The sequence below is a fragment of the Calliopsis andreniformis genome, chromosome 4 (genome assembly GCF_051401765.1).
Source record: "Calliopsis andreniformis isolate RMS-2024a chromosome 4, iyCalAndr_principal, whole genome shotgun sequence".
Lineage (NCBI taxonomy): Eukaryota > Metazoa > Arthropoda > Insecta > Hymenoptera > Andrenidae > Calliopsis > Calliopsis andreniformis.
Window position 1 is genome coordinate 6,636,029 of NC_135065.1, and position 105,681 is coordinate 6,741,709.

Here is a 105,681-nt window from a genome sequence, read left to right on the forward strand (position 1 = left end):
GACACCTCCTATCGAACACTCTAGACACCATAATGGCAACTGATTAGCAATATCAGGTAAAATCCACGAGTTAATCAAAGGCACAGAGACGTTGGCGCGCCAGGAACAGCGCGAAGGGTGTACGCCAGTTCTCGCCCCGATAGTCGAGAGAAGAGCTTGCGCCAGTTCGGTTTGCGTTGCACGGAGAGACGCGCGCCGCGACGCGACGCGCGGCGCCGCTTCGTTTCTTCGGGCCAGGTGACCCTTTTCGTAGTGGCGCGCGAGCACCCGGTGCCAGTTTCGTTCAACTGTTCGAAGAAGTATCATCTCGGCGCGGTCGTCATGATTCGTCATTTGCCTCGAACACGTTACCATCTACCCTAACAAAAGGCACAATATTCATCTCCCTACAGATCTCTGGAACTTGATCAATTCCCCAAAACATTAATATCCAAAACGTAGCTTGTCCATTTTTCCACGTCCTGGATAATTCTCATCGAAGAACAATCTGAGAAAGTGACTTCGAACGTTTGAAAAATATTTTCCTGTACCTAGTGTGCATGTTGGAAGAGATGTCCCATTCAGGAATCTCTAGCAAAGTGTCGTCGACGTGCAAGAATCCGAGTTTCGAGGACCCCTCGCGACCCCCAACTGGTGAATCGCGATGAGCCATCGCATTTCGATGACAAACTACACAACTTGTTAGGTTGTCAGTGATGTTTACGGTGATATTTTGAGTAATACTTGGTGCTTCCTAAGAAATACGTGTGTTCAGTTCGATGTGTCCTCGTAAGCTTCGCAGAGTCGTATGGAGATTGGTTCCATGTTGACGTCCTTTGACCTGTCACTATTCCAGGAGACCAAAACCGTGACATTCCTTTGAGGTGTTTCCGCCGAATCTGTGCTACGCCTCCGAGTTTACGTACAGTTGATCTTTGTTTCGAGTGAAGTGAAGACATCTTGACAGACAGCGAAGATTGCTGCCTCTGTTCTAGCGACACTTTGACCAGCTCGTGAAGCGAGAATCATCGATGAGGGCCCAGTATATGGAGGAACTGTTTGGCAAGCACGTCGTTGAATGTTCGAAGTGGTTGGATAATGTGAGCTCAGAGTTCGCGGAGTGTCGATAGAAAACAGTTTCTGACTGGTGAGAATGAGATCGGTGGGTTAACACGCGGTTGAACAATAGTAATTGTCGCGGAGCCGCGACAATTGTTCTCGATTAATCACTGCAACCTGCTTGGGCTTCTAGCTTTACGACCGCCAGCAAACTTTGAACTTCTTCGACGGGAGTTACGGTGAGTCAGTTTGAAATTCATGCAAGATAAGGAAGGCGTGTTTCCCTCTTTTTAAAGGAACCGTGCTCCTGGCGACAATTTGAGTTAGTTGAGCGTGCGAGGCACATTGTCACTGGGAACTTTTGGGTCATCCATTGTGGTCTGAATTCTTGCGCCTCCAGTGTCTGAATTTTGTGTACGATCGGTGGCTGTTGTGTGGGTGGAGGCAAAAGATGGAGGTTTCAGTGGTTGCCAGAATTGATGGGTTTTTATTTTTGTTAGGGTGTCTTGTGATTAAAATTCATCAGAGTTACCATTCTGGTAATCCACAATTTCACGTGCTCCTATCCAATACGTAGGAGCTTGGTTTTTATTTCTGTAGTTAGATAGTCGAACGTGATATGATCAGTTTTTCTAATTTGACGATACGAGTAATTTTAAAGCTTGTTGGCTGTGAAAATTCAAAATGTTTTTATAATGTATAATTTTTGTTATTTGTGGTCAAAGTTATTCTTCGTACTTTAAAGTCTTTTTTAAGAAAATTATAATCAATGTTTTAATTTTTTTTTCTTCTTTTGATTAGAGTAAAATTTACGTAAAAAGACGTGAGAAAATTTGATCAATATCATCTTGGAGTGACAAAACATTTGACATATCGCGCATTGCCAGCTTGCCTCTTTTCTGGATTACATGGCACAGAGGTGTTATCTTTCGTAAACTTCATCTAGACACATATGGAAGCGCACCCTTGTCAATTTTGACGGAAGCTGGATATATCATCTTGTAAATGCTATCCATTCAGAGTTTAAAAAACGCAAATTTTGAGACAGTTTAATTTTTGTCAAAATATGTTTGGTTCCCTATACTTCTTTAAGAAATAAGTATATTTTCAATTTTTATCATTCGTTTTTAGCACCTATTCTTAACCATCTTTCTGGTCGATTAATTTTCTTTTTTAAACATTGTGATAACTATATACTGAGTCACTATCTTATTATAAAATGAAAATTTTTTCAATTGTTTCAAATGAAGATTTTATAATTATAGAACTCCATGAAATATTTAGTTAGTGGTAGATTTTTTTATTGATAGGGTATCTACCTCAAATATGATTTCACTTTTTATTCAAATAGTTCTTCTCAAAATTCCTTTTTATGAAAAATATTTATGTGTATTTTATTTTAATTCTTATACGTTGATATTTATTTTCTGCAACTGATCCTTGCTGACATCTGCTTTCGTTCAGAACTGTAAAATACGTCGCTAGAAAATCGAAACATTAACTCTGACATATGATATTGATGTCTTTCAAATACTGCGAATATTTCTTTGCAAAATTGCCTCTATAAAACTGATATTTTCCTCTTTTGCCTGTTGTTTTCCTCGGTAACGTTGCATTGCGAGAAACGTTCCCTGACCTCTGATCTGAATTGAAAATAGGTCCATGTGTACCTTACAATCTCTTCTCAATTATCCGAAATTCAAAATAAGAGGCGCGTGATAATCTGTCGAATCCTCGACTTTTCATCTCAAATATCAGTGAACTAAATTCCACAATCCAATTAGTACGAATTTTTAGGATATTTTCAGATGAGATCATAAAATCCTTTCGTTTACCAACGATGCGCGAACATTTACGAATCCTTTCATTTAATTTCCCGATTAATAAATAAATCAAATAAAAATAATTTCCAAGGCAAGCCAAACCGATTTCACGTGCATGAGCTGATCGAAATTTCAAAGATTTATTTTAAGATCTTCAATGTCACCACGTCGAAACAGCAAAATATTTAAATGAAAAATAGTGCTCTGTACCTTACTTGCTCGAAATGAACGAATTCTGCTCTGTTAAGCTCCAAAGCCAGCAAAAACAGAGAGCAGTAGACGCAGTCCTTTGATCCCCGAACGAGGACACAGTTGGATTGAACGGGTTAAATGATAATTCGAGCAATAAAGCGCGCAAACAACTACGGGAATAATGTGGAGGGAAGGGATACACATAAGTTATACGCGGAGTAGGTCGTATTAGATGTTCCATGAAAATATTATGTGCGCCGTTCGTATCTGTATGCTAGCCTCGATTCAGGTCAAATGTAAAAAGCTCGTATTGCGATTCAGCAGTTAACTACGAGTCTACGACCTGCATCTGGTGTTCAGATCGAGCGGCCACGCTCGCCAGAAGCAGCGTTTACATCTGCATTTACATTTATATGCGCTCGAAGGCGCAGATAACTTCCCTCCTCTTTAGATCGCGTATTAAAGTGTTCCTGTATCGACACAATAGGCGTCGATACGATTGCGATTGTTCCCTGTAAAGTTCTCTCATCGAGTTCTCTAGCCTGCTCTCATGAGTGCTTTTCAACTCCTGCTCTGTTGGATGCATAATGAATTTTCTATGCACTGCTTTGGTCAGTCGTTCCTGCTACCCAATGTTTGCTTAGATTTAGAGTTGTTCATTATTTTATCTGCAGCGATGATCACTGCTCGTGATATTGTTATTTTCGAGTGTTTTTGATTCTTTGATTGTATTGCGTTTAGGAATATTGAAAGCTTCTTTGTTATCCAGTTTTACAATGCAAATTTTTGGAAAATGATTCGTGGAATAGAGAGTTTGATTTTTTGAAACAAATAGGAAGAGGTGGGTGTACAGTTTTTTATGAATTTGTTCACGAAAGTGTATTAAATTTAGATGCAGCAGTGAGGTTGAGGAAATTGGTCAAGAATTGAATGTAAAAGGTGGAGATAAAGTAGAGAGAAGAAAAAATACATCGTGATAGCTTTCACATGTAATTAATTAGCTAACATTGAATGCATCTGTGAGTCATATACTGAAGTGTTTCATTAGAGAAACTCGAGGCTTCTAAATATAAGATCTCTCGAAGCTAACTAAAGTTTGATTACTCTGAAATTTAATCACAATTTTATAAAAATTATTTAGTTTAAGAAACACGTGAATTTGATATGCAATCAACAATAAAACATGACTGTCATATAAAAAAGATGTATAAGAATAATCTAAAAGAGATTTAGAAACTTCAGTAAGGTTAACGACTTATTAACCTCAGGTTAATACCAAGTCGAGAGTATAGACCAATATTCTCATCCTTTTATTATATAAATTTTTTAAGTACTCCTTGACCTTATCTCATAAGTTTTCCCTTCTTGCCCTTCGAAAATTTGGGTCACCTTTCACACATAATCTAGACCCAAAAAGATGAAACTAAATATGAGATAGAAATTACGTAGATTATGTTCTTCATAGAGATGGTTTCACCACTTTGTGACCTGGGAAGGTCTAAACTCCTCTCAAAATCCCCTCATTGTGGATGAATTTACTCAGTAGCTAAGCGTAGAGTGCGTCAGAAGGATTCCTCGAGTAGGTTTCTGCTTAGTTATTAAAGACGATGATTAACGATTATTAAATAATTTAAGTATTTCAGTAATACACAAGTACTCTTCAAGTATCAAAGAGACCAATTATATAAAAATTCAATACTTCAAAGCCTTAAAGGGAGAAACTGTTCTACCATAAAAATTAAAGAACATTATTCGTCTGAATAATGACCCACTAAATTTGTCTCGTAAAACTGCAATAATTGTAGTCAGTTCGAATGGAAAAGTTTCAGGTGATAATTTGCCTCTCGGTTCCATACTAGGTGTCTAACAACGTTCAGAGAAAGTGTCCTGGCAATATTTCTATCTGCGGAAGTGGACCAAGGTTCTTTGCTCTAGAAGGGAAAATTATTTTAACGGCAGTCTCGAGGAGCATTTTCTCCCCGAATTTGAAGCAATCAAAAGGGTACAAATAAATGTAAAACTCTCCTAGTTCCGTCGTATTTCGACGAAAAGCGTTTAAAATCATGAAAATGACGTGTTACTTTTTCCTACATTTCAATTTCATTTAAGAACGCGACAAAACACGGTGGTTCCGAAAGTTTGATTTATGTTTTCGCTATTTCCTTCGTTTTGAAGTCGTTCTAATGCGCTGTGCTTGCGAATTCTTCGGTTATATTCACGATAGTTTGGAGCTTTCAAGCATTCATGAGCTGATCTGAAGTTTTTTAGCTACAGTATTTACATATTGATGTTTGCTTATGAAACAAGATGCAACAATCTGCGTTATTGGCACAGCAGAGAAAAATAGCCAGTTGAAATAGTTCTGAATATTGATAAAGATTGCAAAGATGAAATATTTTTATAATAGCAGTAGCTTTAAATAATACTTCGAATGTATAGTATATACAAATACTATTTAAAAATGAGAGGGTCAATATAATTTAACATTATTTCAAATTTCATTCAGCTCTGATTAGTAGTATAAGTAAACCATTTAGTATAGTCTGAGGGAAAAGCGAGGAAAAATAAATCTTTCCTGGAAATGTTCACATATAGTTCTCGTATTATGCTTTAATTTCATCTTTCAAATAGATGATTATTTAAAGTAATATTGTCTATAAATTATTTTGTATTTTAGTACCGAAAAGGTGACTGGTCTCTAAAACGAAAAGTTTCATTATACAAACAGTTCTGCCACTCTAAGCAAAGCACTCGACTAATACAACTCAGAAAAGCAATGAAGTTTGCTTTTAATTTGCTCTGGCTGGTATTACCTGTTCCTCGATTTAATCCTATGTTATTTATTTCTGTTATGCATGCATATTATTTGTTGTATTTCTGTATTTTCCTCCACCTGCATTGCATTTTGTTTTTCATAAATAGAAGTCAATTTTGAATAGTTTGAAATCATTTATGCTAAAGTGGGTTAAAATACTTTTATCTCAAAGTTAATATTTTCAACAATAGTTACATTATTTTTCTATGTTAATATAAAAGGAGAAATAAACAAATAGAAGCTCAGTAGTATAATCACGAATAGATTATTAAATCCACATGTTTGAATGCTGTAGAAAATTCATTTTTCGTACTAAAATTAAAGAAACTAAATAAGAATTAAGAAACAGTTAAAAGAAAAAAATATACGACAGTAATATTCACCACTATTTAATGTTCTAAATATATGCGGGCGATTCTGTGACTTATTTATGGCAACTTAAATCCTCCAATTAACAAGGATATCACTATCTTAATTTAGAAATCGCTCGAAATTTTCGGCCATTATTTAAGTACCTCTAACAATTTTAATTGTGCATGAAAAGTTTCATGAGCCACCCCCCTAGTACCATGAGAGTATCCCCTTCAACAAATTGGGATTAACGTGACAGGTTGATTAAAAAATTGTACATTCACTCAATCCCAGAATACAGTTGCGAAATTACAAAATCGTTTTCCTATGAAATTTCTGGCTATCCAATAACCTAAAAAACATTTTAATGGTCTCATCAGAGTTCACTATTTCATCGCGGAAATCCATATCGTTCTTGACAAGTTCCAATAAAGACGCGTGCGAACACGCCGCGGAATGCTGGCACGAAAGAGTACGAGGAGGGAAACTGGAAGGTCCTTTCACAGCCCCTAACACGAAACCGCACTTCAGTGGCATTTGCGTTTTAACGCGCAACGCTTTTACTACGGCCAAATTGCTCCCTTTCTTTCGCCATCCCGCCACTGATCCCACCCCAGCCCCGCAGATTATTCGATTTATTTCAACTTGTTTTCAACTGGTTTCCCCTTCCTGGCCACTGCAACCTTTGTCTGGGGTACACGATACGGTGTCCAATGGTTTAGTCCTTGTTCTCAGTGAACGCAACTGGCTAACTGGCACAACTAATCAAGATACTTGATCTTAATTTACTGTGTATGGATACTGAAAATTAGTGTCGATTTGACTGACTTTTTGTGTACATACACAGTAAGTCACAATTAATCGAATCGACACTAATTTTTAGTATCCAGTAAGCTACTAAATTACTCACTAGTAGACTAAATTATTGGACGTGGCTACAACTGGCCAACTGATACAATTGACCAAGATACTTGATCTTAACTTACTGTGTGTGGAAAAATTAGTGTTGATTTGACTAAATTACTGGACATGTCTGTTCCAGATTTACAATTAAGTGTCTTTTAGCTGTTGATAGAACAGCATGAAATTCTAGGGAAGCCAGTATATTGATAATGCTAGTGGAAGAAACAAATAGTCGTATTTGGCATTTTGGGCTATTTTGGGGGAGTGTTGGAAGTGCCTTTGCAATAGAAAGTGAGTTGTGAATTGAGGTTTTATTGCTTGGATAAGCGGATGATTTAATTCTTTGCTTTTGAAGCATAATTTTATAGGAGCACCCAAGTGCTTCTTTTATATCAGTGCTATCTTTTGGTGCTGTAAATTTTTTATGTGGGGTAAAAGGGTTAGTTCCGATTTTACGATTACTGATTTTGAATTATTTTTATGTAATGTGGTGTGAAATGAAGCAGTGCAGGATGAAGTAAATTGGGTTGGGTCGACTGTCGCTCAGAGAACGCAAAATGTGGAGGAGTAATAGTTGTCATCGTGTACATTTTGTCTCATAAAGTAATTTTGTTCATAATTTGTTATATTAAACGTGACTGCGTAATTAAAGGAGCTTATTTTTTCGAGAGGCACTGTAATCTATTTAAGAGGCCTACATTTTGTTTTACCTGTTTCAATTTGAATTACTACATTTAACTCTGCCCACTTTTTTAAATTCAATTATTAAAAAATAGAATATCAGTAGAATTTAAATGTCTGGGTTTAATAATCCTGCGCGAGCAAATTTATGAACCACTGCAAAGTGAAGTCAAATAAAACCCCTTCCTGGTTAAATTAGGATCCAGTCTAGAAGAAGTAAAAGGGAGAATAAATTCAGTTACAGAATTTTTAAAACTCTCTTTTTCTACGTGAAATATTTGAAAAATATTACCTATTGTCACTTCCATCTTTAGAATTAAAGCAGAAAGAATTGACATATGAATGTTTCAACCTTTTATAACCCTATGTCCAATATGGTAGGGCATCGATTTTCTTCCAACGAGTAATATATTCTGTTCGACTGGACATTGGCTTTATACTATAGGAGCAAACACTGTTTCCTTTCTATTGAATTAATTCAGTCGTACTGGAATAAATTTGAAAAATAATTTCCAACTGTAAAGAATTAAGTCTTTATAAATCAGAACGTTAGTTCCACACAGTGAATCCTGAATTACAATAAGATAAATATTTTAATAATATTCATCTTATAATACATCTACACTGTGATATGTGGATATAATACATTAGATTAGGAAATACAATAGTATTCTTTATGAAATTATGTTTACTGATATTTTCTTGTAAGTAGGTAATTATTTCTTCAAAATGTATTTCTAATCTTATGTAGTATACTTCTATTTCTTATATTACGATTCACTACAACTAATGTAGTAAAAATATGTCTATTTTCATATTTACACAATGATTGCAGAAGTTATTTAATCTCAGTTCAAAGTACACATTTATCGAATTTAATAATACTTTTAAAACGACGCTATAAAGAGGAACGTATTGTATATGCAGGAATAAGCTATAAGGAACTGTATACGAGTCACAGTGTCCTCAAGTTAAAGCTCTCGTATATCCCAAAATATATCAATTTTTAGAGTGTACATAAATTTCGTGACTGCACCTTCGCACGGCACATTTTCCTCCTTTTACTACATGCATTTATTCCGTGAAATATTACCTCGCTGTTATAAATCACTCGGCATAAAACAATTTTCCATCGAGCGTCAGCTCCAGCAGAACTAGTTGAACGTTGATCCTCCATTATCAGTACCTAATTCCCACATACACCAGCTCGAGAACACGTCAATTCTGCGCGCAGATCGCACAATTACCACACAGTTGCCTCGTAACTTTCTTCGCCTCGTCGTAGCTGGTGCGAGATCCAGCGGGGAGTTTTCGATGAGACACGTTTTAGGGTAGTTTCCACTCCCTGCACCCCTTGTTACGCGTTGGCCCATGTTTCCTGTTACATTAGGTGCGTGTAAATTGCTGAGCATCTGCCACGTTCCCAGAGGCCGCGAGGAAGACATTATGAGCGGAAATACACCACCTTGCATTGAGTATTTGGACATTTCCACATCATTGCAATATGCAAAATAGGACAAGTAAAATTCTATGATATATTTTTGGCTACCAATTTCATTTCAGGGTGCCACAAAAACAGATGGCCAAACTTTCTTATCATATTCTAGACCTTCTAAGGATACTCTTCGTTTTCGAGATATAAATATTTTTCGTTTAAAAAAATTTATAATTTACTCAAAGAAATCGCTGAAAATGACTTCCTTGTTCCATGATTTACTTCTAAGATGTACGAATATCCGCATGCTATTAATGAATCTCGACACCATCAGAAGGTGTTATTAGTTCCCCTAATTCTACGTTCCATATTTGCTCACACAGTTTTTAAATAAAGAAAAAGTATGTATATCTCGAAAATGAAGATTCTGTGTACCCATGTTCATATGACCTTTTTTCATCCTTAGGAGCTTAGTGTATGCACGACGCGATAGTGTATGTACAGAGTTAAATTCGAATTAAAACAGAATACAGTTAGTAATTTTCGTAGTGCGTGGGTGCGTGCACATGGGCGAATTTTCGGCGAGATGTGACCCTAGCTAGCATTTCGACTCGTTTAAATCCACTTTAAATCCGCGCGGAACAGTCGAAAAAAACCCGCCTCGTTACAGTCGTGGCAGCGGTGTTGGTTTTAAAGCCGGCTGTTAAATTTTCATTCGATCGTATCGGTTTTAAAGGGCGCACGTTTAGGGAGGATTAGATTGCTCGCTCTTTTTTTCCCGATCCCGTTACGGGATGTGTGAAAACGATAAATATCTTTGGATTAACGTCCGCGTTCGGTGAGCCGAATTAACGCGTGCTTTTTGCGTGTAATGCTTCCCAGTGTGCGTTTTCGCGTTTGCAATGACGATAATAATCGTATTTTCGCTCTGTTGGTATTTTTTTTGGAATAGCTAAACCTCCATTGTTGGTTGCGATAAGACGGGTTTTGCATAAAGTAATAGTCATTTTGTTTTAGTGATGTTGATAAGGAATATAAAGGGGAGAAGTAGATAAGGGAGAAATTGGTTTGGTGATTCGAGAGGTATTAGTACTATAATTATTAACATTACTAAATATTTTTTTATAGTGTTCTAGGTACTTTTCTTAGTTCTAAATTTCTTACATTTGAACTTTTAAAGTATAAACTGCTTCTCTTCTTTACGTTAGAAGTAATGCAATTTTTATATCTATTTAAGATTGTGTATTCAGTGAATAATTATATGAAGTGCTTGATAATAAATGTCAGAAATTTTTAAGAACTATTCTACATTTCTAGAGACATACAATTGCATTGCGGTAGAACATACAAAGGCATAATATTAAGCCAGAGAGGTACAGAGACAGTACGTACATACATTAACATTCACGAGTTCCCTTAGATTTACAATAATAGTCCAAACATAATACAACAGGTGACACATCTATTTTCAAGAAAACAGAACTTCAGCTTAAAGTACCTACATAATTAGATTAGGTTTGTCGAAATGTTGCATAATTTCTTCGAGCTGTGTACTTCCTGGTTTCAAACATAATTTTAAATCCTTTTCCAACATTTATTTTAAAATGTTATATTTGAAATTATATTGCATACAAGAAAGAACACATAAACTAAATAAAAGGTAGAAAAGCATAACGTTTCGACAGATCTAAAACGTACCTCTTTCACGGTGCATAATTATCAGAGAAAAGTGCTACAAAAAATCTCAGCACTGTACCTCAACGAATTACACCACAGGAAAATTTGTCGTATAAATTAAAGATACCATAAATCATGCAAAATATTCCGCGTTCCCTTTATTTTCTCTTGGTTCAAATTAAGCTACAGATATTTAACCACGTGCTTATACATTCAAGACAACTAAACATGCTATCCTCTCAGAGAATGCATTTACATAAAAAGAAACGACATGTTATTTGTGAGAATGCAGTTTGCCCGACCAAGAATATCCTTTCGCCTTTTCTTTGCTATACAGTAGTTCTCTTTTCTAGGACTCTGTGGCGTGCAGCACAGCGATTCTTTTCTATAAAATGTTGATCCTGAGGTTTCGAGCCGCGTTTCCGGTTTCCTTTCGCCTCGACCCGCGAACGTGCGAATTGGTAACAGCACGGTGTTTGCATGTGGACCCATTGAATTTTATGAATATTGTTGCCGCATCGCGGATTGCAATTCCCGTCATGCACGCTGTTCGAGGCGCTGCTTTCGCGAGACATGAATTTGCAAACGACCCGTCTTCGCTCCCTTTTTAAGTACACAAGGAACTGCATCGAACATTTCGTTCGCCACGTAAGAATTTTCTGAAAGAATTTCTGCAATGTGCACATCTTTTGGCAAGAGCGAGTTAATGTTACCTCGCGCTATCTGCAAAGAGGTGAGAGTTTCAAATAGCTTCTTCAACTTTATTGTTAGTCGATTTAGTTTCTCAAGGAGTGGTTAAGGAGCTATGTTAAGGGTGCATTTGTGAAAAATTTATTTGGGTATGAGTAACACTATATTTATACAGGGTGGTCGACAATTGGTACAATCGATGAGGGGGTAATTCTAGATAAAAAATAAGTCGAAAATATGGAATAACATTTTTTCATATGAGGGTTGGTTTTTAGAGAAAATCGACATTAAATATTCTCCGCATACGTGTGTACTTAACTATGTCTTTATTTAAGGAATCTCGCTTTAGACTATTATCTTGGCTCAAAGTTATGTTTATTGTACTGGGTAATCGAGAATAATAATCAAACTGTTAGTTTATTAATTTCCAATTACAAAATGTTTGCAACTATAAATATAAAGGTGGTCATAAAACCTGAAATGTACTGCATGGGTTTACAATATTTTTTAAAAGACAATAATTTCAATTACACATAATTCAGACTTAGATACTTGGATATATTTATCCCAAATTTCAGAGAATGCAATAATGTAACAAAACTAAATTAAAATAGAGGGCTAAATAAAGATATTAATAAGTGTATAAAGACCACAATCTCGATCTTAAAAAAGTATTGAAAGTAACCCAAAGTTTATATTGCAACCCACAGTAATTCCATCAAAGTCTTTTCTCAATACTTAGAGTTCATTCTGGACAGTTATTTAACATGGAAAAAATTGCTGCGGGAGCCAGGAGTTTCATTTTTCACCCCGATCATTTTAGATTACCCGCGGATCGGTCTATCCACCAGACTTCATTATCGGCTTCGCAAGATTTTTCCTCCGTGTAATTCGATTGAACGTGGATTAAGAAGTATCAGTGTGTAAAACTCTTCGAGCGTGTTGTTTTGTTTTGAAGTCACGAAAACGGGCGAAATCGTGGCACGTTTGTTTTTCTCTCGACGTTATTTCTCATCTGAGGGGAAAGACGGGAGGCACGTCGCGTTATAAAGGATGAAAAGTTCGCAGGCAAGTCAATGTATACTCGTGTGCTCGCAAAAAGAGTAGGAGTAAAAAAAAAAAAATGGAGAAATAAATTTATTACTGCACGTGAACTATATTTACACATTACTCTCACGCTTGTTTCATAGCATGTATGCTTGGCATACTTGTCTAACGTTGAGGGAAGGCGAAGTTTTCCACTAAAATATTAGAGTTTGTCCATCAAAGGAAAATTTCAGTTGAAATATGAAAGTGATACATGTTCTTCATATTACTTTGGTTCTTTGTGCTTTTACTTAAAATCCACGATTGTGTTTATAATGTACGAAACATGTAGAATTTTATTCCGTTTGTAATTATAACTTTGCAGTTTATTTGTGCAGAAGGGTCAAGACAGCATAAAATTAAAAAGCAATAAGAAAGAAGTAGAAGACGAAGAAAAATAGCTAGATAAAAAGTAGTAAAAATAATTAAGAAAGTAATTATAAATAATACAAATTTTCTTTCGAAATATATTTGCATCGTTTACATTGGGAATTTTATTATTTTCTAATTACATGTATGAAAAAGGAAATATATAAGTGAAATTCTAATTACATCTAATGTAACTAGCCTTAATAAACTCAAATTATTTTCACAGTGTAGTACATGTCTAATGTATAGGAATAATGTTCAGGAAACTTTATATTGTGTCGAGTTTAAACAAGTCCGCAATGCGGGTTTATTTAGTTTTTTCTTTTTTATTTCCTGAATTAGGACAGTTTTTGTTAACTGCCTAAAATTATCCAGTTGGCGATATTCTCGCCGCAATACCAACCCCTAACGTAGCTCTGAAATGTTTTCGTAGAATACTTTTCGCAGAGTGACGTTGATATCGATTCTTTTGTTTTTCCTATAAATGTGTGTTTTCTCACATTCGTTTGTTTGAATAAATTAATATTGTTGCATTGAACATTGATGTCAATCAAACTTACCGTAATAATACGTCTATTTGTACATAAAAGACGCGTTATTCATACGTGTGCCACTTTTGTGCATTATACGGTTTATGAAATCATACATTTAATTATTTAAAGCGAAATCATACATTTAATTACGTGAAGTGAAAATTAAGCTCCACCTTGGCCTCGATTGCCCACGGATTTAATTCTTTAATTAATGCCACCGAACTCGACATAAAATGTAGGTCGAATCTACGATATAATGCTTGCTGCCATTTTTGTAGCCTCGAAGTATTTGTGATGGATTAAAATTCATTACTTAATAACGACTGAAAAGAGAAAAACTCCGGTGCTTTCACTAAATCCAAGAAGACGTCTCCAATATAACTTCCGTACTTTCCTCTTGAAAAGGAAGGAGACAAAAATAATGAGACACTGCTCTCACGAAATGATCCTCATATTGTATAGGATATTCGTAAGACGGAGCATTAGAAGATAAAAAATACTATGTGAATATAGATCTCAAAATGTTTTAACTATTTTAGGTATTATTTAATTAGATCCTAGAAATTATTCAACTGAGACACCTTTCGTTCGATTTCACTAAAAAAGAAACTTTCCTTGGATAATTGTATTTTGTCTGGCAATATTATTTCTTTATCTTATATAGCACCTATATATGTCACAGTTCGCTTCATGTCAAGGTCGACTTTGACCACAGAATTTCTTCAACGATGAAGCAGAAGATGTCGAGGGGGTGGCAAGGGAAATAATAGGCGGGAGGCGAGAAACAAAACACTGTTTCTTACCAACAAACATGAAATTTAATTCCGCGAGGTTTGTCTCGCGAGAATGCTTGCTCGCCTTCGCGGCTTTATAATTCCGAGGTCACGGATCCACGTAGATTTATCTTAGATTATGTCCTCCCTAGCTTGTTTAACGCGGTCGAGCAGAAGGTGTCGTGGTTTTTCATCTTGACTTTCATAATGCCTTGGCAGTCTCATTGCTCCTTGTTTCGTCTGCCGTGTAGCCTTTCACTAATCCACGAATCATTTCTCCTGCATACTTATCTTTTCTCTCGCGTTTCCTTCTTTTCTAGCTTCTCTTAAAATCAACATGAAATAACTATTAGAAGAAGGTGTATAAAAAGTTGACTAAGAATAGGGCGTACTGATCTAACCTTCAATACTTACCTTCGAAATCTGATAAACCACTTTGTAATAATTGCAACACCGAACTTATAGTTAAACGTTTATTGGTAGATTGTCTACTATATAACAGTACTAGGAAAAAAGTAAAAATGCCCAACACTATTAAAGAAAGCTTAGCCAGCAAGAAACATTCAGCCAGAGTCATATCCTTCCTGCAAGAAACCACATTACTGAAAGAAATGATATAAAAGAAAACAAAATTATTTAGTCTGCTTTGTAATGCAATGTAACTGTAAGAAAATTACTTAGATTAAAACGAGAATGTAGAAATAAATGTAATCTCACAAGTGGTCGCTAATTACTACAAGCAGATGCGACATTAAATAAATAAACTAAAAAAAAGAAAGTTGGCAAAGATATGTTATAAATTACAAATACTTTCTTTACATGGACAAGGTCATAAATATTATAAAACGAATGTGTTCTTAATTTTCTAACATTGACAATTGATAGTATCACAGATTACCCTAAACAGTAAGCTACACTTTATTCAGATTAACCTTATCACAATAGCCGTAGCAATGTTTCAACAGCATAAGACAATTCCCCAGCAGCACGATGCATCTTACACACACAATCCACTGAATTTTCATGAAACAATCCGTTTTCGGTTGGCTAAGGGGTTGGGTTCGGACTTATGGTCGATAGTGTACACTAAGGCGGATTATGTAAAGCCTGGGGGTGGCTGTGAGGGGTCCTCTGTTAGCGAGGCAATTCTCTTCGAATGAAATTCTGGACCGTCGCTGGTTCGTTACGGAAAAACGTGCCTCGTTTCCCCATCGTTCTACGTTTCTTACCGTCGTTAACACACTCGCGCGTAGTCGGATTGGTTCCTCTGAGCGTTTCCCTCTGCTCCCTCGCGACCATGTCTTCTAGACTCCAACGCCCCACATTAAAACGCGTCGTATAACCAACTCGTGAATATTCAACGACACCTTTTCGCGGCGCTTGTTTAACGCCGTTGCGCGGCCAATTCTTTGCGATCGTCAAAGTTGAGGAAAACGTAGACGCTGAGGCTCCAGACTGTTCGACTTAATTATGCATTGTTCTCGCGTTTCAACTTTCTGTGAGTGGAATAATATTTTTACCGTGGCTGGTTTGATATGCTTGAAGATTAATTTTTTGGTGTGGGAGGGTTGAGGAATGTTTTTCGTGACTGAGGGTGCATGTGGTGCTGCAGGACTTATACATTGTATAGAGATGTTTGTGAAAGGATGTTAAATGAGACACATTTTAGCTAGAACATTTGTTGTTAATTTAATAGAAATTGATGTGATATGAAATTCGAATAATACAGGACTGCAGAATTATTTTGTTGTAATATTTCCTTTTAATTATTTCTGTAAACTTTTTGGTCTCTTTTTCTGGATCTATTATGTGCATGCTAGAAAGGTCTAGATTTCAATATGATTTTTATATAATTTTTGGAAATTAATAATAACTTTGCTAAGCTTTGTAAACAGGTTGTAAAAAGTACAGAGTACACATAAATACTCATATCAGTTTTAAATGATGAAATATAATAAAAAAAATGTGTGTAGAAGTGAAATTTTAATTTAACAAACACTGTTCATTAACTATTAAATTGTTTTTAACAGTTTACTAATGTATTTCGCTAATGTCGGTGATGTGATTGACTCGTACTACTGAAATACGCGAGGGAAACGCAATATCAAGTGAAAATGGACTATCTGTGGTCAGACGCACTTGTAAGCCAATATAACTGGAAGTACATTTCACTGTATCTACCATTTGATACGTGCAATATTTCAAACGTTATTTTATACACTTTATCTATCTAGTTGATACGTTTGAAAAATCAATCACGTTTGTAGTAACATTATTTAAGATGTCTAGTTGGCATCTTTTATAAGTTATTTTTATTACTTCAGGCACGTTACATTATTATCAAAATTCTTCATAAATATTTCAAACACAGTTGAACTATCTATTTCCTTCTTCGAAACTCCAGAAGTCACTTATTATCCACCGACTCCTCCAAAAGAGCTCTCTACCACCGAGCACTCAAATACAAAGTTCATCGTCGAATGTTCAGTCCTAAAATCGTTCCCAGACCCTAGCACAGCATCAGGCTGACGCTTTTTAGCCGAGAAGTCTAATTATAGTCGGCCAAGTAGTCCAACTAGGTAGTCGAAAAAACAGGACGCTTCGGGCAAACATCAAAGAGCCGCGGGAACTCGAAAGTGCCGTAGTTCGAGTTCAGAACGTTGGAAGAAGTTCGATCTCTCAAGAAACGTACTTTTAATTAAAGGCAGCTCGCTCCCTCTCTAATATCCGCACAAATAAATAGCTGGCTCCGCGAAACAGCTCGAAAGTCTGTCCCCGCGTGATCGAAACGCCTCCTCGTCCTGACTTCTTACTCGGCCATTGCTTTTAATTCGTTCCCCTAGGCAATAGGGCCCGTCGAATTCGTGGAACAACAGCGTCGTGACGGTGGAAGGGAAACTAATTCTACTTTTAATTTCTCGAGATTTCGATGCCGCTCCCTCGAGTGGTCCTTAGAAGGCTGAGGGCCGAGGGCTCCGCGGCGAACTGATTGTACGGGGAGTTAATTTCCTTCGTATCGAGCAGCCTGTAATTAAAAGGGATTCGTTATCTTGCCTTCCTGTAACGAAATTTTCGCTGGATCGCGCTCGGTCGCTGGCAGGGAAGCCTCTCTGTTAACGTCGAGGCAGATGCGCCCTATTTTTCTGGCCAGTGGAGGGAATGGAGGCTGTTAGAAGGGTTCTGTACCTTGGGATAGTTTGGGATAGTAAGCTGGAAATGTGGTTGATGAACGTGTCTTTTATGTGTAATGTTGCTTTGGGTGATGAAAATTCCAGTACTTTTTGATAGTGTGCTGAACTCATTTTTTTATTTCCTTCATTTTTTATTATGTCAGTGTATTTTATTTTTGATAGGGGTAGTTTCTTATTACTTTAGTGTATAAGTAATAATTTTTCCTGAAAGAGTTTCGTGAAATATGAAGATAGTAAGGTTTTAACTGAGTAAAGGGTCAAATTCTCAATTTTTTAAAGTAACTAATTAGTCTTCTATCTAATTATATAGGTGTGTAAATTAATTCAGTGTGCTCAGATTTACTCATTAATAATAGCAACTTTAAATTGAAATATTGACCATTTTGGATAGTTTTAAAAAATTCCTCTCATATTTACACGATTACTCTAAAACAATTAGAATGATAAGTAATTATGAAAGGAAGAGAATCCATAAGTAAAATTTAAATTTTCTTCAAAAGGACCCCGAATTAAATAACCCTCTCATGGGGCCATAGATCAACCTATTCATATTTCAATATCGTTTTTAAAGATACAGAACTCAGAAATTAACTTAATAACTGGTCCACAGAGAACAGATTCATCGAACCCTTCTCACAAATACTTGAACTTTCTCCTATCGTAAAGTCCTCGAAAACTTTGCCTCGAAAGTCATAAGAAAAAGGATCGATAGGGTCCTTAAAGGACTCACCTGGGCATTTAGTACCCCGAAGGTTCGCCTCTCTGTTTTACAAAGAGCTACGTTTCCAGTGTCGCTGTATCTTTCATGAACAAAGACTGAGAGAAAGAGGGAGAGTAAGCTATTCTTTTAATATATTCATACGACCACTTTGCTTTCAATTAACTTTTACTGAATTGTTAAACAGAGCCGCACAGCTTCATTATTAACCTTTTTGGTGTGTGTTTTGAACGTGCACACGAGGGTATGCTTTTCAAACATTTTTCCTCAGCGTCTCTTCTACGTTTCAAAGGTATCAGTACCTCCACCACGACGGTTAAATTTCAATTAATTATTTCTAAAATACCGTTTCAGTATTCATGAATTCTTGACTAACACTGCCACGTATATTTTCAAAATGTGAAGTGGACGGCTTGACACAGTTCGATTATCGATTTTCATAACTCTTTTATTCGTAACTTAGATATAGGAATCGGTGGATTTATTCAGTTGGCATTTCAATTCGAATCGACATATTGATGCATAAATAGTGAACTCTACAAGAGGGTATTTTAAACTAGCTACGCTCTAAGTTTCAGAATGAGTAATAATTATTATTTTTGAAAGAAACTAAGATGTTCGTGTTGAAACTTACAATAAGAATACTTTCATTTATAACATACAATTGCTCGACAGGTACATCTGTTTTTAAATTAGATGTAATTCTCATTCCTCAAGAGGTCAGCCCACTAAACTAATATATTCTTTCCAAGACCATTGTATCCCTTTTCAGCCAGTAAATTACCATTCCTCTGTGGCCATTAGCGCTTGCAGTTAAGTCAGGGTTTACCATGACCTGTACCTGTTACGAAACTTAAGCTAGAACCAATAAGAATTCTCCTGTACTCTGATTGGTATGGCGGTACTTCCCCCAAATGTATTTAAGAACTATAATCTTCTCAAGACAAGACAGATACAAAATAAACACAGTCAATGTCACTTCGTCAGTCAAGTGCAAAAATCATTGCAACTACCGCTTCAATATTATTCTCACTAGGGGGTATAAGGAGAGATTTGAATCAATGTTTATAGTAGGATTCAATCAAGAATTTTGAAAGCCATTTTCTAATGACTTTTGTCGTCAATTAACGCTACCAGTGTCGTCAATATTTTTCTGTTAATCTAAAGTTCAAAGTGGGAGCAGTCGCTTGTAGGACACCCTCAGTTACCTGCTTCTACGAACGCGTACGTCGTTAATTAAATCACCCCTCTGAGTTCACTTCACTGTGCGTGTTCGAGGAAGCAATTTTAGGATAAGCTACACAACGACGCTTTCGAATTTAGGTCAGCGAAGCGACGCAGTCTAATCGTGCGATAATTAGACGAGATTAGGGTTGAAGCGACAAGAAAAAAGGGCCTTTTGATGAACCCTATCTGAACAACTGCGTTATCATTTTCTGATACGATTAATGTACAAAATTATTTCTTTTCATCATTATGCTTTGTTCAATTTTCTGTGCATTTAACGCGTGCTCTCTTTGGCTTTACAGTGAAGTAATAGGATATTGAACATTAATAAAGTATTTTATGAAGTAATTTGATAAAGTATTTTTGGGAACTTACTTTGTTGTTTCATTTTTTCTTTTTTTTTTGAGTATCTAATATTTTTGTAAATGTTCAGTTGTCACCATTGAAACCATAAACTCATGATTTCATTTGTTTCACGAAATGTCCCACAGTCGTCCAAAAACGCATATCATGAAAACTAAAACACGTTACAGTAACTCATTGCCCTCTTTCTACGTTCCCATCGTGTTTCACGTCGCGACGTTATTTTCTTTGTGACTTGCAAAATCGTTACTCTCCCGAGCCTGATTTACCTTCATTATTATTATTTGTTCCATCTCGGCTTGTAGGAGAGCTGCTGAGCTCCATCCTTTTCTCTGCCAAGGACTCATTATAATAATATCGGGCTGGAATATGCATTGAAACGTCAATTTGTATTCAGGTTGATCCAAGTCTGATCCACTCCCCCTCTTTTTCGCGCTTTAATATAGTCAAGGAATACTAGAGTTTCTGCCCACCCTGTGCCTGCTGGAATTAATCCACTCGGCGGTGTGTCTGCTTCGAAACTCGTTAATGAAATTCTGTCGATGTAGCTGGACGATGAAGATTTTAATAACACTTTCCTTCTTTACCTTCACCTTCTCCACCCTCTTTCGTTTTGTTTCCCTTCATCTTTTCAAGGATACGTCAAACCGTAATTAGGGAATGTTTCTGATCCTCTCATCAAACGACCGATAAGTGACAGATGGAAAATTCGTCGATTTCTCTGAAATAATTTTCCGCTATTTCCAATTGGAACGAAAGCTCGGGGCCGAATTGTTTCGCGATGGTTTTTAATTGGGACGAGACGATAAAGCGTGGACGACTGATCGAAGAGCTTGCATGGCCGATACGTTGGATTAAAATTAAAAACGAATGTGTTAATTCCTGCTGGAATATTAAAAGCTACGTCGTCGTTTTTTATTCTGTGTGCCTTGACGCATTGATATAGCGTGGAGCGGTGAATAAGTTAAAGAAGGAGAGATTATTGAATAGCTTCTTTTTGTTTAATCTACTTCTGCTTTTGGTTTTTAGCTTAATTAAATACAAACAGTTACAGTATTAAAGTTGTTTCACGATGTATTAATTGATATTGAAGAACAATTTTTTAAAATAATTCCGTGCATATTGATGTGTGCTTACTATGGGATTTTTGTACGTTTTTATGGACCTTATAGAATGCTGTAGAATTTTATATTAACTGAAGTTTTTCAGTATCTTTTACAATTCGAGCTGTAAAAAGAATAAATTCATTTATGGATAATATTAAAAGGATAAATAAATTTAAAGGAATAAATATTTCAAATACTGAAAATGTACAATAAAGGGATGCAAAAGGCAATCTTGTTCTGGTTTAAGAAAGCATTGTGCAGAGAAAGTATTTAAATTTTGCGCCGACGAGTGCGCGAAAATCTTGTGCGCAGAATCAGGGTCACATGACCTTAGTACGGCGCAGAGCACTTCGCGCATCGCGTTCTTTTTGACGCTTAGTTTAGTCAGTGACTTTCTCGTGTTAAATAGTGTTTAAAAGATAGAATAATTAAGTGAATCTGTGCTATTGTTATCCTGAAGTTGTCATGGAAGGTCCAGAAGACACCACTTCATGTTGTTTTTACGTTTTTCTGTAAGTAATTGTTAAAACACATAATATTATTTATTACTCAGGTTACGACTTTTACTGTAACCAATATGTTAACAAATATGTCATATTACGAACATAATTCGCTTAGATTTATTCGATTTATGGCTTAATGACGTTTCCTTTGTCAATTATCAATTTTTTCCTAGACTTTAAGGAATGAATTATATTATTCTATTCGTACATTGTTTCTTAGTTGCAACATGGCCACAGTCGAATTTGTATTATTTGATACAATTGAAGGATATAATTGCTTAATTTGAAATAAAATTTTTAAATGGTAGAATATTCATTTTAATTATTTATATTAGTTATTTAATCGCAGAAGTTATCATTTATGTGATTTCTAAGGCCTATATTTAACTTTTATGGGTATATCTTTATTAATTTAAAATCAGGAAATATCTTTCAAATATTCATACGTTTATTTTTTAAATTTAACAAATTTTCGTGAACTAGTTTATGTATTGGTGAATAAAAATTCAACAAATAGATACTATTTCCCAGTATCAAAAGTTTACTCGAAGTAAGGTACACATTAAATTAAAAATTTTAATTGAAAGTTATTAACAATAATCGAAATTTAACAGAACACATCAAGCTTAAGAGACCAAATATTCAAATTCAATCCTCATCAAAAAATTCCCTCGCGTCCCCATATCCAAATGCAAAACAAGTACCAAAAATGCAACCACTTCAAAATGCAAAGTGCAAAACATTAATCCGCGATATTTAGTTTGAGCATTTCACGCATGCTTCGAATAATATATCAGTGGGAAGAATAACGAGCCGAAACAGGCTGATATTCCAAAATTTCGCGTGGAGTTTATCGTACGTGGTGGACGACCTGTTTATCAATGAGATTTTCGCGTTGGACGCGTGGTTTGCAGTTTCGACACGTGTTGGTCGTCTGCGATGCGATCTGACGTTCGAGTTTGGTCCAGAAATCCTTGGACGAGATTCCTCGATCCCCGTGGAGTCGCAGGGTGGCGGTAGGGGTTGGAAACGAAGTGCAGAGGCAAAGGGAGAGTCGCGGGGAGGGGCATGTCCTGATTGTACAAAGAGTCGAGAGGCAATCTGATTGATTGGTATGATTCTGGGTGTCCTGAAGGTTCTTGTTCACGGTCGTGAGCGTCTGGTTGATGCTCTTGACGGATCCTTGAAGCGTCTGAATCTCATTAGAGTTGCTGGAGGCACGCAGTAAAGCATTCAGTTGCTAGGAGGATGCATGGAGGTTTCTTATGGAACTATTCGTTTTGATTTGGGATCTTGTAATAGTTATATTTGTATTATTTACTTACTCGAAGAATTGCTCTACTATTTAGAAAGAACAGTAACTATTATGGTATTCGATAAAGTAGTTTTTAATTAATTTTCATTTGAGCGATTTTGTAGTTTTGCTGCTTTGGTCATTCTAACGATTTAGCTAAGAATTATAATAATTAAGTGTTGTTGTAATTTGGTAGAAATTTATCAGTAGAATGGAATTTGTTCTGAATTTGAGCTTATTAGAATTGATCAAATCTAACACACTTGTTGTTATGCTAAAATGTGGTGAATATTATTTTGTATAAAGTTACTTTTAATAATATTACCATACGTTTCATAAAGATTCCTCTATTATAGCAATAACTTTTGCTTACTCTTATTAACATCGTAATTGTCTTAAAAAATTAATATTTTTCAAAATAATGTTATATAAATATATTATCCCTATGCAAAAAATGTGATAGTCTGTACGCTCTTGAAACTCTTTTTAAAATTAACATTCTGGAACTCTTTATCTTTCTTGCTGAAAATATTACAAGTAAATTGCTTGCCATCACTCAACTCTGTTAACATACACGTCTTCAATATTTGCCTTGCAATTTTCCTGGGAAGTCAGTGTCGAACTCTTCTTCAATGCACGTTATCAAACATAGTACAACACCGTGTTTGAAAATCTATTCAAGAGAAGGTGCAGTTTTTCTTCTGTTCATTATTTTTAATAAACCAGTATAGTATCTGCTCCACATTCGATTTATTGATCGCTTTGGTTCCCATCCGAATAAGCTTCTCGTGCTTACAGCATTACGTGAATTTTATACATAAACGTTATTCAAAAATGTTTTATTTTGCTCTGGATCATTTTTTGAATTTAACTTAATTGAAAGTTTCATGTTTGATCCTAGAGTCACATTTTTTTACACATTAATTTGCGCAATACTTTTTATTATATTTGGATAATATAATTACTTTACTCGAAGTATAAGTTTAAATAAAATCAGGTTAAATTTCTACACATTTTTCAGCCTTCTTAACTGACTGTGAATTTATTCTAATTACATTTATATCAAGAGATCAAAAGGAATAGGGGATTGGGGAAATACCCTGCGTTCTACTAACATTTATTCAGACCATTTTCATCTCTGTCGTTATCTGCTACAGATTGTATGCTATCTTCGTGATTCGTGCATTCTCTAACAAAAGAAAGGAACAGAAAAGGAGATACAGAAACTATTCACGAAGGAATAGAGTAGTCGATGATGTATAAGATTACGATGGTTCACGTTCCAAGCATTCAAATGCATCTTACGTTCTTCGCAGTAAAATCGACTGTAAACGAGGTGAATGGGTGAAGGAGCCACTTAAAGAGTCATGTAATCGACACCCTGTTTTGCTTTCGTTTCGTACACTTCGCAACTATGTTACCTCCTCTGTCTTCTTTCGGTTCTACGTTTCGCTGAATTGTACAAAGGGACATAGTTTGTCGGAACCAGGCCAAGCAATTAGACAGAGTTAATTGTTAAATGGATTTGCAGTGTTCTGCGTGGTCTGCACAGATGGCTGGACCTTAATAAACGATTCGTTGACTCGGGTTTCGCGTGGATTTGTATTCAAATCGCGCGCTGACAGGCTTTCGGAAGGAATTCCAGCAGCATTCAGAAATGTCTGTTTTCCATTGGGATTGGTGCAATATCTGTCTGCGGTTAACAAACTTTCGGGAATAGCTCCTTTGAGATTGCTTCGTCTTTTTGGTGACTGTTTCTCTGAGTGCTTTTCAGATATTAGGTTTTCTATCAAGAATCCACGAGAAATATTGTAAAAAAAATTCAGAGAATCGTGGTAATAAATTAACATTAATATTATCTTAATATTAATTCATTCTAGAAGGTGAAATTAGTTTCTTTTTTCGTATAAGTTACGCTTTTGTGTTTAGTAGTGTTTTTTATTCAACATGCAATGCCATTTCTGCTGAAAGAGTAAACACTTTTTTTAATGAGTTTGAAAAATTATTTGGAAGATGAAAAATTGTTGCAGAAAATAGTAGCCTCTATATCAATACTTAAATATACCTATAAATTAATTTTTTTCCAAAATAAAATACTCTTTAATAGTATTCTTTATGTGAGAGGATATCAGGGGAAAAGGAAAGTCTGTAGTCAGACGTGCTTTTCTGTGGTCAGACACAACCAAAATGTATATTTTCTAACTTCTATGTATACTTACATTATTTTCATTAAGTTTTAAGCTTCTGTTGTTTTGCACAAAAAAGAAACAGCAAATACTTTTTATACACATACAATAATAATATAAATTCTTTTAACATAGTAAAGAAATTCATCCCTAAGGCTTTTGAATTTTTAATGAAAGACTTTAAATTCTTCTGGACTTTTCAATCCTACTTTGACTCACTCATTAATTTTATTTCACATTATTTTGTAATTATGCAAATAAATTACTACGAATATTGCACCCAACCCAATGCTCCATTCACTTGCGAAAGATATTGAGAAATATCCCTTTTACTCATCAATTTCTTTAACTTTCCAATCTCCAATTAACCAGACTCACCCTTGATAGTTTAATTTACCTCGCCAGCATCAGCTGCAAGCTTCACAAAGTTAGCTTCATTTTAACTTTCATGCCGAACGATTTCTTTCATTCACAGCAACTGAAACGTCGAGTTCCCTCGTTGCACGAAGACCATTCCTAGCAAAGCCAAAAGGAAAGCTCGTGTGAATGTAAAGTATCAGAAGCGAGGCAGTTCGATTGACCAGTGTAATCGCTGTCGCATTTGAAGTTTCTCCTTTGCTCCTGGAATCGGGATGCCTCTGAGAAGCACAAGAAAGAGAGAAGGAGTCAGATAAGTGCAGCCAATGATTAGGCAGTTCAGAGAAAGTCTTCTTCAAGTGTTGTTATCTCGAAGCTCGTTGACGCGTCGTTATCGCCTCGCTCCCCTTGATGGACAATTCCTTCGATAAATCTGAAGCAACCCTCTTTCTGTCCCTCAGTGTCATATCGATTCCACTCGAAATCAATAGCAATTTTCGAAGTCGCTTATCGAAATCGCTGTGTCCTCATCATGTCCTTATCTTCGTTCTTTTTATTAGTTACTGGCCTGAACTATCGAGGTGGACAAAATATTTTCGATACTTTGGTCTTCGCTTGTACCATGGAGCCTGTGTGAAAGGGATGTATTTCTATTTTGGCAGAGAATAAAAGGGGAAGTAATGATCTACTATTTTTGAATCAGAAAACTTATTTGGGTTTTTAAGATATTTTTTGGAATTACTCATTCATTAATATTTACTCCAAATTTATTCATATTCACTTACACACACATTTCATTAATTACACCAAAGTCTCCCAAAATTAATTCCACTCTCTACAGTAGTTCGAATAGAAGCCTCAACATACTACGATAGAGACATTTCGTGTCAAGGCATTCATTTGTCTTACGTTTGACGTTCAATCGCGACGGGCCATTTGTACGTATTTATGGGAGCAATTCAGCGACTTAGTTAATTGGCTACGTACATCGCGGCCTAGATGCGTCTGTAGCTTTGGTCCGATTCTCTCGGGATCAATTAGACGCCACTGGTACCTGAATAGAACTGTACAGCTTCCAGTGGGCATCGATCGTTCGGGTGATCGGAAATGATCGATTTTCGTTGTGCAACAGATCGCTGCCACCTCTAAACGGTGCAATTTAGCGCGATTCTGCGCTTGTTTGAACTTAATCTACAAATTTCCACAAGAATTCAAAAATTATATAATTTCTGCAGAATTTTGATAGTGTTTCAAAATTGTTCATTCATAAAAAATTCATAAAACAGGAATCTCAATCTGTAATCAGTATTCATATACAGTCTATAAATAGAAGGAACTGAGTTTTCAACAAAACATTACGTTTCAACAAAAACCTAAGACATGTTTCGAAAATTCACTAATGTAAGTGAATATGTAGAAAAATTAGGTACTCATATAAGAATGCAAAACTAAACAAGATAAAATTATTGTACACATCTACTTCATTACCTTAATCTTGAGATAAGAAATAATAGGTATCCATTATCTCGATTAATCCCCACGAAAACCTGAATTAATTTCCCAAAATGGGGTTCTTCCTCCTTTCCTCTTGGGTCACAACAGTATTCACAGTAGGTAGCCCCATTGTCGGCGATCTCGACGTTTTTACGGGCCGATGTCCTTGTCGTCGGGCAATATGCGTGCCCAGAAATCCCAGGATCCTGGACCATAATCCGCGGGGTCTTATAGCAAATCCGGGTCTTGTCGAAAAGGAAGGGAAAATGGGTGGAAATCCAAAGGTGTCTTCACCAGCAGTCGGCCAGCATGCAAATCCTCCCAGCTCGGAGTCCGAGTTTATCCATATTAATGCTTCTAATTAAGCCGTAGATAGGTTCCTTCACACCTTCTGCGCTTCCTGCTTCTTTTTCTTCGTGGGTGGCGATAAGCTGGTGAAAATGCGCGCCCATAATGCTTGGGAATCGAGAATTAATATAATTCGCAGTGAAATGTAAGACGAGATTCTGGGTTGAAAATTTTGTTTCCTTCATGGAACATTTCGCGGGTAATTTGGATAAATGAGTCGGAGGTGTCTGGGTTTTAATGTAATGATCTTAATGTGACAAAAATATGTTTTTTAAGTATTAGAGGATTGGAGTATTCGAAATCTTGCATTATAATACGATAGTTGCAGTTTAAGGTATTATTCTGAGTTTCTGATTTGTTGGATTTGGCATACATTTATATGTATGGACACAAGAAGTATAATTATACACATTTTTGTATGTCTAGATAAAAAGTGAAAGGGCAGCTCAAATAGAACTTAAAATATACTATGACATAATGTTTGTCTTCCTTTCGTTTTTCAGTAGTAATTGAAGTTTACAATGAATGAGATGAATAGTGTCACTGTTTCTTCTATGCTTCTTTCTCTATAACCATAAGGTAGAGAGAGAAGAATAGATAATTTAAAATAATTATGTAAGATTATAAAATTCTTTGATTCATTCAATTTGCTATACTCACACAATAATTCCAAGAAATTATTACTTCAACCCAAACTAAATTGATCATTATGTTATACAATATTTTATATTTTATTTGAACTCCTATCCATCCCTAATAGCACTGAAAACGTATATTATTAATTAGTAACACCTTATATGAAACATATTTAACACTTTACCACGTCAGTTATTTAACACTGACAATCTAATTTGCACATTTATGACCACAGGCATAATTTCGCACCACCTGTTTCAACAACTATTCCTGATAAAACTCATTAGAATAAAGAAAGGAATCTCGAAACAATATAGTAATTATTTAAAGCTAACATCATACGAAACGAAACTCCCAGTACGCAACTTGACAGAACCACCCACACAGCATGTTAATCAAAGTGGCAGAAATTACATCTCGTTACGTACTACCGTCGTAACTGTTAGACACAGATTCGTCCTCGCGGGCTTGCATCTTTATTAGTACCGAAATCACGACTATTCAATTCGACACGTCGCGCCGTGCCATCTCGGGGATTCGTTCGCGCGGCTTCATCAGCCGTTATAATTGCTCCGCTAATTAATTACAGCAAGTTGCCGCGGCACGTTGAATTCCCGAACACCGTCCCATAATACATGTGTTTACAGGCTGCCTCGTGGACGTCACCGCGAGGATGCGCGCGCCACAAAGCAATTAATACCATTTGCCTTCATTAGCTCGACCGAAATTCTGTGAATTTAATTAACGCCGATGACAGCGCGCTGAATGTACAGGGCTTTTAAATTATCCAAAATGTTCAGCTGTTCGATCAACGCCTTCTGTTTCTTTTGTTCCAGCCTGCCTCCTGGGTGAAGCTGTAACGAGAAACGAATTGGCCAGCCGATTCACGGTGAGTCTCGTTCCTTCTTTTAGACTTTTCTCTTTTCGAGGCATGGAGGATTTAGCTGCTTCGAATTCTCGCACGCTCGTTAATCGAGAACATTTTACGCGGTCGTGAGAATTGTTTATCGCTCTGTTTACTTGTTAATAAAGAGAATCGGTGCCATGAATTCGTAAAATACACGAGAGGTTAAAGCAGTCCATATGCTTCACTTCTGTTGGAATGGATCGTTTCTGGAACGATTGCCAAATCTGGTACCTCTGCTATTCTTCTCTGAGATGTATTTTGGTTTTTGTTAGAAAGTTACCTGAACGAATTAGTAGTAAATCTCTATGATGTTACAATATATGTTCTCTATCGGCTTGCTAAGTAGTATTTTAAATTTCCTGAATTTTATTTTTTATAATATGAACCAAGAGTTTGAACTAATTCTAGGAATTGACTTCTGAAGTGTGTATCTTTATGTCTTGTTCTGATTAGTCAAGTTGATGGAACTCAGCTGGAATTCTAGTTACTTGAATAATTTTAATGGCATAACATTCTCTAAGATTGCTAACAGAGTCCTCGAAATCAGCGAGTAGAGGGTACAAGTTTCTCAGATAAAATACTACGGTGACAGTTTTGATTACCTCGTCAATAGTGAATTCCAGAGAAAACAGATAGAGCATGTATTTATATAACTGTTTTCATTATTTTTACGCATAGAATCAAGTCCATAAGTGGGTCTCACATATTATAAAACACTCTGTACATAAAAATTCCTTTTTATATGAATAATTTTAATCTCGAGACACAGAATTAGGTAGATGCACAGAAATGGGTACAAATATCCTCCACAAAATTATTCAGTAGATTAAGAACTCAATACTCGGTCTCCCAAATAACAGATTTGAAAATCCGTTCCCACATTTGCAACTCTTACCCAGTATCCAAACGCTCAGTATCAAAAATTCCGCTTGAGCCAGTCGTAATGCAGAACTGCGAAACCCCAAAGAGACGCAAGATATCATTTGGTCGGTCGTAGAGGGGTTTGAAAAATTCCCCCTAAAATTCTTGACGCAGCGGGCCACCCGCGAGATCCCTCAGCTGGATACGTTTTCGCAGGAATGAAGGAAATGAAAACGTTTATCCCCCGGAGATTCGCGGAGCCGCAGGCTCGTTTGAGATGCGGCGCGCGAGCAATTTGAAGCGGTATCTCGTCGGTCACACGACCAGAGCCACGCTCTTATTCTGGCTGCTCGCGAGAGCACGCCCTCGCAGCCCCCGACCGCTTTCATACATGTATGCATGCCTTGGGACACGCCTGCACCGGGATTTTACAAGAGATTTTATCCATTCCAAGTGAATTCCTCGCGCCAAAGGGCGGAAACCCACCGAGGTGTTCCGTAGCTTAGCCCCAGCCTTTGACCTTGTTGCCTGGCGAGCCTTCGACAGGTGAACGTCGTACCTCGTTCTTTGACGGTTAATCGCGATTCAGGGCGCTTCTTGCGTGGTTTGTGGCTTTCAGTTGACTACAGAGGGAAGAGTTTTGCTTTGCTGGATTCGCTTCATCTTCTGTGATTCAGTAGATGCTTTGAAGGAATATTAGGAGTTGATGGAAGGCGTGAGTTTGAGAGGTACAGTGGCTTTTGTTAGAGCACGTGGAGGGCGTAGGCTTAATTAACACTTTGAGTGCCATGTTGTTTTAGATGTTTAAGTCCTTGTTTTAGAGCAACGAGTTATAAATGGGATTCACGTTATGTGTCAATTTGAATTTTTAAATTCTCAAATATTCATATTTTTAAATTTAAAAATATTTAAATTCTCAAACTTTCATATTTTCAAATTTAAAATTTTGTAAATTCTCACATTTTCAAATTTTTGAATTTTTAAATTTCCAAATTTCCTAAGTGTTGAGTTATCAATTTTAAAATCGTCAGATACAATCAACGTAATTCAGTTACACACGTTGCACTACCTGCCAAAGATTCATCATTTTCATCCTTCAAGGCATTTATTTATATAAAGCAAAATTCTTTAAAAATACAACAGTATTAAACCATTCAACGAAATCTTCGTATGAACATTCCTCAGGAGCATACTGTTAAAAGCCTAGAAAGGGAATTAAGTTCCTCAAAATTTCATACAGCATCGCCCCTTAAGCTCATATTCTCCAGATCCAGCTGATAGCGTGAATAGCGAACTCTCAAGTGCACTTTCCTAGTGAAGATCAGAATGATGAATGGTGTCATGACCCCTCCACCTCGGTCAAGATTAAAACCACAAAAAGCCCTGATACTTCAGAAACGTCTTCAAAGACTCCACTTCAGCTCTTCAACCGTTACACGTACCCTTCCATCTCGTTCTTCTCACATTTCACACCTCTCATTCCCATTATATTCTACAAAGAACGTCTTCTCCCGTGTTGTTTCTCGTCCCAACTCCCAGGGAGACATTTAATTGCCGTTTCATTAGCGTTTTATTTCGCGGACGCAGCTCAGTCCTGTTCCAGGTGGTTTAAGTCCCTACTAACGAGAAAAGGATTCGAGGCGCGTCGTAATCCGTGTCTCGAGGATTCCCAGGGGGTGCAGGAAGAAGTCCTCTCGATCGTGTAAGGTCGACGACGCGACCATGTAATTGTGTGGGCCCGTGGGCAGGGTGTAACTGTAAACGAGTTGAGTCGAGTAAAAGAGTACCGCGGGGAAACTTTTAAGTAGTTTCCAGGCAACTTTCGCAATCGATGCTGCCGCACAGAAACCTGGCGAAGATGTTCGTTTTCTGTTCCCTTCGCTCCCTTTTTTCCCTTTCCCCTTTCCTGTCACCGCGCCCTGGAATCCCATCGCAGACTGTAACTGTATCGACGACTGTTTATCGTCGTTTCGGCTGATACAGTCGCGAGTTTGCTCTCGCGTTCGTTAGAACTTTAAACTTTCTAGTTCGGTGCAGTGTTGACATAACGCGTCGGCTTTTAGCTTCATCACCCTCGCTCAATGCGGGTCGCATTGTTCGCGAACTTCCTGTCGCGAGAGCGTGGCGTTTTCGAGCGTTCTGGCTGGAGTGTTCCGATATTTGATTCTACTTTGATTCGACGATTCTACCTTTCATGTCTGACTTACGTGGTCTGATTTCGCTTACTGTTTGATGGGCTGTGGAGTAATGGGAAAATCATGTGTTTGTTTCTGGGTATGGTGGGATGAGTTTAAGGGGTTCTGTGGATGATTTGTTGAAGGGAATGCGCGAGTTTGATTTAATGTTGAGAGGAATTGAAAAGGAGAATCCAATTGTGGTGTTCTTAAAAATTGAAGTTTACAGATTAATTGGCTCTAAATGGTATTGAAAGTTTGAAATTCTATGATAATGTGAAACTTGACGACATTATCTTTGGATGATTTTATTTTCAATTTTTAATTTTATTATAGTTATATTACAACTTTCAAGGATATTTAAAATCCTAGAACCTATATAATAAATCGTTTTTCTATTATTACTCTTTCCCTCCAATGTAGTGCACAGAAAGGAATTAATCTATAAAAGTTTCAAGTTATTGTGTTCTAGATGTTACTGTCATTTCTCGTTGATTATAGTTAATTCCATTCTTCCTTGCTCTTATTTTTAACGTGTAATTTGAAATTAATCAGAAGCCAATTATTTTAATTAGCAAATAAAGGATATTTCACATCGTTAAACCGATTATCAGTACATTTTTACTACTTTAAGCTTTTATGTGAATTTAAATGCAAGACCTTTTTACTTTGAGTGGATTTCTTGTTTGCTATACCATTTACCTCAAATTTATCTTTCTCCGCGGATACTAAATTTCATCTCCATTTAGTATATTTTAATTGTAAACTGTACCTCGCCACTTTTTCCCATCATGAAGTGCAGTTAAACTTGGAAAAAGGATTGAAAAAGATGGCCGAGTTTTACATATGGCGAAGAAGATTGAAAAACACGAGTTTTACATGCGCGTCTGAAACGTGAGACGACTATCGTTCTTTGAATTTCCCACGTGCGACGCCGGCATCGTGACGGCACGTTGTATGCAAATTTTGTGAACAAGAACAGCGAACGTTACAAAGAGAACGGCAAATTAAATATCTCGACGTGAGGTTCGCGAATAACTCACCGACATACTAAACACTCACGCTTGTTGGCGGAAAAATTATTCAAATAAGTGTCTGAAAAACGTTCAGTAAATTTCAGTGTTAGACATGTGGCACGTAGTCTTGCAATTGGATTTTGTTGAAATTCACGTAGAAGCACATCAAAATGACTTATTAAGAAGCATTAAGTTTATTCAATCAAAAGAGTGTCTAGAAAATTTAATTTAGAAAATTCGCCTGTGTCTTTTTCGAATTTAGTAATATTTGAGAGAAGTGTTTATAATAATATCTATAGTCTTGCAAATGAATGTTAACTACAATTATGTTGATGACGTTATTGTTCATATATGAATGCATTAATTAACGAGATGCGTGCGTACTGCTGTTCAAAAGTTTAAAGCATATTATTACTTCAAAACAAACATAGTTCTGCATATTTGCTGGTAAACAAATATATCACTATAAATATTCTGCTGCAGTAATGTAAGTATACTTAATTAAAAGTAAAAGTTGGAATATTTTTTTAGGAAAATCTTGAGGATCTAAAAAAAAGGCATTGCAAGATTATGTTGCTTTGAAATTTTTGTGAACACTGTTTATGAATTTTCCTGTTAGTATTCAGAATCAGAAATCTTATTAAGATACCTAGAATTCGCTATAACTTCAATGCAATTTCCATAAAATTCATTTCTCTAATGGAACATAAGACAGTACAAGCAAACCTCATAAATCGATAGCAGAAAGTCCAGAATATACATACGTAAAAACATACAATACATCCGAAATAGACTACCTATTATAACATTCAGAAAGCGAAACAAATTTCTATTCAGTTTCCACACCTCCACAGACGCAACTTTACATAAACATAAAGTCCATTCACACAAACTTAGCAATTGAAAATTCGTCAAAGACCCTCGCGACCTAAAAACAAAAATTCCCCAATGTTTCAACCCCTGTTTCATTGAGGCCGCCTGAGCAAAATTCACAGCAGTACATTGAAGAATAGCAGAACCTGCGAAAGTAATATTTAATGCCTCTGTTATCATCAAGAATGTACATTAGCGGCTTAAAGCGCGCGCAAACAAGAGCCTCGAGGTTGGGAGGCTTTAAGCGCAGAAATCACGGCCAGCCAAGCTGGCTCTTGTATAAATTCGAATGTTCAGCGGGAGGCACGCGAATTCCCCGTCCTCCCCCGACTTATTAGATCGCATTTCATCTGGGTTAAAACGCCAGGGAAACTTAAGGCGCGGGAGAAGTTTCGCCGCGACCGAGTGTTCCAGCTAAATGATGTTCCTCGGTGCACGCACGTGAAACCGCTGTTGAACAGAGGCCCCGTAAGCCCCATATACAACCCTCGAATCCCGAAGGCTCGCCACAGCGCCGCCGTAAATGGGGTGAGGCATTACGGTCTCCTAACGCAGCAGGGAGAGATGGTAGAAGAGGAGAGGGACATTGGCGTTGCGAGATACGCGTGCTAAGGTCTTAGGAATTACTCTCGAGGGTTGTTGACAATGTAGAATTGTTAACTTGCTGGGGGGGATGAAGTGAATGGCCTGCTGTTAAAAGCTGGAGGTACAGTTAGTAGGTATCTGTTGGTGATAAACTTCTGGTAGCTCTGCGTCATCGATGAGCCAGTCGCTCCTGTTTTCACTTTCTATGTCAAAAGAGATATTTGTCAAGCTTACTCATGGTTATCTAAGGACTCTGGTCATGTTCTTTTCACTGTCCTCAGTAGTCTGTATGAGAGGTTCATCCTTGGGTATTATTCTGGACTCTAATTCTTTTTACTTTGACTCTTACGCTCATGCATACTATAATCGTGTACTATAGTTGCTCTTACTATGCGTCGTTACATCAATTAGCTTAATGTGTAGTTCTGAATAAAATATATTATATTGTAAAGTATAGTCGGTCTTTGGTGTTCCTCACCAGGGAATCCAACATATCTCTAACGATATTGGAAAGAAAGAAGTTGGTAGGATCGTTTATGTTGATTTTTGTTGTCAAGTGATTTAACTTCGTGGAATATTCTTATTTTTATTAATTTCTTATTAGAAAATTAGGGGACTTAATACACTCTAGCTCTGGGATCCATAATTAATTTATTTCTCCAAGGCAAAGAATTGTCTGTTTGTTAATGTATGTAACTGATACAACAACAGCACTCTTTCACAATCATAATTCATAACATGAAACACACTCAACCTTCCTTCCAAGCACCCCTTATATCTGCACTCAACTATACTTAGCAACCTCCTTGTCATCAGTGTCAGCAAAGACTCTCGACGCAACAATTCTCTTCCACCCAAACATACCTTACCACCACAACAACAACTTTCTTCATTAACTCATACAACAGGTTACCCAACTTCACACACTTTGCCATCTTCCACGCAACGAATCCTTCCGCCCAATAAACTCCCCAGATCCGTACACCCAAGAACTCCAGATCTTCACAAGCAGCGTCAATTAATCCCACTCAACAAGACTCCATACAAACACCTCGTTGACTGCCACGCACCTAGCCACTCCACCCTCTTTCAAAGTCGCATAAGCGCCTTTCGCGATTCGCCAATCGTCGCTCCCTCGAGCTTTAATCTCGCGAAAGTTTCCCAAGCGAGCTCCCTCTTTATCTCGGTCGAAAGGAGCTGGAATTCCAGGTGGGAACGTTCCCGTCGCGTCTTCGGCGCTGAATTGCACATGCACCCAATCAGGCTGCGGGCGCAGCTGTATTCGGCGAACTATTCGGCAAACAGTGGCCCCAGGTTGAATGGCAAATTGCGCTGGTACACGTCGCAACGCCGCGGGGGTGGGACGGACGTACTGTCTCGGTGATAATAGTTTCGCAGAGGAACGTGACTGTTTCGTATGAAAAACAGTATGCAGATTCAGCGGTGGCTCGTCTTCCGCGAGCACGCCGTGTCCGCGGGAACAAACGGCGATACAACGACGGGAATTTGTGAATTTAATTAACGGCCACGCCTGCAGACGGATTTCCATGAATCAGGGCCCCCTTGTTCCAGCGCTGCCTCCGAGGAATGCTCCTCACTGCGGAATCCCCGTTCATTCCTGCTTCGTTTCTGTGGAACGTCTCGAAGGAGCAAGAATCCTGGGGTACATTGCGTTGCGGTCCCTAGGCAACTCCTTTGCCTGTTCATTCGCTCTGTTTGATAGCGTTCGGGTGTTTTGCGTTGTTTATCGTTACAGGGAGGATGCTGGGACAGTCCCTTCGGGGTATTTGGTGTGAAATTAGGGGATGCAGGTTTGGAGGTCTTTTTGCTGTGGAACTGGGAAGCTGAGGTTAGTTATTTGGATGTATGCGGGGATTGCTTGAGTCTTTTGTTGTCTAAAGCTGGGTCTACACTATATTTTTTATATACAGCTTTGTTATATAATTTTTTAGAAAATAGAGAAGAGACATGTATAAGATTTCTGTTTTCTGTTTTCTTAAAAATTGTGTAATTTTGTTATATACATGTAGTGTAGATTTAGCTTTAGTGATTCAGAGGTTGGTCTACCTGTAACCCAAAAATTAGTTAATTTTGAAACTTATTGTATATTTTGATACATGTTTTACTTAATAACACCTTAGGCTGTTTATTTTACATCCAAATTATATTAGAAAGCTATTCTTTCTGAACTCCAAAGTACATTCCATAATTACGTTTAAAACATTCTACTCTCCAAAGTCATACATTTCATATCATTTTGACTGTCGATAAAGTTGCAACCCTTTACCCTCTCCATTTCCTGCTCAAATTACCCTAGAAAACTAAATTCACTCGCAAACTCAAAGCGCATCCAATAATTATTCCCTTTGAAGTAACTTCCTAGTTGCCTGAAAATACTTACGAGTAGTTTCCGCAGAACAGTTACAAGCAGTGCTCACACTCAGCACCCAGCAGACGATGACGCTCGTAATAAAATAACGCGTGCAAAATTCAACCAGAACATCAAAAGCCGAAATAAAAAAAGGAACATTCCTAGCTGAAATATTTTCATTTAACATCGGTAAAGGTCGAACGTTCCCACGCTGAGCTTTGAAACGTGTTTCACGTCTGCGATATTTAATTCCGGCTCAAACCTTTGTGAGCTTTATCGTTCACGGAATTTCCATATAAACGCCACGGTTGGGGATCAGGGGAGTGGTAGAGGGTGGACGGAGGAAAAAGGTAAAGCTCGCGATGGGGGGGAATAGTTTAAACACAGGCCTCGAATGCAAATGCGTTTTTGTCGATTCCACATCGCGTTGTCGTCCCGCCGAGAAATGTCCTCTCTTTCGCGATGTTTGCTCGTCGAAACGCGAACGATCGTTCCGCCTCCGTGAAATTACGATCGCCTCATGGGATCGATTTACGAGGGGCGTCGAGGATCTAGAGAAGGAGCTGTAAACGACGATTCCACTTCGATTGGGATGGGATCAAGTTCAGCATGCATTCATGATTTATTTTGTTTCATTTTATTTTAACAGGATTTATTTTATATGCTTCAAATATCGTGGAACCCTGATATTTGTTGATGGACATCGTTTGTTGCATTGCATGTGTGGGAGTAACGAAAGCAAGAAGTTTTAATAGAAGCGAAGGAGAATTTTTGGTGAGAGTCTATTTAATTGGGTGCTTTAATATTTGCATATGAAGACCACAAGGGAAGAACTTGATGAATCACATTTTCTAAATTTCATACGAGAGCAATGTTAAAGTTTGAAATATTCTAAATCATACACTTTGTACTTTGATGTTAGAAACAAACACCTCAACAATAAGATACAAATCCTGAGAATTAGAAAGATATCTGCTATTATTTTTGAAGAAAATCTTATAAAAGAAGTTTCAAGTGATTCACCCTGTATAATGTATACAACTTAATTTTCATTTTTGTACATGTATTAGTTTGAAAATATGACTTGACTTCTGTACATTTTGCCTGTGTATTATCTTTCTTGGTTAAAAAAATACTGCTTCATAAATATTTCATAACACGTTGCAGTGATGACGAAAGGAAATGCAGTTTGCCCATGGATCGAAGATCGTCAAACAGGATCTCCCGTGATCTTCGTTCGACGGAACACTGTATTTCTTTTCATTATCACAGCGGTGTGTTATGAAATATTTATAAAGAAGCATTTTTGGAAGCAGGGATATCACGAGCAGGAGGTATATTGAAATTATGCAGTAACATTCAAATACACGCTGTTGCAAAAATTATCTACATTTATTCAATCATATAAAAATTTTTCAATTATAAAACTGAACGATGGGTAAAAAGACTGTATCTTGATCAATATAATCTGTCGTATATTTTCAGAGATAATTGAGTTATAATGAAAGCTTCAAAAATAACAGCAATAAAAAGCTTGTATTATGTCCAAATAAAAATAGCATTCCAGAAGCTATGTTTAAAGATGAGATTGAGAAATTTGTAAATAACGAGGGAAACATAAACTTTTAAGCACCATAAAATATAAATTACATGTGAAATTTGTTATAGAATGCTTTTAGATTAGAGTATCTTTCTTATTCTCACAATTTGAGTACCACTTATGACAAGTTTAATACTATGTACATGCAAGTAGTTTAAGTACGATAAGATACTTAATTCTATCACTTCTATCACTGCCTCTTGTGTATACGCCAGAGTAACTTTATCACAGGGAATATTTCGTGTCTCCATAAATCGTTAAATATACAGGAACAGGCTTGAGTCTTTCTCATTGTCTCGCGTGTCTACAGCCCGTAACGATTACGTATTTATTGAGCGAGCTGTTATTTCGAAAGCATAGAGAAAGCACAGTTTTTTCGCGGACAGTGGGACGTACCAATTTTTAGCTGATAAAATATGCAGGATTCAGAGAGCACAGAGTGTCGTCTATGTGTTCGTTGAAATCACGCTTTGACTCGTTATGTCGAGCGTCGATATTTTTCGATAAATTGACGAACAAACTGGAAAAACGTGTTTTCCACGTGAGCTTTATTTAACCACGATTCAACAGCGGACAGGATGAAATTTTGTTTCGGGTTATCTATTGTTTGCTGTGACGTAATCGAGGTTACCTTTTTCCATTGAGAGTGAGGGATAACCTCGATAAAAGAACTAGAACAGGACTAAGGGCTAGTAAAAAGAATCGTAAGAATGAAGTTCTAAGAGAATAGAGGAAGAGGACTCTTGAGACGTGGGTCAGACATGCAAAGTTGAATCCTTTGGTGTCCTTGTGGGAGTAAGAGCTAACTCAGAAAGGATTCCTCCTCTGCGATTTCGTGGGGGTTAATTAATGAGGAAATACTAGCAGCAGAGGAGTGTTTGTAACTTCTGGAGGCAATAAAACAAAACAAGTTTCTAAATAAAGTTAGTAGTCGATCGAAATCGAATCTTTGAAAGTAGTTTCATAAGATAGTCAATTTGTTAATGCAACATAAACTAATGACTGTCTTTTATAATTTAATGTAGTTCTTCTTCAAGTTTTCTGAACATACATGGAATTATTTGCTGAAATTTTTAAATTGAACTCCTAACAAAGAATCGTTTCTCTAAAATATAAGCATCCTTGGCTATATAAAAGACTCGATCACCGAGGAAATTTATGTTGTCAGCGTTCTCAATGAATCAGAAAATGAATCATCGTGAATAAACGAGAAGACAGATAATGTTGGATAGAAAAAAAGGATCAAGGAAGTTGCTGCTCCAACGCCGTGTTCATAATTCACCTTCGATTTATCAAAATTACCACTCAACTTTATCGTCCTCTCTAAAGCACGATCATACTCCTGCAGCTACCCCCTTTTTCCATTTTTATTCTTCAATACTTTAGCTTCGTATTTTCGCCTAGAAAAATTCGTAAAACAAATTTGTTATGAATTTTAAATGCCAATATTTTAAAGAACTTTTCCGAGTTGATTTTATTACTGTTTCCAAAGGAATACAAATTCCTTGTATTTTAATTTCTGCCTTTCTAATGGCAATTTTTGATACCTCTGTTCTCTTGTGGATATTATTATACCACAGTACAGTGTCCATAACTTATTCTCGAATTACCAGGATTACACGGCAACTTTATCGTCACTTCTAAAAGAAGAATGTTCCTGCGGGTCGAAATTTGTTGCTTCCCTGTTACGATTTAAAGTTCCCCTCGGGGAATTTGGGTTTCGCTATTATTATGCTGGCGGACGTATCCATACTTCACCTTAAACTTATCAAAATTGCCTGGAAACCTCGTCGTCCGTGAAAGAAGGCACTCCTTCAACTTTCGGATTTATTGTTTCTTCGATGTGATTTAAAGTTTCCTTCCTTCTCTGTGGAGCAGCATTATTATTATGCTGAGTAACAATCTGCTAGGGCTTGTTTCAATGCAGCAAGACAGACGTGCGTGTCTACATAACAAAGGGATGTTTCTCAGAGTACTCGCGTTCCTGAGAGGTGCCTTGATGTATTTAGAGCACAATCTTGTGGAAGTTGATATTTCTCGGGGTATTACCGAATATTCGAATGCATTATGTCAAATTTTTCAGTAGGAATTCTCGATTTGGGACAATTCAGTTTTAAAAATATGATTTAAATAGTTTTACAGATCGTATATTCGTGAAGTGATTTTTGTTGAAAGATAAAGGTGTACTCAAAATAAAATAAAGTATAAGAATTAGTTATGATAAAAATAAAATGTTTTCTGATTAATTTGAAACTGTATTTTTTTAATAATAGTACTGTTTCATTTTATGTACTTTAAAGGTTTCAGGAAGCTTTTATAATGCGTGCAATATAAATTTATGAAAAAATGATTTTTTAAAAATTACTAAAAATTATTTTGATGAAGAATAATCTGCGTCAATGCATTTTAAAAAAGTCTATACATTCATGATGACTGAATATGAATCGATTGTCAATGAAAATTCTTGGCTATTTCGTGCCACCTCAATGGGACAAAATATGTCAAGCACAAAAATAAGCTCTTCTACCAATGTCGCGAATTGGGAACGCAGTTGATTACTAACTTGCAATTGTGTCGATAGAGTGCTACTATTCTTTGACATGTTTCTCATTTAGTTTTCCATTTTATTTATGTTCGATAAAATTTTTAGAACTGTGAATATCCATTAAACAAGTATCTTGAGTATCGTATAATAAGTGAACTATATTATTGCAAATTATCTCTTAATCGGTCTTTTTTATTTACTTTCAAATTTCAAATTATAAAACGAGTAATTTTTCTATTCTTTGATCCTTGTAAAAATCGAATTTTATATTTCTTCGAAAATATTCTTTTGTAATTCTCATTACACATTTTTTATATTCCATAATATTTTTCCAAAAAGAAACGTCTTGAAGAACTATTGTCAACCATAGGATCAGCCTTTCACACCTGAAGAAGCTTGAATTTTAACCACCAACCATATTATGAAACTCGTTAGGGTGCAGAATCGTAAAACATGATTACACTTTGAAAGTTCAATTATTTTTATGCCTCAATCACATATTCGCGATCATTTGGGAATTTAAACCACCACATGGACATTTATGACGCAATTGATAGCGACATGCCGAAAACAAATTTATATCAGAGCTTAAATTAAGAGGAAAATTATTGCTGTTGGATAACTGGTATTGGCGGGAAATTTTACCTTTCTGCGCAGACAGGATTAAAGGAAATTACTAATTAAACTAAAAGTAATTGACAAAAATATGCAGCGTCAACCAAAATTTTAGAATCACTTAACAATTTTTGGTAAAATTATACTATGCAAGAACATTTTTTTAAATTTCTTCTATCATTAGTAGTTGAGCTTTTTCAGAGCATACAAATGCCTCAGATTATTTATATAACTATTTCAAATGATTAAAAATAGAGGCTTATAGTTTTACCAGAATTTAATTTTGCATAAATTGAACGCTAAACAATTTCAAATAATACTGATCTTTTCCGCTTGCGACTGTAATAGCGGAAAGATTAAATGAGGAAGACAGGATTTAGTGTACAGTTGGCGGCAACGCATAAATCCTTCGAACAGGAACTGTACCGTATTTTGAATCGCCCCAAAAAGTAAAGGGTAGCTGAGAACAGAGGTCCAGAAACATTCGCGCGTTTTGTACAATAATTCCACAAAACGTCTGACGGAAGAAGTTGACAAAGCAGAACGTTCCTAGAATTATACGAATGTCGCGGTCTCTGTTCTTAATTTTTCTGACCTATATGTGTATGAATTTTAAAATTTAATTCGGTCGCGCTGCGCCATGAACTTAGCTTTCTGTGGATTAGTGAACAACAGAATTTGAAATAGAACTAAGTTACAAATTCGAAAGTTAGTAACCATAATGCAGTTGATAAATGCACTTATGCACTGTTCTTAGTTGCTTTAAATAGAGCCCATAATATGCAATATGTATTTAAATCTTCAGTGATTGTTCCACAGTAACATAAAATATTTCTTTCTATTAGAAAAGTGAAATCATTAGTGTTATGAGTCACCAATGCACTCTATTTTTATAAATCAAACCCTACAAAATCAAATCAACCCCCCTGCAAAACAGACAAAAGGAATTGACTCCACTTCTATTTCCCACATAGTCCACCAAGACGTCTCGTAAAGCAGTCATCCAACACGATCCAGAATCGTCACGATACTCCACCGACTTTGCATATTCATAGCGGTCAGAGTGTATTCGTTAGGTCCAGGTTAGGTTCGCCACCCGAATTCTGTTGTCTGAATAGAGAGGGTGGACACAGCGAGTCCACGGTACCGAATTCAGCTGACGAGAGGTTCTCACCCGGGCCAGAGGGCAGGGGGTTGAACAAAGGGGGTCAGTATCGGGAAACAGGCGAAGTTCCTCGGGACGAGGCGGCTTCTCCCTCGAATTAATGGCCATTTGCTGGCAGGGACGTTATTCGGCCGATATTTTACCCGAACGAACATTGGAAAAAGTTTAGGTGGCCCGGTTTCAACCCCCAAAAGCGGCGGAGAGGAACCGTCAACGAGTGTCTCCGCTTCTCTTTCATTGTTACCTCGTTTCCCTCCCCTCTCTGACGATCGTTACGGTCCAGCTTTTGTTTCCTTTCCTCCACCACACGCCTGGTCGCCAATTTCACCCCTTCCCTCTTCGATTCCCGCGCTGTTGCCCGCCTCGTTCGGATACATCGACTGGTAATCGCGGATATCTGGCCCTTTGTTCCGCGGCGATAGGTCCCCAGCGGACGAAATCGCCACTCGGATACGACGATTCGGTTATAAGAATTTCAGCACCGCGGCGAGGGTCTTAATAGACGCTGGCAGAGGCTAAGGGATATCTTTGATGGCAATGGATTTCCTTGGGGAGGTCCTATTCCTTCTATTCAAGCTACTTCAGAGACAAAGCAGGGCTTTTGTGATAGCCTTGGAGGCTTGTCTGTTAAAGAGCTAACGAGATGAAGGGGTGTTTTGCTAACCTCTTTATAAGGAGCTTCTGGGGGATGTAGGCATTGTGATTCCTTTTCGGTGGTCCTTGGGGAGAGGTCCTTTTGATGCTTAACTGGTAAGGCGAGGTTCTAAGCAAAATTGGCTATGTCACATGCTTTTGTGTCTGAAACATTGGCGTTTAAAGATTTATACCTGAATTTTCTTATGGATTTATGCTTTTTTGATTTCCTATTTTTAAGTGAAAGTTCTTTTTATGTCCTTCCTTCCCTTTAAAGCTAGAATTTTCTTATTACACTTTTGAAAGGTACTGTTACCCAAATGTTGAATTAAACTATTGTGTGCGCTCTAGAGGAATATGTGTATATTATATTATTGTTCGATTCAACCATGGTCTTCTTGAATATATATATAAAAAAAAAGAAAATAACTTCCTGCTCAATTTAAAGGAATAAAGCCCTGCTGAAGGGTTAGAACTTTGAATGTGGTTGGGTTTACGATGCGAATCTGCGAAGTCTGCTGTTTTTGGGATTTAATTTGAATACGGCTCGTTTTACGACACGGACGTTCCAACCCAACCACTTTAACTGCATAATTTTAGATATTCTATCGAAAACAATTTGAAAATTAAACCTAAAAAGATTTGGAGATATGAACCACGAAGGTGATGTTTAAACCAGAAAATATAATATGTTGGATTTGTTTCATTTCAACTATTTCATTTTCACTATATTTGAATTATTGTTTGAAAATGTAAAGAAGTTAAATATTCTCGTCTAAAATTGTAAATTATTTTAAAAGTCATTTGAAGCTCGGAAAATAGAAAATTAATAGAAACTTGAACCACGTTTAGAAATTTAATATAAATTTCATTTAAAATACTTTTAGTGGATACCTACGTATATCCTTTTGTCTTTGAAAGCTCTTTGGAACTTCATTTCTGCATAATAGAAATATTCCTATTCATATCATATATTCAACTCATTGTATAAAATATTCAGTTAGCGCACAACATTTTATAGGGAACGTTTGAGGTTTTGATCATCATGGATTTTAATTATTTTAGTCGTAATTTTATTTTAAATAACTTGTGGTGGATTACGTTATTATACTGTTCAGAAAGTTTTACCGTATAATAGTTTCTGAAGCAGCTATTTATAGACGAGCTACTTAACGATCGAGATTATCTCAAAGTTATTTTACTTTAGGATTATCTGAATTCAAATTTTCTTTGGAAAGTTCTGAACAGATGACAAGTTATTCTTCTGCTCTGTCTAGAATATAATTTCAAAGGACAAAGAAATAATTTTAATGAACATTTATTGTGAAATATATAAATTTCTAACCAATTTGTCGAAACTAATTAATAAATTTCGTATACCCTACATTTTTTTGTTACACCTTCATTTCCACTATTCTAGTCATGGAATTTTAATGAAATTCGCACGAGAAATAATAACGCGCTATACAGGTTTCTTTCAAATTGCTTCAATTAAATTACTTAATTAAATACCATACATTACCTTACGTTTGGTCTGACATTGTCCTAGTATATCAGAAGAAATTTTAAACAAATTCTATGAACCATATTCCGACTGAATAGTTTTTAATTTCGTCGAGATTCAAAAACACAAAATGGCTTAATGATTCTATGATATTAAATTAATTTCTTTCAGAATGAATATAATAAAATTGAGAAGCAGAAATGATTTAACATTTCTCCAGAATATAACTTACTTTTATATACAATATTTATCAACTATATCATACAATTCTCATGTTCCTAGTGACAAATTTCGTGATGAATATTCATTCCTCATAATGTTCACTGTTATACCTTCACTCACAATATTTAAATTCGAAAAAAGTTAAATGTTCAAGTATACCTACGTTAATATTCCTAAAAGAGTTACAGAATCGCAAGTTACAAAACTATTTGTATCGTCGACACAGAATTTCTAACAAATCAGCATATAAATTATCACCAAACACATGCATTCGATTTTCTAAATGAGGCTGCAGTCGTTCTGATAACGACGCATTGAACTCGCAGAGAATACACGTTCATAATGAACCAGAGAACAGAGAACCCATTTCATTATGGAGGTCTTTCGAGAGCGTTTACACAAAAAATAGAGAATCAGATATACATCTGATTTCGAGATGCAACCATAGAATGCACAATGCGAGTGAAATTTACCTTCATAAACTCCAGAGCTTTCCGACACCGTTTATCAGTTCCCCACGTTTCTCTTAATTACACAGGACTTTGATATCGACCTACACAAGCGCTCCGCCGACCAACCGAACCGAGGGCTATAATTAAATTTTTACTTTAATATTTTTTTCCGAAAAGCGAGTCGAACACTTCTGCAAAGCATCACGTTTCGCCTTTGACCCGCTATTTAAAGTTGAGTGGAAAACGCAGCGCGATTGAGCGCGTCTAATGGAACTTATCAAACTGGCTGGTATAATTAAATACTTCGTTTCAGCGAAACGACTGATTTTTTATATGAAAATATTCATTTACAACAATTTCAATTATAAGATCATATTTTCCAATAGTATTGGCAATAAAATGTAGTTGTAGTGTTTGTCAGTCTCTTTCTGCGTTTAAATTTCCTCGAGAAAGACGTCTGTCGTCATTTTACATCATCGTAAGATTATCATTGTCCATTAGATTATCGTGTGGCTTTGGTAGATGGCATGACCTAGGTGGTAGTAACTTCGCTTCGATGTCCATGTACATGTTGTGCCAGAGTCAAATGAGCCGCCTGTACATACAATGTGGATTCGTGTCGATGCGATGGTAAGCAGGTGGTTTCAGTGGTCGAGATGGGCTTTGGTCAGACCTGGCTGACCCCAGCCCCGCTTTTACTACTTGCACAGAGGCGCGCGACCGCTGGCTGCACCTTTGAGGCTGCCCTCTCACCTTCACCGCAAAATGAAGTATATACTGAGTGTTTATAAGGAGTGAATCGAACGTTGTTGACCTCTTAAACCACCAATTTCGCTTTCTCGATAAGTAGAGACGAAATTAAAATGGCCTTCTTAATAAAAAATTCCTCTTCCTCACTTTGTTGTTTCTTCGTTCTCTCTTTTCTCGACTTCGTGGCTTATTTTCAGAAAATAGTGCACTTCGATTTCACGATTTCTCGGCTATACCACAACTGACAATTGTGGCATCGCGTTTCTCAGTAATTCGAGAGAATAAGGTAAACAGCTATGCAAATGCTTGAGATTAATTAGGTCCAAAGGGGCTTCAGAACTGGATTGTACTTTAATTGCATCGGGTCTGCGAATAATTGGAAAATTGGTGTGATTAAATTCATTGAAATTAATTTAGCGGTTTAAATCTATTTTTGAGTCCTTTATCGTGCATTGTAATTATTAATAAAGTATTTGAGTGTACCTAATTTTTAAAATTAAAATGAATTGGTAAATAGTGTCTTATTAAAATTGTAACCCTTTTTATGCAATGTTAAATGTAGAATGGTCTTCGCAAAAAGCATTGCTTTAATTACTCTTCCGTTCGATTAAAATGTAGGTACTCTTTATTTTTGAATTTGTACCGCTTAAAGTGAAAATGCATTTACGATTAAATGGACGTCTGTAAATAGCCTATGTTATAAATATATCGAGCAACATATGGTTCAAAGCCACACTGTCCCGCGTTGAAATATGGACAATTTCGAAATAATGTGTCACAGGTGAAATTATTTAATCCGTCACGGATTAATTCTCCCTCGTGGGTATATAAAACAGTAACGGAATAAAAACTGGGAACGTTTTGTTATAGCATTAAATAGAAATGAGAATATTCTGTTTCTAGTATACTTTTAAATTTCATACACTTACTAAATTAACAGACAGACAGCAGACAACAGACAGATTGAGGTTTCCAGGGATTATCTCAGGTGTCCTGACATCTCTTAAATTATTTTGGCGTTTATTTGTTGCCCTTTGTATGTGCGTCTATCTACATACACACTTCTCTGACTAAATAAAAGTGAGTCTACACTACATATTACATGTGACATATGTATAACATCTCTCTCTTTTGTTTTCGAAAATGTTATATAACTTTGTTATACAGTTATTACAGTTGTTAACTTTGTTATAATCTACAAGTGAAAATAGAAAAAGAATATTAGATCAACTTTGCTTGTAAATGATTTATTACAAAGTTACAGACAAATACGTACAAGATATTTCGTACTTGAACTTTATTTAGAAATTTACGAAAATTTAAATTTGGAAAAAATTCATTCACCCCTAAAATGAAGCTCCACTTCCTCAGCCTCAGTTCTGCCACAAAGTTTCCAAAAATTCTCTCTATCCTCTGTCCCCCGAACGAGAATGCTTTAACTCGAGCAGACCGAAAATGTTCCCAGGTCAAGGAGTGAAGTAAGGAAAAGGGCAATAAGGAACTATGTGTATAACACGCAACGAGGTATACCAGAGGGTGAACTTCCTCCATCGTTTAAGAAAATTACATGGTATCAAGGCAGGGCAAACGCAACCGATACCTTTTTCCGCTCCGCGAGTAAACACCGTCCAATTTCGTCTCGATACTCGCAGCGGGGCGAGGAGCCAGGCTTTGGGTGCATACACGGAATCCTCGGTGCAATAAAGTCGGCGGGAAGCCCCTCCGAAATCGAACGTCAAAGATATTTTTCGTCCCGGCGTCTCTGCTCCATCGACCATGTAGACGCCTTTATGTCTTTCGTTTTCATTTTCTCTTCACCCACGCAGCACATCTGCCTGCCTCTGTCCTTCTCCCTTGTCCCGTCTCTCCCTCTGCTAGGCTCCTCTTCACATACAGTAGTCGAACAGAGGCACGGTTCAGGGAGCTCATGCAAAGTCGTTTAAGATATAGAGAAGGTACACGCCATCCCCTGCCCTCCACTCTCGCTTCTCGCCCTTTTCCCCCCCCCCCCCTCTCTTCTCTGTCTCATCCTGTTCCCTTATCGGTTTCTGATCGGTCGGGCCTGAAATCGAGAGAAGACACGGCCTCATGAGCCGTCGTTTGCTTTTACGTATCCAGGCCGAACGCGTAACTATACCTTTAGCGACGAATATTTGGCAGGGTTTCAAAGGTTTCCTTTTATGTGGACTGCTGGGAGATTCGACTGCTGAATAAGCGGTCGTAAGGTAACGTCGGCTGGTCGAACGTGCAGCAGTGTCAGGTGGGGTGGGACATGTGGGTTTGTGCAGATGAGGGTGGTAATGAATTCGTTATTATGATCGTGTAGGGTGGGTCGTAAATGTATTGCTTCAGGGGATGGATGTACACTAAAATAAGTAAAATACGTTATCATCGCTCATTTACTGTGGAAATTATTTCTGAGCTGTTAGTATCTATTCAAAAATTAGTTCTTGGATGAAATGAAGTAATTGTACTATTTCTCGAGAAACTGTGATTTTTTTATTATCTCACAGTCGATTCTAGTACTAGACATGATTAACGAAAAACAGTAACACTGTGAGAGTCTGATGTTTCACTTGATAGAAAGAATATGTAACATGTGTCTCTGTCTACCACAACATTTTAAATACATGTAAAAATATGGCTCACAAATGAAATAAAATTGCGTTGAGTGTAATTATTCTCATGCTTCAATAGCATAAATAAAATTCTTTTTTTGTCTCGTGTATTAAAAATGTCTGTATCGTGCATATTGTAGTCAAACGAAAGGGTACTGTGTGTTATTAGCTCATTTCCACGATCGGCTCATTTTCCACGACGTTCATCGAGGCGTTCGCTCGTGAAAAACGTTCGTCCGCGAAACTCGATTTCGGCGCATGGGTGCGTGCGCTTTCAACGATCACATTCAGCGCAATCGGTCTTCGTTTGCGTCGATTCGCCTTTGATACAGTTCCACAGGTATTGATAGCCAGCGGTGGCGTCGCTGGAGAGGAGAAATAATGAAATTATTCGTATAATTTATATAATTTATATAATTATTCATATAATAAGCGTGGAAGTGTGATTAATGAGACGTATACGAGTATGTGAAAACCTCTAATTTTCGCGAAACATTGGCTTCCAAACACGACCAAGCAGCCACATTTTATCGCTTCATTTCGAGTTGTAATTACGTCTTATATCTTGTGACTCATGAAAGTATTAAATTGTTATTGGTTCGTCGTATTTTCTATAATTAAATTTTTAATGAAGCCACAAGAATTTATAAATGTAGATTCTATATTTTGAGACTTGTTACAAAATGTATACATACATATAAATTAAATTCATCATACGTTATATGGTCCAGTTTTTTCCAATCTTTATTATACTGCATTTATTAAATAGCAATTTTCTTATTATAATGTCTGTACTATATATTCTATGAAATTTTATATTATATATTTTACATTGTATGAATTTGTGTATTTTATACTTCATGGAATTTCATATTTTATCGTTTATGAAATTCTTTGTTCCATATTCTATATCTTATGAAATTTCATATTTTACGATGGTACGTAAAATTCATCATATTTATTATATGAAAGTATTAATAGAGCAAAGTAAGTAAATTAAAGTAAACTGATGCAAAGTTCAAAAGGCAATTTAAATCGTTAAATTTTAAAAATATACAAAATATAGAGCAACTAATAATTTTGTCTACTATATGGCAATGTGTAGTCGTTTCTAATAAATAGTAGTATTGGTATTGATATTTATCGATTAACTTTTAAATAAATTTTCCAATTTTTTTCATTCCTTTACATTTATAGTAATAGGTAACACTATAATAAAGTTTTGTACATTTGTTTCTTTTATAAAGCACAGAAGCTCTGTTTTCATACATTAAAGTAGTCCAGATAAATTTTCAGGCGGAACGTAATGTAACGAAACAGAATATATTCATATGCGCTCAGGAGTATCCATAGTATAATATTCTGCATAATATTACACTCTATTAAACGAAGGAGGAAAAAAATCTCTCATTGTGTAATCCTGTTTCATAATACGATTCATTTCGGGCGGTTTTAATGAGAACGAGTTCTTAGAGAAAAAATTCCGCGAAACTGTTTCTTATATCGTATCGTATTTGCCTGGTGTCTGAGGCTTAAGAAACTACTCTACTTTGAGAGATTAGGAAAATGAGTCATTTCAATTTTCTTGAAAACATTTAATAGTACGTTTTCTTGATAACAAATTTTCTAGAATGACTTCTGGTTTATTATCTTTTCTCAGTAAATTGTTCTAGTATTACAAATTATTGTATTTTGCTATGTATTGGAATATATTTGTAATATGATCATCACGTAACTTTCTGATTAATGCCAACTGTAATGCACAACTCAAGAAGTAACTAAAGAAATTTTGAATATTTTACAATTATGGTAGATAACTTGTCGCAAGAAAATGAATTAATTTATGCCATATATATAGGGAGATAAATTCAATTATAATTACTGCCTGAATATTTTCGTTATCCATTATACGGAGTGTTCAGTGACAGATGTCAGAAATCTTAATTAAGGTATGATTCTACATACTAAAATAAGATGAAAATGAAGATAAATGAAATTACATTTAAGGTTTCATTTTCGAGTTATTAATCATTGAGGAAACGCCTAAAATACCTACGAGTGAAACGTGTCTGACTTTAGACTTATTCTATTCAATTAGCTATCTCTGACCTAATTAATTGATATCAGCAGTAGAATAAGTTCCGAGTCAGACACAGTTTGTGCGCATTTTAGGATTTTCCTCAATAATTAATACCTCAAATGAAATTTCCTGTACCTTTATTTTCGTCTTACTTTATCATGTAAAATCAGCCCTTAAAATTTCTGAGACCTGTCGTCGGACACTCTGTATATCGTCTTGTAACTCAACACGTTCATCATAGAAGGTGTTAAATCACCTTCCCCAATATCCATTATATTCAGAAGTGTTCAAATTTCCCCATGAATCGACAACTCGATCTGAAGTCGCTTCACGCGGGATTCTACATGAAGTATTCATTAAAGAAAGCCTCTTAGCGTATCTCCTTATCTCCTCTCTTTTCGCGACGAAACGACGTACTTCGTGCTCGTATCCGGTTCAGATAGACTGGCGTACGTGCGCGAAAACGGTAGGCGAGGCAGTCGGCTAGAAAAGAGCAGGAAATGAAAATATAAGAGATCCAAAGGCGACGCGACGTTGAGGCTGAAGCCTCGAAGCGAGAAACGCGACCTGGATGTAATTGCGCGATCGCTTTCTCCCATGGAGCCTCGGGAACATTTTTGCCCCGAGTTTCATCCCCTTTGCGTTCTGAGATCATCTTCAGGGGAACCGTTTCTTCCCTTTTTTTTTTTGAAGTAGGCACGTTTCGTTTGAATATAATACTTGTATATTTATGACCTGTTAGCGTAGACAGATTTCAGTTTCTTCTTGATACATAGTAGGTTTTGTTGGATTTTTCTTACAGGTTCAGCTTTTCAGAAATTAAATTTTCCTTTATTTTTATTTATTGAGTATCTGTGACAAGATTTTTTGTATCAGATTTTAGTCTACTGATTTATTTGTGTACAGGGCAGAAAAGTAGAAGGTATTATTTTGGTCGCAAAATGATTTACACGTTTTTATCTAATCAGTGATATAACAAGATATATAGGTATTTCTGTTTAGTTTATTTTGTTTTCAATTTCGAAAAACGATTTTACTTCGTTAGAAATGAAATATTTGCAAATAAAATTGATGTTATCTGCTTCATAAATTTTATTTTATTTCCTTCTACAACAAATCACACATTCCACATAAAAAGAATAAAGTTTCCAACTTAGCATTTTCTAAACAGAATTCCTTCATTACCCGAAAAGAAATTGACACTCTTTAACAAATTCCATATTTCAGCTTTATTATAAATTCAGTACAGAAGAACAAGGAAAATCTTCACAGAAAACGGAAGATTATTTCGAAAAAAGTATTCGATTCCGCAGAAACCTGTATTTTCCCAGCGTTCCTCTGCGTCGGCACACCTTTTAAAGAATGAGTATCTCGTTTATGAGGTCGTGGAACCCCTGCAGGGCCATATGCAAGCATTTTTTAGGGGGCAGTTGGTACAGATACGGGGTAAGTTTCCACGGCGACACGACTGATAACAAAGACGCCAAATGGACTTCATGCGCTGATTTCAACGCGGATAAAAAACTTTCCAGACGAGATATTGTTGTAGTCGATGCATGAAATGCGAGCTATCTCTTCCGCTGCATGGTAAAATCTCGCGTCTCCTCATCGCAAAAAAGGACGTGGCGCGAGTTCCATCGGTAATCGATCCGTTCTCTTGGAATTTAAGCTGCGATTCGAAATTGCAATGGAGAATTTATCCCCTGACACTGGCCCATGCTTCATCGATAAATAATAAAGCAACAAATTGAACTTCCGCGGAGACTAATTGCAATTTATTTTTCGACCGCCTATCGACTCGGTCAATAGGTCAAATGTTTCCAATCGTGAAGTTACCGCGGTTGTTTTTTTTGGTTTGAGATGCAGCTAGTAATTTTGAAAATTGTGGTCGAAGATCTGTGCTCATTATTCGAAATTAGAAGGATGCTTAGTCATTTTAGAAAGTCATCATTAATTAAAAATTGTGGTCCAGGTTCTGGCACAATTAAAAAGACTAGAAACTAAAAAATTGGAAAATTTTATTTTAATAAAATGTATGATATTCTTAAAAAAATATGTTTCTTTTATATCATTATGTAATTAATATTATATGATGAATAAGTAAAATCTGAATTTTTCTTGAAGAGGCACTGGACTAATTTATGCATTTAATGTTTGGTAGATGATTCCTTTTGATTCTTATTCGATAAATTCTTCTGAGTTGGCTTTATAAACCCGTGTCTTTGCAGCAGTGTAATGGGTACAAAAATAACAGTTTGTGAGATAATAATTTTCGGTTAATGGATGTATTTCTTTCCACTAACAGTAGACTCAGCAAAGGTAATTAAGTTTTTTATACTGGCAAAACTGAGATAACGGTCAGCTTTAATAGCGAATGGAGGGAAGTTATAAGTAAGGAGTATTTCTGCATTCTTTTTTTCACAAGAAAATTACTGGACTTTTTCTAAGATAGAGGCAAAAAGCATGAATTTTACTTGAACCTTAGCAGTGCTTAAATATGACATCGTATCTAATTTGTATTCAAATCTGAGTTAGACAAGATACAGAAGTTTTAAAGTAAAATATCCATAAAGTAATTATTCCAGATATAATGACCCATGGCACTTGCTAAATAGTTGCTAGTTAAAAGTTCTGTGACCTTTGAACCCATACCAGCATCCTGCGCGACTCTAGAAAAATTTTGTCAGCGGGTCAAAAATATATTTGAAAATGTTTAAAAATGTTAGAAAGTTTTCAAAATAAGAAATGTAAAAATAAAATCGCTATTCTAAATTTAACATCTTGAATTAATAAAATAGGTAATAAAACCAGTGGATATTGTTTCGAGTATTAAAACTAGATACTTGTATTGAATTTCCTGGGAATATTGATTGAATTTGTGAAAAAAGCCACAAAATTGCTTTACACTAACATTTTAAAAAATCAGAGTTAGGAAATATATAAAGATTAAGCTATCACCTATCCCATAAAAATGAAGCATTGATTCTCTTTGCCTTGAAGTCCCAGTAGCCTATGGTCCTTTTAAAAGATAAACTGACCAGCAAAATTTCCATCGTTTCTATGAAATAACACGTCCACGGTGGTGTGTTTCAGGTCGTAATCGGAAATTATGAGGTGGCTGTGGATTATCGTCCTGATAGCTGTGGCGCTGCCAGCGGCCGTGCCTCGGAAGACACATCGCAGCAAACCCAGTAAAGTATCATTTGCTTTAATCGTTTCGCTCCCCTTTTTCTTTCCTTTCCTTCAAGAACGATTACCAGTGGCTGGAGTCGCTCGCGAACACTCCAAGAGTTCTGTTCGCCGATTTCTTACGACGCTCTTGGAATGTTCCTCGTCCTTTAACAGCTTAACTGCCACATACATTTTCTTGCTATTACAATAAATGTATCTTATGCATCGTGGAAAATAGGCATTTGGTTAAGCGAGGATTTGTCCAGTATTCAGTACACGTGTAACATAAATCAAGGAGTGTAGCTTTTAATATAGGTATTCTGTTAGCACAGAAGTGGGTCTTGAGTTTTATCAGCTATACAGGGTGTTAGAAAAAGTCGATTTTTCGTCGAGAGGATTGACTTTTGGATCCATGTTCATTGGAAATTTTTTTTATTCTTCTAGCTAAGTACTATATGTCCTTAAAGTCTTGAAAGACTTTTCTTAATACCCTGTATAAGAGTGTTTTATTAAGGGGAATACAATTTGGCAAAGAGGAAGGTTTGATATATAATTGATCAGGATTTCAAGGATTTAAGCAACACGGAAATAAATTAAAAAGTTTTGAGTCGAGAATTACAGATCCAGTATCTAATAAATTTCTTCTAATTTTGTTAATCAGGATTATTTTTTGTTAGATAATTAATTAGATTATCTAATATAGAATTATCATCTTCAATTTTCTTCTTCAAACTAAAGCTTTTATATATCAAAATTGTTGTCTATTTTTTTATAATCCGTATCTCATATTCTGTATATTATGATATAGGAAAAATCACAATCAAGCATAAACCTACTTAATTTTATCAATTTCAGTCGTAGTACATTTCTGTTCCTAAGAAGTAATATTCTTTAATTTAGTATAGAAGTAGGTACATATTGTGTTACACAAGGAAATGCTTTCCTGACATTTTTCGTGGGTTTTTGGAAAACGATGGCAAGGTAAAGCGTGTGTCCCGAAGGTCTCAGGAATATTCATTATGCACAGCTGTTACAGTGCCTCTAAACTTCATCGCCTCTAATTTCGGGACTAAGAAAGAGTAGCAATATAAAGTTGCTATAAACAATCCTGCAGGATGTTGGTATACAACAGTTGTTTCGCTAGAACGGTTACTTGGAGGATTCCATAATCTGCGAGCCAAATTTATGCAAGGGAAATGTGCATAGAGAAACGAAAGATATCCCGAATTCTCTTATGCCTCAGACGGATAGCCTACTGTTGTAGTTTCAATAAAAAAAGTAATTTTCATTTTTATCTTTATTTCTGATATGCAAACTTTAGTTTATACGAAAAATATTGTTTGATAAATATTTGTGAGAGCACTTCAAACAAAATGACGATGCAACATATTTTAATTTCACTTTTTTAAAATCCAAATAATTATTTTGTGAGAATAATGAAATATATTTTTATAAATAACTTTTCAGTCATTCCATAGTATGTTGCAATTTTAAAACGAAAACATTAATGTACCGTGAAATGTGTGATCGAAAATGATGTAAAAGTGGAAATTGTGTCACGTCTAGTAATAGAATAATATTAATGGCTTCAGAATTAAATTTGAAATGTTGCATATCGCACAATGCATAATTTATTGCTTCAGCGTGATTCATTGGAAACAACTTTCAATATTAAAAGTTTATTTTTCGTACAAACGATAATTATATTATTATAATTCTTTGCTTGAGGAAATATTGAAACAATCTTCAGTAATAATTAAATATTTGAATTAATTTTAATCTTGTATTTCTGAAATTAAATAATTGATTTGCAACTGAGAACTGTATATTGAAATTCCAATAATTAAAACCAATTACATGACCTTTCATTCTTTATTAGAACAGAACTGTCATAAGAATGAGTAATAAGTCAACGTTTATTCTGCTCTAAATTATCCTTTAAGTATTTCAGTCTCAAGTATTCTCAAACGTCTTATTTTTAAAACAAATAATTAATGAGTTATATCAAGTATTATGTCCACAATTTAGGACAGAACACTGTAAATAGCTGAATTTGGTATATTGAAAGAGTTCGAATTGTGCTCTATAAATATTCGAATGTTTCCTAATAAGATAAGGTCTCATGACTATCTCAAATAGCAGTAACTTGAATTACAGCAAATTATACCTACAATATATACACATTGTGGTCGTCCACAGATTAACCCATCCGCATTGTCATTCGACTGTAAGCGCTCGGGCGTAATCAACGATAACTTGATCTCCTTGTAAATTGCTCGCAGTCCTAATCTATCGGGGCTACCGACGAATTCGAGGGATCAGATGTTATCCACTTGTATCTTGATAAAATCACCGCCTCTAACAATCTCTGACCCTAATTTAACATTTGGAATAGGTCAAGATTAACTTTCGACCAAAGTGAATAGCTCGGTCTTAAGTTGAGGTCTAATAGTTGATCCCTGCTTAGAGGATGGGACAAAGTTTCCTCAGGTGAATTATTCATCTCATGTCTACGTTTATCCTCTCGATACCAAACTGAGGGAATGTTGGGTTGAATAAATGTAGAAATGATACGTGAAAATCGATGGAAAATTATTTGATTGATTCGTCGTTTTGGGTTAGGAAAACTTTTTGGCAAAGGAAGTAGGTTTAACGATTAGTAATATTTAAAAAATGATATATCAATTACAGTGAAAATTGACATTGAGGTGATAAAAATGAAGACTAGTAATGTATCATAATAAATATACTTTTCTTCGAGGAAATAATTTTTATCAAATTTCAGCCCCTTGACTTTAGTATATATCTTATACTCAATGAAAAGAACAAAACTGTTGTTACGATTTATTGCTTATTACTGTTTTTAGAAATTCTTTCAGAATTTTTTTTCACTGTAAATCTAACTTTGAAGAAGATGTAAAAGATTAAAGGTTGTCGATTTTTTCGAAAATCATGAAATAAATATTTCTCGTATTTTTCTAATCGAGACACCTTCTTTAGGAACCTACAGACTTCAGGTTATACAGTCATTAAAAAACTAGATAAGTATACCTAATTAAACGTATCCAGTCGTTTGCCCATGCATAGAGATATACTACTTGCTCGGCGGCTGACCCCATTCGAGGCTAAACTACTTAATAAGTAATTATGCAGAGTACGAACAGTATGCATTTCCATATTTCTAGGGCTGTTATGGGAGTTCAACAGTAACTTATATTCATGTGTCATATGTTTTTTTAAAGCATACAGACACTACAAAATATTACACCTTTCGTTACAAAGAAATGAAATTCGTCCCAACTTCCCCCAGACAAGGGGAATTTCTTCTTCGTAGCAAATCACGAGCAGGAACGTCACCTTTAGCGAGCATCGAAAGGAAACTCGCTTGAAATGCTCCCGTATTCGGTATTAGGGAAAACACATTTCCCACGGCGTTTTCGGGAAGCGTTCTTCCCTCTGTCGAGCACGAAGCTTGATCGCGCGTAGCGCGTGGCTGGGAGGGTAGAGGGTATGAAAATAGAATGTTATTGCCCGTTTGGACGTGCCCGATGCAGTCGATATTCTCCTTTCAAAGCGGACACTTGCGACCCGCCCCGAGAAAGGGAAGGAAATGGAGCAACGCGTGGAGAGGACTTTTATTAACAACCTATAGATCGGTTATCGAGACCAGTCGCGCTTACAAGGGAATCTTTGCCTTTGCTTTCAGCGCCAAGGTTGTATGGCGAAAGGGTGCCAGTAAAATTGATCAGAACGAGCAGCAGCAGAGTTCGACAGAAGATCGTCGATACTCACAACTATTTTCGTACCCAGGTCAAGCCCTCCGCTTCGAATATGCTGATTATGGTGAGTGATGAGCTGATTATTTGTGTTTTGCGTTAAGGAGTTACCATTAAGGACCCAGTTATTGATCAGAACGTGAAATTTAATGCTGGTAGTGAGACATAATTTAAGTGAGCAGATATGGCTCCCTTTATACGTTTTATTTTAAGACCTAAATCATGATTTGATTATTATTATTATTTCCGCAGTTTTTCGATACTAAATTAAATTATGTGAATAACAAAAAATTCTTTGGATTTAATTAATTTTTTCGTAAATATGTTAGAAAAACCATATTTCTCACTTTTTAGTGATCAGGCATTGTGTCCTTGAAGGTAGTCATTATTTGAGTCCTGACTCTTGTATGGAAAATTAACTTTTATGTGTGATAGAAAAAAGTAGAGTGCAATGTAGGAATTCGACATGGAAAACAGTTACAAATTTGATTAGTTAATGAATAGCTTCACAAAATGAGTTTTAGTATCTTTTTATTTATAGAATTTTTATACGAATCATATTCCATTTGTATCTAAAATTCATATTGAAATTTTTTATTACATTCTCTGTATTCTATAGTATTCTGTATTTTATAAATCTCTACTTTATGGAATAGTACATTCTAGGTTTATTTCACGAAACTCTATATCCTATATTGAATCATGTATTTTATGTTACGAAGCCATAGAATTCGAAACCTACTAACATCCATATAATTCAAATTAGATACCTATCATATTTCTTCAAGAGCAATAATTTTCAATCTAATGTATAAATATACTCTACTATCTAAAACTTTAAAAATCATCTGTGAATTCTCACTAAAATTATCGTGAGAAAATGTTTTCTTTTCTTTTTACAGTTATTAATTCTTTATTCCAACATAACGTAACGAATTAATATAATTGTTTCTTGTTACTTTAACCGCGCCTAAGGAAGTCAATTTTATTACTCATAACATAATTTCAAACCTTCATTTTACAAATTTAGAAAACTTAAAGAATTGATACTTTTGCAAACGCTAGCAATTGATAGTTAATTAGAATTCTCCTAAAATTCAGAAGAACGAACTAAACATCAGCACCACCCTGACAGGTCAATTTCTCAAATTAAATCAACTATCCACTATTCTCAGAACGCCAGGGTTCACCTTGCGAATTAGCAACGCATTAAATTCTCGTGGAAAGGGTCGAGGAGCGTTGACATGCGAAAGAGTCACGTTTGCTGACCATCCACGAACGCGACCTTTCGCAACGTGGAAATAGCCTTTCGGCTTGGCGAATGCGTTACGAGCTCATAACCTCGAAGGGTGGATGACGCTGTTCGTGTGCCGTTTCAACCCTTACTCGAGCCGCTCGCTTTGAAGTTCCATCGATTTGAACGGATTCCCGAGCGAAATCCCGCGACGCGGATGGCCTCGGTAATTTTCGAGCACTCCTCTAGATGGAATCCTGTTCGAGAATTCTTTGGGCTTCCTTTTCCATGGAAATTACGTTCGATTGCGTTTAACGCGATCACTTCGGCGAGATTTTCCTCTAAAAGGGGGCGAAGGAGCTTCCCACGTTGATATATGATGGTCCTTCAGAGGCAATTTCATATTCTGCCTTTCTTCTTAGTAATTTGTCGTTTCAGGCTATACAGGGTGTTCCATAACATGTGGGACCCTCGTCGAGAAGCTACGACGAGTAAAGAATCATTAAAATCTCATATGTGTAAGGGTTGAATATTCTGGTAATGGAGAACTTGAGAGACACTGTGGTTTGGGGCTTTAATAACATATTATCTAGTTTCTAATGTCTGGAGACGTTTTAACTAGTCTGGGAGATATGAATTGTTAGTCATTAAGTAAGAGGTACCTATAATCTAAAACCAAGAGTTCTAATTTAGTGGGAAGCGTAGCGAGGCAGTTTCATCTTGAAGATGATTATTCATTTTCATCTCATAATGGTGGTAGTTTGGTAGCTATAATGAGATAAAATGGAGCAGGTAGTTCTCCTTTCATCTTATATAGGTATTTCACGATATTTATCTTACTTTTCTAATATTCTAAAAGCATCTATTTTTTATGCTAAGAATTTTCAGTGTAAACAGCCATGTCAGATCCAATGTAGCAGAGGTTAATTAAGGATGTACTTAAGGCTAAAGAAACTCTGAGATAAACTCATTTTATGTAGGATGGTATACTTTAGCATCCTCTTTCCTAGGGCTGGCATAGATCGCTGGGTAATAAACTTCTTGATACTGCACAGGTGTTGCACGGAACGTTTTAGCCCTTAATTAGTAAAACGACATGTTTATGCAAGTAGTAGGATGGAGACAATTTAACCTTGATCGCGGAACTGTAACAAGTAGAGTTTATAGTTGACGTTTGTTGGCAAGAAAAGCGATATAATTTATTACTTGTTTTTGATGGATTTTTGGAGGACAGTATTGTACAAACCTCTGTCGCTGACTATAAACTCGTACTTTTATCTATTGTACCTAGAAATTATTCAGTTGATAGCGAATTTTAAAAGACTTACATCTTTGACAACACAAAGTCATCGTTAGTACTCAATTAATCTCAAAATATAAATTGTTAAAACTGTATATTATGCTCTGATGACAGATGTAAATTTACAGATTTCTCTAAAAATTTCTCAATTAGAAAAAAAAGATTTAAAGATCCTGATGTTACAATTTGTTATATTCCACGCTTCGATTCTTTTGATTAATGATTATTAACAATGGCCTTTGTCAATATGTGTTAAATTCTTAGCGAAATATATCGTGAATTAAAGATTGAGGTACAACCTCCTTTCCTTCTCCAATGTCCTAGATGTCTTCTGCTGTAGTTCTCGAGACAGAAGATCCGTGAGACATAGTTCAAGGGTAATAATTCAGCTCAGTGGAACTTGCTACTCTTGAGAGACTAATTTCTAATCTATTCTTCTTCTTCTCTAATTCCTAAGTCCCTATAAGAAGAATATTCATTCTTCAGACCATTTTGTTTTTTACTTATTTATTTTCATAAACTAAAATCAGTTTCAAGAAATATTTCTTGTTTATATAATTAGTACCTATTAATGCACGAAATGTTTACAAAGTTATCCTGTATTCAGAGCGTTATTTCTCGTTTACAATTTTCGGAATTCCATTCATGAAGCAGAACTAAACCGAAATCTCCTGTTAGTTTTATCGCGAGAATGGAAATTACTTTCGGATCATGTTTATCCCAGTAAAACCGACATTAAACTTTACGTACGAACTGCAGTTTACATAATCAGGATTCTGAAACTACTTTCCGTATAAACAATGTCGCCTCCTCCCCCACTCTCTTGTTCAATTTTATAGCTTAGTTTCGGTAATGCAGCAGAAGTTTCTCTGTGGAAATCTTTTGGTATTATACATTATACGTCATAGAGCAAATACGCTATTCTAATGTTTCAATAGAATGATTAGTATTTACGCTAGATTAAGCAATTATGGATATTTTATTTGGTATCTGCGATAGCTATACCTAATGCAAATTTGCTGCATATGATAGGAAAACTAAGACTCAAATTAGTTTCAGGGGCAAGTTATATTTTTATTTATACTTTTAGTTTGTATTAGTTTTTTCTCTAATATTTGCACATTCAACAAAACTTTTTGTAGCGATAATAGTATGATGAAATAGTGTTTTTGTGGGGTGAAAAAAATTCCTTTCCTTTTATGTTTTGATATCAATTATTCCTAAAGTTTTTTGTAGTATTATAGAAATATACTTTCTTCTACTAGAAGCTTATGGAAATTTTTCTAATAAAATGAAATAAGTTACTTCAGTAATTTAGAGTTTAGAAATTATTACTACAACCATTCATCTACAAGTATTGATCTTTTGATAATTGTATCAATGTGTCGCTCTGAAATAATAATTTTATTTTAGTTACAAGATTTCTATTTCGTTGATTCCTTTACATTCTGCGAAATTATTCTGGCAAATTTCGTTTGATTCGACTGAACGTTTCTATCTTTGTATAAAAAGCACGTTACTTTTAAGAGAAGTAACTTTTTACCACATTGCGACATTCCAATTGCATTCCAGAAAGGTCGAATAACGTTTCGTCGAATTGCAGTTGTAACGTGACTAGATTGGCAAGCGCCGATGAAGCTCGAGAGTTTAAATATTTAAAACTACGTACGTAGATCGTTGAAGTGCTTTTACATTTTCGTCTCTAAAGGCAGTCGGAATAAAAATTAATAGACGCGGTACCAAAGAGTGTTTGCTTATCTTATCACGTGCACATGTAGGTACTATGTATAAGTCATTAGCTATTACTTTAAACTCTTTTACATAAAGAAGTAAAAAATGTTGGAATATTTTCCATGAATTTATTCCTTAAAAAAGAAGTGAATAAAGGTATTAGAGATTCTATTATCACTGAAATTGAATTAACAATACAATTCTTAGTTTAAAAATATTACTACGAGTATATCTATTAACTTGAAATTCTTTCGAAGTGTTTAAATTAAATTTAAAAAGAAACTTATAAATATCAGTATAGAATGTTATATATTCTTATATTTTCTGTTGAAGTTTTCTCTCTTATTTTCATTTCTTTCAATGATTTTCTCTAATGAAGTTAAATTCACATTTTGTATAGATGAAAATGTTAATTAGGAACACTTGTTCCTTGTCATTCGTACAGATATTTTACTGCGTGTAAATCACGACGAAATTGGCAATTATCATTCGTAGACAGAAGGAAACAGAAGTCTCGCTTCGGTTTGCTGTACGTCCGAGTATTATTCAACAATAACGAATGTTCCTACTTTAACTAGAGGGATTTATCATTGCTAATGCTTTGCTGCTGAATAATCAGGATCAGGGGATGACTTATAGCGTTATTTATTATGCATTAGTCGTATTAGCGTGAAATATCTATGAAACAACGTACCGATCTAGCGTGTCTTGGTTGGAGCACATTAATCAGCTTCATATTTATAATTTAATATAGCTGTTAAGGTACTTTTGACGATAATAAATCACAACCGTGATACTGATAACGTAATAATTAGGAAAGAAATAGCCTTTGAATTCTTTCGACAATTTCTTCATGTCAAAGAGGTTAATCAGTTACTATAATAATATTTCTTTTGATACCATGGAATAAATCATTTTCCCACATTTAAACTTAGCATACCACATGGGGTTATATAAAAATTCTTAAACCTTTTGCGTTTTCAAATATTAAAAGATTTTCAAACCCTTCAAATTTTCAAATATTTAATTTACAAATTTTCAAAGTCTTTTTATATATTCTTTTTCAATATTCTGGATTCTAATTTTTGAAAATCTGTATTTGAACTTCCAATAACTGTATCTTGATATAAGGGCGAGAAAAGAAGAAACTCAGATCGTAAAGTATATCAGATAATCATTGACCAAAGATGAGAAATTTACTTTTAAATGAATTTATAACCATTCTTCTGACTAATTGAAAAAAAAGTACAGTATAAATTTTAAGCATCATCGAATAAAGGGGTAACTCATTGACACAGTGCTCCCCTTTGTGTTTTCCTCAACGCTTGGCTACCTACTGTGACGAGGCAACCGTTTCTTTTTTCAAGCAGAGAGAACATCAATGGGGAGGAGATTCTCTGGTGCAAAGAGAGGATAGTCATTAGGCCCGCGTTACAAATGTTTCCACTCGCTCAAACGAACAGCGATTCCCTGGAAACGCGTTTGAATACCGTTTCAAGTCCCCTTTTGGGGCGAAAGGAAACGCGTCTAACATGGAGGATGCAATACTTACGGTTAGTCAAGCGCAGGGAATAATCAAATTTCGTGCAACTTGCTCGCGTGTACGACTGAGTAATACGAGAAGTCTTCGTGTACCTGTGTGGTAAAATATTTAGAGTAGTGGTAGGAAAATTGAAATTACTGCAAACAATGTTCGACTTGTTTTTACTGTATATTTTTAGAATTTCTCTTTCTTGTATATTTCTATAATATTCCTGTAATACATAGCATACTATAAACAGGGGTGTCCCAGTAAAATTTACCACCTTAATTATCTCTTAAGCTGTAAGAGTAATAGCAAAATTTTTTACATAAAAATTGTTTGACATTAATGGGGTCATCATATGGTCATGTCTAGTTCTTTGTAGGTGGAGTCGCTGAGGACATCTGAAGATTACTTTTGTTTTTCTAGATGGTCAATATGATGACTCCTTTATTTAAAAAATTGTTCTATTACCCTTACAGTTTAGGTGGTAATTTTTACTGAGACTCCCTATATTTCACGGAACTCGCAAATGAATTTTCGAAACGATATTTCTAGGAAGCTCATAAAGCATTTCATAAGTTTCACTTAATTCCTCGAGCTTCGCGATTTTTTATTAACGAAAGTTCCACAGAAGCTTATCCGTGTTTCAAGACTATGACAAAAGGACAATCCGCTGGACCGAGGACGGGAACAAGGCTTAATAATGGCAAAAACGATATAATTTAATTTCCAGCTCTCCTCTGAACGCAGTAACGTGTATTTCATCCAAAAGCTCGAAAAACTTTCCTTTCCGCCGCATAGCTGGTAATTGGACTTTGATTAAAATTAAATGGTAAAAATGCGGGAGCTTATTATACATGGAATTCGTCTATGGCAATCATCAGCAGTCTGTTTTGCAAATTTGTTTAAAACGCGTCAGTTTAAAGCAAATTGAATGTTACAATAATTTTTTCCCGTGAATTGCATAATCATTTCTGAAACATATATTAAAAACCAAAAGTTTGGAATTTTTGTTAAAGCTATACTGTACAGTAAAATACTTTTGACCCAAAATTCTTACTTTCAAAAAAACAAGATATAAATTTTAAAGTGTTGTACTTCCAACTCAATTTTTTCAGATATTCATTTCAATTTATTGCTAACTTTATTTTTTGTGGAAAATCTCAAGTTAACTGTTCCCTATTATTTCCTTCGAATTTTCTGACTTCGTTTACTTACATTTTCTTGGCTTATCTTTGACCTTAGAATTTTGTACGTGAAATCAGTAAGGAAGTAATCTCGGTGAAGCCAGAGCAAAGCTTGTTACTCAATCAGTCGAGTTCTTCACAGATTAAATCCCGCGGCAAGTGAAGCGCAAAACGTGCTCCTATGATGTTCGGGATAATCAAATTTCTCGAAAACGATGAACGCTATGACGAGAGTTTTACGAAACAGATTATACGGACAGATTCATCATGGTCGAAAAAATCGTCTGAATTTGCGAAGCAACCAGCGACGCTGTTCCATAAACGCTTAAAACCGAACGCAATTAGTCTAATTGCCTCAAGCCTGTTTAATTGAAACAATTGCGCTGCACTGCGAGGAAAACGAGGTAGCAGAAACACTGTTACAATTAACAGGCGAAAGGAAAATCTAATTGCAAAATAAAATAACCCTTTTGGTTAGTGTCGAGAGGAAATTTCATGTATAGAACGTTCACTCGGTATTCATGGCATACATGCATTCCTATGCGTTTAATTGACGCAGTTTGGTATGCTTGAATTTTGCTGGGTCAATTGTTAGGTACCGATATTGACAAATTCTTTTTGGTACATGAAGCATAAAGAGTGTGTGAAAAATATTTTATGGATTCTTTCGTGTGTACAACTTTTTTACATGTCAAACATTTTCTGTTAGAATAGAAATATTTTTTTCAGTGAAGGCTTTGACTGTCAATCTTCCTCGTTTTAGTAACAAATCAAGTGACTGTTTTATTGCAAATAGTTAAGGAATGATATTTTTATTTTAAGTATTTAATTTAGTTTGATGTATGTGAATTTTTTAGTAGAAAATTATGTGCAACACTGCTTTTCATTTATAGTTCAAGAAAACTCGTATCAAGTGTAGAGTTATACTACTTGTTAGATGGCTCGTTATAGTTGTGGTTGTACTACTTGCTGACAACGAGTGTCCTCCAATATATGAAGTTATACTTCTTGATAGATGTCTGTCTAGGTATAGGGTTATTCTACTTGGCGTATGTCTGTCTAGATATAGAGTTATACCACTTGATGGGTGCCTGTACAGATATAAGATTATACTATTTGATAGATGTCCGCTTAGATGTAGAATTATACTACTTCACAGATGTCTGTCTAGATATATGGTTATACTACTTACTGTCTTATCTGACTCTGTATGAAGTTCTAGACATTATTCACTCGATTTTTGAGAACACACTACTTCATTAAATCTTTCTACAAAAATATCTACTGTAAATTACTAATTACTGCAAAATAATTTATATATTACATAATATAATATATTCAGAAGGATAAGTAAACTTTCTATCAAATCTAGTCCAATGTTTTCACTCCTTTTCTTTATCTTTGATAAACTTCCTCTGAGTTAATTAAACCAAAACTAGTTACTCAATACTACTACCCTCAGAATTGTTTCATTATTTTTCTGTTTTCCTTCAATTAATAAATGAATTGAATATTTCTTGCCCTTCTATAAATGATTGCTAAAATTGGCGCGTAAAGAATTTTCTGGTGATGAGTGCCAAAGGGTTTGAAATTGAATCTTCTCGATCTTTCTTTCATCTCGAGGAAAACGTACCTGTATTCCGTTTCGAGATGCGTCAAACGAGGTCTGTTACGGGCAGATTAGAGGCAGGTCGATGCGCCATTAACTTGTTTACACGAGGGCTGTACACTCGCGTGTGGCGAGTTGCATTTTAAACGGCCTCATAAAAATTTATACCCGTATCAGGGAGTCGGTGCGCGCGTGGAAAATCCATCCATTATATTCATCCTCCCCCGCCCCGCGCAGGACACGTATTCGTGCATCGAAATTTTGTAACCACGAAGAGGGTGACACGAAATTATGGGGCTCAGTGGATGTTAAGTACTCGTTAGGAATATTAATTCCAAATTATGGAGGCAAGTGACCATAGGAACAGAAAGGTGATCATTTCAGGGGTGAAAATTTAAAAATTTATTTTAGATTGTCAACTGCACCCTGATTGGTGTGACATTAATATTTTAATACAATCTAGTTACATTACTGGATTTTTGTGATAAAAAATGAGTAATCGCGGTAGACAGAAAATTTACTATATTAATTTCTACTTTTTCACTTTTTTAATACTGTTCATATTCGATACTGAAAGTTGAGTTAGTGTAAATGCTGTACTGCAATGGCTTGTTAATTAAAAAAATTAGTTATGGTATGGTTCTTCTAAAATTCAATACTTTGTCCATTTATCGTCAGCTTTTTTTAATTAAATTACTAGTAGATGTAGTAAACTTACTGTTAAATAGAGTATGTTAGTCTGACTTATTTTTATTTCACTTGAAACTCGAAGTTTCAAGTAGTAGAGTAACACTAGAGTAGCAGTAAGACTTTGATTAATCACTTACTACTGCAGCAAGATCAAAATTCTACAAAGAGTGGAATTTCTAAGAAACTCAAACATTACAAACACAACATATCTAAATTCATATAAAATTACGTAGTTAATCAATTCTTTGTCCTCAATTAACATCTACAGCGATTTCTATTCGAAACACCCTGTACACAAAGGAATACATCACCTCTTGCAAGTAAAGATCACACAAAAGCGTTGACAACTGAGTCTCTAAAATATTTGCTTCACAGAGCTCCAAATCAACAGCAAACAATCTTCTCCTTAAGTCTGCAACCAGAGCGAAAATCTAATCACGCGCCCTTAACAACTTTCGTTGTTCCCTGAATCCACGCTTGAACCAGCATCCCCACTTTACAATATACCTTGCATATTTTAATAAACATCCGTTTACGAGGGTTTATTAGGGTATGGCAGCGTGTACGAGGCAACCCATGGTCCCCTATATTGTTTTAATCTTGACGAGTAGTGCCGTTGGCGAATTTACAAGTCTCGGGGAAACTTGTCGCCTCAGAGGCGTCGTGTAAAGGGGCTTAACACCTTTTCGACGACGGAACGCAATATCGTAGCGTCGCGGGGCGTTATAAATTTTTATGAGGGAACTTAGGTGGCAACTGTTACGATGATAACGGGCCTCATTGCCTGAGGAAATTAATGGCGCCAGTTTGAATGAACGAGGCTGCAGAAAATACGTTTAAATGGAGTCGTTTCGGTTTCGTGGAAAAGGAGCTTCTTTTGTAACTCCATTTTATGTGGAAATTAGGTTGGGATGCTGGGAAGATTATACTTGAGCTAATTATGAGAAATTGTGAGTGTAAATATTGTTGGGTGCAGCTGCCAGATAAGAATAGTATTATTTTAGTTGAAGCTGTGCTTCCTTGCTTTGGTTTCAGATTATTCTTGATTTTGCAATATTTAATGTTAGTATGGGTTATCAAGATTAATGTTGTGGTCTTGGGGAATCTATACTTGTTCTTTAATCAAAGATGAATTATTGTGTTAGGGTATAGTTAATATTAACCCTAGGGAGCCTAAGGGAGAGTAAAATAATTTTCACAGATTTTTAAACTTGTGATAAGTTCTGTGACTCACTTTAACAAATTTATGATTTCAGAAATGGCATCCTGGCTTAGCTAAAGCAGCACAGAGGTGGGCTAATCAGTGTCTTGGGTTGGTCCATGATAACGCAACTGGCCTATATCTAGATGGTTTTGGTCAAAGTGGACAAAATATCTTCATCACAACTGGTCGAACACTTTGGTAAGTTTCTATTACATTTCTCAGTCACTTTACAATATATGAGTGTATTAAGGTATCAAAATCTATATTTTCAATCCCACATTTTAAATTTACCATAATGACTATATGTTTGACTTATTCATAAAAGTAAAAAAATTCAGTGCAGTAATTAAATTAAATTAAAAATCCAAAGATGAGATAAAATTAATCTTTCTAAATGTTTTGCATTACATTCTTCTTTCCAAGAGAAATTCCTTTCTGCTAGTGACGATAATTTTAGAGTAACAGTGTAACCACGGAATTTTGACTCACATAGTATCGAATTCCGAGCGTCAGGTATTGCGAAATATTTTAGCCGAACCAACACCGTTCACCACTTGAATTTAATCTATCGATGCGCTCTAATTAATTGGATTTTCATATCACTAATATCTTTTGTTAAAAGTAATTGTACTTCTTTCCTGAATATCTCGATACTTTTCATTCTTCTTCGAATCTTTCAAAGCTTCACGATCAGTTGAGTAATTTCCAAAGTTCAACAATGACTAATATTGAACAGAATCGTTACAGTCAATTATGTCAGTATTTTTCTACGAGGTTAGTAGTCTGCATGTGGGTCGAAGACCAAAGCGTTTCAAGTGAAAGAGTCTATTATTGTTCAGACACAAATGCTTCGACCGATTCGGAGTTACTATTCGCCCATGCCATTGTTCTATTTCTGTCTAACGATAACTTGCTTTCGTACTCGTTGGTTTCCTTAGGGAGCCACCTGTTGACGTTCAGTGAACAATTGTCGCCGATGTCATTTCCACGTTTCCCTCTGTCACGGAAAATTCCAGCGGAGTTGTAAGAGCAATTCTGTCCCCCTTTTTAATTGATTCGGGTCGGTTCTTTTCAATGAATCGGCGCTTTTCAATATTACCACTCGTGACACGTGCTCTCAGTATTTCAAGCTTAGTGGCATTGTGCTGAAAGAAATGAATCTTCATAAAGTGAATAATGGAAAATATGTAACCCAAATTCTATTGTTCTTCAACATGCTGTATTCCATAAAGGGAACTTTCCATTTCTAGTGTCTTTTTTGGAAGCTTCAAAAAGTCGAAAAGGAATGCAGAGTTCAATTTTCTAAAATTCCTTTCTTTAACCTTTCGTACATTCTGCTTCCAGGAACTTTCCCATCAGAATGTGGTACATGGAGTACAAAGACTATAAATTCGGTGACGACGAGACGAACGATTTGCACGAGATCGGTCACTACACACAAATCGCGTGGGCAACAACGCATCTAGTTGGATGCGGTGTGAGCCATTGCACGGGTGGCAAAGGCCCTCTGGGCAAGGATTTCTTCATGTACGTTTGCAACTACGCCCCGAGGTAAGTGCAGCACAGTGTCAGAAGAAACATTGAACGATGCAGAGATAGTGGAGCTGCTTCGGTCAGCGAAGCCAGGCAATGCCACTTTCTTCGCGTTCTCTACTCTTTATTACATGACTTTTCCACGATTGGAAGCTTCACTTTATGTTGGTGCTGGGATACACCACGTGATCTCCGTGCAAAAGAGACTCGCTGAATAACGATAACTATGTAAGCTTTTGCAAGATTATCTTGCAATTGCAGGGTAATGTGTTTCAGTGTTTTTTTGAGAGTAAATATGTTTGGAAGAGTCTGAGATTCTGTGGAAGAAGACTACGTTTGATTTTGTGCAGTAGAATTCTATGATTTTTAGAAAATCCTAAAACTAGAATATTAGAAAATAGAAGAATCTATTTTCTCTAGGTGTAGTAACCTGAGTATTAATATTTAACAATAAATATTACTTAATAATGAGAATTCAAATACGATAGGCTCTACTGTATTACCAATTCTATTTTTTAATACTGCTCAGTTTATCAACCAAAAGATATAGAAACTTATTCAACAAGAGCATAGGAATGTTTTAGTTGAAAATATAATATTCAGTGTGATTGACGCAACACAATGTCATTTTTGTAAAATTTTTTCATTTTGCTCGGTCCAAATGAAAACCATTTGTGTCGTTCTACGAGATTTCGGTACAATGGCGAAAGGTGCGATACAGGGAGAGTGCGGTGACTGCAAAAGAACACCACTTGTCAGGGAACGAAAAACCGTGCATAAAACGAACAACCAAAGCAAGCGCGATACAATGCCGACTGGGAGGCAACAATACGTGCGTCTATGAAGAGTTGAAGCACCTTGCGCTTATTCTCTTCGGGGTTCCCGCGATTGCTCTTCTGTACCCATAGTGCCAACGTAACGTGCACTTTCATTTCGCTGTTTCCGTTATTTTCGGTGGTTTCGCGGTTCGGTTGCGCCAGAAGCGTAGAAATACGAGTGGTCCTTTTTGTTCCGTTCACAGGAATTACACTCGTTCCTGTTTTATTTGTCCGCTCTTTCGAGTTGCATATGCAGAATGCATTTGAAGCCCGATAGTAATTAAAGCGCAACTGAAATTTAATATTTCGCGGAGGAAGAATGTAATCTGTCTGCTGCTGTGAGACATTCTAATTAGTTGAACCACGTTTTATGTTTATATTTGTGAATTATTGTGATGGAATTTGTGATGATGAATTGTTATCTAAGATTCAAATTTATTTTACATAGCATATTATTGAGGTAGACATTAATAATAATAACTAATAATTTAGAATATTAAGATATTCTTGATGATTTAAAGAAAAGGTAATTTTGAATTTTGTAGTAATGTGGAAGTAAAGATTACTTCTACTGACAAGGCATATGTTTGAAATGTTTGGTACTAATTTTCGTAAGTTTTAAACATTTTTAAGCGTAATAAAAATATTTTGATGATAAATTTATTTTGGTTGATCGAGCAGAGTGTAGATCAGGTTTATTAGAAAAATGACAGAAGTATGGTTTTTATATGTAATTAAAGAAATCTTGTAGTCTTAAGGCGAAATTAATCGTATTAGTAATGTCTGACCACATGTGGGGTTATACTACTTACTAGAGCAATTGCTACTTGCCACATTTCTGATTTTTCTACTTGCTGGGTTTTCCAAGAGTTAGACTACTTTCTGGAAGTGTCTCTAGACACTACTTACTGTGCTGTCTGACCACATATGCATTAATTCCACTCATTTGATCTTTCATGACATACTTAAGAGAAATTTGACTACTCCAGAGACGTTTGAATCAAATTTAAATTATTTTTCATTTCTACTTATGTTCTTTCAAATTGAAAGTTACTACAAAAGTAATTATTACATAAACAATATCCCAAGCTTTCATTAATAAAAATTCTAGATATTATCACCTACTCATACATGCATCGAAAATTCTTAAACAAGAAAAAATCCTTCCAAACCTTATTTCAAGGTGTCATCAATTAGAGGAGACGTATTCTTCAAAAAGCGGTTGAACGTTATCCATGATACATTTTCGAGCATCATTCTTGCCAGGCGTTGAAATCACCAAAACGCCTCACGCAATCTCTTATCGCGATTCGCCATTAATCTGACTGTCAAATCGAAACAACGAGACGGTCGTCTCTGGGAAACCAGTTTTCACGTCTGCCGGAAATTCATGCAAGTGGCTCATTGTAATCGAAAAGTTTGTCGGATTCGCGTGCGCGAACCGGAAGGCCGCGGGCATAATCCGGAAAATTGCGGTCGAGAAACAAATTTATGACGGCACTTGACGCGGCGAGCGGGAGGGGCGGGGCGTGGGCGCGTAATTTAAATTCTCTTCGTTCGTCTTTTTTTTGCCGTCGGTATCGCGCCGAGGAAATATTACGCGCGCGGGTTCAAGTATTGGGGAAAAGATAAATAGAGGCGGAAAGAACGGTGGGGCAGGAGAAATAGAATTATAGGGAAATTAAGACAGAGAAGAGAAGTTAAAATTGGGAGGAGATCGAAAGGAAAAATGGAGATGTTAACACAGTGGTGTAACAATAGAGTGTAAACCCTTTGACAAATTTCTTGGGTAGGGTTCTTAGAAAATTTAGCTCGTTGCTGCCACTGATTAATGTGGGTAATTTGGTTAATTCTTTTTAGAGGCATAGTCGTATTTTCAAATATTATTTGTGAATTTTATAGGACCTTATATATCTGTAGAGTATTAAAATAATAATTCTTTAGTAGTTATATATTTTTATTAGGCAGAACACTTTTTTATTTATTTAAGCGAACTTCTGCAATATTTTTTAATGAATGAATTCATTTAGTAGGTATATACATATGTAATTAATTTATAATTGTTCTTTTTAAGCTTTCATTTTTTATGAATTTTTGTTTCATTTCTTACAATTGAATAATAGTACAAGAAGTACCTCAATGTTTTACTTAACAAACAAAATTCTAAGGAATATTTTGAGGAAGAATTTATTGTACCTATAAAAACAAGATATATTTTGTATGTGTGTGTTCTTAATATATTATAAAAAGTATACTTAATAATTTATGCGGCAAATTAAAACGCTAATAAATAAAGAATAGTACGAAACCAAAGCTTAAGAATCTCTCTATGGTTAAACAGAAGCTGTTTAATAATAAAAATAAGGAAACAAAGAGAATGTATGACAAAAAGGTATTACATTATTCATTTAAAGGAAACATTGAAATAGAATCAGTCCATATTTAAAGGATTGCTGAATGAATGGAAGCACGTAGGACACGAAGAGAATTATCGGATTAATAATACAACGGTCAAAAGAGGAATTGAGAAGTCACTTGAATAAGAAAACAAAGACGGCGAACGTTTGACAAGAAAACATGGAAAGTAAGTAGAGTAAAACGAGTTCATGAAGCTCTGGAGAAAAGGAAAGGACCAAAATGAGGATTAAGTATGCAGAAACGAGAGAAACAAGATGAAAAAGAAGTCGACAGTTGAATTACAGTGAAAAAAAAGATTGAAAATCCGAAAATGATCAGTGTAGGAAAAAAACAGGAACAAAATGAAAAATCGTGAAAATTCCGAATCAAAAAGAAGGAGCTTTGAGAAATGGAAACAAATAAACTGAGGATTCAAATTCTCAAATAGGGCAGAAAATATGGAAAACTACACATATAGAAAGGAAAATGTTTCACATGAAGCTAAAGCTAGATAGAAAAAATTAAAAATGTATCAATAATAAAAGTGCAGCGAGAATGAGATAAGAGATTGCACGGGACACTATGGAAAGCCAAAAAGAAGAAAGAAGATTGCGATGAAGCATCGAAGCGTGTCGTTGGAAATACCATCTGGAGGACAATGAATCTTTTCGAATAGATTTGGTTCTGGAGGTTTGAACGCTCTGTTCTATAAAATCGGATGACCTCCTCTATGAATCGCATAGAACTCAGCTGCCACAATATATGGAGAGGATTTTTAAAGTGTTACAGGATCTCTCGTGATACTCTCAGGTCAATGTTGATATATTGTGAACCTTAATCGTCAGAAAGAGTATTTAAAGTTCGGAGAAGTTCGCTTCGAGAAAGATAAAAATGGAAGATTGAAACTCTTTTACGCTCTCGGTTTGTTCGACAATATTTCCTCGCTGTGTTATCATAGTACGATCTCAGGTCCATATTTCTTGTAAGTTTCTAACTGTTTGCTTGTCGAGAATATTTTTAATATCGCATATTCGCTTTTCAACGTTAGATATTAAATTTTGACGAAAGTTCGAACCATGGTTAAAGAAGAAATTAAGATCGATCAAACTCTTTTTTCCATTTACGAATGGAACTTTTAATTGCAACTGAAATGCGCTCAAATAGTACACTTATTTATTTTAACAGCATCCACTATTCAGTCTTAACGTTAATTGTATTAAATTCTATTTGAATTTGCATTCCAAATAAAAGATAATTCTTAATAAACAAATGCGCAAAGTTTTGAGGAAATGGGAAATATTGACTTATTTAGATAAAACTTGGACTTTCCGAGGTTCTCAATAAAAAATCAATAATACATCAAAAAGTTGAATTGATTATAAAACCACGAACTTACACGTGCGTCAAATAGAAGGAAAAATTATTCCCCAAGCTATTTATTTCTGAATATAAAACCGTAGTTGAAGAATTTACCTCTCATTAGTGGCTTGTAGTTATTTAAATTCGAATTACGACTTCTCTCAGATTTAAAGGAATAAATAAATCGCATCATACAGCGGAGTTCAGCCATACCTTTTTTGCTTTTCATTACTCCCTTCAGAGTCCCACGCGATCTCGTAATTAATTTCGCAAATACACCGCTGGTGGTTGCATTTGCATTCAAAACGCCACGCGATGATTGTGGCCAGTACAGCGGCTCGGATACGCGAAAAATACTCTAAATGTAAATTAATTGCAGTTCCGACAGTCCGTTTGAAAATTGGCTTAAGGTCGTTCCCGCGTACTTTCGTGGCGGAGGGGTGGAGGGAAATGGAACGTCGAGAAATCGGCAAAAGTTAGACGATGTTTCCCAGCTGAATTGCAAAACGTTGCTCGTACAACTTAATTGTCTCGAAGTGGGAGTAAGGATTACTTCTACTGATGAGACACACATTTGAGTTGTCTAATACTAATGTTCGTCACTTTTAAACACTTTGAAGCAGAATAAAGATATTTCGATGAGAAATTTAATTCGGTTGATTGGGCAGAGTGTAGGTTATATTTATTAGAAAAATATCAAACGTATAGTTTTTACGTGTAATTAAAGAAAATTTATACTTTTAAAGTGAAATAAATCGTATTAGTAATGTCTGACTATGTATGGAGTTATACTACTTACTAGAGCAATTGCTACTTGCTACAGTTCTCGTTGTCTACTTGCTGGGTTTTCAACGAGTTATACTACTTGCTGGAAGTGTCCCTAGACGTAGAGTTATACTACTTGCTCGATGTATCTCTAGACGTAGAATTATACTACTTGCTCGAAGTGCCTCTAGACGTAAACTTATATTACTTCCTTAAATTATCTCTGGACGTAGAGTTATACTACTTGTTTGAAGTGTCTCTAGACGTAGAGTTAAACTCCTTGCTGTGCTGTCCGACCATGTACGAAGGTATGCCACTTATGTGAGCTTTCATGACTTACAAAATTCCATTACTTAAGGAGTGTTTAACTACAAACTCAGAATATATTGATTCTAGTAACTATTATATGCACTAAAGACTTCCAAGTGCTCTTCAAAATGAAATTCAAATAAAATAAAATAAGATTCTCGCACACCATATTAACTTCCACGAAAAATTCACATCTTTTGTCCAGAGCACCATGAAAATATTTAAATAATCAAGCACTCCCCCTACTGATGACCACCATGGCATCCTACACGAAACAATCTGCGGTCACACGTGTCCAACATGGCGGTCTACATATTAATACCAACCTTAATGAACACCCACTGATTCCCTTTAATTTTTCTGTTACAGCGGCAATTACAAAGGCCGCCTGGGCCACCCCTATGTACCTGGGAAGCCGTGCAGCATGTGCAAGGACCACTGCACGCGCGAGAAGCTCTGCACGAACGCTTGTTACTACACCGATCTGTGGTCGAACTGCGCCGAGCTAGCGAGGACGTTTCGCGACTGGGTCTGCGAGACGAACACGAAGGAGGGCAGGGAACGACGGAAGTTCTGCGGCGCCACTTGCAACTGCAAGGACAAGATCTACTACCACCACGGGTAGTGAACGATCAGCGAGGCCTGGGTCATTCTTTCGCGTTGGCCGATCGATTGTCGCCACGTCGCGGGATCCACGGTCGCGTAGGGGCGAGTATCGGCGTGGCCACGAGGTACGAGATCATTTTCAGAGATTCTAGAGTAAAATCCACGGCTGACCGTGGATTGCAGCGGGTGGAAGGGCTTCTGGGTACTTGCTCTGTCGCCGCGGCTCGGCGTGTTGCGTGGATCCGATGGTGAACAAAGGGAAAGGCGTTCTCTGGTGAAAATTGAGAGGAGCCTGTGACGGGGATCTGTCTTCTTGAATATTATTGATTTAATTGCTTACGGGAGATTTGGTGCGGTGTTTGTTTAAGTTACGCGTGAGTTGTGTTTCAGTTGTTGATTTAGGTTTTATTTAGGCATTTTCTAGCGTGAGTGGAGCTTGTAGAAGGTGAGGGATTGTTTTAGTAATCCTCGGGGAGTGAAGCTGCTCGCTGCGAACTATACTTTGGTTGGTTTGTTTGAAGTTGGAAGTTACTTGGAAAGGGAGGGCTATCGAATTACTGATGAGCCTCGCGCTCGAGAAATTTGACTTTGAAAATTTATCGCAGTTAATACTTCATTTTATTGGGTTTTGATTGGATAAAGCCTTCTCGAGGGAAATATAAAAGTAACTGTTGAATACTCGCGTGCTTGTGTGTGTATAATATATTTTTAGCATATACCTCGTTATAATTAATTTTATTTTGAGGAAGGTGAATGATATTCAGTGATACGTAAAATGGGGTTATAAAAACACAAAAAAATTCATTATAATTGGGGAGTAAATTTCAAAAATCGAGGAAAAAATTATGGGGATCACATGCAAGTGATCAAGAGTTAAAAATGTTGTTTGAATATTTTAATAGAAATTTTCTTGCATGTACGAAATATTGAAAATATTTGAAACTATGCTTAACATGAGAGTAGCTATGATTGAGATAGGCTAAATGGAATTAAGTACACAGTAAAAAGGTAGAAATATTCTTCTCCATTTACAATGTTCAGTTTCAGTTTCTCTTCTACGATTACTTCTTTCTTTCTTCTTTTATAATTTTTTTATCCGTTGCAAAACAAGTCTCGTATTCGATTTCAAGGAAAAACTGCTCTTTCTTTTGTTAATCTCCATGCTTTCCAATTTCTTATACAAATATCCTTCCACGAGATTACTGTCAACAAGTCAAGCATAATGCAATGTAACAAGACATTTCAGAGTGAGTAGCCATACAATCGATACTTCAGATAAAAGAGGAATATATTTTGTCGTCTTTATTATATTTTCATGAAGAATCTTTTCTTCCCTTTATAAATTGTTACATGAAGATTTTATTAAATGTATTCCCTTGCTACTCTAACATTCCTATTACATCCAAGAAAAATAGTCCTTCGTTACCAATTGCTTTCCTAGATAAAACTCCTTCTTTGAAATTAACATAATTCTTCATAAGTTACCAGAGTAATTCCTAAAGCAATTTTCAAACAATTATTCGCCTTCAGTTCACCAGATTATTTTCTTAAGTTACAATTAAGGTAATAATACCATTTCGTTTTTCCTGTCACGGACGTTTTAATAACCAAGAGAATTTCCCTTTGCTCGATAATCATTGTCGACAACGTAGCCCCTGGAAATCTGCTCTATTTTTTGCGAACATGCTCGCGGCTCGCCTTTGAGTTCCTGTCTTCGTCGGCCAATGGAAAGTCCAGGTCGTCCAAAGGCGAGCCACGAGGAAGAGGAACGGCTCCAGAAAAGACGGGGTTGAATCAGGCGAATCCTTTTGATATTTGTAAACGATAAGAGTGTCTATATAGACATGCATGCAGTGTGTACATACATGTGTAAGCGGAAACTCGTAGATGAACCCTGCTCGGGTGTATCTCGGTGCTGTATTCATCTCCGTTTGATTCCTGACGCATGCGAGCTGTCAATGAAGATTATTAATTTAAATACTTATAATTACATGTTAATTAAAGGAGATTAAGAGAGCTTTAGGTACGTTTTATATTTGCATTTTCTTCCTTGGAATTAGTGAAAGTTTAGTGAAAGAATATTGGATATTTTTTTAATGGATTGATTTATATCAAATTCGTCACTTTTGGTTTTTAATACTAAGAGGTTTTAATGAAACTGAAATATAATGTAATTAAGTTGAAATTAGGGAAAGGGTCAAGTCATTAGTTTGTTGGTTTCAAATATTTATGTTAACGTTTAGTTACTGTGAATGAAGTACTGCAAATAGTTGTTAAAGGCTCTGAGTATCTATTTGCAGCATTGAATCTGGAATATAAGGAACTACAAGTATGGTAATTTTATTTCTTTCACAGAAAATATTCTTTAAAATTTACTAATATTTTTAATTTTTAATATCTTTTAGTATACCAGTCATTTTCTTAAAAACTGCATATGCTTAAACTGAAGGTTAAAAACATGAAAAGTTTGCGTGACTTGGAACCACAATGAGCAGCACAAGGCTGACATTTATTTTGTCTATTTTCCTTCCTAATTCTGAGTGCAGTATGAAGTTCGTGTTCTTTAAATAAGTAAAAGAATTAATTATTTTTATTGGCGAGCTCGTGCGTCGCCTAAACGTGGGACTAAAATGTATAAATATAAGTGGAACTTCTATCTAAAACGTGTCTAGCGATATAAGCTTTACGTAAGATAGTGAATGTATACAAAAAAAGAGAAGGATCACGACACTGAGAAATTTCCTCGTGATGTCATGTCGTTCGATATTTAATCGTGGCAAGAGGCTGAGGTGTAATTTACCCCCTGAGTGCTTATGAATGCAAATATTTTAAAACAGAGAGGGGCGATCCCTTTTTAACAAACTGAAACTGTTAAAATATTTCTGAGAGAATTGTAAATAAATCACATACGTTACATATCCAGATGAACTATTATCCACTAGAGATTTTAATTCTAATATTACAAATTATTATAATGCCTAAAATTATAATTTTCCCTTATAACACAGGTGAAACAAATTTTTTGAATAGCTGTGCGTTCATAAGTGCTCATCGTACACAGAGAAATATAAATTTTGAAGAACATATGTTATTTATAAAATCGTATAGTGTGAGATCATTATTTAGGTCGAAGCGTTTTCAACAATCTCGTAGAATTTATTTGCTATTCAGTATGCTGGAGAGGTAATATTTTTTATCGCATTTTACCACCTTTCGATTCGTGATTGTAATTGGAGTCTGCGTATGAGAGGTGCGAAAGAGACAAAGAGGAAAATATAGGGACGAGTCAAGTGTGAATGAGGTAGCAAGTAGTTATCAGCTTCGAAATGAGAAGAGAGTAAGAAGAATAAAAATGGGAGTGAGAGCAGAGAGTAAAGCCACGTTCCCACGTGGACAAAGTATGGTGCAAAATATATTTCTCAATATGCCTATTGATCCCAAAATAAAATTTTTTGATAAACATTCTGAAAGGTTAAAATTTAAATAAAGAGAAGCTTGAATAGATTAAATCCATCTTCAACATTTTTTCAAAATTTCCTGAATTTTTCTTGGCCTTGTACTACTTTTACAATTTTTTCCAGTTTGTAGGATAACTGAAAGGTTGAACTTCTTGAGAAATTTGAAACCATCGTGTGACTCAAAATTTTTTAATATTGAGTTTAATTAAAGTTCAAAAAAGTGTAGGTTGAATGATATTACTTGTTTCAAGTTTAACCTCCTAAATACTTTAACTTCAAGTATTCAGGGTGTTTTCTACATCACGACTAACACACGTGGGAACGCGACTTAAGGGTATACATATAGTGTATAGAATAGTCCTTAAGGTACACTTATAATGAACGACATTAAACAACAACAATATACGCAAATCATGAGAGGGGTGAATCTGTGGATAATAGGTGACACTTAATCGTGTTAAGTACTTAGTTAAGAGGTTAATGTTACACATAATAATGTAATACAGAGCTGAATAATATGCAACTTGGAGCGAGTTGTAAGCTGTCATACTTTGTTCACTTACCGAAATAAAGGTCCTGTAAATACTACCAGTCGCCTACAAACATATCAATTATTTTTCAAACAACTTTCAATATTCCATTTATAATTCTCCAATTTTCGTTTAATTGTCTCTACGAAAAAAAAAGAAGCACAGTTCCTCTTTTTCTCATCATGCACCACCATCGACGTTCATCTCTGATGAATTTCGATTCAACGCTGGCGACAGCGCATCTGTCATTTGCATGCGATCACTTTTCTTCATTTTATATTGAGATAGACCATCTTCGATCACCCCGTCCCATCACTGTTCTACTTTGAAATCCCATGCTCGAGCAAAAAGAAGTCAGCAAATAGCGTGGTACCCCTATTCTGTCGCCTCTTGCATCTTCAACTTTAACTTCATCATCCTGGGTCGTGGCTGGCTTCAGCCTCCATCAACGTCGTCATTTTTATCGCTCTCCTTCATCTCCTTCATAGGCTCATCTCAAAATAGGTATTCCTCCGACAGTGCCAGCCTCCTCCCGCCATCGCATTTCCTCTGGAGTCTAGTGCCACCATTTATTCTCAAAAAGGAAAAAGGTACTTATACCGAGGCTTGTATACAAGCTCGTGGTCCTTGGATACAGGTGTCTTTACGATCCCATCAGTGAGCTTCAGTTATGGGAAACTTTTTAGGACGTACTGTCAGCAGGACTTGGAGCAAATTCTGTGCCAGGAACAGTATATTTCCTGCAACGGTACGCCTTTCGGTAGCTTTAGCGATATTGCGCAAAATGGAGCACGCGAAGTTATCGTAAAATGTAACTGTGGCCTTTGCTGTGTCAGCGAATATGGTTAATACGGTTATATGGAAATTTTAATGCTGATGTTATTTTTGCAGTTAGTAATTCCATGTGCGGCGACTCAATAAAATTGAGGATATTTATTAAGAAAGAATTGTTTTTCTTAATATCAAATCTTTAAGTTTACTGTATAATCAGAGTTGACATTCGAAAATATATTATTCAAAAATTGTAGATACTGTTCATATCTGAATTAGAATTAGCAACTTGATCATTTATTTATTTCTATTTTCTAAAGATAGAAGTCTTTAGAACTATCATTATGAGAGACAAATAATTTCATTTAAAATACTTAGGTATTTATTTATTTATTTTATTGCCTTAAGCCATGTGTGGTCTATACAGTAGACGACAACTTACTACGATGAATACAGTATTTAATAATAATTAAATCCTTGAGTTACATTTTCTTAAAAAATAGTAGATACTTTTAAGGCCTTTAATGTCAGATTCAGCTAAAAGTATATTGCCAAGTATATTGCCAAGTTTGCTCGAATACTGCATAATTTTTTCTTATAGTATATTCTCTCCACAATAAAATAAAAGATACAGCAAGCCTCACTCCTTCATTCATCATAAGAAAAGTAGGTATTTCAATGAATAAATGAATTAAAGATAAGACCACTGGAAATGCTTCATATTTTATACATATAATCTCTTAAAGGAAACAACTGTAACATACTAAGATGAAAGATACACTGATAAAACAACTTTACAGAATTCTAAAAATAAAAGTAGTATATATTATACGATATCCTGAAACTATAATTTTACACAAAATTTTAGGATCTTCTTACAAAATGAATAGCAAAGAAAATTTGCATATTATCTTTAAGAGAGATGAATCGAAAATGGAGAGTGCACTAGAAGCTACAACTTCGTCGATAAATCCGGGCAATCTTCATTGAGGGCAGGGGTTGGCGACTCAATACGCGGGTTGTTATCTTTCCAATGTGCTTAATCGCTCGCCGCTATTTATTCGTTATACAGAGAGAACTCGCGAGGATTAAGCGAAATTCTACGGGCCATAAATCGGTTGGCTTTCGAATTGCGATGGAGGAAACGCGCTATCTGAATCCGCGAGAAGAGCTCGGGGCTGGAATTTTCCTTTCTCCTTTTGCATTCCTTATCTTACTCGAATATCCGAAAATTATCGCATCCTCCGGCGAGTGTTTGTCCATTAATCTTCATTCTACGAGCGAATGCCTCGTAGTGTGAGTTCGCTAGCCAAGTGAGAAACTGGGTCAACCTTGTCTTCGTAGTGGGTAAGAAAGAACACTGTTCGAGGGAACGGAAATAGAAACCAAGCCAAAGAGCTGCTTTGCCAAAGAAACTTGTTCTTTCTCCACATTATTTCCTAGATAGAAAGACTCTTATCGACACTGGTTTACGCAAGTTTTACGAAGTCGAAGTTTGATACAATGGTAGACTTTGCTTTCTGTTGCTGTCGCAATCACGGACCTCTAGCCTAAGCGGCAATGTCTGCTGCCAGAGGAACACCATTCGTTTCCCTTCTGTCAATAGACATTATCGATTAAGCCAAACGCAATGTTCTGGAAATTACAGCGTACGTGACGTTGTGTTTGTTCGGTGGAAATGTGGGTTCACTGTGAACGAAAACATATTCATTTTCGTGGTGTACAGAATATTAATAAAAAAAGCCATCTGCATTGCTTTAGAAATGAAATTCATGACAATCAGTACAGAAAATGAAGTCACCAGAAGATAGAGTTAGTTAAAAGTTTGCTTACTTATTAAATCGTATTGATAGATTACTCATTCAAGAATGCTGCTTGAAAATAATAATAAAAAGTAAAGGAAAATTTCAAAGGAATTGTCATGGAATGTGTTGCTGAAATTTATTCACAGTTATTGAAAATTATTCACAGCACACATGAAACCTTTGCAAAGGCCAGAGGGTTTTGAAAAAGTACCAACGAAAAAGTATTAACGAAAATACCAATAATAGATCAGCTTACTGGCTACTGCTACTTTGAGCGTTTAAAACGTAGAATTTTGTTTGCGAATCAACGATGAACCCTATGCACTTCAACGAAAATTGAACCCACTTTTGCAGGCAAGTCCATCGAATAGTATCGATACACATTGGTGTTGAAAGAGAGATGTGGGTTTGAATTGCTGAGCTACACTTTTACTATGCGATTCAATGCAGTGATCGTGAAGTGTTACAAAGTGTGAATGCACATTCAGAATTTTTACAGATCTGCGTGACAAATATACTGTGTGACTATACCTATACACGTACACAGGTGTATAGGTACTTGGTAAGGTTCAATTTTTGAATACAATAATGATTTTAACTTCAGTATGATAATATATATGTACAGCTTTCGCATGTTTGATCGTGTCCCATAATTTTTAAATAATTTGCACGCAGCACGTTTACTTCTCATCTCTCACAATAATAATTTATTTTTAAAATTGGACAAACCTGTGCTTTACATAATTTTGACATTACTTTGCTTTACATTAATTTTTCATTGTATTAGAATAAGCTTTTCGATGAAAATTTATTATTAAGTCTCATCAGTAACTTCAATATATCAAAACGTTCTCTTAATTCTGAAGCTATGTGCTTGACTGGAGTTTTAATTAATTTCACAATGAATTTGTAATTCGAAAAAGCGTATAACTCATCAACATATTTACGCAAATGTTTCTGAAGCTATTCGAATATGTAATGTTGACTTGCGTGTAGTTTCGTTCTCCAAATAGAGTAAGAGCAAAGCTTCAGAATGAAATCTCGATTACTCCCGCCCCATTCAGCGTAGACTTCTCGCGGTCAGAATGACACGAACTGCTATCGCCATTGCATGTTTTGAAGCGTATACAACAACAGCGAAGGTAAACGTTTACGCTTCCCGCGTTTCATCGCGAAATGTTTGCGACACTTAATCAAAATGCATCGCTAGGTGTTGGTAAATTTTCGCTGAAATTCTCCATTAGAATCGGGGCATCAATATGTCCATGAAAAGGTCTGTTTGCATACAGCAAAAGATATTGAAAACTGTCCACTTTTTCCTGAATATAATATTCTACCTGCACAGTGATTTTAGAGGAATTTAAATTGAAGAGTATTTCAAAATATTCTTTATCTCATGAAACTGTTAGTACATCCATGTTTCAAGAACAATAATAAAAGAATATTACAAAATGCTGCAAAATATCAATTATCATAATATATTTCAGATATTGAAAATGATTGAGAATTAATTTAAATGCTCCAACATCTTTCAAATATTGAAATTGTCGAGTTTATTATACATGTATGACCCGTAACATAAATGCTTGATGTTTAATATATGGAGTGCTCAACAACAGGTGTCAGAAATTTTAAGAGCCGACCCTACATGTCAAAATGGAATGAAAATCAAGAATAATGACATTGCATTTGGGGTTTCGTTTCAGAGTTATTAAATGTTACAAAAACGTCTAAAAGTTTCATCGAATGTGTCTGACTTGGGACTTATTCTACTGCCAGTGTGCATTAATCAAATCATACGAAATTAGTAGAATAAGTCTCAAGTCAGACACATTTTACACACATTCTACACATATTCTCAGTAATTAATAACTTAAAAATCAATTTTAAAACCTAATTTCGATATTCGTGATTTTCGTCTTATTTTAGCTGGTTGTATCTATATCTAGAAAATTACCCCTTAAAATTTCTGCCATCGGTTATCGAACACTCTTAATACAGTTCACCTATTCGTGAGAAAGATAATTCAATCGTCAGCTCTGGGTTTTCACTTGTAGAATAAGAGAAACTGGTAACACGAGAACCCAAGGAAAATGATAACGAGTATGGGGTCGCGTGTACAGTTCTCGTTAATCAAAATCGTGACAGAGGGAACCCAACGGGGTCGTTATTTCTCTCGACGATAGGGAGAATTATCGTCACCTTACGGCTGCCCGATTCCAAGGGAAATAACTCACGCGGCGATCTTTGATTTCAATCGACCGTGGGACCATTGTCACAGAAAGCCACGGAGATTCGATCGTTCGGACTGGCGAAATCGACCTTCAGATTCTTTCTCAAAGGATTCAACCAGGCAGCTTTGTACGACGTTGAAAGTGGCTTTCAACCTTGTTCTTAGTACTGACACGTGTTATTCCCTTTTCAAACTTTTTTAGCCTCTTTGAAATTTTTACTTATGAATAGTTTATCTACGATTTTTACAATAAATAATATTTTGTGACGATGGTTTTCCTGTTCTTACATTATTTTGGTATTCAAAATTTTATGTTGATGATGTTATACCTACTTTCAAGTAATAATAACTTCCTTGACGTATAAGTAAAAAAAATTTTCCCTGGATATTTCTTTTCCTTGTGATTTTATGTCGTATCAACTGCATGGTTATTAGCGACACTAGGCAGGCTTAGACGATTTGATGGAATAAGGTAGTTTCTTTCAGGAATTTTAGTTTTCTCTGAATATTATTATTATTATTATTTTTTTATTGAAAGGTAAATAAGCCTAGCATATTGTTGGCGAAGGACCCTTAAAGGGAAATGGTTAAAAGCACGATATCATGCTTAGTGGGGTATGGGGAAAATTGGACCTAGAGTGGGGATAGTACCTGCGACTTGTCAGGATCGTGCTGATTGTGGGTCATTATCAGATCGAGGGTTGTGGTGCGTGGTTTACTATATTTCGAGTTAGTTAGTTTAAGTTATTAATTTGAGTTAAGTGAACCTTTGTTCCGCAGATAGTGAATTTTGTAATTATTCAATATAATATACTATTTAATATCGTTTGAATCTCCATATATCTAAACAGTGGTAAACAGGAAAAAATTTACTCAATTTAAAACTGAAATATTTGTGTAAAACAAAGAAATTGTTAATGCATGTAATTTCAAGTCTTTTTATAAGTAGATACTGTCTCATTTTTGTATCTCTTTATTTAATATTAAGAAAAATTCCAATAACCCAAAGTAGCATCGTATATTGCATGAATAATGCATATAGAATCACAAATCGTTAGTAGTTATACATTTCTATGAGACAGAAATTAAGAATTTAATAGAACAGAAGCTAATAAGAAATATCTGTAATCTATAAAAATTATAAATTAATTATTTTACTCCATGTTTTAAAAAAAAGTTGTATTATTTACGTGATAGTTTTATAACAAACAAGAATACGAAGTCAACAAAGGAGACCACTTCTGTATTTTGAGTGCTTGTAATTGCTCCACTATTTGCACCGAAGCACAGTAATTATTCGAGGACTCGACTCATTAGTTAACGTTCTGTATCTCGTTACCAGCATGTTTACGAGAAACTTGAATGACCACAGCCGAGTCTTTCAGCTCAAAGAACGTATGCAACTGCGATCTCGGACGTTGAACGCGAGTAAATTTATCAGCTCTCGGTCTTCGCTCGTTCTGCCACGGACAGACATTATTCCGCTTGGTCAAAGTTGTATCGCTGCCGCGGTAAATTGAATTTGGGCCCTGGCATCTCGTTGCCGAAGAAGCGTATTAATGGAAAAGAAAATGAGCATTCGCTCGTTCCTCGTGTAATTGCATCCACCGTTCGTCCAATGAGATATAATCAATTAGAGCTGCTTTGCCTTCGTCTACCCTAATTTCTGCGCAATTTGTCAGACTGCCTGTGCAGCGCCAACCGAGTGCATCGGACAAGTGGGGAAACACTTTTTGGGAATTGATGAAGTTTCGTTTCTGTCTGTGTTTTTAATTGTTGCTCGTTGCTGTAATTTGATTACTGTACGAGCGTAGGCGTAACTCAAGTTAATTCCCTAAAAAGTGAGATTTTTCATTACTTGTGAAAACGTGAAAATACAATTCTGCAACAGGTGCGGGAATGGTGGATGCTGCATGTAAAGTAGTAAATTATTATTTGTATGCATACGTATATTTTATTGTAGAAACTAGGGTTTCTAATTGAAAGCATAGTGGGTGATGGTGTGTTGGGATTTGTGTTGAGTAACATAGTTTTATTGAGTGTTCTTGCAAAAACTCGTAAAATTGTTTGTGTGCTACAAATAAAGTACAGTATTAAAAATAGAATACTTGGGTATGTAACTATTAGTGAAACGTTAGACAGGATTGACAAGGTAATATTTTTCCTGTTGTTGCATGAACTAGTTATTTATGTAATACCAGATATATTTTTGAAATTGATTCCTTTCGTTTTTTGATAAATAATTGGAATTTTTCAATTGAAGAATGAACATTTCTATGTTTCTCAAAAATGAGAATTATACTAATATTAGGTGTTAGTTAAATTTCGTTCTAGATTCACATTAGTAAATCAGTAGATTATTGACTCAAAGTCACTGACTCTCAATACAGCAAATATTGTTAATAGTTCACTAGAAGTTAAACTAGTAATATTAGATAATCATGGACATTAGTAAGATACACTATACTTACAGATAAAGTCAGTAGTGCATAGATATATATAAATCTTCTTAATTTAAAGTTTTCAAATGTACAAATCTTTAAAATTTCAAAACTCTGATAAGTATTTTAAATCTTCAAATTTTCAAATATTCAAATATTCAAATATTCAAATATTCAAATATTCAAAATTTCACATATTCAAAATTTCAAATATTCAAAATTTCAAATATTCAAAATTTCAAATATTCAAAATTTCAAATATTCAAAATTTCAAATATTCAAAATTTCAAATATTCAAAATTTCAAATATTCAAAATTTCAAATATTCAAAATTTCAAATATTCAAAATTTCAAATATTCAAATATCAAATTTTCAAATTTTCAAACATTCAAATATTCAAATCATTAACTTACTTTAGTTATCTCTTGATATATGCACTAATTTTGTTTACTGTTTCGATTTTGCATGTGCAATAATTTTGCTTACATATCGAACCACTAACTTAAATATTTATGTAATAACATACAGAATATTGACACAATATCTTCCGTTTAGTGATGTGCTGTTCCTTCAAAGTTCCGCAGACAGCCGATTCTGGTTCGATCGTTGCGAAACTGGTGCAAGTAAGCACTGTAGGCGAAGCAGCAGGACAAAGCTGACGCAAGTCTTCCGATTCGACGAACGCTGGCTATCCTGCTGAAGGAGTTTCGGTCATCCTGGACGCGCCGACACGAGGTAAGTTTTCCTTTCGCTATGTCAGCACGATTCTGATACGACAGTGGTTGTAAATCAATGTACAGCCGTTTGCATAAATGCTGTGGGGCTACTTCGCATTTAGATGGCAGTTTGCCATCTTCTTTTCATGCTTTGAGGCACTTTCGACAGTCTGATTCTGTCTGAATATTCAAAGAAAGTTTCTTAAGTTTACAAATTGAGAAATGGATGTGAACTTGAAGAAGTTATTAGAATAATGTAAATATTCTTTATTTAAAAAAATTATGGAATGAAAGAATTTTATGTTAGTGGCAATGATTATAAGTAATTGTAAAGTGGCTACGTGTCCAAGAATTTTTAAGAGAAAATGGATTAATAGAGTTCATTGAATATTTTCGTTTATTGTATTGTGTCTGGTTTGGCGGATTATTCTACTATCAGTGTGCATCAGGCAGGTTGCGCGCTGCGATTTCAGTAGTATAAGTTGAGTTAGACACATTTCAGACGTACGTTTGGCGTTTCTACAACAATTAATACTGAAACGAAGCCTTAGATATTCTAATATTTTATTATTCTTGATTTTTGTCTCATTTTGGCACCTAGAATCATCACCTCAAATATCTAATACCAGATATTAAATACCCTGTATTTAAAAAGTGAAAAAATTGTGCTCCCATTCAGTAGTTACTTCGTCTAATTAATTTAAGTATTTTTATAGCTTTGTACCTACAGATATGTAAATGAACCCTTCAGTTTAATTTAGCTTCTCTAGGTATTTCAATTTTTATGCACAACGCTGCATTAACTTACGTTTTTGATAAGAGAAAAGTGAGTTATTAATGCATGAACTATTATCACAAACGCGTTCTTGCAATAAACTCGTAGTCAGAGAGTCCATAACAAGGCAACTCTGTGCTATCATGTTCATGATCCTCTCTTGATAGCATTACGAACAACAATTGCATAATAAACTTAACTTAAATCTATTCAATTTTCCCCCAACAATTCATTCTAAATATACCTATTTCTTAACCAAAAATAATCCTAATAAAAAAGTACTTGTACTACCCCTGACAAAAAGTTCTCGATCAAAATGTAAAATACTGCAGTATCAAATCTATCTAATATTCCCATGTATATTTTTTCTCATTACACTGAAACCTCCTACAGAATTATTAGCAAAGATTTACATAAATGTAGATAAGTATATTAAACACCCACAAACTTGAAATATACACATAAAGATATTGTACATAGAACAAGTGGTAAATATTCCCATATCTCCCACATTCAAACAACAGCATTCTACATTTCAGAAGCTACCACATTTAATAATAACTTCATATTGCTGCATTCGATCGAAAACATTTTACCAGTGGTAAAACCCTCCAAGGACTCCCCACGCGCAACAAAGTGTCGTTACGACACCACCTTATTCCCCCAAATAAGAGCAAAAATCCATTTATCGTCTAACCATGCCCAGGCGATCTTCTTTCGAATAGTTAGCAGGTAATTGAACCTCGTTACTCGCAGTTAGTCGCAACGAACGCAATCCTCTTCGCCAGGGACGCTAAACGCGTGCCTCGAATGCAACTAGGCGCGCAGGGTCGCGGAACTTTAAGCGCGAGGGCGGAAACTCTGGCTGCTCGTATTTTCGAATGAATACTCTCTGCCAGCCCTTGAGCAGCCCCTCGCGCAAGAAACTTTCCTTCCCGAGACGTAAGCGAATTTTTACCCTCTGCCCTTTTCTTGCCGCGTCTAACGTTGATTGCCGAGCATTAGCCGACTTTCGCCCTCCCCGTCCCCCTTTTGTTTGCACAGTCGAGCGGCACGAGCACACTCGTACGTTCAGCGCGGCAGTTTGCGCGACGACAATGTTAAAATTGTTGGGGGAAATTCTCCGCGGTGCCATTAGCATGCGCGCACGCGATCGTCGGTCGAACCGATAAAACATGGGCAAACATTCGAAGGGACGTACAGAGCGTGCTGTAAATTGTGATAAAGGGGCGGCAGGGTTGCGGAATGAATTTTTTAATTGATGTGACAGCTGTCGGGGAAATGTTTCGTTTCAGTTGGGAGAAAATTGTTGGCGTTGATTCGACGGTTATTTGGCGCGATGAGGCCGTTTCAATTTCAAATTATTAGAGTGACCACAATCGTTTAGCGTTGAATTTAGTATTCACGCTGCGCGCGGCTGCGAAATAAATTAGTCGTTTTAGATACTGAACGGCTGAGCATATATTTGGGCGACAAATAATATAGTTTATGGGAATTTGATCAAGTGGATAGTGTGTGGATTTTGTTTATTAATATTAAACTGGCGTGGCGGAGTTATAGTGTTTATATTAAGAGTTTATGAATTTTTTATGGAATACTATCAATTATTTTTTGGTGTCTGATCTGGTATGGGTTGAAGCATTCTTTATTGTCACTGAATATTTAGATAATTGTTCGAAAAACAGTATCTATTTAGACAGATTTTTCATACCCTTAGTAAATAAATTAAACACCTTATTCATTTATTTAATGAAATCTAAATAATTTACAAAACAAGTAGTATGAAAAAAATATGAGCAGACATGAAAAAGTGCCTTTATTACGGCAATAAAATATTGTGAATATAGTGATCCAGTAATCTATTCACAAATTATTACTAAATCTACATATCCAGATTTTAAAACTATAAAAGAAAGAGAAGTATCATAATAGTTTTCAATTTTAATTTAATTTGTCAATAGAACACTAGCTAATATTTAAACAAAATTGATGCATATTGTCGTAGTTAATCACTTCATTCAACATTCATGTAGTAATAAAATTATTTAAGTAATGAAATGTTCTCTCTTTGATTTATAGTTGTAACTTTAGTAACTGGGCTTTATTTTGATAAAAGAGAGATTTAACACTGTTATCAAGTGTGGAAATAGTAGTATTTATTTCCTCTTCTGAACATGGGAACGTGTACATCTGCACCCTTTACAGTTTATCATTTTGTCTTCTGTATAGCTGTCGAACGGACAATGGATATTGTCTGTGTTCGATAATACATGTAGGCTAGTACAGGATAATCTTGTAAAAATACGTTGTTGTGAATAGTACGTATTTATAGACAACAGTCGTGTGAGTTTAACACCGTATTTAGTATGTAATAAGATTAGCTATTTATTTCAAAATCCAGTTATCCTAGACTGAGTACCAGAGTATTACAGATCCTATGCATCTGTGCGTTTGAATAAAAAATTCTAAGCTGCATTATAGGAAAACATAAACGCTTTAATGTGTATCTATTCTATGCTCTAAGAAATATTTCAGATTCTATGAAGATTTACAGACTCAAAAACTATATTAAGAAATTTGTATCATTTCTATCAAAATCTCAGCGATGTCAGATATTAAATAATCTTCTATTTTGCGAGGGAACCAAATTTCATTTCATAAGTCAAAGATCAGAGAAAAATTTATTATTTATTTGTAATACACTCCAAATATTCTTTTTTCATTTTTCCACTCATATCTTTAAATAATTTTTATCTACCTCTCCATTGAACCTAAATTTCTAAATAGTTGCTTATTGCTAGCCCTGGCAGTGTCTCTTTATATGCAATATGTACACAATGTCTTTCGATACGGTATCAGTTCCCTTCACGAGATTTCCACAAACTTCTCGATTCATGTTCAAACAGCAAAAATTATATAGCTCGGCCAATGCACTCTAGAGGAGTTCAAATATTCCGAAGACAAAAATAGGGTATATCCTCGCAGTATGGTTAACTCGAGTGCTCCCTCCTTTATCTCATACGATATCACGAATTCCAGGTTGGCGTATAAGCGCGGGTTAGATAAAAATGCTAAGCTCGTTGGTAGATGAGAGGCCGCGTGCCTTGTTTTCTCAGTCCTTCGCTTCTATGTCTCGTGACACTGCAAGGAAAACCATGAGACATTTATGGTGAAAGGTGCATGGTTTCGTTCCTTGTTATGGGGGATCCGAGAGGCTGCTAGTCCTACGTACTTAGAACCCTGGCAATTTTCAATATTTTCTTTGGGACTTTGCGCGGAGATTGCTTTTCTGGCTGCTGGTCGAGGAACAGAGGAGAATACACCTCTGAGGATTTACTGTTATCGCTCTTGTTTGTAGTACGTTCATGGCTATAATTTGAAGAATATAGTCTTTTTTATAATCATTTTTTGCGAATTTTCATGAAATAGGTCGTTTTTATAGCCGAGCAGTTAGATTGTTTTATGATTTATTAATAGCCAAATTTAATAATCATAAATGCAGTATGCATATAGTGCAGCATGATTTAAGTCGTAAAAGATATTATTTATTTTAGGTATATTGTTTAATTCAATCAGAGATAAATAATACAAATTGAAGTATTTTAGTAGATAATCTTGCTTTCTGTTAATTATGAAAGTAAGGGGATAATGAATAATTAATTGAGCTCCCTATTATGCTATTCTTCAGTATATCTTGTTACCTTTTTTGAATTACTAATAAAATTTGTATTAATTAATGCTTCCATCTATGTGTCTTTTCATATTTTTAATACCTTACAGCTGCGTTTTAATTACACATAATTAGACGAAATGGAAAATGGACTATATTGAATGGTATCTCGCAGGTTATTACGAAGATTGAAAGTAGCTTGATCGAGAATAGTAATAAACGTAAAATTGAATTATCGGGTATTGTTCCGACAAAAGGCTCTTGCTGAGTACGCGAAAAAGTAATTAATATTCTGGTATTATTACGCCAAGTACAGTAAATTTAATTAATATGCGCCATTCCATGGAGAACTTTCACGACAGAAAAAGAGAAAAAGGTAGAGGAAGAGAGCAGGACGCATAAAAATGGTAATTAATGAAATCCTCTTATTTCAGGCAAACAAAATAATTTTAATTAGTAAACATTGTTCGATTTACAGAACGTACGATTACGTCCCTCTGGTATTCCAATAAAAAATTCTGATACATCAAATCGGGAATCGTATGTACATATTTCCATCAGTAATGGCTTTTCACGTTTTCATATAAACAATCCTCTCTATTGATATTTCACAAATAAGAGAAGCGAGGAGAGTTTGTTTTTACTAGAGATAGGTAAATGAACATTTGCCATCATCACAAACGAGTATACAGGATAAACTGAATAAGCAATGCTTCTTTGTCCAATGCTTTTGGGGTTCAAAGGCCCCATTACCATTTTCGTGTCACGCTCAACTTTAGTAGCTGTGCGTGAATTAAGAGTGCAGCACTGAGTGATTAGAATTAAATTTATTATAGTATTGCATTCCAGTGATTTAACTATTTTATGATAATATTCTTTGCTTTTTTATTAGTAATACTGGATTTATATCAGAATTTAAGCTTTGGAATGAAATAAAATTAGCGTTAGTGTTCAGCTTTAAGCTTCTTTCTAATATTCTTCAAGAAATTCCTTCCTGGTACAGAGAAGAGGCAGCTTCTTCATGATCCTGTAGAACTGAAAAATGCGTCTACGGTAGACTGCAGCCCAGCACTTTCAATTTTTTATGCGTCGAACTTCACCCAGAGTCGTCTGGCCACCCTTACCTCACCTCGTGTTAAATACGTTTAGCCGTTCATTAAAGTCTCTGTCTTCGTTGAATTATGAAATTACTTCGCCATCTTAGTTGAAAAACTACTCACGCCCAACTTAAGGGTGTATCGGAAGAATAGCTGAGGAACAGAGGATGAAGGGAAATCGTGTTGCTGGCAGGAGGGCTGAGTTGACAGTGTGAAGTATAGGGTGAGCAAAATGAAGTGTTTAGATTATTTGGAGGCCTTTAATATTAGGTTTAGCTAAGAAGGAGCTGACACAGAAGGGTGGTTAATACTTGTGATTAAAGAGTTGATTCATCAGAGTTTTACGCTTCTCTTCATACTCTGAATATTGCCAGATTATATGATTTAGATCTTGAATTAAATTTTCTCTAAAAATATAATACTAGTATATACATTTTTTTCTTGGAATTTTTGAAAGGTGTCAGAAAAGTACAATTTTATTTCCATGCAATATTTATTATGAAAGCGCCCGAAGCATAAAAAGTGAAAACTCTTGGAATAACGTAAACAGAAATGAACTCTCTCCAACGTGGCATATGATTTTTGAATAATTTTAAAAAGTAAGAAAATTGCAATTTCCCAACAGGAAAATTCGTTTTTCACATTGAAACATCCTTCTGAATGCAACATGCAATCCTTTCCAATATTCTACGCCTATAAAACTTTTAAAAAACAGTCAAACGAGTTATCAATTATGTTATGCACCCTCGACGAAATAACGTACTCCCTTAATGTTTCATTCGAAACCTCGAAACTTCATTTTCACTAATTTCCTTGCTCGCAGCTCGAACTGAAATTTGTCTAACTCTGCACCCACCATTCTCTCTCCGTAGGAGATAAAACACAGCAAGGAGATAGTGAAGTACTGCAATAACAGTAGTTTCTCCTGGCGTCCAGTCAATTTTGTCGCGACTGTAGCTACATTGTTTCGAGGCGGTTTGCAACTTGTTTCGTTTTAGCGCCCAGGGCAATTAATTTTCAGACTCGTCGTTCTTATGTGCTCGTTGAAAGGCAACGTTCCGTCGTAAACCCAGGAACAGCTCAAACCTTACCATGCCTTCGAAAATGCTCTCTGTTCTCGTGCTTGCACGCCCTCCTCTTGAAAACATCTGCATCCTGGGAATTGCATCGTTATTCTCCCCCCAAGGCATCTTCAGCGGAGAATAACGGAGCAGAGATTTTCAGTTCCAGAAGGAACGAGATTTTCATTCGGACACGTTCGAGGTAACTGGATTGTTTTGCATCGACACCAGATACAGGTACCTACCAGATGTCCCTGATCGCGTTTACGCTTGCTGCTGCACATTCGTCATTATAATGGGTGTAATTGTTGTTTTCCTGGATGGGGTGCTGGATCAGCATCAATCACGATCGAGGCAATTAGGAGGGGCAATAATTAGATGCAAGGCAGCTTATGTGATTTTGCTTCACTGTTTGCGCAGTGGTGATCGATCATGCTAATCGATTCTTTATTAACCCTAGGATACTTAAGCTGCTAGGAGGATTGCGCTTAGTGTTAATCCTAGGAAATAGAGAAAGGAGCCTTATGTAATTATTTTATTTATAACGATTAAGTACAGTTAGTTTTTAATGCAAAAAAGTTACTGAATTTTATTTTATTTTATTAAGGTATAAACTCAATTTTTTTCAAAACGTGACTTAACTCTTCAAAGCACGAAATTTTAGAAAATAAAGAGGCCCATGTTTCATAGACATTATTTTTTTTCTCATTCTTATTCTTATTTTTTTAGCAAAGTAGGTTTATTTTCATCTTCACTTCTTTCAATTTATTACATCTTCAATTTCTTCTGAAGACTCCCTCTTGGCCTGTACCACGATTCTCGGTACACCTTCATCACAGTAGTGTACAGAAGACCCCAAATGACTTATTCCATCTTAGATCAAACATTCAGGTCGTGTTGAACGTCTCGGATATCTACGTTCCTGTGTCCTATATAAAAAAAGCTAATTCCCCCAAAAAATATTGTCTCTCCACTCGTCACAGAGATGGAAACGCAACCTAAAGCCTCTTCCTCTCGCTCATCATGTTTCCTCGTGGTACTTGAAGGACCGCCTAAGGGGTAGACGCGAGAATTCAGTAAAATTCTGGATCAGAAGAAAGGAGTCGGTTCGTTTGTGGCAGTCGCCTCGAGCCTCGAAAGTTACCGACGACGAAGCACAAAATTGGCAGAATTCAAGGAGAATTGGGTTAACGGGGTAGGGCCGCGTTAAGTTGGCTGGTAAGAAATTTTCCTAACACCTGGGACCCGCGATCTTCCTTGTTTTCGTTCGAGCAGGCGGGGCTATTTTCGAGCCTCGTCGAGATTTCATTTTTCATTTCTCGCCCACTCCGTTCGGGCGAGAATATAAATCGAGGAAGCAATTTTCGTTGTAATTACGCTTTTCCCTCACGCCTGTGAAATAATTCTCCGTCGCGGCGCTTCCTGTTTTCGAGTTCCGTGAACGCCACCCCTGAGATCATTTTTTCCCTTTCTAGCTGTGCCTGCGCACTCGCTTCCCCGAGTTATTTGATGGTGTCCGATTTCGTACTTTTTTTCTTCCTCGTGGTTTTTATTATGAATTTCTATCGCGAGGCCATGATTGCTGAGGTATTTGTTTACCTTGAAATTAGAATTTTAATTAATATTTCATTTTGCGTTTTGTTGTTATTCATTAATTTTCTAATTAGTTCTCTTAGCAGAGAGCGTTTTTATTCATAGAATTCATGTTGGTGATATATTTCATTTCAGAATAAGCTTTTCAGTATGCATATCAGGTTTTATAATAGTTAGCGCTCAATCTCATCCTTTGCATGCAAATGATATATTTGTCTATATTTTCGTTGAAGAACCATATAATTATTATTAGTGTTTTATACCAGCTGTGTCCAAGAATGTTTTTCTCTTGAGAAAAAGGAAAAAAATTTTGTTACACAAAATTGTTGTCTTTGTGTTTTGGCACATAATTTTGACATATTTTTAAAGATTCTGTATACATACTTTCATACACATACAGTAGTGTATATTTATAAAAGTAAATACCCTTTAAAGGTCTTCCACAAATTTTCAAACATTCTTCCTTTGTTTTTGCTTCCGCATTCATTTCGTAAACAGTCGCTTGAACAGCACATGCAATGTTCTCCAGGAATAACGTTTATAATATTTTTCCATTTGAGGGAAAAATTCCCCAGATCTTCACTTCAGACCTTTTCAAATCCTAAATTAAAAGTTCTGTTCTCAATTTACTTGTTTTCGAATAGTAACATTACGTGATCAAACAACAGTTACTCAGTTCTAGTAATATGTCTTCATCTTGGTGGAAAATTCTACCCTTCCTATGATAACAGAGGGAAGAAGGTATCCCAACTATTTTCGAACAGGTATCGAGTGTAACTTTTATTTCGAATCTACAGTGGCCTAGTTCATCCAATATTTCTACTCAATATCTTCCCAGTTCTAAATCTCGAGGAAGGGAATCTCGGAACTTTTCGAAATCCACTCGTTTCACGCGATTCCCCGAGATTAGAACCGATCAATTTTAAACGAAAACGAAGCAACGGGGACAGCCTCGAGGAGCAACTCAACCGTGCCGTGTACCAAGACTTTCAGCAAGCTTTGCTCAGCTCTTTCGCGTTCGCCTCTTTGTTTATTTATCTCTTTCGGACGCTTTTCTTTTCCACCGTCCTTTCTTCGGGCAAGCTGCGCTTGTCGCAGGGGTTGCAATCGCGGAAGCTCTGGCGAGGGCCGTCGTGAATCATGTTCCATGGCGATATCTTCCCCTGGAAATTGCGATCCTGTCTTTCGATACGGGTTTCGCGCTCGATTCCAGGAACCTTTCATTCTGAAGTTCTGCTAGGTACTATTTGATAACAATTATGATACACGTGTATCTGCTTGTGGAGGATTGAAAACTTGTGTGAGATAAAAACAAAACGAATAGAATTTTTAATGGAAGTTTTACTTGGATTTTAAAATTTGTATATACAGTAGGGGACGAAAGAAAGTCTACAAAACAGGCAAAATGAAGAAACATGGTAATTTTGTAGAAGACAATTATTGAGTAATTATACTATGACGTCTCGTTCTCAATGATTACTGCTAGTAGCATCAGCTATGTTTAAATCCACAACGTTCAGAACATTAAAATTGCTTCTACCATTGCCCATCGTATCGTATCCTTACCGATCTTCGTACGATTTCGTTCTGCTTAACGATTCACGATTTATTATGACAAAGTATGTAAATAGAAGAGGAAGAAGTTACTTTACTCACAAAGAAACCTATTTACTTGCTTCGCTTGTTGCTATTCTATATATATTAACTTATATTTCTCCAATATCAATCCCATCTAAATTTCACCTTCTCTCTCCCCATCCAAATAGAAATCTAAAAACGTTGATGTGAAAGCAGTTATAAAAACCCAGAACAATCAGCAAATAAATTTCATCAATATCCCATCACTTTCCGCAAATATTCACGTCTAGCACGAGCTCGAATTCGATCTACTCAAAGTTGCAAACAATTTCACCCTGTAAATACTGTTCTAAAGTGCATCGATTCACCTGCATGTCCTATAATGCTTGGGTAACACGCGATCGTAAATAGAATCGAAAATGGTCATTCTTGCAACTTTTATTCAATACTGACAGCGGGTTTTCGTTTCGTTCCAACGAGCTGCCAGCATAGCCGATAATTTCCAATATCGGCGTCGTTACACAATTTAATTCGCCCCGATGTTTACGGGCAATTTTGCACCCACCCGTGCCGCCATCCAACGATTGTTTCCACGTTACATTGTAACACGTTCGTTGCATCGTTTACAGCCCCCGCAGATCGCAGCCGTTGTCCTCATTAACGCGTTTCCAGTTTCCCTTATTTTCCTCTTTCAGTATCTCTGCTGCTCTATGTGCATTACGCGATCGAGTTGCACCACAAACGAAAAGTTCGTCCATTATATAGGATCGTCTGCAGTTTTCAAACGCGACGGGAATCGATGGAGGTCCTCTTTTTTTCCAGTTCTCCAGTTCTAATCGATTCGAGCGATCGCTATCCTATCTTGTATCGTTGATGCTATCGTTTGTACCAGAGTGTATCATGCAGCGTGAATAGCTGTTTTCCCTTTTGATCGGAAAACGTGATACAGGGGGAATGATAAAATGGATTAACGAAGGCTTTTCACAGTTTCACTTTAATTATTTTCCTCGCGGGGATGACGAATCAAATGGCAAATATTTGAATATCAGGTTTGGGTATAGAGATGGGGCTGATAGGAAGGGTGATTTTTTAAAGGATTGCTAATACTTTGTTTTGGACTGACAACTGAGGAAAATGCATCAATATTTTTGTTTCATTTATAATTTTAAATATGAAAATTTAATGTTCATTTAGGAAATAATACTGTTTGAAAAGGGTTCGAATGTGAAACTATTTTTTAATAATATTAATGTAATGACTTCCATTTTTTTTGCATGTACATTTTTGGATACACAGTGGTTCGTTGTATGAAGCTAGTGGTTCAGTTGAAATGATGTTAAGCGTTATATTTTATTAATTTCGCATACATTATTTCAGAAAATTTAGAAAATGCGGAAGTAGATCAGTTGACATGTTTCATTAATTTATAATGAGATTATAATATTGCTGTTATGAACAACTTTATATCAACGAAGTTACGGAGTCTACATAAGCTCAGTTCCTATTAATTTCTTAAAGGAACATGGAAGTTTTTTCAAAACTTGTATGCGTTCAGAAGTTTCAGGAAACGAGGCGAAGCTTTTATAAATTTCTATAATGATTTTACTTTGAGACAAACTTATCGTTATTAAAGTTACAGCAAACACTGATGGAACAACATACTTTGGTATCTTATTAAATATCAAATATATTTTAATAAATATTCACATGCTCAAAAGTAACATAATTTTACTTGTATTTATATGTATTTTTTCTGTCTCTTAACTTTTGCATTAATTCTCTAAAAATACATATAGCTTAAATGTAAATTGTATTTGGAGCTTGGTGTCTGAGTAATTAATTAGTAAATGTACACCCAAGATACACGTGATGTGTGTCTGGCTTATAAGGACTTATTCTACTGACACCACTGCGTCTGACTTGGCTGCTGCACGGCGTCAGTAGAATAAGTCCTTATAAGCCAGACACCTTTCTCATACATTGTAACTATTAATAACTTGAAAACGAAGTTTTAAACATAATATTGTTATTCTTAATTTTCATCTTATTTTGGCATGTAGAATCACTATTGAAAATTTCTCATACCTATTGTCAAACCCCTGTATTTGAGGCTATAACATGAAGGGACATAAATCACATATTTTTATTGCTAACGTTCAAAATTCTGAATAAGCTCTTTGTATTATTATGTATCATAATAATTATAAACTATAATTCCCAAAAATTACAAACTATGATGAATGTGTACATAAATTACAGTCAGAAAATTCAATTACTGATTCATATCTCAATGTAATTAAAAAATTCAATTAGAATATTGATTTAGCATTCTTCCATAGACAAAGAAAAAGTGAAGTTACAGAAGATTAAGGTCTTCAAAATATTGCTTCAACATGGAGGCTAGCTATCCAAAGAAGAAAATCGAAATTTCGGTAATCCCACGTGACGATTCCTCGATTTCACGTTATTTTCCACAGACTTGATAACCTGGAACCCGATTAGAACCGCTGCCAGACCATTTGCCCCGCTGCATTTCCCATCTCCCTTTCGTTCGTTTGTTTTATCAACCGCAGTCTTCCTTACCCTGGCTGACCTAGCAGCTGAAACTGACAGTCGTACAAGCGAGAGACGTCGTCGTTCTTATGTCTCCTCGCTCACCCATGTATATTTCCTCGCGATAATACTGGAATTTGTGGTTATGTATCGTTTCACGACAATGCCAGAAAAATGTCGAGACAACGTTTGCAGCATTCCAATTTGTTTTACAACTTGAAGCAGGATGGTAGCTTCTAGCGTATCCTCGGGTTGGAGTTATCCTTAAACGCAATCTATCACTTGAAAAGGTTTTTCCTTTGGTCACCTTTGATGCATTTACGAGATAATATTATACAAGGTGTTTCAGAAATACATGTCAATATTTCTGGAGCTGAATCAACACACTAAACTAAGTAAAAAATGTTATATGAACATATTTCCTTCGTACTTCACCTTGCAATTACTTTGTAATTGATTCATTTAACCCTTAGTGAACCCTTATTTAATTTCTCTATTCTTTCCACCTTTCACTAAGAAGGAACTTAAACATATAACTAAAAATTAATATAATTAACAATAGAACACTCAAACGAAACAAAGTCACACATCGCCAGCCTCGTCAAAGGTGGCAGTCTCATCAAATCAAAAAACCTGAATCTAATAAAAATCCTCAATTCAATGAAATAGAATGTTTCAGTAATTTCAAAATCTCGAGCCACTCTAATTTGATAACCACGGACTGCATTTTCCCGTGACAATTATCTCCACAGTGCATAAGCATTAAAAACTCTCGCCACCTTAGTAAAAAGGACAACAAACAATGGGGATCAGAGTTCATCCCCTTCGTCTACCAGAAGACAGAGCGTCGAACTGGCGCACGGAATAATAAATCCGTGCAGTGAAAGGCACTGGTTGAATTCGTTAGTACTCGAGCCGAGTCCTTTTAACCAGGGCTTCACAGCGACGATGGCGTACGCGAGTTTTAAAATGTTCTGGGAACAAGGGTGGAAGAGGGCTGACGAGGGTGGCAGAGATGTAAGAGGGTAATTCGCGGGTGTAGCTAATTACGAGGCTCGTTATAGAAGCGTGCAGTAATTTCATACGAATCCTCGACCTCGGGGTCCCCCTGTATCGAGTTATTACTTCGTTTCCTCTTTTTCCACCCTGCCTCAGTCGTGGATCGATCGATGACCGTCAGCGAGGAATCGTTTCGTCGAAGTGTTTTTATCTCGCTGCCTTCGGCCATTATCGGGAAGGAAGTTTGATAAAGAGGAAATTCGCGTAATTATTACGCGGTCTGCTCTGTTGGATTTAATCGAGACCTCCACATTCAGAGCTCGCGGCGAACGAGAAAAAGGGACGCGGGAATAATTTGAGGCAATTATTCATGACGGGGATTTAAATTCGAGGGAAGCTTCCGCTGTATGGGATTGATAATGGAGGCTTCGTGAAGCCTGTTGCAAAAATAGGTGATGGATGATATAATTAGGTTTGAGTGAGTAGGAGAAGATTAGTTCTGGGTATTGTTCCTTTAACGACGATTAAATTATTAATTTGAACTAATCGATGGGATTGTGAATAATGGGCAGGTTAAATTTAAAAATGTTAGCAAGATACTTGGGTCTTATTTTAGTTTTTAAGCTTGTGTTCTAGATTTACTCTATTAATTAGCACTTCACACTTTTTATAGCGTAAGGGAAACGAAATTTTTATAATCTTTTTACAGTGTTTACTTCAGAGATAGGTGATCAAATTTTGTTGTCATATTCTACTTTCCCTGAGAGTGAAAAAGGGGCATAAAATCTTGAAATCTAAACTCTTCCTTTTCAGTTTTATATGAATAACTGCTAGACATAAAGTTACGAGCGAATGTGGACTGTCAACACGTTTTTTGTTAGAAGTAAATATTGTAGTAGAGCAAGTCTTTCAAACATCGAAGGCAGGTCATGTTATGAAATAGGTATATAGTGAAAATATATTTTTCGAGCGCTCTATCTAGAAAAAATGTCTCGCGTGAAATATTTTTTAGAAAATAACATAGTTTCTCAATCTATTCCATTTATTTTGTTGTTTCATAATCACAATTCATTCCTTCTCATAAATCAGATATTTTCTTTGTTTACTAAATTTTGGAAGCAAAGAATATTTCGCGGTACTAGGGGTTTCCTTTTGTTATAGCAAGTGAAGGATGATATTTCACAACTGAATTTATTGATCTACATAGAAATCGTCTCGTGAGATGTCAGATGAGGATATACAGTGACAGGGAAATGAAATGTGATGTGTTTCCAGTTTTTCAAAAGGATAGAAGCAAAAAAAATATGGACACCTGCACGAAAATCTAAAATAAATCGAGTCTGAGAAATATTGAGTTATTCCACTGCCGAACAAAGTTATCTAAAATACCTAATACAAATATAGACGTACAAAATAATCATAAAAGTACATTTCATATTATAAATGTATTTCAAACTATTTATTAGAATCATATTCTAAGACTATATCATCATTATATCATTCTCTATTTTCTTTTATTATCAGTTTCAACCTCTGTATAGAGATTATTCTAAAATTCTATTCTCATATTCTAAAATAATGAGTATTGCCAAATTTCGACAAATCTCCAATTTTCTTCACATTTTTTACGTCATCTCTCACTCATCTGTTACAAGATACTCTTTTTTTCGAGTATTAATTCCTAGTCGATAACTCTGTTTCTTCTTTGTCCTGTCTGTTCCTTTTTTCGCTGTATTTTCCGCTTGCGTTGGCCAAGCCATGTTTTCAACTATCGAAGCTTCGATCCCTCCATTTATCGTCGGCAGTCCAACGCAGGCGATTCGAAACCGGTTCACTCATCTGCCGAAGTAACTCCAATACGTGTCGCTGATTTATGGCGATCGTTAGTGAAATGTGTTTCCGAGCATCGACGTGCGAGAAATCGTGTGACGGTCCTGAAACGACGCGAAAATTGCGAGCAGTCGGCGCCGTAAGTCTTCACGGATACTTGCGACGATTTACTACGCAGATCGGTCAATACGCGTGCGTGTAGTTTAACACTGATTACTGTTCGAAGAACTGAATCATAATTAAATCGTTCTAGCCGCAGATTTTAGTTAGATATCAGTTAGACATCAGTCTAGTTAGTTTAGAACGAAGTTCTGTACTGGATAAATATTTAGCAGTAGCTACATTTTAAGTAATTTAACAGTAGTTAAATTTTAAATGTGATTTTAGATCAAATTTTCAGGATGCACCGAAGAAAGAAATTTTTTAACATAATAAGAAGGAAGAGATGTTGAATATCTCATAGTAAAACATGAAGGTGTTTACACTTTTTATTTTCACAAAGCTTAGGAACTTTTTGTACTTTCTGTCATGAAATACCTATTATTTATATTAATTTATAATGATTGCAATTTTTGGGCACAGTAAGAAGTACTTCTGTTTTGCAGAAGTAGTAAACATAGGAAATAAATGACCAGGTTTATCTGCGTTATTAGCACATTTCATGGTTTCAATTGCTCTCTATTATTGCTCTGAAAACATTATACGAATAATTAATTTTACAATACCTAGAGGTAACAATTAATGGGGCGGAAACAAACAAATATTGTAATTGAATTGCCCAATTTCTGCTTCACTGTGGTTTCTATTCTTTACAATTTATAGGACCATGAAGCACAAATTACGTAAAATCAGAGAAGAGATACAATAGGAAATTGTTTTGGTTCCAAAAAACACATTCTATTATTGATGCAATTCATGTGCACAAAACAGAATGTTTATTAAATATGTATATCTATTACATAATAAACAACATTTATTTGAAACTATCATTTAGCTCCTAACTAAGTAGAACTATTCCTATTTCATGAGAAAAAAGAATTATTTTTTTGATACTGCATAGAAAATTCACAATCTTTCAATTTACCAAATTTTACAGATTTGCAAGAATTTTTCTTATTTAATATTAGAACTTAAATTAATAGAAATTCTGTGCTTTCATCGTACCAGCTGAAGGCTAAAATCGCAAACCGCAAGTGAAGCTACCGAATAAGTCACCCAACTACTTCAACAAACAACCGAAGCAAGTATTTCACGAGATCCTAGTGAAATGATAGTGAACATAAAATTTGAATATTTATTGTTTGCCAAGACTGGAACCAACCCCCAAAGCAACATCCCACGTCCCCGTTAAAAACGCCGAATTTATTAACGTTATGGAATAAATTTTTGCCCAAAGCCTCGCGAAAATGTGGCGACGCGCAACCGTCGGTATATCCGTTGTTTTCTGCGACAATAAAAGACTTTAATGTATGCCTGAGCTGAGGAACGGACGCGGCGTCAGCGAAATTAAAAAGGAAACCGCGATTTACAACTTCCACGTGTGGACAAAACGCTGGGATTCTGTTGCCTCGTAAAGACGAGGTTAACAGAGGGCCCCCCGCCGCGTGGTCGAGGTTTATATCAGCCTGGAATGAAGTCAGTTTAATCGTGGCCTGCGTCAGTGATATCAGAGTTGATGACCGTGGCGCAACGTCGTATCGCTGCTGCGTCAAAGATTTTACCGCCCCGATCCTAATTCCCTGGAACGTGATCGTCCAGCGACAGCCTGACGAAGTGTTCGAGCCTCGTAAAGAGCGAACACCCTCTAACCGTGTGAATTCGGAACGAAGTTGCTCAGCCAGGCCGCGGAAGCTGTAACAATGGAATAAGTAAGGCTTCTGGATTGATTGTTAGAAATCGTGGAGCTTGGCTTTCTGTTATAGAAGGGAGCCTGCATTGTCCATTAGCTACTGTGAGCGGAACGCCTCGGGGTCCCAAAGCCTGGGGGAAGTTTCGGGGGTGGAGTTCGGCGAAGTTCAATGGCTGTGATGAAATCTTAAACTCTTGGATTTGGGCCAAATCATTTAGAAGGGGTTCTAATGAGAACTCATTAGTGTTTATTTTTTTGCGGTGTTATATGGTTTAGTGTCTAGATTATCTAGGAGACACTAAATGGAAAAAGAAATGGGTAGCAGTATGGGTGTAGTACTGTGTGCAGACTGGGATTGTATGCAGTGTGTATAGAGTATTATAAAGTCACGGTTCAGTACAATGCAGAATATGCCAATACGCCTTTATGTATGCCAATAGTCTATAGTTTACGAGGTATTAACAGTCAATACTGTTCTGCGTTTTATCTCCTCGAGAGATTTAAAGAGTTCGAAGTTTTCAAATCATCAAACTTTCAAATATGCAAGTGTGCAAATTTTTAAATTTTCAAAGAATTCAAAATTTTGAATATTCAAATTTTCAAAATTTTAAATATTCAAATTTTCAAAATTTTAAATATTCAAATACTCAAAATATTCAAAATTTTAAATATTCCAATTTTCAAATACATATAGAAATTTGGGAAAATTAGAATATTCTTTTCAATTTTTCAATTTTAGTCACTGAA

General features: G+C 35.9%; 1 protein-coding gene across 2 annotated transcripts; it reads left to right on the forward strand.

Annotated features, from left to right (window-relative positions):
- Positions 1–312: 312 nt before the first annotated feature.
- On the forward strand, positions 313–80,020 carry LOC143178153 (cysteine-rich secretory protein 3). Of its 2 annotated transcripts, XM_076376657.1 has the most exons (8): positions 313–1,277; positions 21,432–21,483; positions 28,626–28,678; positions 53,854–53,951; positions 57,638–57,774; positions 68,240–68,385; positions 69,532–69,738; positions 75,738–80,020. In XM_076376657.1, the coding sequence occupies exons 4-8, from the start codon at positions 53,870–53,872 to the stop codon at positions 75,991–75,993; spliced, it is 828 nt and encodes a 275-aa protein (XP_076232772.1). In that variant the 5' UTR covers positions 313–1,277; positions 21,432–21,483; positions 28,626–28,678; positions 53,854–53,869; the 3' UTR covers positions 75,994–80,020. The 2 variants fall into 2 exon arrangements, with proteins under 2 accessions (XP_076232772.1, XP_076232771.1); XM_076376656.1 differs by lacking the exon at positions 21,432–21,483.
- Positions 80,021–105,681: the final 25,661 nt, after the last annotated feature.

Excerpts from the sequence above, each read along its gene's own strand:
- LOC143178153 (XM_076376657.1), top strand. The coding sequence starts at position 53,870 with ATGAGGTGGCTGTGGATTATCGTCCTGATAGCTGTGGCGCTGCCAGCG. Across the intron at positions 53,952-57,637 it reads GACACATCGCAGCAAACCCA|CGCCAAGGTTGTATGGCGAA; the intron begins GTAAAGTATCAT and ends CTTTGCTTTCAG. Across the intron at positions 57,775-68,239 it reads CTTCGAATATGCTGATTATG|AAATGGCATCCTGGCTTAGC; the intron begins GTGAGTGATGAG and ends TTATGATTTCAG.